The sequence below is a fragment of the Leguminivora glycinivorella genome, chromosome 22, assembly GCF_023078275.1.
Source record: "Leguminivora glycinivorella isolate SPB_JAAS2020 chromosome 22, LegGlyc_1.1, whole genome shotgun sequence".
In the NCBI taxonomy this organism is placed as follows: Eukaryota; Metazoa; Arthropoda; class Insecta; order Lepidoptera; family Tortricidae; genus Leguminivora; species Leguminivora glycinivorella.
In genome coordinates this window covers 11,491,259-11,635,437 of record NC_062992.1, presented here as the reverse complement: position 1 = coordinate 11,635,437, position 144,179 = coordinate 11,491,259, and the positions used below count along the sequence as shown (strand labels likewise).

General features: G+C 39.6%; 4 protein-coding genes across 7 annotated transcripts in view; 2 read left to right on the top strand and 2 right to left on the bottom strand.

Moving 5' to 3' along the window:
• The window catches only part of LOC125238108 (protein CBFA2T1), a 57,151-nt gene extending 15,318 nt beyond the window's left edge, over nt 1-41,833 (top strand). Inside the window, exons 2-12 of the mRNA XM_048145395.1 lie at nt 17,474-17,569; nt 19,783-19,940; nt 20,904-21,050; nt 21,768-21,880; nt 28,260-29,357; nt 36,234-36,418; nt 38,040-38,210; nt 38,913-39,037; nt 40,583-40,714; nt 41,102-41,209; nt 41,460-41,833. Of these exons, the coding sequence (XP_048001352.1) occupies nt 17,474-17,569; nt 19,783-19,940; nt 20,904-21,050; nt 21,768-21,880; nt 28,260-29,357; nt 36,234-36,418; nt 38,040-38,210; nt 38,913-39,037; nt 40,583-40,714; nt 41,102-41,209; nt 41,460-41,750 (2,624 nt within the window). The 3' untranslated portion in view covers nt 41,751-41,833. The remainder of the gene's footprint in view (nt 1-17,473; nt 17,570-19,782; nt 19,941-20,903; nt 21,051-21,767; nt 21,881-28,259; nt 29,358-36,233; nt 36,419-38,039; nt 38,211-38,912; nt 39,038-40,582; nt 40,715-41,101; nt 41,210-41,459) is intronic.
• An 8,916-nt stretch (nt 41,834-50,749) lies between these two features.
• Nucleotides 50,750-56,665, bottom strand: LOC125238008. 3 transcript variants are annotated; one of them, XM_048145280.1, is made up of 3 exons: nt 55,339-56,665; nt 50,988-55,246; nt 50,750-50,903 (listed from the first exon to the last, which is right to left on the bottom strand). In XM_048145280.1, exons 1-2 carry the CDS (start codon nt 56,504-56,506, stop codon nt 55,203-55,205), a joined length of 1,212 nt encoding a protein of 403 aa, XP_048001237.1. In that variant the 5' UTR covers nt 56,507-56,665; the 3' UTR covers nt 50,750-50,903; nt 50,988-55,202. The 3 variants fall into 3 exon arrangements, with proteins under 3 accessions (XP_048001237.1, XP_048001236.1, XP_048001235.1); XM_048145279.1 differs by having other exon boundaries at nt 50,751-50,903; XM_048145278.1 differs by having other exon boundaries at nt 50,751-50,903; nt 50,988-56,665.
• Nucleotides 56,666-64,397: 7,732 nt separating this feature from the next.
• LOC125237784 (nucleolar protein 9) lies at nt 64,398-73,143 on the bottom strand. Its single transcript, XM_048144965.1, is given in 8 exon segments — nt 64,398-64,635; nt 66,664-66,819; nt 68,713-68,846; nt 68,849-68,876; nt 69,528-69,656; nt 70,896-71,049; nt 71,671-72,556; nt 72,818-73,143. Coding segments are annotated over 8 exon segments (1,920 nt in total). The 5' UTR covers nt 73,026-73,143; the 3' UTR covers nt 64,398-64,410.
• Nucleotides 73,144-74,614: 1,471 nt separating this feature from the next.
• Nucleotides 74,615-122,072, top strand: LOC125237748 (protein 4.1 homolog). Of its 2 annotated transcripts, none has more exons than XM_048144920.1 (8): nt 74,615-74,870; nt 111,181-111,302; nt 113,553-113,700; nt 114,238-114,354; nt 116,332-116,515; nt 118,873-119,025; nt 120,686-120,871; nt 121,420-122,072. In XM_048144920.1, exons 2-8 carry the CDS (start codon nt 111,189-111,191, stop codon nt 121,538-121,540), a joined length of 1,023 nt encoding a protein of 340 aa, XP_048000877.1. In that variant the 5' UTR covers nt 74,615-74,870; nt 111,181-111,188; the 3' UTR covers nt 121,541-122,072. The 2 variants fall into 2 exon arrangements, with proteins under 2 accessions (XP_048000877.1, XP_048000876.1); XM_048144919.1 differs by lacking the exon at nt 74,615-74,870 and adding an exon at nt 96,410-96,497.
• The last annotated feature ends 22,107 nt before the right edge of the window (nt 122,073-144,179 follow it).

Genomic DNA, 144,179 nt, shown 5'->3' with positions numbered 1-144,179 from the left:
AGTTCACAAGTCTTAGTGATGTGAGTAATTGTGCCATTCAATATAATATCAATCATATTGACAACCGACAATGTGACCTTTTGATTGAAAACGTCACATTATTTATACAATACAAACAAACAAAAGAAACAAAAGAAATACAAAAGAAAGACGTGTTCGCAGCAGGTCAGTGCCGCTGGCACAATATTTCACGTATGGGCCCCCCCACATCTAGCGTCTCGCGAGCGTAGCGTCGGGCAAACTCTATGGAAAAGAAGACTTTGCCATACAGTTGGCCCGACGCTACGCTCGCGAGACGCTAGATGTGGGGGGGCCATACGATAACAAGTTTGTTCGCGGACGCACGATAAGCGACACCATTCACAGCCGAGCCGCGTCGCTAAAATTTTGATAGTAATAATAATAAAGACGTTTAATCAAAAGTTTGAATACGAATACATTATAAAAGTACACAGGCATGCTTACAAACTAATTGAAAAGGAAAGTGGCTCAGCTAATGTCGTGGCTTGTTAGTAGCACCGAACGAATTTGCATGGTTCTTTAGTTTCATTTGAATTGTGTTAGTAAGGTATTTAATGTGTGTAAAATGGTTTTTAGGCATGTGTTTTAAGCACAGGCCAAATACGTACTTTTCTGACTATCCCAAAGAGAAAATATCCATAATAAGCTTCTTGAAAACTTTTTTACTTACACTCGTCGCAAAGTTGACAGCAGTGAATTCTGAATATATCTAAGTAAATACTTAAATAGTCGCTTTTTGTAAAATACTCCGCGTCGTTCGCACACTTCTCACTAGCTTTGGGAACGTTTATTTAATATGTCACATACAAAACGCTAAGCTTTAATTATTCTATCGAATTATTCAGTCACATATCACTATTTGGAAAGCGCGTGTCGCTCGCACACTTTAGGAACTTTTATATTTTCTGTCACTTACACCTCGAAGTTGAGTCAGCAAGATTTTATCGATAAGTTTAGTCACATCACTAGCTGGAAAGCGCGTGTCGCTCGCACACTTCTTATTTAGGAACTTTTATATTTTCTGTCACTTACTCGAAGTTGAGTAAGCAAGGTGTTATCGATAAGTTTGGTCGCATCACTAGTTAGAGGGCGCGTGTCGTTCGCACGCCTCTCACTAGCTTTGGGAACTTTTATTTATTCTGTCGCTCGCAGATTCACTTCTCTAGTTCAGCAAAAAATATACGTAGCTATGGGCTTTAATTCTATACAATACCAGCACGTTGTGTTTAGATTTTATATCCGGGTTATTTCGACGACCGGATTGGCCTTGCGCGTAGTGACCCTGCCTGCTACGCCGCGGTCCCGGGCTCGAATCCCGGTAAGGGCATTTATTTGTTCCTGAGTCCATTAGTTTGTAATAGGTAGATTAATACAAAGAGTGCAAAACGCCTGTGCGCGTTATTGTTTTGATATCCCTCCACGAGCGCATGTAACGCCATATTTAAATAAGAACTCCATTCTAAAAATGTCCACGCGGCAAAAGATCCATTTAGCGTCGCTTATGTTCGGCATTGTTCACCATCAGATACCTTCGTACCTTTACGATAAGCTGACATGGGCGCACAACTCCAGATCCTCAGAGGTTAGGACGTCTAGGTACCTGCAACTTGTCTGTCCTCGTCATCACTCAGCGGCCTTTCGTGGTTGTTTCCAGTACGCTGGTATGAAGATCTGGAATGACTTGCCTCCACCAATCCGTTCGCTGAAGTCGTTAACTGGTTTCAAGTCAAACTGTCGTGCGCACTTTTTACAAATTCAAACGGAAACTTTCACGTAGCATGTCTTTCACTTACACATTTATACATTCTCACTCACTTATACATTTTCACTATACGAGTACCTACCTACTTTGTTTTCTGTGGCAAAAATTTAAATTTTGAACTGCGGTTCACTAACACAGTTGGTATTGTTGTCCTACCGTCAAAATATTTTATAAATTCTTCTGTTTTTTTTTTTTTTTTGTAACGGCTGTTGTGTTTTTTATTTTTTATAATTTGATTTTGTATGTTTATTTTAATTATTTTTTTGTTCTTTTTTCTTAATTGTTTTTATGTGTCGTTGGCGTACGTGCCGCCACTAAACCTAGGTCCTCACAGAAAACCAGCGCTGCGGGTTGCCGTGGCACCATGCTGAGTGAGGGTCCTATTTAGCGTCCATTGTATGTTTTGTTTGCATGCCTTCTTCTTTTTGTGTGTACCATGTTGTGACGTTAAATAAATGAATTCTATTCTAAATTCTATTCTATTCTATTCTATTCTAGTGATTGTAGGACGATAAAGAACAAAAAATAATACTCACAAATAATGAAGTTTACTCGCAAATTAAAAATATTTAACGTAGTTTAGTTTGTCCCCTAGTTTTCAATAGGTGTTTCGTTAAAATCATTGGGGGACGTATCAAAGTATCAGAGCGCTGTCAGAACATACGGCGCGCCTGGCCGAGCTGATAGCGGCGGGCCATGGAAACAGCGTTTTGAACAAAGAAAATCATATTTGAGATGATATGGAATTCATTGATCAGTGATTATCAGGGCCCGTAACTTTCATGCCGATAACATCAATTTGACGTCACGCTGCTTATAGGATGATTCAAATAGTTTTATTGTAATAATTAATCATTATTCATTAATCAATTTTTATCATACTGTACAAATGACTTCAAAAGTAAGCTATTCATACGTGGAATAATTAACACCTACTTGATACGTGAAACGAAAAGGAAACAATTTGTTTTGTTTTAATAATTTATTGAAATATAGTAACAAACATAATTAATAAAATGAATGTAAAAAATTAACAAATAATTTAATTTACTTTTCACGTATCAAGTAAGTATTAATTATTTCACGTATGAATATATTAGTTTTGAAGTCATGATTAAAATGATTGATGAATAATGATTAATTATTAAATAAAACTCTTGAATCATACTATATGCAGCGTGACGTCAAATGTATGTCATCGGCATGAAAGTTACAGGCCCTGGTAATTTGTTTTCTTTCAAATATCGAACCTTTTAAAAGTGATAGCATTGAGGGAAGTGTCAAAGTATCACTGTCAGAATATACGGACGGGGCGATAGCGGCGGGCCACGGAAACAGCGTTTTAGTGATTTATAATGAGGACAGAAATACATATGTTTAAAAGATAGTTAAACAATGTTTTTGTTTCAGAAGAGCTGATACCTAAAAAACATTCCCTAAACGTTAACGGAAATTAATAAAAATAGCGCGCGTATTATGATTCAAATTTTATTACTTATCCACGTGCATAAGAAATAGACAAACTAATTCGCATGACTGAAAATAGAGAGACATATGGACATATGGTCACCGACCTCCTGGACGGAGATGGCACATGAAGAAGAAGATAAGACATCTGTCACTCTCACACTGACATACTTTCCAAAGCGTGACGGATGCTTTATCCACATCAAGAATCTTATGATCCACATAGATAAGTGATAAAATTGGAAGCATAATACGCTAGCAGGTTGTATTTTGGGCATCTGTTGTAATTGCAGAGACCATTGGTTTGTTTCTAGCTTTAGGCAGAAGAAGTCTCAGATACTTTTACTTTCCATACATGAAGTTTATTTTTTATTCTGGAGTGTCTTTGGTTTTGAAGGAAAAAGGTACTTTTCCCCTCACTAGCTAGGAAACACGTGTTTTATCATTTAATACCACCGGGTAAAAACGCATTTTATCCACTAGTGGGTAAAGTAATTTGACCTTGAATATAGTCAAATTAACTGCTTTAAAATTGATAAAAGTAGGTGAATCTAGTAATAAAGATGATTTATCACCTGTGGAACTACTGGAAGCAGTGATAAGCGCATTTTTTGCGTTGTAGTTTCCTCGCTATAGTGAGGAGAGAGTTTTGTGTTACACTCGGGTGCAAATGTATTTTACTTCTCGTGTGTTAAAAAACTCGCAAGCTCAAGATTCTATTCTCGAACCACTCGCTTCGCTCGTGGTTCAACTATAGAATCCTTTCACTTGCTCGTTTTTCAATTCCACACTCGGCGTTAAAATACAACTTTGCCCCCTTGTATAACAAATAACTATTGTTCAGTTATACTCTGGTTCGTTAAAACGATGGGGGGACGTATCAAAGTATCAGGGTGCTGTCAGGACACACGGCACGCCTGGCTGGCTATCGGCCCAGGGCCAGAGGCCGGAGGGCCACAAAAACAGAGTTTTAGCGGTTTATAATGAGGACAGAAATATATGACTAGGTACTAGCTTTTGCCCGCGGCTTCGCTCGCGCTCGCTTTAAATATGATAATTTGAGCATTTCTTTTCTTTTGCCACTTTTATGAAATGTGATATTTTTGAATAAAAATATGCTATTTCTACTCAGAGTCACTGGCTGTTTCAATCCTAGTACCTAGTTAAAAAATTGTCCCATACGATTTTTTCTTATTTTGTTACCATTTTCCGTACATGTTGTGTGGGGTAACAAAATAGGAAAGTAACAAAAATGTATGGAAATTCTGGGACGCTTTTGTCTCCCAATGAAATTGAAAGTACCTACTCGTGATCCTGAGTACAATTGACCTAAAATTCCCTAAAAAAATTAAAACAAAAAAAAAATGGCAAAAAAAAAGAAATGATCGTTTACGGAATGCTCTATACAAACTTACTACTTATCGTGTACAAGATTTTTTAATCGAAAAATAGATTTTTGTCTTTAGTTAAGTTAATATTTTTAGTTAGGTAGTTTTAAGGATTATGTTTACGTTGCTATACCCTCGCAGGGTTCATGTTGCTACAAGACTGTAGATAGCCTAAGATAAAGTATTGAACGAAATAAAGTATTCAATAAACTTCCACTCTCCATTTTAGGGAAGTGGGGGTTACAGAGAGACAAATAGTACATTGTGCAACAAGGGGAAGAAGTTGAATATTACTAACGAGAGTTAGTTAAATCGCGACGGCTTGCCGGAGCGATTTAAAGACTCGAGTTTATAATATTCATACTCCCCGAGTTACACACAATGTTTTTCATCACTCTCGCAATATAAAAAACATGTAAATAGATGTAAAAAAATTAATTACGGTACTAGAAATTTCATTATTCCCTTGGGAGAACGATTTTTCTATAACTCACGCTCCGCCTGCGTGCAATAGCGCATGTAGTTTGCGGGTGTGGTGACAAAGTAGCTTATGTCACTCTCCATGCCTTCAACTATCTCCACCTAAAAAAATCACGTCAATTCGTCGCTCCGTTTTGCCGTGAAATACGGACAAAGAAACAAACACACACACTTTTCCATTTATAATATTAAATATGAATTAAATTGCCCGTATGGTGACGGGTTAAGAATTCCACCACCCCCTTTCTTCCCGTGGGTGTCGTAAAAGTCGACTGTGGGATAGGGGTTAAATTGTGGCGTAGGCGAGAGGCTGGCAACCTGTCACTGCAATGTCACAATTTTCGTTTTCTTTCAACCCCTTTTTGCCAAGAGTGGCACTGAAACTTGAGTAGTTCATGTGTTCTGCCTACCCCTTTATGGGATACAGGCGTGATTGTATGTGTGTGTGTATGAATTAAATTCGTTATGACACATTAGTTTATTATTACTTATTAGATTAAGTACATTTTGTTTATAAGATAGTTCTACAACTATAACACAGCGATTATAAAGCTATATCTCCGCTCGCGTCAAGAGGATGAGAGCCCCTCGACTAGAGAAGCACCTATCAAGGACCGAACACACATATATCTTACTGCAGGACGACGTATATGGCAGTCCGTAGTTTCTCGTATGAAAACCCTTATTTTTGTAGCTACCATAACTTTTAAATAAATTACTTGAGAGTGTAAACGTACCGGAATAGTATACCTACGATACAAGTGCGGAAAGAGGACGTTCGAAACCAGTGGCGATAAATTAAAACGCGACCGAAGGGAAGTATTCTAAATCGACGAGAGTTACGAATTTTCTTTTCGCGCGTGTATCGTATGACCTTTTTCAGTAAGTACCTATAAGATGGTGGTATAAGGTAACCAGTAGGCCTAGCACATGATGGCCCCGAGAGTATGTCGCCGCGAGATAGATGACTCGTCTTCTTCTAACTGTATTAATGACATAAGGACGGGTAGTCTATCTCGCGGCGACATACTCTCGCGGCAATCATGTGCTAACCCTGCTGTTGCTAGACAAATAGTGTACCTACCTACATACCTTTACTTTTAGAAATAGATTGAGCGCAACGCCAACAAATTGCTCCGCAGTTTGGCGAAACATTAATGTAAGGTACCCACAGTAAATTGTAATTTTCAGTACAGATGGTGTTTTTTTTACGCACTAGTGCGAGAAGTGGTTCATTATATGCCAGGTCGAAACTTCGGAGGCTCATCTGTACTGAAAAACGTCGTACGATACACGTGCGAAAAGGAAATTCGTAACTCGTGTCGATTTAAAACACTCCCTTCGGTCGTGTTTTAATTTATCACCACTCGTTTCGAACTTCCTTTTTTACGCACTTGTATCGTAATATACTATTTCAGTACAGATGGTCGTTTTTTTACGCACTAGTTCGAGAAGTGGTTCATTATATGCCAGGTCGAAACTTCGGAGGCTCATCTGTACTGAAAAACGTCGTACGGTACGATACACGTGCGAAAAGGAAATTCGTAACTCGTGTCGATTTAAAACACTCCCTTCGGTCGTGTTTTAATTTATCGCCACTCGTTTCGAACTTCCTTTTTTACGCACTTGTATCGTAATGTACTATTTTGATAAAACAATAAAAAAAAAAATGGCCCTCCAAAGTTTCGAACTGAAAAGAAATTGACCACTTTGCACACTATCGCCACTCGTTTCGCGTCCTCTTTTCCGCATTTAGTATAGTATAGTAAAATATTCATCATTGGTATGGTATGGTATAGTGGCACAGTATAATAAAGAGCACTGTCGTACAGTATGGCCACTCCTGCTCCCCGTTGAAAGTGCCACCCACCCACTCTCGGTTACCTCACAGTAACCGCCTGTCAAGAACGCAACCAGCCGACCTGTCATATCTCACTCATACAAGCATGGTACGCGTTTGCCTACACGAGCTTAGACTGTGTGCTAGGAACGCGCCTCTTTCATATATTTGATCGCCAGTGTCCGAGGTGTGTTAGTGGTATAGGTGCAATGTTTATTATTCTCTTCAAATAATAAAATTGGCTATAAATTCAAATAAACTTAATATTTGACACACCAACGCAACTTAAGTACTTAGTAAACACGCTCAGTGTATGTTTCCGTAGTTATCCGTATTTTTCTCAAAAACTACTGAACCTATCAAGTTCAAAATAATTTTCCTAGAAAGTATTTATAAAGTTTTTTAAAAATATGGTTCAAAAGTTAGAGGGTAGGGGGGGACACACTTTTTTTTCCTTTAGGAGCGATTATTTCCGAAAATATTAATATTATGAAAAAACGATTTTAGTAAACCGTTATTCATTTTTAAATACCTATCCAACAATATATCACACATTGGGGTTGGAATGAAAAAAATTCAGTCCCTCATTTTACATGTAGGGGGGGTTTACCCTAACAAAACATTTTTTTTTTTCACTTTTTATTTTATCACTTTGTCGGCGTGATTTATGTACATATTGGTACCAAATTTCAGCTTTCTAGTGCTATCGGTCACTGAGATTATCCTCGGACGGACGGACGGACGGACGGACAGACCGACATGTCGAAACTATAAGGGTTCCTAGTTGACTACGGAATCCTAAAAAGATGTGTCACATTAATTAAGTTTAATTGATTTTCAACATACCCACGGTCCCTATTAACCCACTTTAACCCTCCACCTTTGTGGAGTTCCCCCGCCGGGGTATTATTTCCCTCACGCCGCTGATCGGTTCTTTTGAGGCGGACTGTACCGCGGGAATGAAACGTCACGGCCAGTCGCGGTAAGTGCTGTAGCGATGGGACATGTTTCGAGTTATCGATAAAAATAATACAATATATTCCTCCTGCACCAACATACCTATACACGGTGTTTCCGGTATCACTCAAAACCTCAGACACCCCAACTGATTTTTATTTTTTTAAACTCATCTAGAGTATTCATCTTTTAATCTGATCGTTACTTTTTTTTTATTGAATTTTTAATTTTCTGTACAGCTCTACTTGACTTTTAGCTCTACACTCAATAAAGTAATTGCTAACTACCATCATAAACCATAACACTATTTATTTGTGTACGTTACTGCAACGACATAAGGTTTACCAATAGACAGCTAAGATGTCACTGTAAAACACTTTAAAGCTTTGTCACAGTAAACTTCAAATTGGACAGGTAATCGCAGTAAGCAAATAAACTCAATATTCAAAATGACAAGGTTGTAATTAGGTACGAGTTCAATTTGTTATGACTTATGATAAACATTAAGATTAAACTGACAAACAACGTCAAACTAGTAGCGGAAAAAAACATCGTCCAAGTAACCAGCCAGTATTAATACCCCTAAATACTGAAAAAAGGTAAACAACCTCTTAGCAATGCGATATACACAATGTTGTATTACGAGTACAATAGAATGGGCACGTAAAAAATAATTAATAATACTAATTTAAATAAAAATATTACCCCCATCAAGATATAGCTCAATCGATTCTACTCTCGATTCTGAACAAACTGTTTTCAGGTTTTTAGTGTTAAGTGAAACACGGTGTATATCTCTGTTTAACCCAATGGTTGACTGGTAGTGAATGCCTTTTGGCATTAAGACCCCTTACTCCTTAGAGCGCTCATCAATTTCACGAAACGGCCATCGATAGATGGCGTTGGCGCTCGGTACGCGAGCACCGGCAACTCAACGCGCGTTTCAACGCAGACACGAATAATCTTGATAGTTTTGAATTAAATTGCTAATAACATAATTTTCAATTTTATATGGGGACTCTTTATTTAATTTCATATTCATGGTATGGTAGTAGTAAATAAGGTATATGAATGTAGTAAAAGTATAGTATTAGTCTACATGTACATATATAAATTCAGGTTTCCTAATTGATTGATTCAACAACCAACACCGCTGAGCCGAAACTACGAAAGCTAGAAAGACGAAATTTGTATAGATTGCATTAACAAAATTTCGAAGAGATAAGAATCGATTATGAAAATTTACACCCCTAGTAGAGGGAAAAAGGGGGTGAAAGTTTGTAGCGGGATCAATTTGTTCTTTTTTTTATTAGGAAAATTTTAGTTAGGAACTTGAAATTAGAGAATAGTTTAATAGTGATTTCTGTTTTTTAGGGTTCCGTAGTCAACTAGGAACTCTTATAGTTTCGCCATGTCTGTCTGTCCATCCGTCCGTCCGTCCGTCCGTCCGTCCGTCCGTCCGCGGATAATCTCAGTAACCGTAAGCACTAGAAAGCTGAAATTTAGTAACAATATGTATATCAATCACGTCAACAAAGTGCAAAAATGAAAAATGGAAAAAAATGTTTTATTAGTGTAAAGTGTAAAGTGGGGGCTGATTTTTTTTTCATTCCAACCCCAACGTGTGATATATTTTTGGATAGGTATTTAAAAATGAATATCGATCGTTTTTTGATAATATTAATATTTTCGGAAATTATCACAGTTATAGTGACTTTCATATTTTTATAAGAACAGCATGCACTTACGTCCAGAACAATAGGCTTGTGTCGTTCACGAACTATGAACTGTTAGGAATAAAATCCCATCAATGACCGAAATGAACTGAATCTTTCCGTGGTCTGTGAATCGGTCTTTGCTCATTTAGTTCAGTATAGGATCGGCGAGCGCGAGCGGTTTGGATCGAGAGAACGAATGTGACTGCGCCGACCGAGAGCGAGAGCTACTTAGCAGAGCAACAAAAAAAGTCAAGTTTTCATATTAAACTTCGGTTACTTACAACCTTTCGGCCCGGAAAGTTTCTATCTGTAGACTATTCGTATCATTTTGACACTATTCGGTCCCATTCGTTCTGATCTTTCTGACCGCAGTGGTCACTGGTCTGGCTGAACTAAATGAGCAAAAGACCTAAAAGAGCAAACTAGTTCGTGGGAGCGATTGAACGAGATCGGAGCGCTCCGATCAACGAACGAAACGGCACAAGCCTACAGAACAGTGACATTTGGTGCATTGGAACTGCTCATGATGTGTCACTTTTTAACCGTCGCCTCAAATCTCTCAGATTTGAGGCGAGGTTCTCAATTCGTCTGTATGTTTATTTATTTTTTTCATTTTTTTATGTTTGTTCCTCGATATCTCCGTTGTTACTGGACCGATTAAAAAAAAATATTGAATGTATATGAATACAGATTGGTCCCATTTTTCTCAGAACCCAGTTCTGATGATGGGATCCTGGAGTAATCGAGGGAACTCCTCGAATCTGAAAGGCATACGTATGGTGATTTTTGTGTTTTTAAAGGAACAGCATGCATTTAGGTACGGAACAGTGACATTTGGTGCAGTGGAACTGCTGATGATGGCCAGAACGGAACTTCTCAAATCTGAACGGCACGCTTATAGTGACTTTGGTATTTTTATAAGAACAGCATGCACTTTCGTCCAGAACAGTGACATTTGGTGCAGTGGAACTGCTGATGATGGTCAGATCAGAACCGATCTTCTCAAATCTGAACGGAACACTTATAGTGACTTTGGTATTCTTATAAGAACATCATGCACTTACGTCCAGTCCAGAACAGTGATATTTGGTGCAGTGGAACTGCTGATGATGGTCAGAACACTCAGAACCAAACTCTTCAAATCGGAACGGCACGCTTATAGTGACTTTGGTATTTTTATAAGAACAGCATGCACTTACGTCCGGAACAGTGACATTTGGTGCAGTGGAACTGCTGATGATGGTCAGAACCGAACTCCTCAAATCTGAACGGCACACTCATAGTGACTTTGGTATTTTTGTAAGAAAAGCATGCATTTAAGTTCAGAACAGTGACATTTATTTAGTTATGTTTGTTAAGCATAATTATTGAGTTTTCAAGTCAAAGTTTGTCAAGCTTCGATTTCTTATAATCGGATTCATGAGGAATTGAGAAACTCCTCAAACTTTAGCGTTATACGTATATTGATTTGTGTTGCCATCAAATAATTAAAGCATTAAAAGCAGTTTTAAAAAATACCTACACATTTCTACATAATCCAACATTCGCAAGTAGCTTTCACCACAACCCGAAAGGCGGCGGTTTTTTTTTTCTTAAAAAATATTAAACGTTTTTTTTATGGGATAGGAGGCAAACGAGCAGATAGGCTGCCTGATGGTAAGCGATCACTGCCGCCCATGGACACCAGAAGCACCAGAAGTGTTGGAGGTGCGTTGCCGGCCTTTAAGATGGATGTACGCTCTTTTCTTGAAGGTTTGATGGTCGCATTGGTCCGGAAATACCGCTGGCGATAATTTATTCCACAGTTTAACTGTGCATGACGTGACCAAATTTGCAAAACGTTGCGTCTTAGAAACATTTTAAAGGGTGAAAATCAAATATGTACACCGTGTCCAGTAAGTTTGAATACAGCACAAATAGCCAATAAAACAAAATGAACAAATAGTTACTACATTATTATTATATTTTATGAATGGCACTCTTATTTACTACATTCACAACAAATGTTTTGGAATAACTCCAGCATTAACTTGTTTACCAGCCTCAAACGCTTCTCAAACGGATCACACGCGGCACGCACCGTTTTCTTCACATTTCATCCCAAATACTCTCAATAATCTTTTTGAAATGATCTAGGTTTATGATTTTATAAAAATTTAGTCTTCAAAGCATGTATGACCATACAAAGTAGTCTAATACGCCTAAACCTGGAGGCCTGGGTGGCCACTCATGTTTCGGATAAAAAACTGCCAAATTAGTCTGAAACTACGCTAGAATACCATTTGCCGAATGTGCTGGAGGTGCGTCTTGTTGGGACACATGATACTCATTCCCAAGCATCCTTTTTAACTTTAAGGCATTTTTTTCTCCAAAACCTTGGTTTTAAAGAAAAAAACGTTGATTTTAACGCTTTTATCTGTAAGTACTGAAGGTAGTTTACCTCGCTTACATACTGCATCCCACACCTGGGCCGATGGTGAGCTCTGGAACCTAGGCACATTTTTCTAGTTGCCAGGAACGTTATCTATCCTCGGTACCCATAATAGTTTATTTTGGACACGTGGCGTCTGTTTTATCACATACAGATTCTGCTTATAAAAAATAGCTCGTCACCTGCGTGCCGAGCAAGTATTTTGTTGGCACTTTACCTCTTTGTTTTTCTTAGACACTTCGGAAATTTCATGAACTTTGTGCTTGTATTTTATTAAAAGGAATATACTCTTCAGTTTAAATAAGAATTTGATGGCCTGTGATCCCTATATCTTTAGAACTGAGGTAAAATGTGAGTATTCGGACTTATTGGACACGGTGTACTTACATGTTCGTTCTAAAAGTAGCTGATCAAGCATCGTCGGTTTGGAAAGCCTGCGGTAAAATTTTTGCTCATTACTATACATATTCGATTTAAAGGGTTTTGAGATTTAGGAAATAAAACAACGCTTCATTAGATTTAATTTAATAGCATTATGTAATTATAATCTCTATGTAAGTGCAAGCAGTCTTATTTACAATAAACTTAAAAGCGGAAACAAATATATGCAGAAAGAAAAAAAAGAAGCTGTCAATACTGAATCCCCTAGGGTGGCTATGTATGAATAGCACAGAAAAGTATTAAAATAAAATAAAAACCGGCCAAAAGCGTGTCGGGCCACGCTCAGTGTAGGGTTCCGTAGTTTTCCGTATTTTTCTCAAAAACTAACCTATAAAGTTCAAAACAAATTTTCAAAGAAAGTCTTTGTAAAGTTCTACTTTTGTGATTTTTTTCATATTTTTAAACATATGGTTCAAAAGTTATAGCGATTATTTCCGAAAATATGAAAATTATCAAAAATCGATCTTAGTAAAACCTAATTCATTTTTAAATACCTATCTAACAATATATCACACGTTGGGGTTGAAATGAAAAAAAATATCTGCCCCCTCTTTACATGTAGGGGTACCCTAATAAAACATTTATTATTATTAACGTCCTTCCACATATTTATAATGAGCCCAAACATGATGGAGTTATAATGAGGAGAATAGCAGTTCTGTTGACCACCTCCTGACTCCATCATGAGAACTTGGACCTCGTCTAGTTCGATGGTGCTCGTCAGCCCAAATCTAATGAGCCCAAACATGATGGGGTTATGATGAGGAGAATAGCAGTTCTGTTGACCACCTCCTGACTCCATCATGAGACCCTGGACCTCATCTAGTTCGATGGTGCTCGTCAGCCCAAATCTAATGAGCCCAAACATGATGGGGTTATGATGAGGAGAATAGCAGTTCTGTTGAACACCTCCTGACTCCATCATGAGACCTTGGACCTCATCTAGTTCGATGGTGCTCGTCAGCCCAAATCTAATGAGCCCGAACATGATGGGGTTATGATGAGGAGAATAGCAGTTCTGTTGGCCACCTCCTGACCCCGTCATGAGACCTTGGACCTCATCTAGTTCGATGGTGCTCGTCAGCCCAAATCTAATGAGCCCAAACATGATGGGGTTATGATGAGGAGAATAGCAGTTCTGTTGACCACCTCCTGACTCCATCATGAGACCTTGGACCTCATCTAGATCGATGGTGCTCATCAGCCCAAATCTAATGAGCCCAAACATGGTGGAGTTATGATAAGTAGAATAGCAGTTCTGTTGAACATCTCCTGCCTGACTCCATCATCATGAGAACCAGAACCTCATCCTGGTCCCAAAATATAATAATAATTCAAACTCTCAACAAACTTCACGTATAACTTAAAATCCAAAATCATATGAAAAGCATGTCGAATGCTAAAATTGCATAAGGTGTAAAAAGGATCAAGATTTGTTTAGTCGCAGTTTACGGCACTTCTCGGAACTATCGAGCTGCTTACGAAAGCTAGGTGCGCCGGACGATCAAACGCAGGTCCGTTGTCTTCGAGCGCTCGGCGCAGACTGAGCGGGCTCGCGTTAGCACAGTGTCTTTTATTCGAATTTTAGGTGTTTTAAAAACATATCTATCGACAGAAAGGTATGTCTTATATGTATGATTTTTTTCTTATAGGTCAATAAGAAGTTCTAGTTTAGGATAATATTATTTAAGAGTTACAAAAAATGCAGGAATCGCAGGAAAAATACATAATGTAAACCTCTTTTTATCGAAAAAATGGGGAGGATACGGAAGGTTATTTATCCATCATTTCAAGTAAATCTTAAAATGTCAAAGTATTAGCTAACTCGTACAGGATATAACAAATAGGATTGTGATCATTTATTACCCCAAATAACATTTTTAACAGCACAATCACGATTCTAAACGAGCTATCCCACTATGAAAATTGAAAACGTCTTCCGAAAAAACTGATTTTTCGGAAGTATAAAAAGACATATTTTAAAGTAGTACCAATTGACTTTCTAGCTTAAGATATGTACTTTTAGGAACATTATCATTTTTTTAATAATCATTTATAGTTTCTTTATAATTTTGAATGAAAAAGGTTCTATTTTGCAAAAAACGCTCGTCTTTAGGAATAAGGCCTCTTAAGTCCGCCATTTGTACATGTTTCCTTGGTTGTGCAACAAAGTTTAAATAAATAAATAAATAAATATTTTGAAATTTATGAAGTTATAGAATAGATAAAACATATTATGTTCTTTTTAGGCGGACTGTACCGTGGGAATGCAATGGCACGGCCAGTACCTGTAGGCCGGTAACTGCTGTAGATATGAGAGAGACACGATTGAAGTTATCGATAAAATAATAAAAATTTTGAAATTTATTAAGTTCACATAATCACGGCTGTATCCCATAAAGGGGTAGGCAGAGCACATAAACAACTAAGCTTCAGTGTCACTCTTGGCAAAAAGGGGTTAAAACAAATCCAAATTGTGACATTGCAGTGACAGGTTGCCAGCCTCTCGCCTACGCTACAATTAAACCCATTACGAAATGTTTAAGATATAAATATTGAAGTCACAGTCATCCTTCTTATAAATTTATTTAAGAGAGATTTAAGCAAATCGCAAATTCTTCATAATAGAGGATAGATTGGATATCCTAGAAGGAATTGCATGTTTCTACATAATTTAATACAAAACTTACATATTTTTAGGACTCCGTTTTATTTTACTATCTTTTATTTTACCACGATAACTCTTTGCTCTCCATGATATCACAGTATTAAGAAAGTAGTCTATATATTCGTCGATATCGATGATTTGTCGATAAATCTCAGCCACCTCTAGCGAGCTTGTCGCAGGCAGTCGCCGACAAAAACACGAGCAGTCAGACGCAGTCTAATAGCGGAGGTGTTACACACAAACTGCTTGTATATCGCTAGGAAATGAAATGAAATGAAATTATTTTATTGCCTTCTATACATATATACCACATCTGTGTGTAGTTATACTGACGTGGAGTTCCTTGAAAAAATGCATGTTTCTACATAATTTTATAGAAACCTTACCTATTTTTAGGGCACCGTTTTATTCTACTATCGATATTGATGATCAAATGCTTTTAATTGAAAAAAAAATGGCGACTGACTCATGTTTTACTGCGACGAGTTCGCGATCTGCATATAAGATACGACAGCATATATACATAGTCTGTATAATATTCATCGATATCGATAAATTGTCGACAAATCTCACCCATCTCTAGCGAGCGTGTCGCGGGCAGTCGCCGACAAAAACAGGAGCAGTCAGACGCAGTCTAATGGCGGAGGTGTCACACACAAACCGCTTGTATATCGATATACTACATACAATACCACAGTACAGTGTTAAGGCGGTCGACATATTGGTTATAGAATAAAAGGAACACAGCCTACGAAGATCGAGCGCAGAAAAATAGGAATTCAAAATAGAAATGTCATACATTCTTCAAAATTTCATTTTCGTCGGTGATACAATGAAGTATTAGGATCCTTATCTGATAAAAAGCCACAAATGTTATACCTTTGAACGAGCAATTCTTGTATATTTATATGTCGGAGAATGACCAAAATGTGATTTAAGATACGTTTTATGACGCTATATTTGACAAAAAGAGCAAACAAGGGTTTTACAACATTGTACAACCTGGCTGGTATTCGACTGAGTTCTGCCAAAACGTCAGAGAGGACGCTACTGTCTAAAAGAACAGAATCGAAAAACAGATGATGAACAGATGATTGGAGGCTGTCAATCGATCTGCAGTGAAAATGGTTGAGGAGTGCTGGCGTTGTTGGAGATTCGTCGGTCTAATCCGGCAGTTTGCTCGAAATAATAGGCGGGATGTAATCTATAACGTAATTTAATTTGTAATCGATTTTGTGAAGTAAATTCTGTGAAAAGGACATGGTATTTCATTGAAAAGCTCTCATAAACAACTACAACGGGTCCTGACAACGATTCTGGTATGATACGCCCACGATCCGACATATATATATACCGACGATCTCGGAAACCGCTCTAACGATTTCGCTGAAATTTGTTATGTAGGAGATTTTCGGGGCTGAAAAATTGATCTACCTATTCTAGCTTATCCTTAGGTCCTGGAAAACACGAATTTTTGAGTTTTCATGCGTTTTTCTTTCGCGTTACTAAACGCAAAATATGGTTGCTAATTTCGTCGTCCGCGCATCGACGGCACGTAGCTCAGTGGTAAGAGGGTCGGTCTAAGAATATTCGCAGGCACACCGCAGGTGTCAGGGTCTCGAATCCCGGCGAGAAATATTTTGTTATATGTTTTTTTTATCTAAAGACATGATATAATAATAAAATAGAACCGAGAGCAGCTCGGTCGCCCAGGTACTAATCAGTCTTATGTACAATATGATTATAAAACATAATGTGTTATTTTTTTAACACAATTAAATATTGTATATGGCGCAGTCGGTAGGATCTCATAGAAGTAAAATAAGGAAAATTAACGAACTGTTGTGGCTCAGTTGTGGTAAAAAGATAAAAAATAAATAAATAATATGTTGATATGTTGTACTAGAACTGTGCCTATACCCAGGGGGGCACTATAATAATGAGCACAACATTAACTAAATAGAAAAAGGACAGAATACTTTCTAATTTTACTTTTAATCACAAGAGTACTTATGTATATGCAAGATATATTTTTCTAAATTTTATTAAAGTTACAAAATACCTAGTAACTTACATATAATGTATCGATGCAGTATTTTAAATATCAACATATTTTCATTGAAATAAATTTTGCCTCGGTCTAAAGGAATGTAAGTAGAGGCTTAATAAATACAGCTTAATCCTCCTACCTAAAAAAAACTATGACAAATTCTTGTATATGCATTTTTTCTATTTTTTCAATAAAGACGTATCTATCATAAAACTAAGACTAAACTTAAGTTTAAATTTATTTGTTGCAGCACCAGCAGCTAAAGAGCATCGTTCCCCAGAACAAGATGAAAGTCGGTCTTCCCCCACCCCAGGCCCCACTAGTCCACAAAATAATGGCACGGCAGGTAAATATGTTAAACTTGCAAAGTAAGAATATTTCATACGCACGTATAGGTACTCCCGACATCTTCGTATCTAGATGTAGGGCATAATAATTTTCCGGGATATAATATATAAGTAATAAATAATAATAATCTTATTTTCTCGGAAACGTTCCTATTTGTTGACCGAACAACTTTACTACGAGTACGTACTTTTTGTACTGGAACTGACTGCAATGACACTTTAGTTTCCGTGAAAATGCGAAGGGAAAATATTTCGCAGTAAGACTTTTGCTTACACTCCTTAAATGGCAAAATACTAAAGTTCTTACTTCGAGTCCTATTAAAATTTACTAGTATTGATGTGATAAATGAATAATAATAAATTTTTGACCATTTCGTTTTTTCATTGGTAGGGGCTATAGATTTTACATTGATAACTAAGATGGAGCCGCAATAGGTTAGCGATCCAGCAGGGTTAGCACATGATTGCCGCGGGAGTATGTCGCCGTGAGATCAGTAGACTACCCGTCCCTATGTCATTTATACAGTTAGAAGAAGACGTGTGATCTATCTTGGGGCGACATACTCTCGCGGCCAGCACATGCTAGACCTACAGTAGTTGTGAGTCAACTTTGACCCAAGACAGTGTTCTACTTTTGATTTACTTCTAAACTCAACATAGTTATACTAATATAGGCTTACTTACGGTTGTCTATTGTTTGCCCGACAGTCATTTAACATAATATTCATTTGCCCGAATCTAACTTGCCTGAATTTCATTTGCCCGAATGATTTGTTTACCATAAAATTCATATGACATACTCTTTGTTTATCCGAATATTACCTTCCATAATCATACAATGCCATACTATTTGTTAGCCATATTATTAAGTGCAATAATATGGTTTCATAGAATATTCAAACGCCATAAGCAATTATTGCCATATTAATTGTTGCCCATATTATTACCTAACCTAACCTACTTTCTGATAGCAGTTTCATTTTCCAGGGGTCACAGTTATAACCTAACCTAACCTACTTTTCCAGCAGTTTCATTCTCCAGGGGGTCACAGTTCTAACCTAACCTAACCTACTTTCTGATAGCAGTTTCATTTTCCAGGGGGTCGCAGTTCTAACCTAACCTACTGTCTGATAGTATTTTCATTTTCCGGGGGGTCACAGTTCTAACCTAACCTAACCTACTTTTCAAGCAGTTTCCTTTTCCAGAGGTTCACAGTTCTAACCTAACCTAACCTACTTTCTGATAGCAGTTTCATTTTCCAGAAGGTCACAGTTCTAACCTAACCTAACCTACTTTCTGATAGCAGTTTCATTCTCTAGTCCTTCTAGTACCTATTATAGTAGTTTTCGATTCTGCCAAAGCACATTATGGAAATTGACTTTTCTGGACGCTAATTTGTATGACAAATGATGGTATGGAATGTGGTAATTACGGATTTCGATGATTCTGACAAATGACATTATGGAAACTGACTTTATGGGAAACAAAGTTTCTGGCACTAGATTAATATAGTAAACAATGATTATGGCATAAGATGTTATGAGAAACAATATTATGATTGTTGAATAGGATGGCAAATAAAATTATGGCAAATGAAATTCTGGCAAATGGGGGTATCCCCTTACTTACTTACTTATTGCGTTGGCTCAGCGACCCGAAGTCGATCTTGGCCTCCGCCATTCGCTCCTATCCTGTGTGATTTGATGCCATTCGGTCACTTGAGGGTCACGCAGGTTTTTCTGCGGGCGTAGTACACTAGTTGGATAGACTTTGTCGCATCGGTGTGTCCCTATGCACTTACAAATATTACGAAAAGGACAGCCTGACGTTATATCGTTTATATCGATTTAAACTAACACGATCTTCACTCATATTATTAAATTAAAACGGGACTTAATCGCGTAAAACTTTACGTTTTATATTTAACCCGACGTTTCGGACATGACATTACGTCCGTGGTCACGGGTAGACTGGCTGGGAGTTGTATCAACACCTTCTAGCTGTACGAGTTCTTCGAACTACCGGCACTTGATTGTCATCAGTCACGGAGGTAATGTCATGTCCGAAACGTCGGGTTAAATATAAAACGTAAGTTTTTACGCGATTAAGTCCCGTTTTAATTTAATAATATGTTATATCGTTTATCTTGCGACTTGCGACCGTGCTTGCCTGCCTGGACTTAGTTATATTAACCAACATAATTTATCTACAGCCCTGTCCTCGACGGAATCCCTCTCTCCGCCTCTGGGTGAAGCGCGTGCGCCGGCGTTAATTCGCCTGCGCCGTTTTTTGTCGGCGTTGCTTCAGTTTGCCAGCGATGTTGGCGCCGACACTGCAGAGAGGGTCAAACACCTAATTTACAACCTCGCGGTATGTATAGCTAATTAATACATACATACAACATAAATTTACCGTGCTCTCTAAAATGCTAATAAAGAAGACAGATCCATTCACTATGCAGCACTCCACCCAGTACAGTACATCGTCCTCAGTCTAACAATCTTCTTCTTATAAATTTAAATACGAGTATAGATATCATACACGAAAGAAAAACGACAAGGCCCACTGGTGGCCGAGCCGGGAATCGAACCCGGGTCTTCAGCTTACGCGGCTAACGTCTTCACCACTAGACCACCCACCCGCCGTGGTACCCGACGAAATTTCTCTAGTGTATGTTATCTCTGATAAGGCTAGGCACCTCCTAATCTTCTTCTTCCTCAGTTCCTCGTGGCTAAGGGTCGCGACCACATGAGATCGTTATTTTGTGCTCCAATGCTCTCCATTCATCACGGTCTTCTGCAGTCCTAATAATAGGCGCTTGTGTTCATCCTTGACAGGACTTCTTATTCTTAACACTGCCCATTGTCCACTCAGCGGGTTAGTGGGTGGTCCTCCATCCAATATATCAACCATAATACGTTTTTCAAGGTTATCTGGCTCCCGTCTGGCCACGTGTCCAAAGAAGTTAGACTCATATTATCAATACAACCTCGGAGCTGGTCATCCTTGCGGTTGTGTCAAAAAGAGACTACAATTTCTGTGTTTTCCTTATTAATCTCCACCTCATTATCCATACTAATATTATAAATGGGAAAATGTGTGTGTCTGTTTGTCCGTCTGTCACGGCAAAACGGAGCGACAAATTGATGTGATTTTTTAAGTGGAGATAGTTGAAGAGATGGAGAGTAACAAGGCTACTTTTTGTCTCTTTCTAACGCGAGCGGTACCGCGGGCAGAAGCTAGTAATCTTATGAAGATAACTATTATAAAACTAAAAGTAACTATTATAATTTTCCAAAATTCATCAATATTAAACTTATCATCATTTTGCAGTCCGGCACGATCACGATCGAGGAGTTCCAAACTGGAGTCCAGGAATGCACCAACTACCCACTACGGGCTTCCGTGCCAGGGTTCCTTCGGGCCCTACTACCAGCAGCACAGAGGGATCTACATGCCAGGGCTAGAAGAGCTAAACAGGTATTTAGATACAGTTCGTAAAATTTCATAACGCACAATATTTATCACATAAGCGTAAGAGCCCCAATTTTAGGAGGAAGTAACTCATGTGTGGGTTTCAAAGTAGCTTAAAATGTGACTGGTGTCGAAGAGTTAAGTGCCAGGCTTCCTTCGGGCCCTACTACCAGCAGCTCAGAGGGATTTACATGCTAGGGCGAGAAGGACAAAACAGGTAGGTACATAATATTCCGATACAGTCTATTTTGCAATCGATCAGAGTTTGCTTTTCCGCCTAATGGAAAGCGGTCACCGTAACCTATGGACGCCTGCAACTAGAGGGGTGTCACATGCGCGTTGCCGACCCATTAGAAACTTGTACACTCCTTGCTCCGTAGTAAAAGTACTTATACCTATTCATCCCTTGATGAATTACGGTCTATTATAATTTTATAATATCATTGTGTGCCTAAAATCTGGTACCAATACCAGCAGATTCAAGTAGTTCCAAATTTATATTCAGATTAACGTCGGTTATGACGAAAACAAGACCAAGTATTTTGAGGGTTTTACTTTTAGCAACCTCCATATTCGGACTGAAGGGAATGTGCAAGCGACAGAATGGAATGCTAAAAGAGGGAAAGGCCTTTTTCTAGCAGCTGGATTACAGGATTACAAAAAAAAACCTTTACCTAATTTTAATGCGTTTACTAAGTAATAATACCGTTTATTCTCTCCCAGACTCCCTTGCAATACGTGCGCGCCCATGAGCACCTGATCCTGGAGTCTGGCGGCGACGGTGGCGACATCTTCGCGCAGCCCGGCGACTCACTGAAAAGACGCGCCAGCGATCCGTGAGTAGACCTTTAATATAACACGTACAAGTCACTTTACACAGAAATAAAATAAACTTATTAAATTTCGAGAATAATATCATTTTTAGGGTTCCGTAGTCAACTAGGAACCCTTATAGTTTCGCCATGTCTGTCTGTCCGTCCGTCCGTCCGTCTGTCCGTCCGTCCGCGGATAATCTCAGTAACCGTTAGCACTAGAAAGCTGAAATTTGGTACCAATATGTATATCAATCACGCCAACAAAGTGCAAAAATAAAAAATGGAAAAAAATGTTTTATTAGGGTACCCCCCTACATGTAAAGTGGGGGCTGATATTTTTTTTCATTCCGACCCCAACATGTGATATATTTTTGGATAGGTATTTAAAAATAAATAAGGGTTTAATAAGATCGTTTTTTGATAACATTAATATTTTCGGAAACAATCGCTCCTAAAGGAAAAAAAACTGCGTCCCCCCCCCTCTAACTTTTGAACCATATGTTTAAAAAATATGAAAAAAATTACAAAAGTAGAACTTTATAAAGACTTTCTAGGAAAATTGTTTTGAACTTGATAGGTTCAGTAGTTTTTGAGAAAAATACGAAAAACTACGGAACCCTACACTGAGCGTGGCCCGACACGCTCTTGGACGGTTTTTGGAAACTTATTAAAAGTTTCCAAAAAGATTCCAATACTTCCAATTGAAAAATTTTCCTTAATAATCACGAAACAAAATTTCTGCTCTTTCAATCCTAATAGAAGAAAAAAAGTGTCCCAAGGTTTATTTCCCATTCCGTTGCCATTTTTTCATACATTTTGTATGGCGATAACGGAATGGAAGGTTTGAAAAATGTATGGAAACCTTGGGATACTTTTTTCTCCTATCAGGATCGAAAGACCTCACGATCCTAAGTATTAAGTATAGTATAGGACATTCTTACACAGATTGACTGAGCCCCACGGTAAGCTCAAGAAGGTTTGTGTTGTGGGTACTCAGACAACGATATATATAATATACAAATACTTATATACATAGAAAACGTCCATGACTCAGGAACAAATATCTGTGCTCATCACACAAATAAATGCCTTTACGGGATTCGAACCCAGGACCGCGGCTCAGCAGGCAAGTATGAATTGCATAAAAAAAATACCCATGTCACAAAAAAGTGGGGTGGACAACTTTGAAAAAAAAATGACCCATGTACACTCGGTGCGGTTTCTAGAAAGAATAGGCTTAACATCGTATATCCGTATTTGTGTAGTGGTCAGCGACTCGCCATTAATATCCCGTGCAGGTGACTGTCGGTGGCAGGCAATCTGTCGCGCCGTCACCCTCAGCTGACCAAACTCGTAAGCAGATTTCGGCATTCAAGGAATCATAAAAGAATTTTAGACGAATAGTCTGTTGAATCGCGTCAAGTGGAACGTTTTACTAAACTTTAACATATTTTTAATCGACTTCAAAAAAAGGAGAAGACTCTCAATTCGTCGGGATATTTTTTTTCATAACCATAGTAGGATTGCCTACAATAATAACTGGATGATATGGCTGTAATGAGAATTATTGTTAAGAACAAGACATTTACCCCACTTGACTGAAATTATTTATTCTCTTCACATACCTACTCACCAGCTGCAAATATTAAATTATTAATAATTTCACTTTATATTAATTGAACTTAGCCGTATTTACAAATGATTCACATCAAAAATAGTTCCAACTTAACCGATCGGCGCCATCTGTCAGAGCTATAAACCGAGCGCCTGCTGCGAACATCATAGCAAAGTTCCGATCTCGCTAATTGCTTACACTAAACTAGCAGGCGCTTCGAATCGTTACGCTAAACGCCTTTAAAATCGTTGTAATGGCCGGAATTTGAGTCGTTTAAATAATGTTTTAAAGGGAAAACCTGTATTCATAAATTAAAAGGCTTAAAGTGAAATAAGAGAGTAAAACAAGGTATTAAAATAAAATATTAATATCTGGCACTCCTTAAAGTCGTTTAACCGTAGAATATAGCGCCTATCTGCTTTTGACTGCAGTGCTGAAAGTAAACTAAAAAAAGAAATAGTGTCAATAAAGTTAAAAGTCAAAACTAGTGTAATTTTATTTAAATAAAGTTTTTTTTATGGTAGTTATGTCATATTCAAATCATTGTGTTTACCTATTCAAGCTTAAACCGCTGAAACATGTGTGCCCAAATTATTAATCCCATGAAGTCGCAGACAAAACCACGTACTATATTGAAAAATAAATTAAGTAGTAAGTATATTTAAAACGGGCTAAGAATTTCACCGCCCCTTTTCTTCCCGTGGGTGTCGTAGAAGTCGACTATGGGATATGGGTTAAATTGTGGCGTAGGCGAGAGGCTGGCAACCTGTCACTGCAATGTCACAGTCTCGTTTTCTTTCAACCCCTTATTCACCAACAGTGGTACAGAAACTTGAGTAGCTTCATGTGCTCTGCCTACCCTATATGGGATACAGGCGTGATTGTATGTATGTATGTATATTTAAAAAAAACCCTGTCCTGGCTCGATTCGTGTTCTCAAGCCATGAAAGGTTAGATTTGTCAAATTCGCGCGTTATCGCGAACCATCTGTACAGTCTGTAGTCGGTTCTACAGTGCGTCAATAAAGAACTATTGACCACAGCTTGGCAAGCGGGCGGTGATGTTTTCCGCGATTTACCCCCTCGTTATACGCGCACATGTTTGTGCGATGGAGGAAAGCATAAAAGCATGTGCCAAGCGGCTGTGCTCGTATTTCAAAACGTTAATCGGTAAGGATAGGGTGGACGGACAATGGGATTATAATCCCAAATAAAATACAACGAAAGCTATAATACAAAATATTTCATCATTAAAAAAACTAAGGCCCTCTTGCACCAACCACTTACCTCAGGTGGGATGTCATCTGTCTAATTCCATATAAAATGGTGGGTTAACCCTCTATTTTTGTTGGTGCAAATGGCCCTAAGCATAACAAGTAGAAATGTACGCTAACGATATTAAAAAAAAAATATCAAAGAATTTCCTTGGATATGAAATAAAATCAAGACACATCTGTTATGTAACAAATAAACGTCAATACATACGTACTGCATAAGGTTTTTTTTATGTAGTTAGTTAACATTAATAAAAGCTTAACAACGGTTGTTTAATTTGGATATTTGTTTTCACAAACTTCCTAGACTTTGTGTGAGTATGTAATTGTTTTTCTCTAGGTGCAGTAGGTATAAATAACAAAACATTTAATTTCGCAATACCCTTCTGATAACTCTTTAAGTTCTCGCGTTTAAAAAAATACCAAATCATATTCTGCCACTAATACATTAAAATGTGATCAAGAAATGTAACGCTCCAACTAGCGCCTGCCGCAAATTTGGTAGCAATTATGAAACAATCACAAGTTTGCTCGGACTGACCGGGCAGGCGCTCGCCGCGGACCCATGTGCCGGCGATTTGTAAAACCAGTGATTTATTAGGCACAGATCGCTCGCCGACTAGAATGAGCGTATCCGGGGACCAGCTAAAATTTGTATGAATTATGTAATATATATAATGCAAGATTTATTACGCACGAAAAATATTATCACTCGAAATAATGTGGAGACTTGTTTGTCATCAAATAAATCATCATCATTTCGGCCTGTCACATCTTGTCAGATGATTTAATCAGCGTCTGTAGTACGCCAGGGAAAACGTATTACATTTCATGACGGTACAACCCTATTTGGGACCGGTATTTACGGCTGCATTTGTGATAAAAAAAAAGCTGGAAGCCTTGTCAGTAAGCGTTCCTTTTGTGCCTTTGTCGAATTTACGGGCTAGATCTTAGAATCAGGCGTTATCATGAGTTCCAACCTCAACCCTGTGGCAGCTTTCGCTATGGTATATTCCTTCAGCCTCCCTCCATGGCGATCAGACGCGAGATCCTCTCAAATAAACTAAATAAAACATAGATATTCGTGTGGAAAATACTTTTCACTGTAGTTTCCTTATTTTACAGCTTAACTACACATGTGTGTTTCGAAGTTAACATTATTACGCCGTGTCTTGCGTGGGCGACGGTCGCGCGACCGTCGCCGTCGCGTCTCATACTTCCATATCGATAAGGTTTGTTTTCGTATGCGTCGCGTCGCCGTCGCGCGACCATCGCGCGACCGTCGCCCACGCAAGCCACGGCGTTATAAGTATTCTATTTTTGTACCATCTACTGGTGGTAGTCTTCAGATAAAGGATACTGGATGTACATTTATATATATATATATATATATATATTATTATGTATGTTTAAGCTTCTAGTACAGCTGTGTCTGTTGTATTTATTTAGGTTAGTACATATGTCGTGTTAGCGCGACGGGTATAAATTATATCGTGATTTTGTTATGCATATTCAACAATGTTCATTGTTACAGTTTTGGTACACGTTGTTGTTTTAATAGTTTTTCTTTAATTAAAGGAAAAATAAAAAAAAAGGAAATTGTATTTTGTTCATTGTGTTCACGAAAATTACGAGATGTTATGCGTATCTATTACACGCTTTGATCCACCATCAAACCAGAGAAAATAGAATAAATAAATAATACAAAATAAATACAAAAATAATACAAAATATTTGTACGCCTGCTTGAATATTGAATGCACGTGCTAAACTTACCTCTATTTTAGGAAAATTTTACTTATTGAATCCGAAAAAAAGGCGTACAAATATTTTTGTATTTAACGTACAATTTATTTACCACCTACTGAATGGGGATGAACTAGAAGAGGCGATGGCATATTAAAGCCAGTGACAACCAACGACCCAGTGGCACCTGACTCCATTCTCAAAACTATATTTTGCCGATGCAAGACTGGGTGTGGGGTACGATGCGGCTGCCGAAAAGCAGGAATTGCCTGCTCCAGTGTCTGTGGTGTATGTTCGGGAGCATGCACTAACGGAGCTCCCATCGAAGTAGAGACGGAAGATAGTTAGGATTTTTTCTTATGAATTTATCCCATCAAAGCAATACTGGGCGGTCGTGATGCTTTGCTCGTCAAGTCAGCTACAATGTGATCGGATGGCTGCGCAAGAAAAACTGAGCGAGCGCTACTGTAATGTCGTTCAATACCCCTGCTGGGGTGTGAGTAGCCCCTTCCGCGCTGGGCGCTGTGAGGGCTGTATCTGGTCGCGCCCCGTCCTTGTGGGGCGGTCTTACGTCGACGTTTTGAGGACGACTGGGATGAGCGAGCGGCTTATAAAGGGCTGCGCGCGCGCGCGGGGTAAGTGCGTTTTCACATTATCCGATCCGATATCGGGAGTAGGACCGATATCCCGTACATTTAAGGCGCCGTCTTGGATTTTTGCCTTTGAAATCCTTCCGACATCCGATATCGGATCGGATAATGTGAAAACGCACTAAGGCGGGCTGCTAGTACCGGGCTTATTAAGGAGCGCTTATAGCTCATACTTTTACTACGCGCGTTGGTTTCTTTTTACGTTGCATTATAACACGTTTATGTGAAATAGTTTTTGAGTTAGAAGGGGGTCAAATGTGGCTCCAAACGGTTCGTGTAATATTACACACGGTGCTGCTTGTGTAACGGACCACACAGTCCTCGGTTCAAATCATAGGAGATATTTATTAAAACACCCTTACTTAGGTATAATTATAGTAAACAATTTTAATAACTTATATTAGAAGTAAACGTCTAATAGTATGAAAAAATAATAATTATTCCCGGAATTCAAACGTACATAATTTACAAAGATCAACATTCCTAAAACTGTTGCCAAAAGCGTTATTATCGAGGAAAGCAGTAAATCGTGATAAAAATATTAAAGTTAGCGTAATTTACAAAATCAAACATTCTTTAAACTATTGCCGTAAGCGTTGTTATCGAGGAAAGCGGTCAGCCTTGACGAAAATATTAAAGATGGCGTCCCTAACTATTGATATATTGAGAGGAATAGGAGAAAGCGGAACTTTGGACGAAAGATACGAAACGCATGCGCGAATAGGATATAAAAGGCAGAGAAAAATGGGAGGAGGGATCAGTATTAGTTGTACGACGTTGGTAAGAGGAAGTCTGTTAGTGTGATCCTGATTGAAGCATTTAAATAGAAATAATTAGAGTGAGAAGGAGTTTGAGTTTATATTGGTAAAGTATAGTGAAGGAGTGCAAATAAGTGATAAAATTTATTTTTTTAATTGTGTGTTAAATTGATTATGGTACTTTATTAATAACTCTTATTTAAATATTTGTGATTGATTATAAATATTTAGCGTAAAATTTATGTTGTGTTAAATAGGAAAGTTAGTAGATAGAATTACTATCTATAAGATAACAATTTTTATTATATATTGAATACATATTTATACTTACTGACCTTTTTAACCGCATCCTCACCAGCCGCAAAATGCCCAACTCATGGAGATTGAGCATTATAACACCAATTCATAAAGGCAAAGGTAGTGTACAGGACTGTGGAAGCTACCGAGGTATTAAGGTCATGAGTCACACCATGAAACTCTTCGAACGCGTCATCGATTCTAGGCTCCGGCAAGAGTGCACAGTCTCGGAGTGTCAGTATGGGTTTCGTCCTGGCTGTGGTACTATAGATCCCATCTTTGCCCTAAGAATGCTAGTCGAGGCCTACAGGGAAAAGAAAACGCCGTTGCATATGGCTTTTCTGGACCTACAGAAGGCTTTTGACTGCGTACCTCGACAGGTAATCTGGTGGGCTTTGAAGGAGAAGAATGTGCCACAAAACTATATTGACATTATCCGAGACATGTACCACAACTCGGAATCCATAGTGAGGACCGCCGTTGGCGACACTCACCCATTCCCGATCACAGTTGGTGTTCACCAAGGCTCAGCCCTGAGTCCTTTTCTGTTCAGTGTAGTGCTAGACGTAGTTTCAGCAAAAGTCCATGAACCGTCTCCATGGCTTATGATGTACGCTGACGACATTGCACTGACAGATGAGGACAAACAGAAACTGGAGCACAAAGTGAACCAATGGAAGGGTGCGCTAGAGGACGGCGGTCTGAAACTAAATGTTGCGAAGACCGAGTACATGGCATGTGGCGGCACAGACCCCGACCCCATAACGGTAGGAGGCGAATCTGTTCTGAAAACAGATAAATTCAAATACCTTGGGTCTGTGCTGCACGAATCAGGCGAGATCGATCACGACGTCCAGGCCCGAATTAGCGCTGCTTGGGCAAAATGGCGAGAAGTAACCGGTGTCCTCTGCGACCCCAGGATACCGGTGAAGCTTAAGGGTCTTGTGTACAAGAGCATCATCCGACCAGACTTACTATATGGTAGCGAGACCTGGCCTGCTCTCGGAAGGCATGTCCAGCAGCTTCACGTCACAGAGATGAAGATGTTGCGGTGGATGTGTGGCGTTACGCGACTAGATCGCATACGTAACGAACACATCCGTGGCAGCCTCGGAATCCGTGACGTGGCGGATAAGCTGCAGGAAAGTCGCCTCCGATGGTATGGCCACATACGCCGCAGACCGGTAGACTACGTCGGAAACAGATGCCTCAACCTCACCGTCCAAGGCCCTAGGTCACGCGGCCGCGGTAGGCCTAAGAAGCGCTGACAGCGGACATGGAAGAGAACAATCTCTCACCTCAGGATGCCGAAGACCGGGCAAAGTGGAGAAGGCTGAGTAGGAAAGCGGACCCTGGCGCTAGGCCGGGAAAACGCTAGGTTGAAGAAGAAGAAGAATTGAATACATATTTAATTTTATATACAAATATTTAGCCAGAATCGTATGGGTAATATGAGAGGATCCCTTCGTTTAAAACTTATCAATCAAAAGAAGAATATTGTTTATTAAGGGTAAGCAAAGATAACATCCTGTTTTAATGTTTATGGAAACTTAATCTTCACTGAAACTAAAAGGAAATTAGGGGGTATTAAAAGGAATGTTAATTAACTGTGAGCATAGGGCATGCATGAATGATAGGATCTTGTCTCTATCTAGGAAAATTTTAGTAATAAAATAAGATTCGTTAGCCAAAGTGGAATTAGAGTTAATACTAACTTCGAGATTGGCAGACTTTGGAATTATCATTCCATTTTCATAATATGTTTAACGATAACATTGTCTGGGAAATCAAACAATTCTAGCACTGACTAGTGTAACACGATGTCAGGCAATAGACCACCATACTTGGAACGTGGGATATTGCACGCATATAGAATTTATACTTTGGGATCTTGGACAACTTTCGATGGCTAAGGCCGAACCAAACTATATATATGGAATGGCGTGTGAATCTAAGGATTTGTCATTCAAAAGGCTAGTTCAATGAAGTATTTGTCTTAGTATCAAAAGAAGGTCAATGAATAGGCCCAATAAAGGATATCAAAATAGATATTCTGTTTCCTAGATATACCAGGAATAGGTTTAGAGCAGCTCTCAACCTGACGGTAGAGAATTTGGTTGCAGAAACATCCCAAAATATATAAAATTATACCGGGATTAAAGGGTCCTTGTCTAATTATTTGATATACTACTATGGTAGTACATTTTTGAGTAGTGCAAAGACACTCTTCATCAGTTTACTTTTGTTCTAAGGAACCCATTTGTTCAATGTTTGATAAAACATAAATTGAACCGGCAACCTGATTTGTCCATATGCTCGAGCGAGGTCTTTATAATAGGCTACTCGTATATTATATCATACACCTATTATTCCTACGTATAAGGAACTCGTGGGTCGGGAGCAATTAACCCCATTTTAAATAATGTCTTGTATATATTTTTAATATATTTCCTGTATTTATATACCTTACACAATTTTACCTATCTCACACACTCTTATCTCAACTCACTAAATTCTTTCACAAATGTCGTTCACTCTGCTTATTATACCTCTAGTGAATATATTACTGCCTTAGTTTTTATCAACTTAAATTTAACCCTAATAGCAAGTTCCTAAAGGTAAAAAGAATCTGGATTACTACGCACAACTACGGGGTCCTACCACTTACTAGACGATCACAGTATTTGTTTTATTGGCCAATATTTAATAGTGTATTGTTTTAATTAGGGCTAACAATTTGGACTTAAGTTAGGTAGTGTTAGGTTAATAAAGGGTGTAATTAATTAAGGGGTAGCGGGGTGTTACACTTGCTACTTTTGTTACTTGAACCTGGCTTGACACGCTACCGGGTCTCTATAAGAATAAACGTATTGTTCATAAACAAATGAGTTTATTCCTTTATTGTCCATCTTTTCCCTTCCATATCTCATGAACGATTGGTCCCAGATAAAATGTGTATAAGACTTTTTTGTAGAGAATTTTATGAAGATTACTTGTGTTTCAGAACATTTTTTGCTATGTGCCACAGTTTAAGAGTTATTCGCGAAAAACTAAAAAAAGGGACCTTTACACCCCCCTCCACCCGTTAGCTCCTCCCCTACCCATCAGTACTTTGAGTATGTGGATTAGAACACCATTCCCTACAACTATGCCAAAATTCGCCTATACACGAATTATTTCCGCCGACGGACAGTTAAATGTCTTCGTTAGGCGTGCTACATAGCTCATGAGAGCTTAAATTCAGAATATCTTTTTTTTTTTTATTATTATAAATGGGCTTACTCTTGACCACAGACTAGCCAAAGGCATCAAAGACGTGGCCTACGATGGAGTGAGCTCGCCCAGAAGGTGCCTGTTCACTCTTGATTTGAAGCTAATAAACATAATTAGCTAAAAACTATAAGCCTATTGATCGTTATGTTACTGAAAAAATGTTTCCTATATTTTGGAGTATCTTCTGTTACATTTTCAATAAATACAGCCTACTATAATAAAAAAATACCATGTAATATGTTTCTACTACATATCTTTTATACAAAATTATGCTTGGCGTAAAGTTAAACAAAACATTATTAAGAAAAAAGTTGCGACCCATAAAGCACCGATTTTTTTAAGTCGGTTAAATATAGTGAGCAAAAAAGGAAATCGCCTGTGAATTAAACGCTGTTTTGCGCTGACCACACAATCGCTGGAGGTGTGTCCGATCATGATTTATCGCTTGCCGATCGCGCTTCAAACTCTGAACGCTGAGGTCCGAGTCATGAGCGACAGCGGAAGCGATAATGATAGATTGAAGTCGTAATAAAATGCCAAGCAAACTATTCTGATAAACGAAGGATTCTGTGGTTATATTTTAGACTTTTATTATTATATTAAATCTTATGGTGTCAAATTAGTTCTAGCGTTGTCGTTGTGTGCGTGCGTGATGTGATGACGATGGCATGATTCACTGCGTGCGTAGCCGAATGGAACAAACGCTCACGAAACGAAACGCTCGTAGATATCTATCTCTATCGCTCTTGCGTATTGGCGCGACAGAGCCAGACTGCCTTTCGCGGCGTTTCGTTTTCGTTTCTCGTCGTAGAAATACCATCCGGCTACGGGGCCTGCTCGTTTGTATGTACATAGACATGGAAATGATGCACTTGTATTGCGCAATAGCCCAATAGAAGCGTCCGTCTACAAGTGTATGTGTGGGTTCAAGAACTTGCGACAGACGTAGTTATTCAATACAAATCGCTCGGCATGTCCAATTTCTTTTCCTATATCTGTGAGTTCAGGCAGGCAATTATGGTCGCGCGATAAATGATAAAACATCTGGCCGTCCCTATCGCACTTACTAATAGTGCGATAGGGACGGCCTGATATTTTATCGTCTATCGCGCGACCATGCTACCCGTGCAGAAAATTAATAAGCTGCTATTATGTACAATCTGAATATTTGCTATTAGACTTTTTCCAGGCGCTATACTTCTGCGATTACTACTATAATACCAGCACAGACTATTAATAAGTTACTAACGTAACAGATCCTTAACTTGCCCGCAAAATGATAAATGCCTAAGCCTTATTTCACTAATACTAAATAACTGTGGGTCTAGTGAAAAAGGGTATAACTCAAATTGACTCGGTGAAAAAAGGCACAAGTCCCACCTCGGACTTGTGGCCTTTTTCACCGAGTCAATTTGAGTTATACCCTTTTTCACTAGAGTCACGGTAATATGTTACTATCTTACTATGTAAAACTCAGAAGAATAGTAGGTACGTGCCACGCGACTACACAGGCGGGCGCGTGGCGCCCCTCGGCAACTTGTTACCTCGAGGCAACTGCTAGCGGGTAGGTAATCAAGCGGGTAGCGAGTGACGTAGGCCTGATACCAGTCTCAATTATTTATCATTTGGCATTATCAAAATCAAAATCAAAATAATTTATACAGCAAATAAATTAATAGGCCACAGGGGCACTTTTACACGTCAACATGTAGGTACATATTTAGAAAATATTTAAAATTGAATTGAAATTACAATTGATACTATTATATACTAATTCTAAGTTCTAACTAAAGTTAACTCTATACAATTAATTAGAGATGTAGAAGGTCTTTAAATGTCGAATTACAACCAGGAACTACACTTAATATAAAAAGTACAAATACAAAAAAGTCTAAAATTAGTTTAGAGGTGCAAATGACTCTAAATGTCACAACTAAAGATAAAATGTATACTTAATCTAATTACAATGTATACTTAATCTAATTACAATTAATTACATTATATGACATACTTCTGCATTTTAGTATTGATGAGCTCTGTCGTTTTAGGCTTTGCTGTTTGACCACGCATTCGGCATTGCAGCTGACCCAGGCATCCTATGACGTGTTCCGATGATTTATTATTTGCCATTACATTCGCAGGATGAGTGCAAGGAATAAGCGATAAGCGTTATCTTATCAGTAATATTTGTATGTCTTTCCCATCACGGAACAATGGTGTTCCGGATCTTTGGGAGGCGTGCGCGGAGCCGAAGCCAACACGTGGAGGCCCTTTTTACACTTTAATGATATTTAAGGGGTATACCGAGCGGATGCTGCCCTTGCCAATGTCATGGGACACAGAGACACAGCCCGCCAGGGTGTATGGGCTATTTGAGAGTTGATGAAATCTAAAATGAACTAGGCTATTAGATGAAAGTGATTTACTAAATATAAATACTGGGCTATTCAGACGCCTGCCTAATAAAACGGTATCCAATTTTATTTATTAACATTTATTATAATATGAATTTTCAGAGATGAACTTTTCGCTTTTGCCGTAATCTGTTAAACAAAGGCCTTTATTTCTATTATTCACGGCGGCTAGCTCCCGTTTCCACAGCACGTGCTAAAGCCTCGAGTGTAGTTAAAAAGCAACTATCATGATAGCAATAAGGTTCAAATTTATTAAACAGTTTGCAGTATGCAGGTAACTTTTTTTGAAGATGACAAAACGTGTTATCTCCGAAAGGGCTTTTTATGGATTTGAACCTTATTACTATTATGATAGTTGCTTTTTAACTACACTGAGGCTTTTGCCGTTTAAACGGGAGCTAGCCGCCGTGAATAATAGAAACAAAGGCCTTTGTTTAACAGATTACTGCAAAAGCGAAACGTTCATCTCAGAAAATTCATACTATATCACCTATGGATAATGTTATTCGTAGACACCGTAGCCGATCGCCCCTTGTCGGCCATGTCTCATAAATCCGCTGTCTCTCATACCTTACACCGCCTCCATAAATCTTTGTTTGCGCGTAATTCGCTCCTAGTCCGGCATTGTCTTCGGTTCGATTTATTCCGCTCATTCGAACCCGGCCACAGAACCATTCGCGAACTTTAAGTAGTGGTGTGCCGATGAGAATGTTCCCGTTTCTGAGAATTCCTAAGCTCTAAGAAATTTTACTCTTACTTAATTTAAGTTTTTGTCAGAATCCACATTTTTCCAACAGCTACAAATTTCCAACTTTCTCGAGAACGCCTGACATAGGGCACTATCTAATTTTGTTGATGGAAATTTTCAAAGTTTAGTTTACATCCTTTGCTTTACATGACGTGTTTAGAATTGTTTTGTGTGGTTTTGGTTTTACCGGTCGGTTAAAGCGGTCTTCAAGTTTCTATGGTATTTTTCTTATTTCTTTTACTAAGCGATTAAACATAAGTATTTGTCAAGTTCGCGACGAAAACGTTTTTTCAGCTCCCAGAGAACGACTCCGGAAATTTCCGAGAACGTTTCCGATAGATATCTCTTTTTAAGGAAATTTTGGAAACGGCACATCTCTTACGTTGAGTCAATGGATTTAAGAATTTACCTATTGTTTGAAGTTTTTGGAAGTTTTAATAGGCGTTTGGCAGTTGTTTTGGAAAAAGCATAACAAATGCACTTAAACAAACGATTGTGGGAAAGTTTGAGGGTCTTTGTGAGATGCTTTTGTTGAGAAGAAAGGGTAGTGTTTTGTGAAGTATATAAATTATTTATTTAAGTACGGCAGGAGAACCTGCGAAATAACGAAGGATTAAAAATAATTTATATTTACTAACATCATCTATCATGAATATTTGCAGCATTAAACCTATAACGTAACGTAAACGTTGAATAACTTACTAATTCAGTTGACACCGGAGACGAGGAAGATTTTTTTTAAATTGTAATTCGACGTCGGATTATTTATATTTAAATGCCTATATTGATCAATGTGTTGATTGAAAGATAATGCCGAGCCAATATCGTTCTATTTCAACAATGTGGTATTCCATACTAAGTGTAGCCGAATGGCATTTCTGCGACGTGAAACGAAAACGAAACGCCGCGAAAGGTAGTCTGGCTCTGTCACGCCAATACGTAAGAGCGATAGAGATAGATGAGCATTTCTTTTTTTTTGCCAATAAAAAAATTTTGATTGTTTTAGGGAATTTTAGGTCAATTGTACTCAGAATCACGAGTACTTTCAATCTCACTGGGAGACAAAAAGTGTCCCATAATTTCCATACATTTTTGTTGCTTTCCTCTTTTGTTACCCCATACAACATGTACGGAAAATGGTAACAAAATAAGAAAAAATCGTATGGGACAATTTTTTTAACTACTAGGATTGAAAAAGCTAGTAATTCTGAGTAGAAATAGCGTATTTTTTTCCAAACATATCACACTTCATAAAAGTGGCAAAAAAAAAAAGAAATGCTCAGATAGCTACGAGCGTTTCGTTTCGTGAGCGTTTGTGTCATTAGGCTACGTACCCTGAGTTTACGATCGGAGCGGAGCGTTCGGCGTAGCGTGACACGGGGCGGGTGAGCGTGCGATAACTCGATAAGTCTATACAGCGTCGACTCAGGACACTTGTATGAGCTTCAACTGTTTGATATGCACGCCGCACGCTCCGCCCCGCTGCACGCCCAATATGAGCGTACACTCAAGCCTTACACTAAAATCTCCTAATTCAATGAGCATAAAAACCCTTTTGCTACGGAAAATCAAATATATCGACTGATAATTTTTGTTTCAGGTTTTACGAACAAACCAACGGCTCCGAAGACTTCCCCCCGCACGCGAAGCGCCCTCCCCCCTCCAGCCTGTTCCTGAACCCCTCCCCCTTCCTTTACCCCCTCCCGAGCAACGCGAGCCTCTTCGACTACGGACATTATCATGGCTACCAGGGGGCGCAGGAGGGGGGGTTTGAGAGAAGAGATGGTAAGTAGAACCCCCTTTTCTATCAAAATTTGGCTTTCGGAACATGCTTTGGAAGGTTACTTTAGATCTTAATCGTATTTCTTTATTGATTGTTAACTAGCTTTTGACCGCGGCTTCGCTCGCCTTAAATTCGAAAATTGTGGAATGCTCCATACATATTTCCACCAGTAATTTTAGGGAAGTGGGGGTTAGAAAAAGACAAAAAGTAGCCTATGTCACTCTCCGTCTCTTCAACTATCCTCACTTAAAAAAATCACGTCAATTCGTCGCTCCGTGTTGCCGTGAAAGACGGACAAACAAACAGACACACACACTTTTCCATTTACAATATTAAACTAGTATGGACTATGGATTACTACAAATAATGAACCGAGAACAGAGCTCGCGTGGCGCGTTGCAGCAGAAAAGTTTTTCGACTTTATTCCAGACTAGCTTTTTCCCGCGGCTTCGCTCGCGTTAGAAAGAGACAAAAAGTAGCCTATGTCACTCTCCAATCTCTCCAACTATCTCCACTTAAAAAATCACGTCAATTGGTCGCTCCCTTTTGCCGTGAAAGACGGACAAACAAACAGACACACACACTTTCCCATTTATAATATTAGTATGATAATTCCTATGTCATAACATAACCCTAACATGGCGCGTAGTTATTTACCAATTACTGATCAGGCTTTACATATTTATGATAGGTATGTGACATAGTTCTTTAGTAGTACTTTATCGGCCACCTTTTTGTACTGAGTAAGCATATTTACTTGCTAAGCATAGCTGGGCACCGTTAATCAAATAGTTAACTTCGATAATAGCTAATCCGTTACTATAAAAGTTAACTTCGTTAATCGTTAAAGCGATACATTTAGACAAATTTAACGGAAGTTAAAGTTAATCGATAATCCGTTAATCGTGATGATAATTTTAGTGTATCTAGTTGCATCAGTTATCAACTATTTAGTATTTGCGTAAGTTTATATGTTACTGTAAAAGCCCGAAATTCGCCAAAATCTCTTAAAAAATCCCAGATCCCGATTGGTAAAAGCGAAATGTTAATAAATGTTGTTCTCTTCGGACTTATGCCGACGTTGGTTCGGTAAATCCTAGGTCATCCTCGGGTTGAGACACCCCGAATCGATGTTGTGATCCACGGTAACTTGGTAGATAGCGCGGCCCGACGAACTCTGGCTTGATGGTTGCGCGATTTGTGTGTCATGCCATGCCTGATGATTTGCATTCTATTTCCCGGTTAGTGATGGGTGCAGTGGGACTAATAAACTTTAGCAGGTGTCCCGTCAAGTGACCCGAAGGCACTAATTGGTCTGTAGACTGTGAATTTACGGGCAAATTCTAGGTTTCGCCGTACTCCGGGCTTTTACAGTAGCAGTCAGAGCAAGTTTTGCTTGACGCTTGCGGAAATGGATTAATGATTAACGGACTCGAAGAAATTTAACGGAAGTTAAAGAATCCGTTAACATTTTTGAATTTAACTTATAAGTTAATCCGTTAACCAAAACGTTAACTTCGTTAATTAACGATTAACGGATTAACTAGTTAATGCCCAGCTATGCTTGCTAGAGTATAACTTGCATTACCTACCACAAATTTATATCCCTTTAATTGTCCATAGGTGGTATCTCCGTGCGCGACGTGTCCTCAATGAACGCGTCTTTCCCCGAGCGACTTAACCCTTCCCTGCTCAAGTCGGATGACGAGTGGAAGAACATCAACACGATGCTCAACTGCATACTTAGCATGGTCGAGAAGACGAAGAGGGCGTTGGCTATACTGCAGCAAAGAGGTTTGTAAAATTATTCATACTGCACCCCTAGAACACAGTATAATATAATATAATATAGAGTACTATCGTACAGTATGGCCACTCCCGCTCCCCGCTGAAAGCGCCGCCCACCCTCTCTCGGTTACCTCACAGTTACCGCCTGTCAAAAACGCGAACAGCTGACCTGTCATATCTCACTCATACAAGCATGGTACGCGTTCACCTACACGAGCTTAGAATGTGTACTACTAGGAACGCGCCTCTTTTATATATTGATCGCCAGTGTCCGAGATGTGCCTAGAAGCTGGTGAACAACCCCTAATTTAGAAATCCTCCCCTAAGTGGTGCGATCTAATCCCCATTGATCATTCAACATCATAAGGGGCTGACAACACCCAACTGCGCAAAATTGATGTTACTTAACGCAGTTTTTTAAGACAAACTATTAGTTTTAGTAAGGCATGTAAATTATATTGTATGAATAATAATTCATTATATTTCAACGAACATAGCCGTACTTGAGACACGATTTGACGAAATCGGCTCGATAGAAAAAAATTGCAAAGATTGGTCTCGAGTTCGTCATTAAACGGTTCTATGTCGTTCAATTATTAGACAGACTACCTTTCGCGGCGTTTCGTTCTCGTTTCGCGTCGCGGAAATGCCATTCGGCTACGGCACCTGTACTTTAGATTGACATTTACAGTTCATTTCCTCTTGCAGGAGTAGAACCTACAGAAAGCAATGATATCAAACGAGCAGCGAGCGAGATAATGGCTCAAGCCGTCAGACAGACTGAAGAAAGAGTGGCAGAAGTACGGCGGCGAGCAGAGGACGCTGTCAACCAGGTAAGAATAAACTTTGGCAACAATCACGGCCTGTTTCATAATCTCCTGGCAGAAAAAAATAAGACTTTCTCTTTCTTTCACTTGCAAGAAGAAAGAGAGTGTGTTTTTTTATCTGACATAAATAGTAACTGGAGATTCTGAAACAGGCCATTAGTGTAGTATTTTGTGATGCGGATTGTAAAGGAATGGAATGTGCTCCCATCATCACTGTTCCCTGAAAAATACGACCTCGGCCTCTTTAAAGCTATAGTGAGTAGGCTGCAGCAGCGGCTGGTCCATACAAGCCGATTTCCATCGGCTTGCCTAAAATTTATTACTAGTAAAGTACCTACTTTTATGATAGGTTTCTTTTTGCTCAGTCTTGCCTAGCAGAAATTTTCACCAACCGCCACTGGTAGGCTGTTACTGAGCTTCCCTACATTTACTAACACATTCATTGCCAGTACATATAATTTTTCACCACACCAACTGTTAAAGGCTTACTTTGCTATTTGAAAACAGATAGCAAAATTGCATTTTATCCACAAGAGTGCAAAGTAATTTCATACAAATTTTAACTTGATGTCTTAAGCTGGCTGGTAGAATTTACCTATACATGATGATTTTGAATCATAAATATTGAATAAATTGTAGTATTTTGTTCGTGTTGGTGTGGTGAAAAATTTTGTGTTTCACTCGGTGGCAAAGTTTGTTTAACCTTCGTGCCTTGAAACCCTCGCAACGCTCAAGATTCCACTTTTTGAACCACTCGCTACGCTCGCGGTTCAATATTAGAATCTTTCGCTTGCTCGGGTATCAATATTGGCACGTGCGGTTAAACAACTACTTTGCCCCCTTGTAAAACAATAGTTATTTTTTATACAAGGGGGCAAAGTTGTATTTTAACGCCGAGTGTGGAATTGAAAAACGAGCAAGTGAAAGGATTCTATAGTTGAACCACGAGCGAAGCGAGTGGTTCGAGAATAGAATCCTGAACTTGCGAGTTTTTTAACACACGAGAAGTAAAATACATTTGCACCCGAGTGTAACACAAAACTTTTCCACTCACTATAGCGAGGAAACTACAACGCAAAAAATGCGTTTATCACTGCTTCCAGTAGTTCCACAGGTGGTAAATCATCTTTATTACTAGATTCACCTACTTTAATCAATTTTAAAGCAGTTAATTTGACTTTATTCAAGGTCAAATTTCTTTACCCACTAGTGGATAAAATGCGTTTTTACCCGCTGGTATTAAAGGACAAAACACGTGTTTCTGAGCTAGTGAGGGGAAAATAACTATTGTAGAACGAAGGGGATGGACACAAGATTTGTGTTGCTGGGTGTTATATTTAATAGGTAGGTATCTTGAGTATCGTCTGTGGCGAGGCCCGGATTGGGCGTCTGTTATTTAGCAATCATTAGGTAACTTAGTTTTTTTTAACTTCTTCACTATTTAATTATACACATTTTTGATCTTGAAGCCTCTGATAAAACGATATGTGAACTTATTGATGAATTCTTGGTGTTGTTTGCAATGATGGTAAAATCTTCGTATGTTGTCAGGTGAAACGTCAAGCGCTGGTGGAGCTACAGAGAGCGGTGGGGGCGGCCGAGGCTCGAGCTCTGGAGTTGGTGGCAAACGAGCGCAAGGACCGTCGCAGCCCCGCGCCGGCACCCAGCCCTCCGCAGCAAAACGTGAGTTTCCGTAATATTTGTTTTTTATTTATTTTTAATGATAGGTATAGTATAGGAGAAAACGAACGTCTGTTGGAAAACGATCGCGTAATGGTAAACGATTCCCGTCGCATATACCTCTAGACACTGACGACACCAGGCCCCGTAGCCGAATGGCATTTCTCCGACGCCAAACGAAAGCGATACGCCGCTGGCTCTGTCGCGCCAATACGCAAGCGCGATAGAGATAGATATCTACTAGCGCTTCGTTTCGTGAGCGTTTCGTGAGCGATTGTGCCATTCGGCTAGCCACCCTGAGGATTTTACATGTTAATCTCATTACAATTCTACTGATTACTTACAGAATGGTTTTACAAATATTTACCTAATCGCACCTATCTGTTCTAGTGTTGCTGGAACTGCGGACGCAAAGCCCAGGAGACCTGCTCAGGCTGCAACTCAGCGCGGTACTGCGGAGCCTTCTGCCAACATAAGGATTGGGAGAGCCATCATCAGGTACTAGCTCATACCTTACCCTGATGACTTCCTTTCCCTAATAACCTGTTGACTTCTTCGATGTCAGTACAAAGCCTAAGAGATCTGCTCAGGATACAGCTCAGCCTCGATATCATGCAATTTACACCAATATGTCTCTATCCTGATATCTCTTTCTTTCTCCCTCTAGCTTTCTTATAGTTAAGTTACCTGCATCGTTTATTCGTCATCAATCATCAGACAGTGTAATCATATGTTTGCTTCTTTCCAGGTCTGCGCTGGCCGCGACCAGAAACCCACCGCTCTCCGCACATCCCCGCCAGCCACGCAGCCCTCGCTGCCCAACATACCCACTCTCCCCACGCTGCCCACTCTGCCCAGCCTGCCCAAGCCCACGCGAGCCCCAACCCCGGACAACAGGCTATCGTTAACCAGTTTAAACTCAGCGGAACGACTTCATACGAATCAGGATAGGAACCTAACTTCAACCAGTAATGATAGAATTGCGCTTGCGACTTTGTCTACTGCTCAGGGGATTATTTCTACAATTGGGAAGAAATGACGGCTTAATAAGGAGGTAAAAATGCCGAGGAAGGTTAGGAGGTAAATTGGTGTATACGGTTCCTTATTCTTTTTATAATTTGTAATGTTAAGGTAATTCTCCGGACAAGGTTCACCGGTCCTAAAAGAAGACCGCATAAATATCTGACACTATTTTACCTCTCTCTTGCCGGAAGGCTCAGGTACCGATGGGTCGATGAGGTCCATGAAGGGCTGTTGTGACCTTCAAGTGGTTGAGTGGCATCTGATTTATTTTATTTATTATTAAAATACGTTCCACAGCATAACAATAAAAACCAAAGCACTGTGAAAGTAAGTAGAAATAATGAATTAAATACAGTGTGAATACAGTATAAAAATACAAAAAAAAAGAAACAAATATGAGCCAATGGCGGAGTTTAGTATCGGAGCTTGACCTTCGGGTCGCTGAGCCAGTGCACTAAGTAGGTATTTTATCTCTAGAGCCATAAGAGTGTCAGATATTTATGCAGGCATCTTTTTGTACAATGTTATTGCCGGTGACTACTCAAGATCTGTCGGACCATTATGCTCTAGTAACCAACTGAGCTGCATGATAGTGAATTGGACAAACCAGAAATTCACTGTTATTGTTTTATTTTTACTGAATAAAGGGGAAAACTAAAGAAGAGGTTTTATTTATATTTATATGTAGGTAAATACACTCTCTGTATCATTCAGAAAGTTGTTTGGTTTACATTTTTTAAAGAAACACACGGGTCGAACGCGATAAGATAACCTTTTAACTTTTACTTTTTTTGTTTGGTTTAGTTAGGGTAGTGTTTTTCATAACAAAAGTAAATGGAGCGCGAAAAATCAGTTTTTTTTTAATCAGAATTTTCAGGATTTCTTTGTCGTCTAATTTAATTGTACATAAGAATGTTGTAACTTCAATGATCTTGGCTGTTTATACACATATCTATTTCTAATTTCTAATTATATGGGTTAGGATATTATTTTTACCGATTTCCAAATCTATTTATTGTATTTTTTTTTACTTTAAGCTTTAAACACTAAAAGAATGTTTTATTCTAATTGTATTAAGATTTTGCCTATATTAAGTTGTTTTTTGTTGATTTAATTTGTACAAATATGATTAAAATATTTTTTTAATACTTTAACCAAAGAATGTTAATTGTGATTAAATGTAATTATTTTTAAATCGTTTGAGTGCCATAATGTATGTTTTTGTTACCTAATGTACATATCACTACATAATGTCATAGTTTAAGTCGATATTCCTGCACTAAATTTCACTATAATGTCATATTACACACACACACACTTTAAAATAGTGTAAAATAATATAGTTATGTAATTATACTTACCACGATTGTTTGTACAAAACTTAAATTTCTTGATAAGCATAAAAACTTTACTCTAGTCTGTCAAGCTGTTTCCGTCACTAGAAATAAGCAGTAAAATAAAAAAAATCGGGTCTTAGATTAAATTAAATTTCGCGCCTTTTTCTAGTGACTTGACTGACTCCACTTACCTACTTAAAATTACGTCATAAGTTTCATCCGTTTCCATACCTTGTTGACTGGACTATTTTATAAGTAAAGAATTCCTTGAAATATGTGCAATATTAATATTAATGTATCGTTAAGGTTGGATGTAAAAATTCGAATTTAATAAATGTAATGAATTTAAGGCATTTCTTAATAAATTGGGCTTGCCGCTGTCTCTTAACGTTCCTTATTTTGTACAAAAAAATCGTTTATTATAAAAAATATATCCATTTTGGTTTTCTTTCATACGAATATTTAACCCCTGGAACGCCGATATAAAAAATGCTACTGAATTATTAATTAATACCTTTGATTAATTACCTTTGATTAATAATTATTACCTTTGATTTATTAATTAAAGTCAAAATTGTCTGTGACGGATACGGGACACGGCATTCGAGCGGTTAAAAGATGGATTCTTGGCTAGGCCCCCCAGTAGGCCTAGCACATGATGGCCGCGGGAGTATGTCGCCGCGAGATAGATGACACGTCTTTGTCTAATTGTATTAATGACATAAGGACAGGTAGTCTATCTCGCGGCGACATACTCCCGCGGCCATCATGTGCTAGGCCTGCAGATGGGTTTATTTTAATTTTTGCATTTACTTAAAGATGGTAGGCCCATTTGAAATTGCCTTATGAGATTGGTTCTTTTTATTTGTGATGTGGAACAGTGGAACACAATATTAGTTTGTTCCTGACGTAGCACAAATGGAAATAACAGGGGCCCGTTTCTCGAAAGGTACAAGCCTTGTATTACAAGTGCGCGAACTGTCAAATCGTATGGGTTGTCATGAAAACACACTTGTAATACAAGGCTTGTACCTTTCGAGAAACGGGCCACTGGTCTAATAGAATAAAGATCTATTGTTAGGCTCACACTCATTTGTTTCTTACCTAAATCAAAGACATATATCTCAAACGTTCTCCCAATCCACACAATTTACGTTTACTTGTCGTCACAAAACTGACATAGAGTTAATTTTTGTTAACGACTTACGCTAATTGGGGGGACCCAAAATCTGAAAATGCCCAAACGAGCGATCTTTGGTTGAAAGACGATTTGTTTGGGATCGCATGTCGATAAGCTTGGGAAGACACTTACGGTAAAATATGTATCTAGCAAAGTTTTTATAACGCAATGAAGGCATTTTTTTTGTCGTTATTTCATTTGATCTTAAAAACAGAACTTTTAATTTTGCCAGCGCTTGACATAATGTAGTGTGAGTCTAAAATCTCATGAATCTAAAGTGTACATTGTACCTATTTCTGATCTGTTCACCTAACATGTGAAATAAACAAATGTTTCAAAATCTTCATTCGTCTTTCCTTGCATTTGATTCCTATCCAAGCTAAAATTATAAATTGGAAAGTGTATGTGTCCGTTTGTTTGTCCCCCTTTCACGGCAAAACGAAGCGACGAATTGAAGTGATTTTTTAAGTGGAGATAGTTGAAGGGATGCAAAGTAACATAGGCTACTTTTTGTCTCTTTCTAACGCGAGCAAAGCCGCGGGCAAAAGCTAGTATTAATATAATATTAACGCGGGCGATTAACGGCTGATGATGATGATGATGACCACGACAATCCAAATTTCGTTATCTGGGCAGATTTCTTGTCTGTTTTACTTTTTTTCAAATGTGCGAATTTTTTGTACTTTTACTATTCAGAACCATGAGCTCTGTCGATTCCGCACGAAAAAAAAATGTCCTACATTTTTTTTATTTCCACTGACACAATTTCCCATAGAATTTGTTTGATCGTAACTCAGAGGAAAACAAAAAAAAATGTATGGAAATTTCGGGACATTTTTTGTCTCCTATTAGAATCGAAAGAGCTCATGATTCCGAGTAGAAAGTGTAAAAATTTTCAAAAACAAAAAAAAGTGAAATCGACAAGAAAATAAAAATATGTCCAAATGTGGGAATTCTTTTACTTTTACTACGACTCAGATTCATGAGCTCTGTCCGATTACGCACAAGAAAAAAAAATGTCCTAAGTACTTACATTTTTTTTATTTCCGCTGAGTTACAATTTCAAGAGATTTAATCTTTGCAGGTAACACCCTTTTTTATTGTAAATCCGACTTACTGGCTTGACTGTAAATTTATCGTATATTTTTTTGGCAATTTTACTCTTAGTAGTTTCGGAGATAAGGAGGGGGGGGGGGGTAATTTTTTGCCTATTTTTTTAAATTTCTTGAAAATTATTTAAAAACATATTTTTGAAATGATTACTTTTAAATTTAAAAAGCTCTTTCATTTGATATGCAACACAGAAGAGCTGGTGGCCTAGCGGTAAGAGCGTGCGACTTTCGATCCGGAGGTCGCGGGTTCGAACCCCGGCTCGTACCAATGAGTTTTTCGGAACTTATGTGCGAAATGTCATTTGATATTTGCCAGTCGCTTTTCGGTGAAAGAAAATATCGTGAGGAAACCGGACTAATCCCAATAAGGCCTAGTTACCCTCCGGGTTGGAAGGTCAGATGGCAGTCGCTTTCGTAAAACTATTGCCTACGCCAAATCTTGGGATTAGTTGTCAAAGCGGACCCCAGGCTCCTATGAGCCGTGGCAAATGCCGGGATAACGCAAGAAGGATTTGATATGCAATGCAACACAATGTAGTTCAAAAAAAGATTTTTTTAATGTTCACTTTTAAATTACATGTCCGTTTTTGTGTCACGGTTTACATAATTATGTGTGCCAAATTTCAAGTTAATCGGTTCAGTAGTTTCGGAGAAAATTGACTGTGACAGACGGACAAACAGATGCACGAGTGATCCTATAAGGGTTCCGTTTTTCCTTTTTGAGGTGCGGAACCCTAAAAATGAACGTAGCTGACCAACCCCGAAATCATGAATAGGCTGTTACTTATTTTTAAATTAAAGGAAAAATGGAAAAAATTCACACCTCCGGCAGGACTCGAACCACAGAACTTAATTTAGATAGAAGAAACAAATTCATATATTTGTATAGGGGCCGAGCGTGTCAAATTTTGTACTGAAGTTGATTCTTGCCTGTAATTTTAAATATGTCTCAGGCTCTTGATTGTTCATAATTTTTGTGTTGTTGCAATTGAATATCACGTAACGAGGCATTTTTATGTTTTGGTTGAGTTCAACTTACAAAAATTGACGCCCGAAAGCTGCAAGCTGCGAGTAAAGACGGACAACTCAGTGGATTTCACTGAGTTCATTTGACACGCTAAGTAGATACGTTTGCTTGATCTATGGTATATATGACATCTGTGACTCGAACGCAGTTGGTAAGCGTGATGGCCCCGGCAAGGCCAAAGGTCGCAGGTTCGAGTCCTGCCGGAGGTGTGAATTTTTTCCATTTTTCCTTTAATTTAAAAATATGTAATATCGCTCGCAGACGTTTCTGCATGATAAAAAACAAATTTAGGCTGTTACTTTTTTTTCCCGCGATTTCAGTGTTGGGCCCATAGTAAAAGTTTCTAAGTGTGACTTAAACATTAACTCCCTTATTCATAAACGTACACTTAAGTTATCAAGCTGATAATAGTTATTTGTTATACAAGGAGGCAAAGTTGTATTTTAACGCCGAGTGTGGGAATTGAAAAACGAGCAAGTGAAAGGATTCTATCGTTGAACCACGAGCGAAGCGAACTTGCGAGTTTTTTAACACACGAGAAGTAAAATACATTTGCACCCGAGTGTAACACAAAACTTTTCCCCTTACTACAGCGAGGAAACTACAACGCAAAAATGCGTTTATCACTCACTGCTTCCAGCAGTTTCACAGGTGGTAAATCATCTTTATTACTAGATTCACCTACTTTTATCAATTTTAAAGCAGTTATTTTGACTTTATTCAAGGTCAAATTACTTTACCCACTAGTGGATAAAATGCGTTTTACCCGCTGGTATTAAAGGACAAAACACGTGTTTCCGAGCTAGTGAGGGGAAAAATACATTTGCACCCGTGTGTAACACAAAACTTTTCCCCTCACTAATATAGCGAGGAAACTACAACGCAAAAAATGCGTTTATCGCTGCTTCCAGTAGTTCCACATGTGGTAAATCATCTTCATTACTAGATTCACCTACTTTTATCAATTTTAAAGCAGTTCATTTGACAATATTCAAGGTCAAATTACTTTACTCACTAGTGGATAAAATGCGTTTTTACCCGCTGGTATTAAAGGACAAAACACGTGTTTCCGAGCTAGTGAGGCGAAAACGTCGTTTGTCCCTTTCCGACGTATTGTGATAGAAAGGTACGAACGACTTCATCGGCTTAATAACTTATGTACGTTTGTTAACTAGTGTACGTTTATTATGAATAAGGGGGTAAGTAAGTATTTAAGGGGTTTGAGATTTTGCTTTCCGTTCAGTTACATATTTTACAATAAATAGCAAAAGAAATGACGTAGTCATGTTTTCTAAGTGTGACCTAATTAATTTTATACAGGATGGGTCCTGTCACATAAGCAAAACATTTAACTGTAGTTAGGCTATACTCCTTAATTTGGCAAACATTTGTTCGGCGACTTTTAAAAATTATGAAATCACAATTTTTTTTTATTTTCATACAAAATAAATGTTAGCTTCAATGTACGCTATTATTTTTGTCATTGACGTTGTCTGTCAAGCAATACACCTCTCAGTAAAAACTTTTAAGGGTGATAAAAATCAAAATACAAGTTATTTTTAAAAGTTTCTGAATAAATTTTGGTCAGTTTAACGAGTATCTAGGCATAGTATAATAAAGAGTACTATCGTACAGTATGGCCACTCCCGCTCCCCGATAAAGTGACCGCATGTCAAAAACGCGAACAGTCGACCTGTCATATCTCACTCATACAAGCATAGTACGCGTTCACCTACACGAGCTTAGAATGTGTGATAGGAACGCGCCTCTTTCATATATTTGATCGCCAGTGTCCGAGATGTGATCTAGGCAAGAATCTTATCTTGGATCTAGGCTACAGTTTTTTGCTTTTGTGACAGATTCCACCCGGCGTAGTAAATGTCATTGAGTAATTAATTACTCAAAGGTAAATGTAGACAAAAGTAAGTAGTCTATTCTAAATTTGAAAGGTATATATTGAATATCTGATTAAGATTCCACGTCATATGAACCAATATTTATTATCTTTAAGTTATATTATTGATAAATACTAATAAAAAATTGATACAATAAAAAACTAGGCAATTAAAAATTAAAAATTGAATCTAAAGAGGCCCGTGAGACAAAGTGCCTAAGATGCTGGCAGCATTTCCTCTTTAAGTTTAGAATATTTAATATTATAACGGATTCAGCCGCTTTTTTGTGGGTTTAATTGAAATACTGACAAAGTATAAAGGCAGAATATATTTCCGAATTTGGATCATTACAATCGGGAAGATTAAATAATAAAGACAATATTACTATAGAAAACGAACAGCGCCCAAGACTGGTACTTGATAGAACTCATAGCAGAAATTGACCAGACAATTTGAAACCCCTCAACTGCCAAGCATGACATCCGTTTATCCGAAAATCGGTTGACGGAGCTGTCGAACGGGCAATTAAAACTGAAGTCCGACACGTCGTGTGGACACTCGCCGCGTGATGGGTTAATATAAAATCGTGGGGACCACGATGGGGGCAGGACGCAGGACAGATTCTAATTTTGTCATTATTTAACACATTGCGTTCATTGTCCGAAAAGTAAATAGTAATTGATTCAATTAATATAGTGTAATCCATACTAATATTATAAATGGGAAAGTGTGTGTGTATGTTTGTTTGTCCGACTGTCCGTCTTTTACGGCAAAACGGAGCGACGAATTAACGTGATTTTTTAAGTGGAGATAGTTGAAGGGATAGAGTGGCATAGGCTATTTCTTGTCTCTTTCTAACTCGAGCGAAGCCGTGGGCAAAGTTAGTATGTTATAAAATAAATAAAATAATCCTATTTTGTTTTTAACTAACAATGTTTGAGTAAAATACCTAAAAGATCAACAAGCTCGAACTAGTACTAGTACCAATCATCACCATCATTAGGCCATGTACATCGTTACAGTGATTTGAGCAGCACCAGTAGGTAGTCACTCGGTACTACATATTAAATTACAACAGGTATATTTTTACTAGTTTACACTCTGTCTTGACAATAAAAATAATCTGTATCGCAACCAAAACCCGAAAATATCTAGTTATAAACTTAGGTCACCTAAATGTCCTAGGAACCCCGCAGCCTGGCCACCGACACGTCGGCTCCACACTCGCGAAAGAGCCCTCCGCTTTAATCATCGACTTGTCATCCGATTTGTCATGCGACTCATCATTCATAGTCACACTTCAAGTTTAAGAGGTAATAGGAGTGGTAATTTCTTCGTACAAATGTATAATATTCTTCCGGTCTGGCCTCACTTTATCCTTCTGAAACTATAGCACTTTATCCACAAGAATACAAAGTAAATTCTTCAAATTTTAACTTGATCTCGGATCTGTCAGAATCTTGATGACCACTCTGAAAACGCTACAAACTCCCAAACTATATAATTCCACTTGATCACACAAATGTAGCCTTCATTCCCAAACAATATCAAAGGCGACATCTGACGTTAGACCGAGACAACACAAAGAGCCGCTGCAGGCTAGTCTTGGCCTGACGCTCGCCTGCGGCCAAGACGGGCAAAGCTTTGTTATTTTTGATGCCGACATTGATATGGTAAAAGGTTGATGTAACTTGTTTTTGGAGTATTTTAGTTATAGGTTACATTTCACCGCGATATTTGTATTAAAATTAGTGAGGCTTAGCCAAGAAACAACAATCAGTTATAGAAAAAAAAACGCTGCGATCATTCCGATACATTTTCATTTTTCGTTTGATAGGTATTTTAATCACTCGTGTAACTTAATTTAATGTATGCTAGAGTCGTGATTAATTTAATCAGATATAATAGAATATTCCTCTTCTTACCAAAAACAAATAGAAACGGATAAAAACTCTTTTTTTACTCATGAACTATGGTGTCCATTACTGAGTTTGTTGTCCAACAAGATATATGTACGATTAAATTAGATTTATTAATCGTATCATGCTAACATGATAAATAGCGATATTATATCAAATAATTAGACATAAAAATAGATAGCCACCCAACTTTATCTACTTAAATGTCTTTGACCTCAGTTTACAATATTCGTTTTTCTAGTTTTCGGTTCAATTCTAAATTTTCATAAACATTCTTCCTAGTTGACGATCAGAGCAATACTCTTTATTACTCTCTGATTGCCTGAGTTTAACAAGACATAACGAGATATTCTGAACATTACAATAAAGTAGTAAAGACTGAGAGATGAAGTGATTTCCATAAGTATATTCTTCTCTAGATTCTAAATCATAAACATTCTTCCTAGTTTATGAGCCCGATTCTTTCCCTGTCCTCCCCTTATACCGACCCACAACCATTTGGCATATTCTTGGCTGTTTCTATCCTAATCCGTCATTCTTACGTTATCCCTTCATCTCTCTGATCCAATTATGATTCTATATTTCTAACACTCACCGATTTAACGTCGAGTCTTCTCTCCTTCCTTCAACTTACTTCTTTTCTATTTTCCCGCCACACGAACCTTGTCCGTCCGGTCGCAACGTGTCTCTTTCCCCTTACTGTCAAAGTCATTCGTTCTTTTATAAAACCAGTTAATCGGTGTTACCAGTATAAATAATAATCTGTCAAAATCATACAGTTACCTGCTAATTTGTTGAGGATCGCGTTCGTCGCGACACTCCCAAACGGCCAGGAGTTCCTATAGCAGTGCTATCAGCTGGCTCGTCCATTGGGCAATCTTTTCTCTTGCCCGGACGGCAGCTGCTCGTCTGCTTCTTTCTTCATTGCCATATGACACAGTTTCCACTGTCTCTGTAGTCTCATTACCTTCAGTCACTGTTTTGTCACTCTCGCCAGTACCATTTTCTTGCCCTCTCTCTACCGGAGTGAGTATGTCCTCTAAACCCACAGTCTCTTGTGTGCTATCATTATCTTCTGCAATGTCAGGTCGCATTGGTCCTGTAGCTTCCTTTTCAAGATGTGTGCTTTCTATTTCCTGTACCCCTGTAGTTCTATCCTCCGAAGATTCTTCTACATTCTGTACATCTGGATTTTCTTGATTTCTCACTCCTGTTTCAGAATAATCTAGCCTAGCCTCTTCGACCTCTAGCGGATACAAATGACCTATTGATCTTATAAATTCCTTTCCTTCCACATCAACCTTTGCAACCCTACACTCTCCATCGGCTCCTCGTTCTAAACTGATGATTTTGCCCACTTTCCAGTTCTCTCTATTTTTTGATTCTCCTTTAATCTGGACTATATCACCAATCTGAGGGTTTTGATTAGATCTAACCCGAGGTTCCTTGTGTGAATGTTGATATCTTTCACGAAGACTGCAAAGGTATTGTCCTAGGAACATTCTCTTAAATTCTTCTAAGATCATTTTGCCCTTTTTCCATCCTTCTATTAGATTTTCTTTCGTGACTGACCCCCCTGGATACGGATTTTGCATGGAAGGTTCGATCGCTATACATTTCCCGTAGGTTAAGAAATCAGCCGGTCTTAATACATATTCTATGTCAGAACCAACGCATGTAAGTGGACGTGAGTTCGCCACAGCTTCGATTTCCTTGACTACTGTACTCAACTGTGTGTCGTTTAGAACTCCTTTTCCTAGGGTTTTCTTCATGCAATTCTTTACAACGCCGATCAGTCGTTCATAAAAACCTCCATGCCATGGACTGAGCTGAGGGATAAATTTCCACCTTATTTTATTGTCCATGAAGTATACATTTGATAATAGTTGTGCAGTTAATTTAAACTGTAACGCATTGTCTGAGACTATGAGTTCTGGTCTTCCCCGTGTAGATATGAATCTTCTCATTGCAAGTAAACATTCCTCTGCAGTCAAATCCTTAACTACTTCCATGTGAATTGCTCGTACTGCTAGGCAAGTATACAGGCAGATCCATCTTTTATTCATCTGTCCATTTTCCTTTACAAAGATTGGCCCGAAATAGTCAATTCCTGTGTATGTGAAAGGAGCACTGTAGTTAGCTCGTTCTGCTGGCAGAGCTGGTGTGGGAGGGAGTTTGTAGGGACCACCGCCATGTTTAATACATTGCTGACATTTCCTTATTATTCTTTGAACCTTTGCCTTTCCCTGAGGAATCCAATACTTCTGTCGGATAATGCTCAGTGTATGTGGGGCTCCCACATGGTAGTAGTTTTGATGAGTCTCCAGAATCAGGTTGTCAGTAAATTCAGAGTTCTTAGGTATTAGTATCGGATATTTGGTGTCATATGAACACATTGTGTTCATCATTCGACCTTTACATCTTAATAATCCGTCCATGTCCACAAATAGTCCTAAATTTCTAGACAGACTTGTTTTCTTACCCGCTACCTCTTGAGGGAAGTGTAATTTCTGTAAACTCTTTATGTCTTTGCAGTTTCCATCAACTCCGGTGGCAGAAACCGGCATATGGTCCTTGTCTTCCATATTCTCTATATCTATGATCATTCTTTCTATATTTTCCTGTTCTATGGTTCCTCCGATGGATTCTCCTTCATGAGTTGACATATCTACCTCCATGGTATCTCTTGTCGAGTCGGTTCCTGCTAAAAGAACTGACTGGCCATGTTCTTGCAATTTTGGCCAGGCCTCCTCACTCAGCAAAAGAAATTGAGGTCCATTGAACCATAATTCCTTCTTCACATGCCAAAGTTCCGGTCGTGTTGCTAGATCTGCAGGGTTCAAATCTGTACTGACATATCTAGGTTCAATATCTTTTTCCTGTTTGATTTCGTTTATTCTTCTACTAACGAATGGAGGCAATAACTTTTCTGATTTCATCCAGTATAAAATTATTTCACTGTCTGACCAAAGACATAGACGTGTCAGTTCTGTTTTAAGTGTTGTCTTGACATAAGTCAAGAGTCGCTTCCCAATGACGAATCCGAGTAATTCTAGTTTCGGTATTTTTAGGTCTTCTGTGTGGTTTATCGGGGTGATCCGGGATTTAGCCATTATGAGCATTACTTTAGTGCTCTTTTCTTTTTTATTCACAATCCTGAGGTATACTACGGCTGAGTAGGCTCTTTTAGATGCGTCAGTGAAGCAATGAAGTTCACATTCTGTGTCTCTATTTGGTGACAGCCCAACATGTCTAGGAATTTCTATTTCAGCAGCAGTCTTCAGAGCATTCACTGCCTTCTGCCATTCTTCTTCCAAGTCCTCTGGTAATTGAGTGTCCCATTTCTCTTTCCTTTTCCATAGTTCCTGAAGAAGGAGTTTGGCAGGTAAAACTAAAGGTGCTGCAAATCCACACGGATCATATAATGAGGCTAGAGTTCTCAATATTCCTCTTTTTGTCATGGCTATCTTGTCTTGATTTCTTTCCACTAGAGTTTCACCCAGCCTCAGTTTTAGTATATCCTTGTTCATGTGCCAGGTAAGACCTAATACCTTTGTTGATTCGGTATCCTTGGACCGAAACTGTTTTGGGATACTCTTCAGTAATACATTATTGTTAGATGTCCATTCTCTTATATTCATTGATAGCTCGGTGAATGTAGTCCTCGTTTGGTTCACCAGATGACGAGCTTCCTCTATCGTGTCTGTGCCCGTGACTAGGTTGTCGACATAGGTTCTATCTGCTATCTCTGACATAAGATTTTGGTCACCCTTTGACATATGATGTCGAATTGTAGCAGTTAACAAAAACGGACTGGATATGATCCCAAACGGGACACGACAAAAGCGCATGTGGAGAAGGTTATTCTCATTTACTCCTGCTTTGGGGTTCTTCAACCATAAGAACCTGGTTACATCCCTGTCCTCCTGTTGCAGTCCAACCTGAAGGAAAGCCTTTTCCACATCCGCTGTGATTCCAATCTTATTGACTCTGAATCTCAAAAGGAGAGCCGTCAGGTCCTCAAGCATCGAAGGTCCTCTGTACATACACTCATTGAGGCTTTTACTATTCTTAAGTTTAGCAGAACCATCATATACCACCCGTCCCTTCTTTCCTTTCTGAAGAATAATATGATGAGCGAGATAGTGAACAGGGTGTGTCCTGGAGTCGACTTCCGAAGGATCTATAACTTCTATAACTCCTGAAGCTAGTTGTTCTCTCAGAATGCTATCATACTCTTCCATTGCATGTAGTTCTAATCTTTGTATTAAACTCGATAGTCTCCCATAAGCAAGACCATAATTGGTAGGTAAATCCGGTGGGTATGTTATCCAGGGCCATTTCACCTGATATCTCTTGTCCTCATATTTAACTGTATTGTTAAAGTGTTTGATGGCCTCTTCTTCTCTAGTTATCTTGGGAGAGTCAACAATCCCAATACTTTCTAAAGCCCATAGAAACTTGATGTCTGGTTCCCGGAAGGGTAAGTCTGGTGTTACGAGATAGGGTGTTACTGATTCTTGACATTGGCAGTACATGATGACAGATAGTGTATTCGTTTTCTCTTCTTGCCGGACCTTGCCAGCAATCATCCAGCCGAAATCTGAGTTAATTAAATATAGGTGATCCTTCAGCAAGAACATTTCCTTCCTGAGAAATGAGTAACAATAGTCGCCACCTATCAGTATTTGTGGTTCTTCACTAGCAGACCCATCATCAGCTATAACATCAACAGCATCAATCCCATCCATACTCATAGGGGGACCAAGATAATTGGTTATATGACGTACAATATTAACTCGAATATCTCTTGTGATTCCTCTCCTAGTTCTGATTCGGATGTCTGCTGATGGGCTGGAAATGTTGACTGGATCCTCAGCCCCAAAAACAAATACTACTAGTTGATCTTCTTGATCTGTCACTAAGTCTAGTTCCTTTGCAAGCTTCCTGGTAATATAACTGCGACCACTGCCATTGTCAAGCATCAATCTTCGTGTTTTAATTCTGTTTGAGTTCTTCTGCCCCACCTCCACTATGGCCGTCTGTAGGTAAGAACAATAATTAAGTTCAATATTTTTGTCTTTAAAATCTGGTAAAGATATAGATTCCATACACATGGTATTATTACTATTACCTGTTTTCTTCGGACATAGTGCTTGATTGTGTGTTCCTTGGCAGAAATAACAGGGCTTCTTTTTGGTACACGTTGTTGTCCTGTGCCCTTCCTTAAAACAAATGTAGCACCTTTTCCCTAATTTCTTTTTTCTCTCATTAATGTCCTTAACCACCATGCAGGATGCATTGTAATGGGGCCCTTCGCAGAAAATACAGGCCATCTTTGGTTTCTTATTTTTGGGCTCCCTATTCTCTGGTAGTTTTCTTTTAAACCCTTTCTTATGCGAAATCAGATGTGGTTTTCCTTTTTTCTGAGAACTCTGTGTGTTCACGTGTAACGCTCCTGTAGAAATTTTACTGACACTACCGGGGACAGGGTTCTCTTTGGCACTTTCCATAGCAGTAATAATTTTCTGTAAGCCACTACGAATATTTCCCGTGCTGTCTGCCAGAGCTAGCAAATGTAACTCATATATTACCTTCTCTGGAAATTTGGATAATATCGTAGAACGAAGATGATTGCCATCTATCGATTCTCCCAGGCTTTGCAGGGTCCTCAAATGCCTTTCGATTATGTTATAATTTGCTCTACATTCAGTGGCATTGTCACCTGCCCTTTCTAGGTTGTTGATGGCATCATAATGAGCATCAACAACCTTCTGTTGGTTCCCAAATCTCTCCTTTAGTATCTGTAGCGCAACCTTATAATTTAGCTCTGTAATACCAAGGCCTTCTACTGCTTGGAGAGCCTCTCCTTCCAGGCATCCTACTAAATAAGCCATTTTCTCTGAGTCTGGCAAGAGCTTGTCGTGTACATTGCTCTTAAACCTATCCCAAAACTCTGCCCACCGCAGCGTTTGTCCTTTGAACGTTGGTAGAGAGAGCTTCGGTAGCTTAGCTGTACTGGGCGCGACTGAAGGACCTTTTATTAAGGCTTTCATTTCCGTTTTCCAATCTTCTGCTAGAAACTGTGTTTTGGTATATATCTTTAAAGTCTCTAATGAGACTTGACTACCCTTTTCCATGTAAAAATGTATCTCCTTCGTCAATTTCGCGTTACATTCTTCCACAAGTTGGATTTGCTTGGTTAGCTCGTCTTCGGTCACTGTTGCTCCCGTATTCTGTTCCATGAGACTGACTAGACGATCATGGATGAGCTCCAATCTTAGCCGTATGGCGTCGTCCATTTTGAAATACTGAAAGTAAATAATTTCTTTCAATCCTACACCTATTTTTTCCCAAATTAGTTTAGTTTTCGTTAGACTATTGTCTCATTGAACTAATAAACATCGCGTAAACATGTTGCAAGTGTTTCCTTTGCATACAGGTTAAGATACTTAAGATGCCAGCCATGTGCTCATGTGGCTTGTAAGTACCTGGATTCTAATAAGAAACTTATCATTTAAAAACTTACGTTTATATTCTTGCTCCCTTGGGATCAACCCGGCGTTTCACACTGGTTTATTTACTATGATAAGTTGATAACTTAACAACACTGCCTACAGTGACCACTTTCGTTAACACAACCACGATGCTTTCTTACAAGAACTGCAATTCGCCATCTTAGTGAAATAAGTTTTTTCTTCCTATGCACTTTTCGCAAGATTGCATTTATTTACATCCTAACTTCAGACTCAATATTTACATACAAACAAATAGGTCCGAACTTATTCACAGATTAAAGGGCGCCAAAGCCGGCACGTACGTTTCCGTTTATAATTCTATATTTGGTTGCATTATTGACCTTAATAACCAATAAGAAACGTCTTAACTTCTACGTTGGCCAATAGCATCCACTTTTCCGTAACTAAAATTAATTTAGCGTAACGAGAACAAACTTGCGCAGTGTTGCCAGCCTGACTGTCAGAGGCGTTTTTCCGTCTATAACTCATATCGATTTCTTAAACCTATTTCACACTCTCCAACACCTGTGACGTAAATACATTCTTGCTCATACATTTTATATTTGTAAAATTTAAATATACAAGTTTATCTAGTTAATACGTGAAATAAATGCACAATCGTAATAAAATACATTTCTGTCTTACACTTTATTCGTGAGCCCGAGCTAGGATTCCTAGCATAGGTTTCCTTTGAACAAAGAGATAGAGAAAGGAAAAAAAATTGATCCTGCGAGACCAGACTAGGGTTCCCAGTCTATGTACTCATTTATTCTAATATTTCTAATAATATTCGACTTACATTAACATCCTACTTCCTGAGTTTCTAGCTCTCCAGCGTATTATGATTTTATGAGTTTCTAGGTCTCCACCGTTCTATGAGTTTCTGGGTCTCCACCGTCCTATGAGTTTCTTGGTCTCCACCGTCCTGTGAGTTTCTTGGTCTCCACCGTCCTGTGAGTTTCTTGGTCTCCACCGTCCTGTGAGTTTCTTGGTCTCCACCGTCCTGTGAGTTTCTTGGTCTCCACCGTCCTATTCCGTTGTACCTCGGAGCCTCCCGAGCCAAACGAAAAGGACATAAGTACGTTTCTTCTGTACATGCTTCGCTTACTAATGATATTCTCGCACAGCATCTTCACCATTTTGTCGTGACGTCCGTTCATCCTATGCAAGGCTGACGATCAGAGCAATACTCTTTATTACTCTAACCTCAACTATGCCTGAGTTCTAACAAGACATAACGACAAGATATTTCTGAACATATACAATAAAGTAGTAAAGACTGAGAGATGAAGTGATTTCCATAAGTATATTCTTTTCTAGATTCTAAATCATAAACATTCTTCCTAGTTTCTATTCTGATTGTTTGGCGGAGATTCTTTCTCCGCCGCGGGCCTCCACAACTCCCCTTATAGCCCGACCCTGTCCACTCACAACCATTTGGCATATTCTTGGCTGTTTCTATCCTAATCCGTCATTCTTACGTTATCCCTTCATCTCTCTGATCCAATTATGATTCTATATTTCTAACACTCACCGATTTAACGTCGAGTCTTCTCTCCTTCCTTCAACTTACTTCTTTTCTATTTTCCCGCCACACGAACCTTGTCCGTCCGGTCGCAACGTGTCTCTTTCCCCTTACTGTCAAAGTCATTCGTTCTTTTATAAAACCAGTTAATCGGTGTTACCAGTATAAATAATAATCTGTCAAAATCATACAGTTACCTGCTAATTTGTTGAGGATCGCGTTCGTCGCGACAGACGTGGTGTGAACAATAAATAATTCCTCGTGCAATTTTTTTTTAACAAATACATTACGTCTGATTCATAAATCGTGAGATCATGCAGATTGGTTCGATTCCGTCAATTAAAACAGACCGGTCATAATACTAGTGGGAAACAGGGTTTGTTAGCCTGTTATTAGACCTAATATACCTACAACTTATAATGGTAATATTGAGTGTTGTTACGTCATTTAACTCTGCTTGACTTAGCTACTGTTCCACAAACGTAGAATGATTTAAAGTAGTTGAACTTTATTTCCTAGCAAAAGGTCATTTTAAGACTACCCAATACGGTACCAATATCGGTGGCAGCAGTGGTAAGATCGGTACCACTACCAATTATGGAATATACCTACATATATGATATATATATATATATTATAACTGTTCTTTTCTTATCTAAATCAATATGCGAATTATTCTGCTTTATAGGTTAGTAACAAAGGCGACAGATGGTGAACCCTTAAAGACGATACACGAGGGGTCAATTCTCCATACAAACGTTCTCGACTATAAATTCCTCCCTAATTTTTGAAGATAGAGCAATGATTTTTTCAACACAGATTATAATTATTTTTATCTGTGTGGGACCGTTTTGATTTTTTTATTTTTAAAAACGCTAGAGCCAATAAAAATTTTCCAAAAATAGTCTTATTCATTATGGCGCAAAAAAGGTGTGATACCTACTCAAGATTGGTAACTGCAGGGAATAAAACATAGGTTTTATTGACCTAATTTAAATTCATTCATTATTGGTTTTGCGACATTTGCGTGTGTGAATAAAATAAACATTAACCTATAAAAACAACGGGTCCATCAATTAACTTTTAGCAACCTCTTAAATATCAATTAAAATCAGTTTAAAATTCGTTCAAAAAATGCACGTGGTTTTAATTCACGCGAGGAAATTCTAACAACAGAAAAATAAAAATATGTTTAAAAATCAATGTCGGAACATGAAACTCGATGAATACTTATAAAGAAAATTGTTTTGAAGATTGTGGGTTTGTCTCATAAAAAAGAATGCAATAAATAAATGATCAAACCTTTATAGTGCAATGCAAGTCCGACGCGCACTCAAAACAAGTTAATTTATGTAAAAACATTGTAAAAAGTAAATACTCTATATTATGTTACCTATATATTACCTATATGATGGTATCCAAGGTGAGATCATTTCAACCGGACTTTTTTTGCTTCACCGTTACTTTTTGTTAAGTGACACACATACAAGCTTACTAATAGTTTACTGTCATTCTATTTATTTTCCTTATGAATTTCTTACTAAATTTAATTTGAATTCATAGAAAGTTGTTTTGTTTATTCATGCAACTGTCCTTCCTGTAAACCAAAGTGTCATTCATTTTCCTTCTTTATATTAGGTAACCTCAATAAAAACTAATGTCCGTCGTCAACTGCATTTAGAAAAAAATACCGTAATGTAATTTGCCAAATTAATTTTCATTTTCCGGATGAAAGATGTTCAACCCGCACAATTGTTTTGATGATTAGGCACACGAGCAGACAGATTGTAAGCGATTAGTAGCCCATGGAACTGCAACACCAACGGAGATGCATTAGAAGCCTTTAAGATGGGTTGTAAATTTATTTTTATTAAAGAGTATCTTTACCCGCATGACATCACACTTGAATACATTTATGACCTAAAGCCCTGCATATATTATTAACAAAAGATAGGAGAAACGAGTCTGCGGGATAACGGAATCGGAATTGTGAATGAAGAGTAGAGCTGGACCGGCAATCCAGAAGGTTGTCGGTTTGAGTCCTGCTGGTGTGGATTTCTAATTTTTTTCTTTAATTTAATAATAGGTATGTAGTATAGCTCGCAGACGTTTCTGTGTGATAAAAAATAAGGGTATCCACCACTGGTGCCTGCCAAACGTGTCCAACACTGGTGCCATTATCTTAGTGATACATTATAGTAAATGACAATTTTTATTTAAACGGAACACATTTCTTTGTAAGTAAAAGTAAACAATGTACCGTACTATCAATACAGAAACATATACCCCAGCATAATTAGACCTTAAAATACTTAGGAATAATACTTAACTAAAGTTCTTAATAAATTGGATAATTTCTACCAAGAAGTTATAACAGAACAGCATGGACAGGTTTCGTATGACTCAGTGTGTGACACGCCGGTCAACTTATTTCTTTTTAATCAAGTTTAAACCTTAAGACTTCAAGTATAAAGATTGTAAATAACTTAGAGAGTTGATAATGAACTGGCATTTAATAAAAACAATGCCCAGTGTTGTGATAGCCAGTGAGAAGTGAGCGCGCAAAGCGACATCATGAGATTCGTTGTAAGTTTTTTTTTTATTTCGCGTTTTTAAAAGACTTACGAATTTGTAAACTGCCAGTGTGTTTTTAACCCCCGACGCAAAAACGACGGGGTGTGTATATTATAAGTTTGACGTTTCTGTCTGTCTGTCTGTGGCATCGTAGCTCCCGAACGGATGAACCGATTTAGATTTAGTTTTTTTTTGTTTGAAAGCATAGTTAGTCGGGAATGTTCTTAGCTATGTTTCATGAAAATCGGTCCACTATATTGCTGCCGGGGGTTTTCTGCAAAATTTTAATTTTGTGGTGAGGTTAGTTAAAATGCGTTTTATTTTGTAGTAGGTTGTGTATGAATATTAATTAAATACCATTGTTTTAATATTGAAACAAACTATTTAAAAGTTATCATTTAAATATACAAGGTGCTTGCGAGGAACCCATATAACTTTAACGGCATATTCTTGGTCACATTTTAAGACTAAAATGTCATATAAACTTTTCTAGGTTTCGTCTAGTTTCAGAGTTATTGCCAATTAAAAAAAAAACATTTCCGTATTGTTACTCAGAAAAGGTCTTCTTAACGGCGCTGATGCGCAGTTGTGGAGCATAGTCTCACAGTAGTCATTGATAGATGTCAAAATGTGACAAGAAAAACTTCCAAAAAATTTGGTTTTTAGAAAAATAAATTAAGTAACTCATTTTAATTGCCAACTTCATGGATAAAAATTACTATATATGTGAAAATACGTCCAAAAAAGTAAAAAAAAAAAAAATTTTTTTGCGAAAAATTTTAATTTTTTTTTCTTTCTTTTGGCCTCAGAAACGCGTGGTTCAAGTTATGCGGGTTCCTCGCGAGCACCTTGTATACGTTGGTGCGGTTGGTGCCTAAACTTTTTATGTATTGAACCCGGTTATCAGAATGATAACGACTTAATAGAGCAAAATTATATACCTAATAGTAGAGAATGTAGAGACAGAGACGATATCTTTATCTTAAAAAAACTGAGAACGCGGAACACAAAACTTGGTTATCACAAAAGGGGATGGCCGGGCACTGGGTACTTAAATTGATACACAAAAGACGACACGTTATAACATTTTGTTTGTGTGATTCGAGTTTGTTTGTGTGATTGCGATAAACTCAGTAGAAAGAATAGAAGAGAAAAGTGCCACTTTGATCCCTCGATATCTACGTGTTAAGTTAATAAGATTTTATTATTATTTTATGCGAATAAGTACTTATATCAAACCTCTAGCTTATTAAGCAAAGTCCTACACTAAAATGCCCGGGTGCCGTCAAGTGCAGATCCAGCTTCGTGCCCAGAGGGGGCGGGGGGTTGTCACGTGGTCTATTTCTATGGCCAACCTATGCGCCGGGGAGGGGGGGGGTCATGACCCCTGGATCCGCGCATGGGTGCCGTTATGTGGTTTACTTTGCAAAACTGGTCGACCTACCGCACAAGCAATCTAAATACCTGTGGTCAAAAGTATCTCTTATTTGGTTTCAGTTATTAGTGTTCTTAGTGCTGACTGCCCTAGCAGCGTGTGGGCTAGCTTCGCCCCTGCCCGGCAGATTTGAGATGGACACAGACATCAAACGGCCGCCCCGCACGCCACAGTTCGTCAAGGGACAGAAAGGAACCAGAGGTAAAAAATAAGGTAAATACGGGTGAGTGTGTCATAAAGGGAAGTGTGATTGCATGGCCTTTACATTTTATCTTTTACTCATTGTCACAGCACACCTCGGACACTGGCGATCAAATATTGAAAGAGGCGCATTCCCAGCACACAGTGTTAGCTCGTGTAGGTAAACGCGTACTATGCTTGTATAAGTGAAATATGACAGGTCGACTGTTCGTGTTTTTGACAGGCGGTAACTGTGAGGTAACCGAGAGGGGGTGGGCGGCACTTTCAGCGGGGAGCGGGAGTGGCCATACTGTACGATAGTACTCTTTATTATACTGTGGTCACCGTGACAAGTGTTTTTTCGAGTTCATACTTTTGCTAGGAGCGCTGGTAGCCTAGCGGTAAGTACGTGCGGCTCTCGTTCCGGAGGTCGCGGGTTCGAACCCCGGCTCGCACCAATGAGTTTTTCGGAATTTATGTGCGAAATGTCATTTGATATTTGCATGTCGCTTTTCGGTGAATGAAAACATTGTGAGGAAACCGGACTAATTCCAATAACGTCTAGTTACCCTTCGGGTTGGAAGGTCAGACGGCAGTCGCTTTCGTAAAAACTATTGCCTACGCCAAATCTTGTGATTAGTAGTCAAAGCGGACTCCAGGCTCCCATGAGCCGTGGCAAATGCCGGGATAAAGCAAGGAGGATGATGATTTTTGCTACTTGCTAATTAGTTACGATTAGTGGTAAACGTATGAACTCTGATCATAGGCCACTTCCCTTTATGACACACTTACCCGTATTGACCTATAGTACTATATTTAGTCACAAAAGAAGAAAATAAAGAAGGCGTTTAAGAATCCTGAATGGAGCAAAGGATTCTATAATATAATTGAATGATGCATGAGCGTAGCAAAAAGGAAATTCGTAACTCGTGTCGATTTAAAACACTCCCTTCGGTCGTGTTTTAATTTATAGCCTCTCGTATGGAACTTCCCCTTTTCCGCACTTGTACCTATCATGATGTAAATACCTACTACTACTATTTGTTATCAACACTTATCTCAATCACTCAATAATCATTTATTTACGACACCTTAGGACAAAAATCCATATTTTGTTAGTAATCATTAACATTATTTTCCCCTCACTAGATCGGAAACACGTGTTTTGTCCTTTAATACCAGCGGGTAAAAACACATTTTATCCACTAGTGGGTAAAGTAATTTGACCTTGAATAAAGTCAAATTAACTGCTTTAAAATTGATAAAAGTAGGTGATCCAGATCAGCAGGATCCAGCAATAAAGATGATTTACCACCTGTGAAACTACTGGAAGCAGTGATAAACACATTTTTTGCGTTGTAGTTTCCTCGCTTTAGTGAGGGGAAAAGTTTTGTGTTACACTCGGGTGCAAATGTATTTTCCTTCTCATGTGTTAAAAAACTCGCAAGTTCAGGATTCTATTCTCGAACCACTCACTTGGCTCGTGGTTCAACTATAGAATCCTTTCACTTGCTCGTTTTTCAATTCCACGCTCAGCCTTAAAATACAACTTTGCCTATTTAACTATTATATTTGAATGTTTTTTTTTTTCAGTGCCCGACCCCCACAATCTCCGTAAAGGCGAGTACATCTGTGGGAACAAGATCTGCAGCCTGAAGCCAGGAGAGATCCCGCCCCACTGTGCAGGGGGGTTATGCCAGTATAAGATATTTAAATAAACCTAGCTAGTATAAGTATTTACCTAAGTTTCATTTTTAAGGGGTAACATTAAATATGATCCATATAGTGAAGCCCTACGGACGGCTTTCTAACTTAATCCACAAGGAAAACCCTTCAATCTTGCCCCACCTTACTTTACTCCCACCTCAAACGTCGACAATGCCCTTACAACCCCACATTTATATCATTGGTTTCTTATATAATTAAAGAAAACAAATAGGTGGAAATAAAAAGCTCAAATACTTATCTAATATTTTATTTCGCTTTAAACTTATTTTCCCACTGTTTTTGCGCTTTCTTGAACCCTTCTACATCTAACTTCACAGCGACCACTCGTCCGAACTTCGTGCTATTCAGTAAGTTGCTCTTGTCAGAGAGTTCCGTCATTATTTTAACCTTTTGCTCGAGAGATGCCGCTTCGAAGATGCGTTCGAGAGCTCGTGAGCCGTGCTGGGCGAGTGCTAAGGTTTGGTAGTAGCCCTGTGGAAAAAGAGTAGTAAAATATTTTTAAATGAAAAATGGAAAAATTCTCCCCTCCGGCAGGACACGAACCTGCGACCACTAGCTTTTGTCTTAGTTATCGCTCTCACCAATTGAGCCACGGAGGCCTGCTGGATGTGTGCGAATTTATCCATGCCTATCAATTCTTAAACGCCTTAGTCCGTTTTCACGTCAGATATCGGATGTCGGAGGGTTTCAATGGAAAAAATCCAAGATGGCGCCTGTAATGTGTGGGATATATATCCGTCCTACATCCGATATCGGATCGGATAATGTGAAAACGCACTTAGGGTGGTAGCGACATAGAAGACTAGAAGTCTCTTTAACGTTTACTATGGAAAGGTTGACTGTACAGAACGTTTTACAGTACATGTTTTCGCGGATTAGGACGCAGTGTGTAACCGCTTTTAGGTATAGACGGATTTAGCTGCCCCTGGAGTTACTAAGCAACGACAATGGATCTGTAAACGCAAACGTAACGTGTTCCTGCCCGTGAGTAAGGTTGCCAGAGCTCAACGAGGGTGCGGTGTGCTGATGACGGGAGGACTGACTTACGGAACTGACTTATTCCGTCTATTGTCCTTTGAGTCGTCGGCAACCCGAACCCTGCTTGGAACTTGTGCACTCCTTTTTACTGTGTATTTAACACAGCAAAAGGGAATGTACAAGTTTCTAATGGGGTGACAACGCGCATGTGACACTCTTTGAGTTGCACGCGTCCATAGGTTACGGTTACCGCTTTCCATCAGGCGGCCATACGCTTGTTTGCCACCGACGTAGTATATAAAAAAAAACTAGTATTCTGTTGCGTTCGGGCGCCAATTGTAACGCGATAAAATAAATCAAACTCGCTCAGCTCAGCTTGTAATAAATTTCAGTGGAAAAAAACGTTTTACGTATACGTCAATAAACTTAATTCTGTACTATACCACACCTCGGACCCTGGTGATCAAATATATGAACGAGGCGCGTTCCTAGCACACAGTCTAAGCTCGTGTAGGTGAACGCGTACCATGCTTGTATGAGTGAGATATGACAGGTCGACCGGTCGCGTTTTTAACAGGCGGTAACTGTAAGGCAGCCGAGAGGGGGTGGGTGGCACTTTCAGCGGGGAGCGGGAGTGGCCATACTGTACAATAGTACTCTTTATTGTACTGTGCTTTAACTAACGGCCTTTGGATCGACACTCCAGCGCTCTACCATCTGAGCCACCAAGGCCTCGCATCCCAAGTAGTAGTGTTTTGAATCTATCTCACTCTAACCTTCAGTTTCCATATCATCTTGTCTCTCGCTTTCGCGCCCACGAACTGTCCCTTGCAGAAGGCGTCAGCTATGTGGCTGCCTGTCTCTATAGCTACACAACTATACATCTATCCCTCTCTAACCTTCAGTTTCCATATCATCTTGTCTCTCGCCTTCACGCCCACGAACTGTCCCTTGCAGAAGGCGTCAGCTATGTGGCTGCCTGTCTCTATAGCTACGCAACTATACATCTATCTCTCTCTAACCTTCAGTTTCCATATCATCTTGTCTCTCGCCTTCACGCCCTCGAACTGTCCCTTGCAGAAGGCGTCAGCTATGTGGCTGCCTGTCTCTATAGCTACACAACTATACATCTATCTCTCTCTAACCTTCAGCTTCCATATCATCTTGTCTCTCGCCTTCACGCCCTCGAACTGTCCCTTGCAGAAGGCGTCAGCTATGTGGCTGCCTGTCTCTATAGCTACACAACTATACATCTATCTCTCTCTAACCTTCAGCTTCCATATCATCTTGTCTCTCGCCTTCACGCCCTCGAACTGTCCCTTGCAGAAGGCGTCAGCTATGTGGCTGCCTGTCTCTATAGCTAGTAGCTACACAACTATACATCTATCTCTCTCTAACCTTCAGTTTCCATATCATCTTGTTTCTCGCCTTCACGCCCTCGAACTGTCCCTTGCAGAAGGCGTCAGCTATGTGGCTGCCTGTCTCTATAGCTACACAACTATACATCTATCCCTCTCTAACCTTCAGTTTCCATATCATCTTGTCTCTCGCCTTCACGCCCACGAACTGTCCCTTGCAGAAGGCGTCAGCTATGTGGCTGCCCTTAGCGTCGCTGAATATAACGAGGAGTTGTTCTGGAGTCAGTTCTAGCAGACCGTTGACGGCTTTGGCTGGGCGCTGGAAAAATATAACAAATATGTGACATTTTTATGGCAAGATATAAGAAATATGTGGCATTTTCATGGAAACATTAGGAACATGTTATAATTTCAAGTAAAATTCACCAAATTGTCAATTAGGGCGAAATTGGCTCGTATCCATACTAATATTATAAATGGGAAAGTGTGTGAGTCTGTTTGTTTGTCCGTATTTCACGGCAAAACGGAGCGATAAATTGACGTGATTTTTTAAGTGGAGATAGTTGAAGGGATGGAGAGTGACATAGGCTACCTTTTGTCTCTTTCTAACGCGAGCGAAGCCGCGGGAAAAAGCTAGTGTTTATATGAAATGTTTGCTTGAAAACGCCACATATAGTTAGGTGATTGGCATAAACAATACATTTTAAGAGGCATTTGTAGTCCCGAGCGAAAGCGAGGACCGATATAAGTCGAGGACGAAATACCTACCTGTGAGGTACTTTTGATTGCGAAGAAAGATAAGTAAATATTACGTAGTTTTAAAGCACAGACCAACCCCTATAGACATCCATTACAAGACGACTCGCGGTCGCCAGCCTTCCTAGTATTTGCACTGATATAAGCGCGGGCGCTCGCCGTGCCCGATCAGTATCGACCAAGTAACAGACCCGAAAGCAGCGCGTGTTTTTCGCACAAAAAAATTGGAAAAGGGTATTTTGATGCCTTAAAGATGTCCACCTGTAGTGTGAAATGGTGTGGAAAGGTAACAAGAAGCTCAAATTTAAAAACAGACGGTATTACATTCCACAAATAAGTCATATTTATAATTTATTCAGAGCCGGCATAGGTCAACTTACATTGGCCACTTACGCGTCAGTAAGAGGGACAGTCATACTTCTGTCCCTTTTCATCTGGCGCGACTGCCCGCCGTCCTTGAAACGGCCAATCACAGCGCGCTTAACACATTCCCCGCCCGCTCCTCGCACCCCAAACACTGGTGACTCGTATCGCGAACAAAATATACAAGATTGCTACTCTATAGGAGGTTCTCTGTGTTTTAAAGTCACAAAGAAATTGTTATTAGATCATCATCATCCTCTTTGCGTTATCCCGGCATTTGCCACGGCTCATGGGAGCCTGGGGTCCGCTTTGACAACTAATCCCAAGATTTGGCGTAGGCGGTAGGTGGTAGGTGGTAGGTGGATTTTGGCGTAGGGTTTGGTTTGGTTTGGGTTTGGGTTTTACGAAAGCGACTGCCATCTGACCTTCCAACCCGAAGGGTAACTAGACCTTATTGGAATTAGTCCGGTTTCCTCACGATGTTTTCCTTCACCGAAAAGCGACTGGCAAATATCAAATGGCATTTCGCACATAAGTGAAAAACTCATTGGTGCGAGCCGGGGTTCGAACCCGCGACCTCCAGAACGAAAGTCGCACGCACTTACCGCTAGGCTACCAGCGCTGCGAAAATTGAAAGAAATTGTTATTAGATATTAGTACTATTTCTAGCAAAAAGTTTTTGTTAATAACGGTAGATTGTTCAATAGGCTAGTTTCCTATAGTTAAAATAAAATATTTTATGCAGTGCACGAAATAAAGCACCACATAATTAGAAGAAAAATATGGACAGTAGTTATGTTTCAAGATAATTTCTATTTAATAAGTCAAAGAGAAAGATATAAAGTAAATGAATTGACTGTGACGTCACTCCTCAGTATTTCATAGTAATTCCATATTAGCAAAGCGTTTTGACAGTTCTTAAAAAGAAGCTGATTTGACTAGTAGGAAACTAGCCTATCTATCGGTATTTTGAGCGTTTCATCTCAGCCGTCCTAAAAACCAAACGAAATTCTACTTTATTTGGTTCATAAAAGATTGCAAGAACTATGTACATTGTAATGTACATTGGGCCTTACTAGGTTATGGCACTAACCTGATAATCCAGTATGCTCTGCAGTATAACGGATCCATGCACGTTGATGAAGTATTCCTTGTCCAAAGTCTTGACATCCACTCGGTCCGAGGGCAGTAACCTTAAGACGAACACGGGGAAGTACTTCTGATTCTCGGGGTCACTTTAAGGGCTGATTCTAGACTCTGAAATAGAATTTGTAAGAGAAATATAATTTTGGATATATATTTTATCTTATATAGGAATATCCTAAGCCGGTGACTGTTATGAAAGAGGCGCGTTCTTAGCGCACACCAGTCTGGCTCAGTCGGTAGTGACCCTGCCTGCTGCGCCACGGTCCCGGGTTCGAATCCCGGTAAGGGCATTTATTTGTGTGATGAGCACAGATATTTGTTCCTGAGTCATGGATGTTTTCTATGTATATAAGCATGTATTTATCTATTTAAGTATGTATGTCGTCGCTTAGCACCCATAGTACAATCTTTGCTTAGTTTGGGGCTAAGTTGATCTGTGTAAAGTGTCCCCAATATTTATATTTATTCTAAGCTCATGTAGGTGAACGCGTACCATGCTTGTATGAGTGAGATATGACAGGTCGACTGTTCGCGTTTTTGACAGGCGGTAACTATGAGGTGACCGAGAGGGGATGGGAGGCACTTTCAGTGGGGAGCGGGAGTGGCCATACTGTACGATAGTACTCTTTGTGATACGTCAGTCGACGTGATGTAGCGGTTTAGTACGTCAGCCGAGATAGCTGGAGACCCCGACTTTTCGGGTTCGATTCCCGGCTTAGCCCAGTGGGCTTGATCGCTTTTTCTTTCGTGTATAGTACTTACATTAACAAGCTGCGCCTGCCGCGCCTTAACCCTGAGGCACGCTTTAGCGACGGACACCAGAACACCAGTGTTCCCGCAGGCCAACAGATCGCCAAACTTGTTGGACAACTCGTCGAACATTGGTTCCAACTAGAAAATAAATGTGAATGATCATTTTTGGCAACATTTCACACTTTCATTATCATTTCATAGTCACCAGAATTTCCATTTTTCTTTTGTTTCCTATTTTTTTTCTTTTTTTTTCCATTCGTACTTTTTGTCCTTTTATCCCGTTCTTCCTATTTCAGTAGGCCTAGCACATGATGGCCGCGGGAGTATGTCGCCGCGAGATAGATGACACGTCTTTGTCTAATTGTATTAATGACATAAGGACAGGTAGTCTATCTCGCGGCGACATACTCCCGCGGCCATCATGTGCTAGGCCTGCTGACACACTTCCTAGTTAAAGTCAATTAAAGACAGACTGAAACCATTTTTGGTATTATATGCATACTAGCTTTCGCCCGCGACTTCGCTCGCGTTAAATTAGAACATTGCGGAAAGCTCCATACAAACTTCCACCCCCCATTTTAGGGAAGTGGGAGGTTAGAAAGAGACAAAAAGTAGCCTATGTCACTCTCCATCCCTTCAACTATCTCCACTTAAAAAATCACGTCAATTCGGCGCTCCGTTTTACCGTGAAAGACAGACAAACAAACAGACACACACACTTTCCCATTTATAATATTAAGTACATACATACAACATACAATCACGCCTGTATCCCATGAAGGGGTAGGCAGAGCACATGAAACTACTCAAGTTCCAGTGCCACTCTTGGCAAATAAGGGGTCGATAGAAAACGAAAGTGTGACATTGCAGTGACAGGTTGCCAGCCTCTCGCCTACGCCACACTTTAACCCATATCCCATAATCGCCTTCTACGACACCCACGGGAAGAAAGGGGGTGGTGAAATTCTTAACCCGTCACCACACGGGCAATATTAAGTATGGATTATCACCATCCATAAAACATTATTGTTAATTTTTAACCGACTTCAAAAAAGGAGGAGGTTCTCAATTCGACTGAATGTTTTTTTTTTTACAAAGTATTAAGCAAGTATTAAGTAGGAAGAAGACATCTTTCTATGAGAATCTGAGGTCAGCGGGGGTGAGCTGTTTTCTTACTAATATGATGTCAGACGTACGTCAAATCAGCTCACAACCTTCAAATCAAGAGTGAACAGGCATCTTCTGAGCGAGCTCACTCCATCGTAGGCCACGTCTTTGCCTTTGGCTAGTCTGTGATCAAGAGTAAGCCCATGTATAATTAAAAAAAAAAAAAAAAAAAAACTGCCAACCTCTGATGAGAATATAATAATCACTGACCTCCTCTTTAATCTGGCAGTTGTCGAACAGCCTCTGCACAGTGTAATTCAGCGTCGGCATACAAGCTAACTGTTCAAGCCTGTTGATGAAGCACTTGGCATATATCTGTGTGTACATCTTCTTCTTCGCCACTAGTAGCGCTGCTTCCAGTAATCTGAAAATTTAAAATAAAATATAGTTATACATTGTAAATGTTTTAAAAAAAACTTGGCCAGTTATCTCTTTAGAAGATGTAAGGGAGTCAGAACATAAAATAAATAACATTGACATCTTTATACTTAACACAAAACATTTATTTTTACAGATGTAGTGTAAAAGGTTTTTCCTTTGTATTTTTACGAAAGCTACAATATGTGTCATTTTATTTCAGTCAATGTCAATATTGTCATTATAGTCCGAGTACAAGAAGTAATCACACTATCTGAAACACACTACATCTATAAATACATATATCACAGAAAAGAAAACGCTTTGCAGTACAAAAAGCTGAGTTAATGCCATAAGGAATTCTCTGCCAGTCACACTTTGTTCGGTTCTCATTTGTTTCTTTTCTTTTAGTTAATATTTTGATTACCTATACGAGTTTGACTCTTGGAGACCCTATACATCTCTAAGGATAAATAGATTAAGTATACATGTTATCTTTAGTTGTGACATTTAGAGTCATTTGCATATCTAAAGTAATTTTAGACTTTTTTTTTATTTGTACTTTTCTATATTATGTGCAGTTTTTATTTGAAATTCAACACAAGTATGTAAAAATAACTTCTCTTACCTGACAGCAGGTTCCGACTCAAACACCGGTGGCAGCGAACAACTCTTCACAGCACTCTCCTGATTTTCATTATCTAAATCAATCTTCACATCCTTCTTATCATCCGCATCATCACCGTTTGCCACCCAATTGTCCGGAGCAAAACTCTCGTTTAGTAACTGCTTCAGCAAATCCCTCGTCAAGTTCTTATCAACATTCTTAATAGCGTATAACAACACTTGCAACAAACCAGACGTTAAGTTCTGGTACGGTAGGTCTTTAAACTGTGGCCAAACTGACAACCTTCTCGCAAATTCTGTAACTAACTCTTTATAATCATCTGGCACATTTTTGTATACCATTTTCTTTATAAACGGTGACGGTGGTGTTTGCTTATCACTTTTGTCTATAACAAACATATTTACTTTAGGCTTTTCGTTTGGTAACAATGTGATGCCGCTTAGACATTTTAAAGCGCTTCTCAAAATGTGATTAGCATAGTTGTCCCACACAAAATCTTCTAAATTGTTTAGGGCATATTTACAAATCTTTAAAGCGAATTCGTAGCAGTTTTTAACATGGGCATCACTGTATTTAGATGGTTTCGGTTCTAGTTTTATCTTTTTTTTCGGTGCTTCATCATCACTGTCTTCATTTGTTTCGCCTGTTTGTAAATGATCTGTCGCTCTTTCACTGGCTACCCTTAGTAAAGTCTCAACAACATGACTAGTGAAGTTGTCGGAGCAAAGTCTTCGTAGCTCAGGGTAAATCACTTCGAAGTACCGTTCCAAGTCTTCGGGTGACGAGAAAGGTAGTAGCAGCTCTATGACTCGGCAGCCAAGTTGATTGCCGATTATGTTTAGTTCTTCACCTTTAGTTCGGTCCAGTACATTGTTTACTAAACTCTCTGAAATAATACAATTTTATAAATTATCGACAGTTTTCAAGAATGTTTTAGGAAACTATACATATAGCTGTCAATGCGAGAAAAAGAATATTATTTTAATGTAACAACAGAAAGATATTGATAGCGGCTTCACGCAAAAAGTATTAATCCAATTTCGACATAAAATTTTCTCATGGAGAAAAAAGGCTGTGAAAAATCAAATAAACTGCTTACTTAATAAGGGTTTTTTACTAAATACAACAAACAAAATACTCCACTTACGTCTCTGATCGTCATCCTCTACACCTGCTTTCATAGCATCCAAAATCCCCAAGAAATATTGGTACAATTCTTCACTCATTTTAGTGCCTCTACCCCACTGACCTTTCTTGGCGTACTTTTTAGCATTTTTAAGGAAATTCTTGGGCTTTTTCTTATTTTTACGTTTGTTAGGATCACTGTGTCCTTCATTTTGGACTTCTTCACTCATTATCGAGCTAAACTAATATTTTAATTTGGAATAAATACAAGAAATACGCACAATGTTTATACGATTTTGTAGGTTATACGTCAGGTTTCAAGCATGGAGGTTGGATGAAGGGTTGCCATGTGAAGAATGAAATAATCCAACAAAATCCGAACATAACCCCGAACGTTTCCCGTGCGTCCATTTCTCCAGAAATTGACTAGTTAAGTTACCATGATTGAAAAAAAAAAGCTCGTTTAAGCTAGGAACATACTACGCGGACGTCCGTCGTAAATCGACCGCGACCGCGACCGAACAGTGTGCACGGAACAAAACATCCAGCGAGCCAGATTTCGATCGGACGTCCATGCGCTCAAGGTCACGACCACGTCCGTCGACCGATAGTTTGCACGGTTATGTTTATTTCCATTGTCCAGATTCCCGTCCGCGGTCGATTCACGACGGACGTCCGCGTAGTATGTTCCTAGCTTTAATCAAAGACCTAATGCGAATCACTAGCCTATTAATATTAACATTATTAACTCACTACCAAATGATGTAGCAACAGTGATAACTGTCCCTTTTGCTATCCAACTCCAAATTTTTTGCTAAATTCTAAGAGTAAGGTAAGGTTTGTAAGCCAACACTGATAATAAAAGCAATTCCACCGCAATCTGACTAAGGAATTACATTATGTTAGGCAAAATTCTGACGTATGGCAATCTTATTTGGAACTGTCATTTGTCAATTTTTTTTTTTTTTTTTTTTTTCTTCGTCCTTCTGGACAGGCTAGGACCATAGGCCATACCGCCTCTGTCATTTGTCAATTTGACAATCGCTAGATAGCTACGTTTAGGTAAATCCAATATCGTTAAAACTTAAAATATTCGTAAAAGTTATTTCGAAAAAGAAGGTTTTTATTGTCACAAGAAATACCAGTTAAAAGTTTTACTAATCTTATGTTTTTGGTGTATACGAGATTTAAGTATTGTAATAAAATAGAGCGATTTATGCTTCACATGACATGACACAAAATAAGGAGGTTAGCACCTGTCGGATAATATTCATTGGTCCTAGGAACCGGATTTTTGTAAAGCAAAGTTGTAAATTATGTACCTAATGAAATACAAGGGTTACTTTATAATACTGTAGCCTTAGCCATCTTCTTCATGCACAACCTAAATTAGCAACATGATAGATAAAAACTTACATAATATTGTAGGTCTTTAATTTATCAATACCAGATATACCTACTCGTAGGAGTCGTAGGTATCCTAATGAATAATGATTACCAAAATCACTCATAACTTAGGGGTACTTAACTAGTTGAAACATGTATTATATAAAATAGTCAAATGTTCCAAGCACCATTCCATTGAAAGAAATGATAACACGATAACAACAGCATTCACCATTCATAATTCATTGTTTACCAGAATACTAAACGCGAGTTGCATTGTAGTGCTTCAATGAATCATTAACATAACAATCATGCATTCCACATTTGGACATCTATCTCTCTCTCTCACGCCGGGAACGTGACGTCATGGATGCATCGCGCGAGCCTCGAACCGTACCAAAACTAGTTTAACCGGGAAACCGCTCGTGGTAACAACGCGAGAGACTTTTTAAGACACGTTTATCGTACATTTATACGATTTCATGAATGAAAAATACTGTTTTATAAATTAAAAAAGTTCTATTATCACAACCTTTAGTCTGTTACATTAAGAAAAAAAAAGAAAATAAGGCGGGAGTCATTTGCCAAAAAAGTTCCAAATACAAATTAAAAAATAAAAAGTTTAATTTTCGCATCCAGCCAGTGACCAAAGGTGTCTTATAGTGCAAGCGTCTAGAGCTGTAATTAAGGTGGGTTCAAAAGGACAATGTTTTTTATTAATTAGTCGCGTTGAGAGGAGGCGTTGACCGGAGATCCCGTTCTGGGAACACTTTCCACGTTGTTTACTCGCTTAACAAGCTTTCTGGTATCGTGTGACTCGTGCTAGATTGATAAGAAAGTGATATCGCAACGATAAAGTACCTTTTTTGGTACAAGGTAAGAGTATTTTCTTAGTAATTATGAATTCATTTACAATTCCTTGATTAATTAACGTAAATGCTAGGAGTCAATTAAAATTTAGTTTATGCCTAAATATATATTATGTAGATTATTGTAGATTCCTGTTATCGTTTTAATAATTGAAATAATTGTACAATTAAAATTTTGAAAAAACCCCCGACCGCGACATAGTGGACCGATTTTCATGAAACATGGCTAAGAATACTCCCGACTAACTCAGCTTTCAGACAAAAAAACTAAATCAAAATCGGTTCATCCGTTCGGGAGCTACGATGCCACAGACAGACACACACACAGACAGACAAACAGACAGACAGACGGACAGACAGACAGACACGTCAAACTTATAACACCCCTTCGTTTTTGCGTCGGGGATTAAAAATAGCAGCACCACGCGCGTGACACCACCTTTGAGACGTAATTCTTTACTGTACAGGGGAGACCGTACTATTAATATGTGATCAATAATTAATGGAGTTCTAAGGAATAAGACAAATATATTTTTCTGATTTTTTTGCCGGCAAACATATTTTTATTTATTGTTCAGAACATATAGTTTTATGTTCATCAAATACATACCTAGGTAGCAAACACGTATAAGCGATAAAAGACCTGGAGGTTCATAAATATAACATGAGTAATATAAAGAGAAAGGAAGACATAGGTATTCGGTTTAAATGACTCCGTAATGAAATCTTAGCATTAATTAGGACAAGCGTATACTTGACACCTTTGTGACGTTTGACGGAAAATGATGCCTTGTGATCGTGGGTAACGCGAACGTCTCGTAATGTTAAGTTCGCCTTATGTACATTCTTTAGTAAAATAACGATTAAATTATTAAAAAAATGATGGCCAGTAGGTACACACCAAATCACGTAAGTACTTACATTATTAAGTATAAACGGTCAAGCAAATCTTGATACTAAATTACTGCTTTGAAAAATGTAGTGATCACCGACTTAGTGCGTTTTCACATTATCCGATCCGATATCGGATGTCGGACCGATATCCCATACATTACAGGCGCCATCTTGGATTTTTTCCATTGAAATCCTTCCGACATCCGATATCGGATCGGATAATGTGAAAACGACCTAACACAGACCACCCACCCTGGGGGCGTAGCCGAATGGCCGAATGGAATGCAACGAAAACGAAACGCCGCGAAAGGTAGCCTGGCTCTGTCGCGCCTATACGCAAGAGCGATAGAGATAGATATCTACGAGCGTTTCGTTTCGTGAGAGTTTTCATCATCATCAGTGATCGGAACTGTGGGAGTAAGTAATTATAACCTAACCACAAAATTAAAATTTTGAAAAAACCCCTGACCGCGACATAGTGGACCGATTTTCATGAAACATGGCTAAGAACACTCCCGACTAACACAGCTTCCAAATGAAAAAAACTAAATCGAAATCGGTACATCCGTTCGGGAGCTACAGTGCCACAGACAGACACACACACAGACAGACAGACAGACAGACAGACAGACAGACAGACACGTCAAACTTATAACACCCCGTCGTTATTGCGTCGGGGGTTAAAAACTTTAAACAAAACTTGCTAAGCGGACGTTATGTGTAGAGTGCTTACAGCCATGATAATATTAATTTCCTCGTAGTAATATATTGGAAATCTGGGATTCAGGTATAGAATCAAATTCAACACTGATCTGAAAATACGAGTAGGTATCTAAATAGGAATAATAGGAATCTAAGGTTTTGTTAAAGCTTATAGTCATCCTCCTCATCACTAATCATCATCCTCCTTGAAGCTAGGAACATACTACGCGGACGTCCGTCGTAAATCGACCGCGACCGCGACCGATCAGTGTGCACGGAACAAAACATCCAGCGAGCCAGATTTCGATCGGACGTCCATGCGCTCAAGGCCACGTCCACGTCCGTCGATCGATAGTTTGCACGGTTATAATATGTAATTTCATTGTCCAGATTCCCGTCCGCGGTCGATTTACGACGGACGTCCGCGTAGTATGTTCCTAGCTTTACTTGCGTTATCCCGGCATTTGCCGCAGCTCATATGAGCCTGGGGTCCGCTGTGACAATATAATTACGGTTGTAATGTTTGTTATTGTATAATATCAGCTGTGATATCAACATCATGCGCCTACTCATCAAATTATAAAAACATTGGACACCTGAGTATTCCTATAGTCCATATAAATGAGTAAATATTACCGTCATCTACAGGCTACATGTATTTATCACCAGTAACAGCATTACCCAAACCATGGGTTTTAGCCAAAGACATATGTAACTCCATATAGACGGATAAAGTCTAAATAAAAAAGGCCGTACCTCAAAGCCCTAGAGAAAAAGATACGGTGGGCTAGATGGCGTTACACTTTTGTGGAACGCTCGGCTATATGGCGCTAATATTAATATTTGACATTTTAACACTGGAAGGTATATGCAGTAGGTACATATACCTCAATGGGTCAAGAAGTCTGTTGCCACAAAACAATCCTAGCAACCACATAACGTGCACCGCCATCTACTTTAAGCAGCATAATTATTTTATAGTACCTACATTGTGCAACAAGGGAGGTAAGGGGGACATTAAAGACGAGTCAGGCAGTCGTGCAGTCGTGAATAATAACACTCGTCTTTAATGTCCTTACCTCCTGAGTTACACACAATGTTTTTCATCACATTTGAGAGAAAAATACAGAGGAAACAGTCATAAGGCAAAACCTTCAATACAATTGAACTAAAATTTTAACTCAGCCTCCTTCGAGTATCATTCATCCATGGTACACGAAGGAGTCGGTCACAAGCCCGACTATAATGAGGAGTGCAATGGTCGTTTTGTCGTCTCGGGGTAACCCGTCATGGCAACTCGCCCCAAAACCCCCAGGGTCAAGGTGGGAGGACGTGCCGAGGACCCTCACAGCCGGCTGTGGGCAGCGGGGGGTGGTGCTGATTGGGCTCGCAAGCGGGAGAGGGGAGGGGGATAGGACCTGTGTTGTGTCTGGTTTGGTGGGGAGGGGTGGTTGTCGCGGAACCCCGGGGTGTCGGGGAGAGATACCCTAGGGGTGAAACACTTCTACTCTGACCTGTCGACTGGAGGTGGGGTATATATGTGTGCAAGTGCTAGCCCCGGGAGCCCATGAGCGGGTTCCTAGGGGTGAGCCTACGCGCACATTCCCGCCACAACAGGCAACACAGGAGCTATCTTACCATGCTTGCGAGCCTACTCAGCACAATCGCTGTCGTTAACGACTATGCGCAGGGGGGTGGCGCCACTGTCGTAGGAGTAAATTTAGCTGGGGTCTGTATGGGAGCTCTGCAGCTACCCCTAGTTTTAGTCTCACCACGCTGAAATAGCACCTTTTATAGATACAAATATGGAGAATTCTTTTAAACTAACAAATCAATATAAAACCAACACCGCGTCAGCGGCGAAGAGACCCGAAAGGGTAGAAGAGCGTGAGGGCGGGAAGTCTGCTGACGGACCCCCGATCGCTGTAGAGAGTGGGCTACCGAGTTCCGGTGAGGAGCAGAGCAGTCTACAGAGAAGAACTGGGCAGGGTACTCCGGATGTCCTACAACTGGAAGGCCTGTCGCTAAGTGAAGAAGCGGAGCTGCTGCGTTCACCGAAGAGGGGGGTAACCGAAAGGGAGGCCACACCTGCGGAGAACGGGCCGTTCTATAAGTATCAGTCTAAGGCCCAGAAAAAGAAGGCTAAGGTTCTGAGGAGAAAAGCTGCGATTGATGGGGAAAGGGGTGGCGTTCCGGTGGTGGAATTTAAGGGGGACGCCAAACCTGGCCCGAGCAAACGCGGCCTCAAGATGAAGAGGCAGAGTACTGATGAGGGTCGTTCGGAGCGTCCTCCGGCGAAGCGCCAGAATCAGGGCAGGGCGGCTGCAGATGGACCACGGAACGTCGCTAGGGCGAACCGAGGTCTGGCTGTGGCTGTCGGTCGTGAGGATGGGGCTCCGGTGGATGAGGCTCTGGCGAAGCTCATCAGGAAGAAGCTTACGCAGTTGATAGAGGTGGTCGTCCTGCAGGTAGTACGGGGGGAGCCAGGCGTAGTAGCACCAAGGTTCGCTGCGTCGGGTTTGGTGTCGGAAGGATTTTTCCTTGTGACACCAAAGTCGACGGAGTCTAGGGACTGGCTGCTAGGTCAGGACTTCGGGGTGTTGGACGGACACCGAATCATCGTGCGTAAGCTGGAGCAGACTAGGGTGCAAGTTTGGGTTCCGGGTGATGCGGATACGGAGTATGTAAAGGAATTCCTTTACGCTCAGAATCCGGATCGCCGGGATCTCAAATTCCTGGAGTGGAAGGCTGCGGGCAGGGATGCTCTAGAGTTAGGTACCCGGTTGACCTTTTTGGTCCCGGATGGAGTAGAGGAGATCTGGGGCGAAGAGAAGACGAAGGTCATGGACTTCTCCGCCACCAGTGTGAGAGTTAGGATTTTGAGGGCCAACATAACTCAACAACCCTCAGAACCTAACAATGAAGAACCCGAACTGAGAAAGGAGGGCACGGCACCGAGCGGCGTCAATACGGAGGAGAAGGAGGGTATGGACGTCGTCGACGGGGGCGAGCTCTCCGAGTAACAGTCGGGGGGACAACAACACTACACACAACTATCACTATGAACACACAAAGAACACTACACAAGCACCTACACACAAACACACACACAAACATATGCCAAGTAAACCTCCAACACTGCAAGGACGCAATGTCTGAGCTAGGACAATATGTTAGGAGGGCCAAAGTTGAAATAGCACTGCTGCAAGAACCTTATGCATGGAGGAACCAGGTGGCAGGCCTGGGACATCTGGGGGGAGCTCTGTACTATGAGGGAAATGGTGAGCTACCTCCTAGAGCATGCATATATGTGAGTAATAATGTGAGAAATATGGGATGTTTCATGACCATGTGTTGCAGAGACCTTGTCGTGGTGGAGACCTACTTCATCAATGACGAAGGGAAGAGATGCAAGGTGGCGCTGGCGTCCTGCTATCAGCCGGGCGACGTAGAGACACCTACAAAGGAATTGGAAGAGACGGTTCTGAGGTATAGAGGTAGGAATATACCCCTGATAGTTGGTTGCGATGCTAACTCACATCATGAGGTGTGGGGTAGCACCGACACCAACGAAAGGGGAGAATCTCTATTAGAATTCATAATAAGCAATGACCTGGAAATTATAAACACAGGTGATACACCGACGTTTATAACAAGGGCGAGGAGAGAAGTGCTGGACATCACTGTAGCATCGAGAGAGATATCAGGCAAGGTAAAATGTTGGAGGGTGGACGAGGAGGACAGCATGTCTGACCACCGAAGGATACTCTACAGCATTGATTGTCGGGTAGAAAAGATGAAGGTAAGAAATCCACGCAAAACAGACTGGACGAAGTTCGGAGAGGAGCTAAAGAGGACTTCCGTCTCGGGTGGTAGGTACGAAAGTATAGACGACCTGGACAAAGGAGCACTCAGGCTGAAGGAGTTAGTAACAGCAGCATACCACAAGGCATGTCCAGAGAAACTCGTACAGGCAGGTAAAGGACAGCCATGGTGGAGCAGAGAATTACAGAAGGTAAGGAAGAAGGTTCGCAAGGCTATGAGGGTGGCGGTAAAGAAAGGCGACACTCATAGTTGGGACGAGTATAGAGAGGTCAGAAATAAGTATACCAGACTAAGAGAGAGAGCTAGACAGGAGGGCTGGAGAAGATTTACAGAAGACATTGACAGTTACTCAGAAGGTGCGAGGGTGGTAAAGCTATTAGCTGGTGACCGGGCGTGCCAACTGGGGAGCCTAAGAGTAGACGGTGACCTAATCACAGAGCCGGAGAGGGTACTGAGTACAATGCTGAGCACACATTTTCCGGGCTGTGAGGAGGTGACAGAGATAGATGAGCAGGTAAGCCGGGGGAGGCCGACTGGGGAGGAGCGGCGGAAGTGGTGGAGGAGAGCAGGATGGAGTGGGCGCTCTTCTCCTTTGCACCCTTCAAGTCTGCGGGCCCGGACGGGGTCCTACCGGTACTACTGCAGAAAGGGTATGAGCATATAAAAGATGACCTACTGGAACTGTACAGGGCAAGTATCGCTCTCAGACACATACCAAAGGTGTGGAGAGAGGTAAGGGCGGTTTTCCTACCTAAACCAGGCAAGAAATCATACCAAGAGGTAAAATCATTTAGAAGCATAAGTCTATCGTCTTTTGTCCTAAAAACCCTAGAGAAGGTGATAGACAAGCATATAAGAGAGAAGGTCAACGGCAGTGGAGACCCGCTTCACGGGAATCAGCATGCATATATGGCTGGGAAGTCAACGGAGACGGCTCTTCACAACCTAGCTGTGAGGGTGGAAAGGGCCTTAGAATCAAAACAGTACGCTCTAGGCTGCTTCTTCGACGTGGAGGGGGCCTTTGACAGGGCTACCTTCCAAGCCGTGGAGGAGAGTCTGGTGAGAGAAGGCATCCGACCGACATTAGCGCAGTGGATAGGCAGTATGCTAAGGTGCAGGTCTATAACGGCGGAGTTGGGAGGTATAACAAAGACGATTAGTCCCAGGAGGGGTTCCCGCAGGGAGGCTGCTTGTCACCCTTGATGTGGTGCCTACTTCTGGACTCTATGGTAAGAGAACTCAACAGGGGAGGCCTGTACATGCAGGCCTACTCTGATGACGGAGTACTACTGGTGAGAGGCATGGTCCTCAGTGTCATGAGGAACATAATGGTAAGAGGTCTCAGACAGGTACTGGGATGGTGCAGAGGGAGAGGACTGGATCTCAATCCGTCAAAAACTAAGCTGGTGTTATTCACTAACAAGAGGAAAAAAGAGCTGGAACCCATAAAAATAGAGGGTGTAGAACTAGAAATGGTAGACGAGTTCAAATATCTGGGCATTACTCTTGACAGTTCGCTTAGATACAGGACTCATATCAGAGAGCAGACGGCTAAGGCCATAAGAACGCTGTACCAATGTAAAAGGGCAGTAGGGAAGAACTGGGGACTGAAGCCGAGTATGATCCACTGGATTTATAAAGCCATTATCCTACCCAGGGTGCTATATGGGGCGGTGATCTGGTGGCACAGGACCCATATTGGAGAATATCGGAAGAATCTGACAAAAGTACAAAGATTAGCTTGCCTCATGATGACGGGGGCAATGAGAACCACCCCGACACATGCTATGGAGGTGCTGATAGGCTTAAAGCCCCTCTGGATTGAGGCAGAGAAGAGAGCCATGGAACAGTGGTACAGAATGAAAGCATGCAAGGAATGGAGAGGAAGTTGTGTGGACAAGAGACACGCACTGATACAAAGAGAGGCACTATCAAAACTAGAAATGCTGATGGTCAATAATGACCTCATAAAGAGGGAGGAGATTTTCGATAAGAAGTATAGGGTACATATAGGAGAAAGAGACAACTGGAAGGTAGAGGTCGTGCACCCAACGACTATATGCTTCACAGATGGCTCTAGGAGAAGCTCTACAAAGCTAGCAGGGGCGGGAATAGTAATCCCGAAACTAGGAGAAAAGGTGTCGATACCACTAGGGAGATACACTAGCGTGTTCCAAGCAGAGGTATGTGCCATAGCGCGCTGTGCACGTATATTAAAAGAAAGCGACAAACAAGATGGAGCCGTGGTAATATACACCGACAGTCAAGCGGCGCTAAAGGCTCTGAAGAGAATATCGGTGACCTCGTCCCTGGTGAGAGAATGCAGGGAAGAGCTAAACTCGATAGGCAAGCATAGAAGTGTAACGGTTGCGTGGGTACCGGGACACCAGGGAGTCACAGGTAATGAGAAAGCGGACGAGTTGGCAAGGGCGGGGGCGGAGACGGAATTCTTGGGTCCGGAACCGGCTCTGCCTATGTCAGCTGACGTCACGAAAGGAGTCATTGAGAGGATAAAAGAGATGGAAGCACAAAGAGCCTGGGAAAGAGAGACCAGTTGTAGACAAACGAAGATGATGATAGAAGGTAGAGACCAAAGGAGAACTAAGTATCTTCTGAAACTAGGTAAGAACAGTCTAAGAATGTTGACCGGTATCATAACGGGACACAACACCCTTAACAGACATATGAAGATAATAGGTATCAGTAGTGACGAATCCTGTCCACACTGTGGTAAGGAGGAGACTAGCTTGCACCTACTAGCAGAATGTGTCATGTATGCGGCACCGCGACATGACACATTCGGTAGAGACAATCTGGGAGAAGATGAACTCAAGGATGTCAAACTTAAAGATGTCCTTCTGTTCTGCAGGAAAACAAGAAGATTTGAGGAGAGAAGTGTGGGAGGGCAGCCGGGACAGTAACCTGCAGCTCCAACTCCAGGGAATTGGGCTGAATGAACGCACCAGCGATCGACAGCCCGCCTGTATCCGGCCAGGCGTCCCTACACTACATCTACATCTACATCTACGCACTTTAAATGTGCTATTGCGCGCAGGCGGAGCGTGAGTTATAGAAAAATCGTTCTCCCAAGGGAATAATGAAATTTCTTGTACCGTACTTAACTTTTTTACATCTATTTACATATTTTTTACATTGCGAGTGTGATGAAAAACATTGTGTGTAACTCGGGGAGTATGAATATTACAAACTCGAGTCTTTAAATCGCTCCGGCAAGCCGTCGCGATTTAACTTACTCTCGTTAGTAATATTCAACTTCCTCCCCTTGTTGCACAATGTACTATAACCTCTCTTCTATACTCGCGCAGTATAATAAAAAATCTTGAAATTTTACATAGGCATGCAAAAAAGACACTGTTTTTTTTTTACCGGCCGGCGCATCCGTTCAGCCTCGGACTCTCGGTCCGATTGGCATACCGGGCCTATGACGTTATCGACCACTGACCTCGATGTTAACTGTCTTTCGCGCCCTTTATAAACCCTGTATCAGGGTCAAAATGTTTAAAGTACCTAAAGGGGGAGTTTTTTGATTAGAAGCGATTGAGTCACATGGAAGTAAGTTCAATGAGGTTTGTGATGTGGGTGGGTAGACAAAGATAGGAAACCGGGCAAGAGCGTGTCGGGCCACGCTCAGTGTGGGGTTCCGTAATTTTCTGTAGTTTTCTCAAAAACTACTGAACCTATCAAGTTCAAAACAATTTTCGTACAAAGTCTTTATAAAGCTCTACTTTTGTTATTATTTTCCTATTCTTTAAACATATGGTTCAAAAGTTAGAGGGTGGGGGAGGGGCAAACTATTTTTTCCTAGAGCGATTATTTCCGAAAATATTAATATTATCAAAAAACGATTTTAGTAAACCCTTTTTCATTTTACCTATCCAACAATATATCACACGTTGGGGTTGGAATGAAAAAAAAATCAGTCCTCACTTTACATGTAGGGGGGAGGGGGGGAACCCTAACAAAACATTTTTTCCACTTTTTTTAGGGTTCCGTACCAAAAAGGTACAACAGGAACCCTTATGGTGCGACTCTGTCCGTCTGTCTGTCCATCTGTCACATTCCTAAATATTTAACACTTTGTCGGCGTGATTGATACATATTGGTACCAAATTTCAGCTTTCTAGTGCTACCTGAGATTATCCGCGGACGGACGAACGGACAGACAGACATGGCGAAACTACTTGTTGACTACGGAACCCTAAAAGCTAGCTAAACACAGAAAACTCCCCTTACTCAGCCTCCGGGCTCCGCCACATATGAAGAGTTTTGATAGCGTACCGCTACGCCGTGTCTTGCGTGGGCGACGGTCGCGCGACCGTCGCCGTCGCGTCTCATACTTCCATATCGATAAGGTTTGCTTTCGTATGCGTCGCATCGCCGTCGCGCGACCATCGCGCGACCGTCGCCCGCGCAAGCCACGGCGGCGTTAGCGGAGCGGAATGCGCGCTGAATGCCTATGTATAGGCACAAAATATATAACAGTACAAGTACAGAAGGCCCACTGCTTTGATGTTCACGAAATGCCGTCTTTTTAAATGCCTAAAAAATTATTGCAATGAAACGAGCCGCACGTGCGCGGCGTCCGGCGATAGGGTTGCCTATGGATGAAAACGAATTAATACTCTGATAAAATGTTATACTGTTATATTCAAATCTTGGGTACTTTCTAAGTATATACATATACAGTATTTATATCTTTTTATTTAAATACCAACATCGTAAGCCTTATTGAACTTTTCCTTGGGACTTAATCAATAGTAGATCTGTCTAAGAATGTCCTATGGTATTTATTTTATTCATGAAGTCTATTTAACTAAGCATTATTAGCCACTTCACTCGCGGATATCGCATATGAACCGTAACAGTAAAAAACTCGCGACGTAAAGTAACAATAGAAATTGGTAAGTATGTGCTTTCCGTGAGAATGCGCGCCACCCCTGCGTAGGCCGCGAACTCGCGGCTGCCAGTACGTACTTGTAGCGCGGCGATAGAATCGCGGAGTGAGCCGCCCCTGATATAGGGCAAACTTTGCTCCTGTCCATTTTGCTATAGCTCTAGCTCTAGAGCTATATAAAATACCAACTTTTGTTAATTATTATTTGTTGAATAGGCTAGTTTCCTATACTAAAAATAATAGTACATTACGATACAAGTGCGTAAAAAAGGAAGTTCGAAACGAGTGGCGATAAATTAAAACACGACCGAAGGGAGTGTTTTAAATCGACACGAGTTACGAATTTCCTTTTCGCACGTGTATCGTACGACGTTTTTCAGTACAGATGAGCCTCCGAAGTTTCGACCTGGCATATAATAAACCACTTCTCGCACTAGTGCGTAAAAAAACGACCATCTGTACTGAAAAATATGTTATGCAGTGCACGAAATAAAGCACCACATAATTAGAAAAAAAAAACATGGATAGTAGTTATGTTTAAAACATAATTTCTATTTAATAAGTCAAAGAGAATGATATAAAGTAAATTAATTGACCGTGACGTCACTCCTCAGTATTTCATAGTAATTCCATATTAACAAATCGTTTTGACAGTTCTTAAAAAGAAGCTGATTTGACTAGTAGGAAACTAGTCTATTCGTTCCAAGTCAAGTGTGCACACATTAGAATACGAGTATTATTGTGTGGTAATGTGGTTACAGTGACCAATATGGGTTGAATAAGGTGGATCAACTTTCCCTTCTGTGGTTTCGATGAAAACGAATATTTTTGATTTAATTGACGGCCCTTTATTTTTGTACCCCCGGCCCCGGCCCGGAATTTAATTGACGTACATTGGGCTGCAAGAGGTTGTTACGAGACATTCGCTACCAGGTCAACTTTAGAGCGTTTACACATTGTCCGATGTCCGATCCGATATCGGATGTAGGAAGGATAATTTCAAAGGCAGATGTCAAAGGCTAGGCTAGGAAAGGAAGGATAGAGGATATCGGTCCTACATCCCATATTGAATTGTCTTGTATTGTCTCTGTCTTACTAAAAAATGTTGGTTGTCATCATGGGTAGGCACTTGTTTGTTTCTTAACACTAGGAGAAGAACGCCAACTCCATACAAAACAAAATTAAAATTTTGAAAAAAAAACCCCGACCTCGACATAGTGGACATAATCATAAAACATGGCTAAGAACACTCCCGATTAACTCAGCTTTCAGACAAAAAAAAACTAAATCTAAATCGGTTCATCCATTCGGGAGCTACGATGCCACAGACAGACACACACACAGACAGACAGACAAACAGACAGACAGACAGATAGACAGACAGACACGTTAAACTTATAACACCCTGTCGTTTTTGCTTCGGGGGTTAAAAAGGATGTTTAATGGGGTTCATTAACTCGCCAAGAACGGAAATAGACTCCCCTTCTTGGCTCATATTTATATCTCAGCCCAATAGGAATTGGATATATTGTATAGGGATCATCCACATATTACGTCACACCAAATTTCAGGTTATTGGACCCCCCCCCCCCTTATGTCACGCTTTTTTGTATCCCTTTAACAGGGATTGTCACATTTAGTATGACCCCTCCCCCCCCTTACACTGTGACGTAATATATGGATGACGCCTAAACAAGTGAATTTAGTTTTACCGTTAACAGATACATTGTAAATTTTGTAATTATTAAACTAAGTATTACTTTTGAACGACAATCATGATTTTTGGCGCTAGTCGTGAAGAAGTTTATGCTTCCAATTTAGCCCACCAGATGGCAGAACCTCGAAGGTACGAAAACGGTAGATGGTACAGTCATCGGCAATAACATCGTTCTAAAAAAATACTGCAAATATCTGACACTACTTCTAAGCCATAAGTTATCGCGTATACGCGCGGTTCAGTCAGCGGCTCGCCGGCCAGCGATAAACAAGGAAAACGAATCTAGTGGTGTACGTGAACAACAACTGCATATTCTTCTGCAAAATGTACGATGCCTCCGAAATAAGACTGTGGAAATGGAATGTTTACTCCAAGGTGGTATTAATTATGACCTACTGCTGCTAACTGAACATTGGTTGCAACTAAATGAATTAAAAGTGACTAGTATTAATAATTACATTTTAACTTCGATGTTTTGCCGTCCTTCGAGGCAACACGGTGGCGTATGCATGTATACCCACCATAAATTGACAGTTATAGATAGACCCGACCTGTGTAGTTACTCGAAAGAAATGCATGTCGAAGTAGCTGCCATTCAAGTTGTTGACTTAAATTTAATTGTAATTTGTGTGTACCGCTCGAATACAGAGGGTGATTTGGATATTTTTATTCACCAAATGGACTCATTACTTTGTCACATAGTCAATGAGAATGTTAATGTGTTAATAAATTAATAGTTTAAAAAACACTATAAAACACGCTTTTATAAATGCACGTAAAAGCCAAAAATAAATTATGGATCGTTCAAGTTGTCTCTATTTGTGAGCTGAAGTTTAAAAACTATGTGCTTTTAATTATAATATTTGATTGTAAAAGCGTGGGGCGCTGGAACAGGAAAGACTTTTTGTATAACTTGCTGATAAATCAAATTATGCTATGTTACGGGAAGGAGGTTACACAGATTGACGCGCTAACTGGAGTTGCAGCATCACTAGTAGGTTCTACATTAAACAGTCAAATCAATTAAAAGTCAGTGTTCAAAGTAGGTACCAGTTTGTCGAACTCAGACAAAATATGCGCTAGTAGCGAGGAGAGTCGACAGTCACCGACACTTAGAACGCCGCTTTTTTCCGGTAATCAAAGTACAAATGGGGAAAGTGTCTACAGTGACAGGATGCAGAGTTCTTGTTCGTGGACGAGATATCTTTGGTTCTCTTTGGTAACCCTTAGGCGGCATATGTAAACGTTATGTTCTTATGCAACTTCATTCGCCAGGAAGTTCGGATTAGTATTTGTTTACAAGAAAGTCTTTCCTGTTCCAGCGCCCCACGCTTTTACAATCAAATATTATAATTAAAAGCACATAGTTTTTAAACTTCAGCTCACAAATAGAGACAACTTGAACGATCCATAATTTATTTTTGGCTTTTACGTGCATTTATAAAAGCGTGTTTTATAGTGTTTTTTAAACTATTAATTTATTTTATACTTTTTAGTCATTAATAATGAAATACTTTTAACATTTATACATAAATTTATTTCAAGTAGGCGGATTTTACATGCCATTTGTGGCTTAACGTGTAGGTACTTATTGCTAATTGCTACTTAATAATAACTAGCGGCTACCTTCTTATTACGGTATTACCATAAAAATGTTTATACCTAGTAAGTTATCCGTAAAAGATAGACAATATAGACATGTGCCATCGCGGACTTTTTGAAGACATTAGAGAGACATACTTTCGCCATACATTGTTTTGAAGCTCTCAGCTAGTGGGATTTTGTTTGACTCGATTAGAAAATATTGTCACATTTCAACTAATTCAAACAAAATTTAAGTATTTCTTTTTTGCCGAGCCCCCTTTATTTGCTCTTAAGGGTCACAGGAAAACCATCACCCAACTTATTTTAAATACAACGTTGATCTTTCTTTTATGCGGAGGCTTCGCCCCCCGAGCCCCCTTTGTTTGCTCTTAAAGGTCACAAGAAAACGCTAACCCAACTTATCTTAAATACTACGTTGATCTTTCTTTCATGCTGGGGGCTTGGCCCCCTGAGCCCCCCTCTGTTTGCTCTGAAAGGTCACAAGAAAACCCTAAACCAACTTATTTTAAATACAACGTTGATCTTTCTTTCATGCGGGGGGCTTCGCCCCCCGAGCGCCCCTTTGTTTGCTCTTAAAGGTCACAAGAAAACGCTAAACCAACTTATTCTAAATACTTCCTTGTTCTTTCTTTCATGCGGGGGCTTCGCCCCCCGAGCCCCCCTTTGTTTGCTCTTAAAGGTCACAAGAAAACGCTAACCCAACTTATTCTAAATACTACGTTGATCTTTCTTTCATGCAGGGGGCTTGACCCCCCGAGCCCCCCTTTGTTTGCTCTGAAAGGTCACAAGAAAACCCTAAACCAACTTATTTTAAATACAACGTTGATCTTTCTTTCATGCGGGGGGCTTCGCCCCCGAGCCCCCTTTGTTTGCTCTTAAAGGTCACAAGAAAACGCTAACCCAACTTATTTTAAATACAACGTTGACCTTTCTTTCATGCGGGGGGCTTCGCCCGCGAGCCCCCCTTTGTTTGCTCTTAAAGGTCACAAGAAAACGCTAACCCAACTTATTTTAAATACAACGTTGATCTTTCTTTTATGCGGGGGCTTCGCCCCCCGAGCCCCCCTTTTCTTTACCCTTAAGGATCACAAGAAAACCTTAACCCAACTTATTCTAAATGCTACGTTGTTATTTCTTTCATGCGGGGGGCTTCGCCCCCCCGAGCCCCCCTTTTCGTTACTCTTAAGGGTAACAAGAAAACCCTAACCCAACTTATTTTAAATACAACGTTTATCTTTCTTTTATGCGGGGGGCTTCGCCCCCCGAGCCCCCCTTTTCTTTACCCTTAAGGATCACAAGAAAACCTTAACCCAACTTATTCTAAATACTACGTTGTTCTTTCTTTCATGCGGGGGCTTCGCCCCCCGAGCCCCCCTTTGTTTGCTCTTAAAGGTCACAAGAAAACGCTAACCCAACTTATCTTAAATACTACGTTGATCTTTCTTTCATGCGGGGGACTTCGCCCCCCGAGCCCCCCTTTGTTTGCTCTTAAAGGTCACAAGAAAACGCTAACCCAACTTATTCTAAATACTACGTTGATCATTCTTTCATGCGGGGGCTTCGCCCCCGAGCCCCCCTTTTCTTTACTCTTAAGGATCACAAGAAAACCTTAACCCAACCTATTCTAAATACTACGTTGTTCTTTCTTTCATGCGGGGGGCTTCGCCCCCCGAGCCCCCCTTTGTTTGCTCTGAAAGGTCACAAGAAAACGCTAACCCAACTTATTTTAAATACTACGTTAATCTTTCTTTTATGCGGGGGGCTTCGCCCCCCGAGCCCACCTTTTCGTTACTCTTAAGGGTAACAAGAAAACCCTAACCCAACTTATTTTAAATACAACGTTTATCTTTCTTTTATGCGGGGGGCTTCGCCCCCCGAGCCCCCTTTTCTTTACCCTTAAGGATCACAAGAAAACCTTAACCCAACTTATTCTAAATACTACGTTGTTCTTTCTTTCATGCGGGGGCTTCGCCCCCGAGCCCCCCTTTGTTTGCTCTGAAAGGTCACAAGAAAACGCTAACCCAACTTATTTTAAATGCTACGTTAATCTTTCTTTTATGCGGGGGGCTTCGCCCCCCGAGCCCCTCTTTTCGTTACTCTTAAGGGTATCAGGAAAACCCCAACCCAACTTATTTTAAATACAACGTTTATCTTTCTTTTATGCGGGGGGCTTCGCCCCCCGAGCCCCCCTTTGTTTGCTCTTAGGTCACAAGAAAACGCTAACCCAACTTATCTTAAATACTACGTTGATCTTTCTTTCATGCGGGGGACTTCGCCCCCCGAGCCCCCCTTTGTTTGCTCTTAAAGGTCACAAGAAAACGCTAACCCAACTTATTCTAAATACTACGTTGATCTTTCTTTCATGCGGGGGGCTTGACCCCCCGAGCCCCCCTTTGTTTGCTCTTAAAGGTCACAAGAAAACGCTAACCCAAATTATTTTAAAAACTACGTTAATCTTTCTTTTATGCGGGGGCTTCGCCCCCGAGCCCCCTTTTCGTTACTCTTAAGGGTAACAAGAAAACCCTAACCCAACTTATTTTAAATACAACGTTTATCTTTCTTTTATGCGGGGGGCTTCGCCCCCGAGCCCCCTTTTCTTTACCCTTAAGGATCACAAGAAAACCTTAACCCAACTTATTCTAAATACTACGTTGTTCTTTCTTTCATGCGGGGGGCTTCGCCCCCCGAGCCCCCCTTTGTTTGCTCTTAAAGGTCACAAGAAAACGCTAACCCAACTTATCTTAAATACTACGTTGATCTTTCTTTCATGCGGGGGACTTCGCCCCCCGAGCCCCCCTTTCTTTGCTCTTAAAGGTCACAAGAAAACGCTAACCCAACTTATTCTAAATACTACGTTGATCATTCTTTCATGCGGGGGCTTCGCCCCCCGAGCCCCCCTTTTCTTTACTCTTAACGATCACAAGAAAACCTTAACCCAACCTATTCTAAATACTACGTTGATCTTTCTTTCATGCGGGGGACTTCGCCCCCCGAGCCCCCCTTTGTTTGCTCTTAAAGGTCACAAGAAAACGCTAACCCAACTTATTCTAAATACTACGTTGATCTTTCTTTCATGCGGGGGCTTCGCCCCCGAGCCCCCTTTTCTTTACTCTTAAGGATCACAAGAAAACCTTAACCCAACTTATTTTAAATACAACGTTGATCTTTCTTTTATGCGGGGGCTTCGCCCCCGAGCCCCCCTTTGTTTGCTCTGAAAGGTCACAAGAAAACGCTAACCCAACTTATTTTAAATACTATGTTGATGTTTCTTTCATGCTTCCCCCCTCGAGCCCCCCCCCCCCTTTTTCTGTTCATATCTTCCGGCACCATCATCAGGCCTTGAAACCTAATCGTAGTCATAGTTCATTACAAGGCTTTTCTAAGAAGCCCAAAAACAGCTATGATACGATGTTCCATCATGTAGTTCCAGTTCATATCTTCCGGCTCCATCATCAGACCTTGAAACCTAATCGTAGTCAAAGTTCATTACAAGACTTTTCTAAGAAGCCCAAAAACAGCTATGATACTATGTTCCATCATGTAGTTCCAGTTCATATCTTCCGGCTCCATCATCAGACCTTGAAACCTAATCGTAGTCAAAGTTCATTACAAGACTTTTCTAAGAAGCCCAAAAACAGCTATGATACAATGTTCCATCATGTAGTTCCAGTTCATATCTTCCGGCTCCATCATCAGATCCTGAAACCTAATTGTAGTCAAAGTTCATTACAAGACTTTCCTAAGAAGCCCAAAAACAGCTATGATACGATGTTCCATCATGTAGTTCCAGTTCATATCTTCCGGCTCCATCATCAGACCTTGAAACCTAATCGTAGTCAAAGTTCATTACAAGACTTTTCTAAGAAACCCAAAAACAGCTATGATACGATGTTCCATCATGTAGTTCCAGTTCATATCTTTCGGCTTCATCATCATACCTTGAAACCTAATTGTAGTCAAAGTTCATTACAAGACTTTTCTAAGAAACCCAAAAACGGCTATGATACGATGTTCCATCATGTAGTTCCAGTTCATATCTTCCGACTCCATCATCAGATCAGCTCAACAGTACCATATTATTGTATTGTCATCGGAACTACATATAGCTGCCAATTTTCATTACGCTACGACTCCTGGAAGATGGTTAAATTAGCCTCCGCAGATTCCATTACATAGTTAGTTACATACACGACGACCTAATAAAAGCGTGTTAATAATGGGTGATATAAACATAGATTTTATGAAACGGTCGAAACAAAAGCGGGATATTTTAGGATTATTAACTAGGTATAATTTGACGTCCATTGTCAATTTTGCTACAAGAATACAGGGTGACTCAAGTACATGCCTTGACCATGCATATACCGATTTACCTCGGGATTCCATCTCAGTTCGGCCACTTGATACATGTATTAGTGACCACTGTGCTATCTATTTTAACCTGTCGGTTAAAAAGGTAAATGATCAGACACGGTACGTAACAAAAAGACTAACGGGTAAGGTACAACAGTTTATTGATAACGTAGCAAATGCTGACTGGTCTATTTATTCGCAGCCGAGTGATAATAATAATAGTTTTGAAATGCTGTTCGATCAGATGCGTAGGACATTTGAGATTTTTTGCCCAATTAAAAAAGTACATACCAAACCGACGGAAAAGATGTGGTTTAATGAGGAAATTGCAAAGAGCAAAGAATTTATTTTATATTTAGGGATGCTAGCGAGATTTTATCCGCACAATGATAGCCTATTACAGTTTATAAATAACTACAAATGTAAGCATAACAGTCTACTAAATAAAACCCGGAAGGCTTTTATGAACAAAGCAATTGAGTCCAGTTCAAATAGAAACCGTGCCTTATGGGATATAATTAAAATGGAGACAAACAAGGGCCGCGTAGGCGGTGGGGCCGAGCTGAGCGTACTGCGTCGGGCGCTGTGCGGTGCGCATGGCTCCAGCCGGGAGCTGGCGGGCGTGCTCAACCAGCACTACCTGAGCGTCGTGCGCGACACGCCTGTGCGCCCTAGCCTGCCGGACGCAGTGCGCCTGCTGCGTGCTACATGCCCCTTGCAGGCGTCTACCATGTTTGTGGCACCATTCACAGCTCAGGAGGTATGTAAAATAATAAAGAGAATAAAAGCTAAGAGCACCAAAGACACATACGGTTTCCCGACATCAATTCTGCACCAACTCCCCTTAAACTTCATTAATAGATTGTGTGAGCACTTTAACAATTCTATTCTAAATGGCTACTACCCAGACTCGCTCAAGAATATAAAAGTGACTCCGGTTTACAAAGGCAAAGGTGCTAAAGACGTAATCAAGAGCTATCGTCCCATATCCCTTGTACCCGCTATCTCCAAGGTCTTTGAAGCGGGTCTCTGTGACAGAATAGTTAGATTCTTTAACATGAATGGGGCACTCAGCAACGAGCAGTACGCCTACCGAGAGGGCCGATCTACAGTAGGTGCGGCGCGCGAATTGCTTGCGACTGTCCTGGATTATTTGGAGTCAAGAAAGTACGTCGCCGCCATTTTCTTTGACCTCTCCCGTGCCTTCGATCTGGTCGACCACAGACTTGTAGCCGCAAAATTGGAACACTACGGTATACGTGGGACGGCCCTAGATATTGTGCAGTCCTTTTTAGCAAACCGGTACCAAATAACGGAAGTGGATGGCGTCAGGTCTGATCCAGGATCTATCGGTGACAGGTCGGTTCCCCAGGGCTCCAATGTAGGGAACACTATATTTGCGTTACTTATGAACGATCTCCCATTTAGAAACGCAACCGTTAAGTTTGTCATGTACGCAGACGACATATGTGCAATTGTGAACGGATGCGACCACGAGGAACTTCAGAGTAACATAAGGCACGTAACACTTAAACTCCAATATTGGTTCGACGTCAATGGCATGCAATTGAACATAGGTAAAACGAGCCTAATACACTTCTCACTCAGCTGTGTAGCGCAGTCGACACTCGATATCAATGTCGATGGTGATCGAATCGAACCTGTGCACCACGCTCGCTATGTAGGTTTCACGTTTGACAAAAGTTTGCAATGGGGAGAGCACATTGACGCCATATGTCAGAAACTAAACTCTGCCTATTACGCTATATCTCGCCTGAAGCGGACGCTAACTCGGCAAAATTTAATGACAGCGTACTTTGCCTACTTCCACACCCATCTCACCAGTGGAATTGATTTATGGGGATTAGCCGCCGACAGAGACAGGCCGTTCTTAATCCAGAAAAAGTTATTCGCTTAATATGCGGAGTTCCTCCGGATGAGGCAGCCAGACCACTCTTCATCCACCTCAGAGTGTTGACAGTGCCTTCACTCTATATCCTCGAGGTGAGTAAGTACGTGAGAAGGAATCCAAATGAGTTCCCCTTAGCACGGAGTAACTTCGCAAGGAGGAAACTTGGGCTGGCAATCCCTGCGCATAGACTACAGAAAACGGGTAAGTCTCTCAAGATAATGGGCGCTCAAGTATATAATAAGATTCCTGAGGCAATTAAGAATGTTGACAGTGAACGTCAATTTATACAAAAGTTAAAAATGTTTTGCCTGACGAAGGCCTATTACTCAGTAAAGGAGTTCCTTGATGAATAAGAGTAGAACATCCCCCAAAACGACATAATTGTATTTATTAATTCTAATTTATTATTTTAATTTTTATTACCTATTATTTTTAATTGTGATTTTTTAAATATTATATAAATTGTCCTATTGATCTTTTTTGTATGGTTTTGTTTTAATGTACAAATAATATTAAGACATCTTTTGTGTAATATTTTAACATTATTGTAACATTTGTAACAATGTTTGACAGTGTATGATCAGTACCAATAAACGTCTATCTATCTATCTATGGCTATGGCTTAGAAGTAAGGTTGTATCAGATCAAAGAGGATCGAGTATTATAGAGAATTACTGTCAAAGTAAAATGTGTAATCACAGTGCATAGACTGCCATCTCTCGACAGAGGCTTAAAACTTTTGAACCTCAGTTTTGACAATTTGGCCCATATTGTTAGCTTGATATGTGTTAAAATGTCAAATGTTAATATTACTGCCATCTAGCCGAGCGTTCCCCAAAGGTGTAACGCCATCTTGGCTACCGTACCTTTTTCTCTAGGGCTACGTTTTTTTCTTAGACTTTATCCGTCTATACGGAGTTACATATCGCCACTACTTTTAAAAAAACTTGTATCTTCGTCTGTCAATGAAAAGAAAATTGTAGTAAGTATGTATGGAATGCATATAGACTTACTGCGTTTTAACTTTGAGAAGCAGCGTGCATGAGATACGAGATTTTTTTAAAGTAGTGACGATATGTCTTTGATCAGATATTTATTCGGCCCTTTCTTTTATGCGAATTTATTGCCGGTGACCGTAGATTAGGTAATTACTTGCTTTTGACGTGAAGTGTCAATGCGTAAGTTTATGTTTCCAATTTAGACCATGAGACTGCAGACCTTCCTACGCCCCTAATGCCAGTGTCAAAGTCGTGGTAATGCCACAGTTTCAACGTACGTAAACAGATCAATTCTCACCACCATTTAGCCGTATTAAACCGGCGTTTAACGTAATTATCTCAATTACTGCCAATGAACACCATTCTCCTAAAATCTGCTCTTTTGTCTTCCAACCTTGAATGTCGGTCGTATTTGACTAGCGCTGAAAATGGACAGTGTTTGTTTTACATTTCTTTGCTTTGGTGGTGTCCATTTTGAAATTGGTCTTTTCATTAATTAGTTGCAACTTGCAAGAAATGTGCACCTGTAAGTATTCATCTTGAGTGCTTTAAATTGAAGTAAATATCATATTATATAGGTAGGTACCGGGTGTATAACATAACATACACGTGTGTAAAGCTAATGCTGGCGAATTTCTTACGGTGGTGAGTAAAGGACATAAGAAATAGATAGTATGTCGATATCGCCGCGATATAGATCAAAGGACGGATAGTTATCTCGCGACGACATAATCTCGCGCTAATCATGTGCTCAGTGCTAGCCCTGCTGACGTGATTCGCATTGCTTATTCCGAGAAGTACGGTCAACCAATCTTAATCCCAGGCCACTGTAGAACCTTTTCACAGTACACGTCGAAGTGACTCTTTGACAAATACAGCACGGTGTCAATGAGACAGGGTTCTAGAGTGGCCTAGGATTCGAATTGGTTGACTGTACATAGCTATTGAAACTAAAAGCAAATTTAAAGTCACATACAGGTCGAACGCGATTAATTAACATTATTTTACCTTTTTTCTGGGACGTCAGTCTTCCACGACCATGGCCAGTGCAACCTGGCCGAAACGTTGGGCAAAAAGGTAAAATAATGTTAATTAATCGCGTTCGACCTGTCTTCTTCTTCCTCAGTTCCTCATGGCTGAGGGTCGCGACCACATGAGGTCGTTATTTTTCGCACCAAAGCTCTCCACTCCGCACGGTCTTCTGCAGTCCTCATAATAGTTCGACCTGTATGTGACTTTAAATATGTGTACAAAGCGCGAGAACTTAAAGTGTTATAAAAGCAAATTCTTGCATACCAACTCAGTATTTCCTTCGTCTGGCCTGAATATCGCTAGAAATCGCCTACATCCGACGATGGACGATTTTACGTAAAAGATGAAACAAATGAATGCTGTATGCTCCAGTGGGCAGTTATAGGCTATTAGACTCTTATCGAATTTGGCACAAGAAATGATTGTTTCCTGTAGTATTTGACATAAGAAACCAATTTTTATACAGGGTGTAACAAAAATGGTGGTGATCCGTTTAAGGGCGTATTCAGTATCGTATTCTCATCAGGAAAAAGTAGGATAAAATTTTTTTTCGCAAAAAATTTTTTTATCTTTGTATAGAGATTCGACCGATTCGCGCGGCCCGGCTCATACAAAAGTGAAAATTTTTTTAGCGAAAAAAAATTTTCTACTTTTTCCTGATAAACGGATCACCACCATTTTTATTACACTCTGTAGATTTTGGGTATTAAAAGTGTATGGTGGCTAACTGGATACGTATTTTCGATTAAAAATGTGTGTAATATTTTTTTAACTTTGGCCACCGAAAACGCTGTCCACAGAGAACCTCCTATAGAGTGGCAATCTTGTATATTTTGTTCGCGATACGAGTCACCAGTGTTTGGGGTGCGAGGAGCGGGCGAGGAATGTGTTAAGCGCGCTGTGATTAGCCGTTTCAAGGACGGCGGGCAGTCGCGCCAGATGAAAAGGGACAGAAGTATGACTGTCCCTCTACTGACGCGTAAGTGGCCAATGTAAGTTGACCTATGCCGGCTCTGAATAAATTATAAATATGACTTATTTGTGGAATGTAATGCCGTCTGTTTTTAAATTTGAGCTTCTTGTTACCTTTCCACACCATTTCACACTACAGGTGGACATCTTTAAGGCATCAAAATACCCTTTTCCAATTTTTTAGTGCGAAAAACACGCTCTGCTTTCGGGTCTGTTACTTGGTCGATACTGATCGGGCACGGCGAGCGCCCGCGCTTATATGAGTGCAAATACTAGGAAGGCTGGCGACCGCGAGTCGTCTTGTAATGGATGTCTATAGGGGTTGGTCTGTGACGCTGTCAGACGTGTAGTGACGTCACAGAACCTAACTTAACTTCATGTCGAGTCAATCACTGACATGATGAATTTTATGCCTCATCATAACTTAAATGTCAGAATTAGAAGCCAAAATTTGAGTTCAATTCGATTTACGTCATGCGCAGACAATCTATAGATTAACATGGCTAATGATGTTTTTGCCTAATTAAGTAATTAATTAAGTAAACTTTATAAATGTTTTTTGTGGTTTTCAAGTCGTAATAAATATGGTAGTATTTTTTTCGGTTAATTGGACAGTAATAAATAATATAAAATAGACTTTAAAAACCGGCCAAGAGCGTGTCGGGCCACGCTCAGTGTAGGGTTCCGTAGTTTTCCGTATTTTTCTCAAAAACTACTGAACCTATCAAGTTCAAAGCAATTTTCCTAGAAAGACTTTAGAAACATATGGTTCAAAAGTTAGAGGGGGGGGGACGCACTTTGTTTTCCTTTAGGAGCGATTATTTCCGAAAATATTAATATTATCAAAAAACGATCCGAGTAAACCCTTATTCATTTTTAAATACCTATCCAACAATATATCACATGTTGGGGTTGGAATAAAAAAAAAATCAGCCCCCACTTTACATGTAGGGGGGGGGTACCCTAATAAAACATTTTTTCCCATTTTTAATTTTTGCAATTTTCTGGCGTGATTGATATACATATTGGCACCAAATTTCAGCTTTCTAGTGCCACAGTGCTAACGGTTACTGAGATTATCCGCGGACGGACGGGGGCATTTCTCAGAGCGTTTCAACTTTTTTGATTTCGGTGGCAGCATTATTACCCGAACCCCGTATGCGTAGCATGAGTTTTCTTTGTTTCTGGTAGAAATCCGCGACTTCTATTTAAATTGACAAAATTTCATGTGACTTTCACTGGAATCACGTAAAAATGCTGCCACCGAAATCAAAAAAAATTTAACGCTCTGAGAAATGCCCACGGACGGACAGACAGACATGGCGAAACTATAAGGGTTCCTAGTTGACTACGGAACCCTAAAAAGAATCAAGTAGCCTATTATTATACGCGTTAAATCGGTTCGTTGCGTAACCTGGATGTCGACTATAATATTAATTGTCTACAAGTATACGCCATACGCTTAAATAAATAAATACGCGTTAAAAACCTCTATCGTAGCCAAACAGGGAGTGAACATTTTTATAAAAGAATTGGCATTTAAAAACGTGTTGTCCTTGTACACTGCACTTACACTGCACTTATACTTGTGCAACATGCATATGGGTACAACCTTGAAACGTTTTTGTTGCACCTCGAGACCGAATCCAATTTACTTTATGATATATGTAGGTATCTTCAGTATTAGCAAGGACGATATAATACTGGGACAGACAAAACAAAGCCCATACAAAAAAGCGTACCGCTCAAATGTATGATGTAGATGGCGCTGTTTTGCAGCCTGGAAGTGGCAAAAATCATATTTTCCCCAGATATTTTTGCGTGTTTTTATTTTCTATAAGAACAAATAGCATATTTCTTTACATATCATATCATGATTATCACGATGAGCCATGTTGCTTGAATTAAATAAATAAATGAAAATGAAATGAATGAAATTAATGTTTGTACAAAAAATCGTCTCTTTCATAGTTTAGAAAAGAAGAAATAAAATAGTTTTGGGGTAAATCGGGTGTTTTTCACCCCCAGGGGGTAACAGAGGGATGAAACTTTGCGCAGGGTATTCAAAAGCCATCATTTGATTATAGTTTCGGTCCAAAAACGCTGGAGGCAATTTTTCTAAGCCTATATATACCCTCTGGGTTCAGATATTTTGGTAGGTACGTAAGAGTGGAGATGTAACACAACTGTAAACAGGATCATAAAATCATAACAGCGTTCAGGAATATACTTAAATCCAATTATGGAACAGTTTGTATGTAATCTGGGCCTTTTGCCAGAAACTATGAATGCAGACATACTGTAAATTGTTTGCTAGAAGTTGTTTAGGCAAACATTGAAATACTAGTACATACAGTTAGCATATAATAAGCAGGCATACAGCACATAGGCACTTAGGCACAGACAAACTGTATACAACTATAAATGTGTAAATTCGGTGCCAAATTCAATAATGTCAAATAGCACTGCACATATAAGTATCGTTCTTAACTGTAGGGCTTATAATAAAAGTAGAAAATGTCTGCCTTGGGTGAGATTTGAACTCACGGCCTCTGGATCGATACTTCAGCGCTTCACTGGCTTGGTTAAAGTCTTTGTGGCTCTGTTGGCAGAGCCCTGAGTTCAAGTTACACCCAAGGCAGACATTGTCCATAATAACACATTTTTTTTTTCACTTTTTATTTTACCATGCACTTTGTCGGCGTGATTGATATGCATATTGGTACCAAATTTCAGCTTTCTAGTGCTAACAGTCACTGAGATTATCTGCGGACGGACGGACGGACGAACAGACATGGCGAAACTATAAGGGTTGACTACGGAACCCTAATAAAAACAATGTTGCTTTTTACTTAAGTGCACTCCTTAATTGAGTAAGGCCGTGTCATATTCTGACAGTGGCGACACTGATGGCGTCCTATATGTAGAAGCTAAATATGCGTTATGTTAATTATGTATTTAAATTAGGTTCCAATAGCAGCACGTTTCATTAGAATATATTTTTGCCCACCTAGATAGATTGACAATAGACGGTAAGGTGAATTTTTTTTTGCAAGAGCCTTGCCTTCGTTCCTTTATTCGTGCCTGTGCCTGTTTTTTTAATTTTATAAATTACTAGCTTTTGCCCGCAGCTTCGCTCGCATTAAAAAGAGACAAAAAGTAGCCTATATCACTCTCCATCCCTTCAACTATATACACTTAAAAAATCACGTCAATCCGTCGCTCCGTTTTGCCGTGAAAGACGGACAAACAAACAGACACACACACTTTCCCGTTTATAATATTAGTATGGATAACTGACTTTGCAAACAGCCAAACTGACTTTGTCAAATAAATTCTAATAGGTTATATCTAGAAATACATACTAAGATACCGATACACCTAGATAATGATACATAGGCCAAGGCGCATGTAACCTGGAATTGCGTCCACAGGCTATGGTGACTGTTTACCATCAGGCGGACTGTATGCTTATTTGTCACCATGTGATACAAAAAAAATGGACTACTTCTATGTATTTTTAAATATTAAAAAAAAATTAAAATTACCTATTCATACCAAGGAAGAAAATCAAATCAAAGTAATTACAATAATAATCAAGATGTTCGGACACGATCCAATAACCAGAGAAAGCATCATCACTGCTCAAGCATGTCTTCTCTGCCTAGCCAAGGTGACAATCGCTAGCGCTACGGCAAAGAAACATCCTGTAATTTTCCGACAGCGACAGTGCGACAGTAATCATATCAGCCGAATGGCACAAACGCTCACGAAACGCTCACGAAACGAAACGCTAGTAGATATCTATCTCTATCGCTCGTGCGTATTGGCGCGACAGAGCCAGACTAACTGGCGCGGCGTTTCGTTTTCGTTTGGCGTCGGAGAAATGCCATTCGGCTACGCACGCTGAATTCACAAACGCTCACGATAATATATATCTTTCGTAGCTATCCAACTCTATCGCTCTTGCGTATTGGCGCGACAGAGTCATGCATTAGAAGGAGCCTATACGATTCGAGCCTTAACCGCTGTTAAACTTCGGTTCTGTAGGCGTTATCTTTGATACGTTGAGTTTCGTAGACGATTGGCACTTTGGCTACGCAGCCGGCTGCCGCGCTCGATCGACCGAAACTTGCTAGTTATAACATAATTTAAATAAGTCTTTGACCTCACATTATAGATTCAACGCACACGGTAACAACATTTTTAAGAATGCGAGACTGGTCAGCTAGCGACACTATTTTTTATGGCATATTTACCGATTTAGGACTTCACAAAAGTACGAGTAGTTTAGAAAAAAAAAAATTAAAATATTTTATTTTATAGGTGATACCTAAATGTTGCAGTAAAATCAAGTATAAGTCAAATATAAGTATGTTGCAGTAAATAAAGCTATACCGATTAGGGCCTGCTCCCGGTTCTCTCAGTACCGGGAATTTCCCGGTACTCCCGGTACCGGGAATTTCCCGGTAATCCCGGTACCGGGAGAACCGGTACTGAAATAATTTCCCGGTTCTTTCCCGGTTCTATGTTAAATAATCAAGATGCGTGTTTTTTCAGAGCTGTGTTGTGTAGGTATTAACAAATATAGCAGGAGATTATGTTTTCACCACAGCAACTGGTAAAGACTTACTTTGCTATTCGAAAACAGATAGCAAAATTGCATTTTATCCACAGAAATAGGTAAAAGTATTTACCGATAGAAAAAGGTAAATTAAAAAAAAAATGTAAAGGGATAAAACTAGATGGCGCTGTTTCGCGGCCTGGAAGTGGTAAAAATGTTTTATATTAACAAATAACGAAATTAAATGTTTCTTTATTTTAATATCATGATATCACGTCAATGCACATTTTGAATAAAAAAATGTAGGCATCATCAGTGTAGTTATGATAGTATTTAATAGGTGGCGCTAAAAAATTGAGGTACGATTCTTAGTAGGTATGAAGATCCTCTATACAGAGTGGGGCCTGTAACAAAGGCGAAGAATTGAACTGTAGTTCTCCTTATACTGATCAACATTTGTTCAGTGACTTTTAAAAATTATGAAGTCTTTAAATTTTTAATTTTTCATACAAAATAAATATTAGCTTCAATGTACGCCATTATTGTTGTCATTGACGTTGTCTGTCACCACAGAGAACCTCCTATAGAGTGGCAGTCTTGTATATTTGGTTCGCGATACGAGTCACCAGTGTTTGGGGTGCGAGGAGCGGGCGGGGAATGTGTTAAGCGCGCTGTGATTGGCCGTTTCAAGGACGGCGGGCAGTCGCGCCAGATGAAAAGGGACAGAAGTATGACTGTCCCTCTACTGACGCGTAAGTGGCCAATGTAAGTTGACCTATGCCGGCTCTGAATAAATTATAAATATGACTTATTTGTGGAATGTAATGCCGTCTGTTTTTAAATTTGAGCTTCTTGTTACCTTTCCACACCATTTCACACTACAGGTGGACATCTTTAAGGCATCAAAATACCCTTTTCCAATTTTTTTGTGCGAAAAACACGCGCTGCTTTCGGGTCTGTTACTTGGTCGATACTGATCGGGCACGGCGAGCGCCCGCGCTTATATCAGTGCAAATACTAGGAAGGCTGGCCACCGCGAGTCGTCTTGTAATAGATGTCTATAGGGGTTGGTCTGTGTCTGTCACACTTTAAACTTAACAGAATTCGCAATACATTACCTCTTAGAAAAAACTTTCAAGGGTGATAAAAATCAAAATACAAGTTATTTTTAAAAGTCGCCGAACAAATGTTGATCAGTATAAGGAGAATAGCCTAGAGTTCAATTCTTCGCCTTTGTTACAGGCCCCACTCTGTATAGATATAACTCAACCTTGTTTTTACCAAAGTTTTTTTCAAATTTCTCTAACGTTACTACCAAAGGTTTAATTTTAAGCCTCACTTTACAACTTAGGTACTACTTTCCTACCGACCGGGAAGACGCTGAGTTTTCTGAGAAAATGACTCATTGTCAACACTTTCACGATATCCATCAGATCGCACGACTTCTGAGACCCCCTGTTGGTTTCTGTAGCATTCTTACAGCTTTCAAGCGCAAACGTCCATTTGTACAAACGTGCAAACCAATCTTATATGACCTAGTAGGTTATATAGACAAGACGATGGGGAGGATTGGATTCGATGGTGAAGAATACCTATAAGGACAGATTTAACCCGTCGTCTGTGTCTGTCAAAAAATTGTCATAAAATAATTAACTTTGATATACATTTTTAAAGTCCAGCGCCTTATGTTAGGATACAGGAGGGGCCAATTCTCCGTACAAACGATCTCGACTATTTCCTGTGCCTGCCAGCGTATCATGCTTCCAATTTTATCACTTATCCACGTGGATAAGACAACTGTCACTCTCACATTGACATACTTGCCAAAGCGTGACGGATGCTTTATCCACGTGGATAAGTGATAAAATTGGAATCATAATACGCCGGCTGGTTTTTGAAGATAGAACACTGATTTTTCCAACACAGATTATTATTATTGTCGCTCCGTTTTCCGTGAAAGACGGACGAACTAATAGACACACACACTTTCCCATTTATAATATTATACTAGCTTTTGCCCGCGACTTCGCTCGCGTTACAAAGAGACAAAAGTAGCCTATGTCACTCTCCATCCCTTCAACAAACTCCATTTAAAAAATCACGCCAATTCGTAGCTCCGTTTTGCCGTGAAAGGCGGACAAACAAACAGACACACACACTTTCCCATTTATAATATTAGTATGGATTAGTATGGATGATTGCAAATATAACTATTTAGAAGTCATTGAAATATTTTTTTTTTTTTTTTATACAACGTCGGTGGCAAACAAGTATACGGTCCGCCTGATGTAAAGCGGTCACCTATGGACGCCTACAACTCAAACAGTGTCACATGCGCGTTGCCACCCCATTAGAAACTTGTACACTCCCTTTTGCTGTGTTAAGTACAATGTGTGTTGTGTTAAGTAAATCTTGACTTGGTAAAGCGATAGGAATTATGCCAAAGATTTCTTTCACACACAATCGACCGTTAACTTGGCGGGTTTGCGAATTTTACTTTCTTAACTGTACTTCGTTCGTTTTTACCAAGTTTTTAGGGTTCCGTAAAATGGAACAAAAGGAACCCATGGTGCCACTCTGGCCGTCTGTCTCTCTGTCTGTCTGTCACATTACTAAATACCGCGAGAACTACTTATGCAATCGCTTTGAAATTGGGAATATTTTATGAACCTCGTGGACCTCTACAAATTGAAAGTATTAATTAATTTATTTATTAATATGAATTAGAGAAAATGGCCAAAATGAAAGGGGGCCAAACTGTAAAATGTCAAGTTACTAGGTCAAGTTATACTAAAGAGATCCGACTGTACATATCAAAACCATTTTTTATAATTTTTTTGTTGCGGAAAAAATCGATTTTTGAAGGAAAATGTAAAAAAATAACGCCCCCCCTCCCCCAATTTTCGAAGTTTACCAACTAAAATTCATGAAATTTTTACCAAATATGGCTATTATAATAAATATTACAGGAAAAATAACCTCGTACACGTACCTTGAAAACTTTTTTTTATTTATAAAAAACCTTTCAGATTTACGTTTTCAATTTCACCACCCTTGCGGGTGTTTATTATATATGGTCATGGTGGAATATTGGTCACTAAAAAGGTGGCAAATTTGATAAATACATATAGTGGCGAAGGTATCTCGTCCTATAATTCGCGCGTCCCATAACTGGGTAATTCTCAAAATAGTGGCATCGTACCCTGCCATCACGTTTTTGAATAGAAAGTATGCGAAATATATAATTTTCACATATAATTAAAATTTTCATAAGTAGGCATTAACGTGACACATCGAGGCCAACACATATTTTTTCTATAAATATAATACTTTTGTAAAAAAAAATTAAAGAAGACCGTTTTCTACTGTACCCTGCCTTGTCACAACGCGACACTGCTCAAGTTTTCGCTCTATAGATTATTAAATTGCAGTTTTATGATAATAAAATATCGTTTTTTGTAGAGAATAGACTACTATATTCTTAAATATACGTTGCACGGGATGTTTCGATTACTTTTGAACATTAATGTTGTAACGCGAACATTTACCAAAAACGTATAAACTCAGTGCAAACAAGTTTAGTTTAACCGGCCGCTACTAGATGGCGCCACCGGTACTGGTTTTCCGAGTGAACTTAGCAAATATTTAAGTGTTCCCGTAGACTTAAAATTCTAAAACCTAGTGCAACATGTGTTAACGGGTGCCTAGAATTTTATAGTAACCATGTCAATATGTAACTCTTAGATAAAATTCGTCAAATTGTTAGTTTGGCCGTACGTCAACAGATGGCGCCACGGGTATCAATATTGTGATATTGAACTTCGGTGTTTAAATATTTAAATCATGGGACAGGTTCCCGTAACTTGTATATTTTACTGAAGTAACTAGTAAATGTAAAGATTGTAAATAAGTAGACAAACATGTAAAAAACAAACAACAATGTTAGTACTAAGATCAACTTGTCTGTTACACACAAAGCTCAATAGATGTCGCTGTGCTGTGGCGCATTTCAAAGTTAGTTGTCGCTATTAAGATTTTTCCTGGGATAACGACCTCATGTACTGAACAATGTTTTATTTGAGAAATAGTTAGGAGTCAATTCGTGCACACCTTATGTACCGTATCGGGACTTTGGTGGACCATTTGACTAAATCTATCGTATCGCTCCCTTAGCGCTCGACTGCTGTCCTCAAGGACGCTGTACGGCCTTTGATACCTAGTTTATTGTACTTAGCATAGTGCCGACTGGAAATAAACGCCTAAGTCTGCTACACGCCGCCTTTCACTACGCTCTCGCGCACGCCCCACCCCTCTACGGATTTTCATCCCTTACATCTGGCGCCCAACTCGAGGCCGTGTCGTGACGTAGCGAGTCGTATGTCTGTGGTTACTCGTCGAAAAGCTAAACTTTTGGAGGAAGCCATGGCTGTGAGCATGACAGAAAGCCAATTCCAGCAGCTACTAGGAGCCATAGCGTCTGCTGCCAGACCTGCCCCAACTCCACCTAAGTTTGGTTCGTTTGCGAAAACTACGTTTTCCTGCAACGGCGAGCGAGATCCAGCCTGCGTGCAAACGTTCCTGACAGCAGCTACGTGTTTCAAACGTCTCAATGACGCAATACGTAGTTTGCCTCTACAAGCGACCGCTCGAGAAGCGGTGAAAGTTGAAGTGCTGCCACCAGCCACAACCACTACCTGTACTGCGACAACTGCGACAGCAGCACCAGCGCCGTCTCCGCCACCGCCCGTCAACACGTGTTATGGGTGCGGTACGCCAGGCGTTGTTAGGAGCAGTTGCCCGAAGTGTGCAGTAGCTAAACACTACGGAACGCACCTACAGTCTTATGGAAGAGGGGGAGACCCAGAGACTACCCCTGTACCAGCAACCGGAAATGAACGCGGACGTGCTCCCACGCCGATCACAACTCAACGTCGACTTTCCTGTCACTGCGCCGGGTCGACTGCAGTTCCAGAGGGGGAGACTGTAACGCGAACATTTACCAAAAACGTATAAACTCAGTGCAAACAAGCTTAGTTTAACCGGCCGCTACTAGATGGCGCCACCGGTACTGGTTTTCCGAGTGAACTTAGCAAATATTTAAGTGTTCCCGTAGACTTAAAATTCTAAAACCTAGTGCAACATATGTTAACGGGTGCCTAGAATTTTATAGTAACTATGTCAATATGTAACTCTAAGATAAAATTCGTCAAATTGTTAGTTTGGCCGACCGTCAACAGATGGCGCCACGGGTATCAATATTGTGATATTGAACTTCGGTGTTTAAATATTTAAATCATGGGACACGGTTCCCGTAACTTGTATATTTTACTGAAGTAACTAGTAAATGTAAAGATTGTAAATAAGTAGACAAACATATAAAAAAACAAACAACAATGTTAGTACTAAGATCAACTTGTCTGTTACACAGAAAGCTCAATAGATGTCGCTGTGCTGTGGCGCATTTCAAAGTTAGTTGTCGCTATTAAGATTTTTCCTGGGATAACGACCTCATGTACTGAACAATGTTTTATTTGAGAAATAGTTAGGAGTCAATTCGTGCACACCTTATGTACCGTATCGGGACTTTGGTGGACCATTTGACTAAATCTATCGTACGCTCCCTTAGCGCTCGACTGCTGTCCTCAAGGACGCTGTACGGCCTTTGATACCTAGTTTATTATACTTAGCATAGTGCCGACTGGAAATAAACGCCTAAGTCTGCTACACGCCGCCTTTCACTACGCTCTCGCGCACGCCCCACCCCTCTACGGATTTTCATCCCTTACAAAATTTTGGTTTGAATTTAAGCCCAAGTACTTAATTTGGGGCGTAAGAGGGACCGCCTCACCGCCAACAGGCAAGGCAACATCCCTATCGCTCTTGCATATAGGCATTACAGAACCAGATTGCATTTCGATCGGCGTATAGCGTCAACGATTATCATTTTGGCTAGGTCGGCAGCAATCACTTTCTTCGGGCAGAAGCCAACCTTTCCTTCGAAAACCACGTCATCGGTCGTGGCAAGTAACACCGCAAGCCCAAACAAATTAATGCGCCTAACTGTGAGCTCAGTTGCCACTGTGGCTCTCCTTATTATCCTGGTACTTTCTTCCCCTCACGGCTACTATTGTGTCATCGGCATAACAAATGGTGATCATGCGGAGAAGTTGGACTACTCTGATAGCCAAGTCAAAGCCAATGCTCCAGAGCAGGCGCCCAGTACCGACCCCTGTGGAAAACTGTGGGTAGGTTATGATTATTATGAATATGCATGTGGGTAAGAAGAAGAATAAAGAATTGAGCACGTAGTCTCATTGACCTGTCCCTATACGTTTATATGGCGCAGCCGGTAGGAACACCACACTCCATTCGTCTTTCTAGGCATCTTTCTCCTGATTCATTGAGCAGTACTCTATCTGCAAGGTAATGCCCTATGGTGAATGATGATCTTCAAATAGAAAGGCGCATCGTGGAAGCAATGCGCCTATTTTATTACCACATAAGGAAGAAAGCCGAAGTAATTGGCAATGTCAAGAGATACTGCGATAGCTCCCTGCCTTTTCTCTGTTACCAGACCACTGTATTTATGCGGCGCATCAATTGCGTCTATCGCTCCTCCCGGAACCCGATCTCTGATGTTTGGGCACGTGTCTTTCAAAATGCGTGCACAGCAGTAGATGAGACTTACGATGATGCGCTCAACATCGTGCCAGTTTCATCTAGGAGGGCAATGGGACGGTATCCTAAGGGACAGTCAGCTGGACTACCCTTTTTTCGAAAGGCACAGTCTGCCCACCTTCCAACGAGAATTTATACCCTCTCGGAGGCAGTCGTCAATGTGGCCACGTAATCTACTTCCAAGATGTTTAAAGAGCCAAGGCACACCGTCCGGCCCTAGAGTGGCCCTCATTTTATTTAAATACTGACCTCATTATCTCGACATCTGTTACCAAGGAGACATCAAGGAGACGAACCAACTCTTCCACTGGGGCAGCCATTGCAGGCATTACATCCACAAGTACAACTCACATTGTGAATCATGATATGTGCTTTGTTGTTTTACAAGACTGTGATTGTAGGTACTTATTTATTTATTCTTTATTGCACATAAAAAAGTACAAAATGGTGTACATAATGCCTTAAGGCATTCTCTACCAGTCAAACACTGCAGGCATCGTGACTGAAAATAATAATCAGATATCACTTACTGTACTTCAACTGTTTTGAATAAAAAATAATGAATATTGTTTAAAAAAATACTTTTTTTTCCTTTTGTTTTGTTTGTTTTAAGAAAAAAAATTGAATCCTAACGAAATCATAATAGTCGATATACGTTGAATTATTAGTGGTAAACTTGTTTTTTTATTCAAACTCTCTTTATCCTGCCACGTTTTCCCTGCTACCCTGTCTATTCACTTTCTCCTGTATGTCTAAAATTTCAACTCGCTATAAGTTTTACGTTTTTACGACTATTTCGTTCCCTCCTGCAAATTCCGTATCATTGATGCACTCAAAAACATATTTAAATCCAAAAAGGTACAAAAAACCATTTTCATTTTTTTTTCATTCACTTTACCCTGACGGTGCCACTTTTTTGAGAACGAACCAACTACTTAAATGTGCATTCCGCGCCTATTTTTGGGCCAAGATTTGCTTGACCGTCTCTATTATGCATTCGTCAACGCAATAACGGAATTTACTGGAGCGATTATTCAACCTGCCCCTTTACCACAACTTGCCTTGTCACGCGCGAGTAGCAATGCACGGTCGAGAAGTTTCCAAAGTTGCAGAACATTCCTAATGAGAATTTTCGGTAACTTCTGAGAATGTTCTCGAGAACGAGAATTTATCAGAATACTTAGTAACTTCGTAGGTTATACCATAATTTCGTCGAATTCAGCAAGTCAAGACGTAGTCCCGTGGTAGTGCGCTGGCTTCGTATGCCGATGTTCTCAGGTTCGATCCTGACAGCGATCTTTTTGTTTTTATTTTGTTTGTTTTTTTTTTTATATAGACATATATTGGCATGACCAAACACAGGCATCAAGAAATAATAGTTCGGTACCTAATTTAAAAAAGTCAGGACTAAAACTGTGAAGTCTGAAAGTCGAAATGTTCCCTGAAGTATAGTGAGAATTTAAGCAACTTATAGTGAGAATTTAGGTAACTTATCAGTATCACTTATCAACAAAATAGCTAACTGTAATAGACAATATTATACCTATAATAACATATAGTTTTATATTATGCCCATTTAAATATTATTTCAAGTATATTCTCTTGTTTAAATAATAAATTGCATGTTGCGGAAATGTTCTGCGAACATTCTCAAGAATGTTTCCGCTTTTTGGGAATGTTCTGCAATTTCTACATTACTACGCGCGAGTCCATACATCAAGCGCGACTTCAAGTATGGACTCGCGCGCGACATGGCAAGCTAGAGGGGCTGTTTCTGAAATTTGCAAAAATCGGCTGCGCATACTCCCTCAAACTTATCTGAAAGCTCATATCCTTATTTATTTATTTTCTTTTATTATTATAAATGGTCTTGCCCTGAGGCAAAGACGTGGCCTACGATGGAGTGAGCTCGCCCAAAAGACAGAGACACCTGTTCACCCTAGATTTGATTTCTTTCTTTCAGGTGGCATAATGCGTGAGAGCCTTCGCCGTCTGGCCTCAGAGGACGGCGATCGACCAATGGGGAACGAGCGGCGCGCGCGCATTGAACTACTGAATGGAGAATATATTAATGTTGATGTTGACGTGAGTACCTATAACTGAATGATATAATAATCTTGTAATCTATCATTTGAATCATTTCGCCGGACCTTGATGGCCTGTTTGTTATTCAGTGCAGTCACTTTCTTCACCGAATAAAAAAAAATATTTAGGGACACCTTACACATATCAACTTAGCCCCAAACTAAGCAAAGCTTGTACTATGGGTGCCAGGCGACGATATACATACTTAAATAGATAAATACATACTTGTATACATAGAAAACATCCATGACTCAGGAACAAATATCTGTGCTCATCACACAAATAAATGCCCTTACCGGGATTCGAACCCAGGACCGCGGCTTAGCAAGCAGGGTCACTTCCGACTGAGCTAGACCGGTCGTCAAATTGATATTCAATGAGCAATGGACCTCTATACCGGGATTGACCCATGGAGATCTACTTAAACGACAAATTTAATCAATTTTACACTCGATAAACCAATATCTAACCTATAAGAATAAGCTTATATCGCAAAACTTAGGTAAGTATGTGCAAAAAAAGTGTTTTTTTTTTTACCAATCCGATTCGATCAATTCTCAAAACATCTCAATCCCAATCTGCTGAAAATAGGCCGGCGTCCATAAATCAATCTCGCTGTACGTTTGTTGCAGCTTGTTTTATTACTAGCACTCACATGAAACATATTTACGAGTTTTGGAGAACTGGATGTAAGCCATGCATACTGTGTAAGCCAAACATTGTGCATGCGTAAAATATAGACCATCATCGTCATAGGCCTTCTTTCGTGTACGCCACTTATCCCGGTCCTGGGCTAATCTCATCCAGAAGTGCCCCGCAGTTTTTTGAATGTCGTCCACCCAACGAGCCAACGGATGCCACGCGCTTCTTACATCCGATAGCGGCCACCATTCGGTCAACATTTTGGTCCACCTTCCACCTGATATCACTCTGCCTGGCAACATGCCCCGCCCAGTATATTACATGTGTATACTATATAATCTTATATTGGATTGTATAATCTTCTTATATTTTTAATCTATGCTGTAGATCAGAGCATATGACAAGCCGTTCGGACGTATTGCAGTTGTTGAGCATACAGTTGTCATTGTGTGCGCGCGTCATGACACTACTCGCTAGTTGTTTGCATGGAAATGATGCTTGTGTATTGGGCAATAAGTGCAATAACCTAATCGGATCATCTTTTCCCTTAGTCGCCTTATACGACACCCACGAGACGAGATGGGATGGTGCTATTTTTTTTTTATTCCGGCGCTACAGGGAACTTTGCCATAGGTTACGTAATATCCATCTTATCTTATCTTAAATCTGCGGGGCCCTTACGGATACCAGGGGCAGCTCACTCCGCGATTCTATCGCCGCGCTACAAGTACATGCCGGCGGCCGCGAGTTCGCGGCCTGATCAGGGGTGGCACGCGTTCTCACGGAACGCACGTTCGCACTTTCTATTGTTACATTACGTAGCGAGTTTTTTTCAAGGTTCATATGCGATGTCCACGTGTGGAATAGCTAATAATGCTTAGTTAAATAGACATCATGAATAAAATAGGACAATCTTACACTGATTTTATTGATTAAGTCCCACGGAAAAGTTCAATATGGCTGTGATGCTGAAGGCTGTAACAAAAAAATATATATACCTAGAAGGTACCCAAGACTTGAATATATAGGATAACTATTTATCTGAGAATTAATGCGTTTTAAACCATAGGCAACCCTATCCTCCGACGCTGCGCACGTGCGGCTCGTTTTTTTGTTAGAATTTTGTAGGCATTTAAAAAGGCGGCATTTCGTGAACATCAAAGGAGTGGGTCTTCTGTACTTGTACTATTATATATTCTGTGCGGATACACCTCGACCCATCGGGATCTTTTGAGCAATTTCCCCCCACGGCCCTAAGATGCTTCAGCTATTCTGGAGCTTCTCGACCATCTCCACATATCGGATGATGATGCTCATGGGTAGCTCTCTGAAGTCCTTTGGCACCAGGTAACCTGCTCCAAAGTTCTTCATTCTTTGTCTGGCGAGGGCGTGACATTCACACATGAGATGTCTGACGGTCTCTTCCGCTTCACCACACATGCGACAATCGGTGTTGTCAGCGTGTCCCATCTTGGCCAAAATTCCTTTGACCCCGTAATGGCCATGTGAACACCCCCTTTATAATTTGGAGTTATTCACACTATATCCTCACCACTAAAAATACCATACCAAAGCCTTCGTTCTCAATCTTATCTTCTTTATTTCCAGCGCAAGGCGAAAGGAGGCGATCTTCTAGATCGAATATGCGACGAGCTCCAGCTAACAGAGAGGGACTACTTCGGTCTCCTTCACGCACAACGGGGAGACCCCCGGACGTGGGTGGATCTAGGGAAACGATTGTCTAAGACTTTCAAAAGTAAGTCCTCTTTGATCGAGACTTTGCTTCTGGAAAGCATTAAGCAGGACCATGGACCCTGAAGTAGGTGAACATTTTCATGAACAGAATAAAAATACATTTTATGGAGAATTTCATTAAATAAAACTTAATGTCTATAGTATATTAAGAATATTTTATAGGTATGATATCAATTTGCGACATTTTGCCGCCTAAAATAACCTAGTTCTCCGAAGCTCAGAGACGGGAAGGTACTAGTTGGTACTAGGTATACTTAATGTTTCAGCGTGTCCCAGTCCCAAGAAATCGCAAGGTTTTATATATAAGTGTGAGGTCTGCACACGCTCATATTGGGCATGCAGAGGGGGTTTCGTGTAGTTCAAACAATTGAAGCTCATACAAATGTCGCAAGTCCACGCCGCATAGCGTGACGCGCGCTATGCGGCGACAAATGCCGAGCGTCTACTCCAGGCAGCATCTCATAATTTGTTGTTTGTATAGCATAAATCTAATCTTAAAATTCCTGATAAGTAATAAAACATTGACATAATTTTTCAGATGAGCCCTGGGACATGCGGTTCGCCGTGAAGTTCTACCCTCCAGAGCCTTCTGAACTGAACGACGATGAAACGCGGAACCAACTCGCCTTGGCTGTCAGGAGAGATCTTATGGAAGGTGAGTCTTGCACTTACATTTTGTGGTCATCGCCTCAAGTTTTGAAATGTATTTGAAAATTTTGACTTTATAGTTCACACTGCACAATTTAAATATTTTATAATTATAATTATTTAATTTACAAAATAACATACACAGTCACACACTTTTTGTACCATAGTACATTTTATAAGAGATCTACTTAAAGAAATGGATGGCGATTTCTTGATATACTTAGAAAGTGTTTATTAAAACCGAAATAAATTACACATATGAAAGAAAAAGTGACCAAGGCCTCCAGTGCCTGAGGCTGGAATCGAACCAGCGTACCCTGCCATCGCGGCAGATGCCTTCCGCTCGGCCACCCAGGTCACAGCTGCTGAGGTCGAAATTATCTCTCATATGAGTAATCTATACAAGGACTCGTAGCGCCCTCTGACCATCCCTAGGGTAGAACGGTATGGTCTTGCTCCCCATGTAAACCAAACTCAGGTTGGTTTCAACACAGCTCGAGAGATGGCAATCAATAAATAAATAAATATTATAGGACATTCTTACACAGTTTGACTGAGGCCCACGGTAAGCTCAAGAAGGCTTGTGTTGTGGGTACTCAGACAACGATATATATAATACATAAATACTTATATACATAGAAAACATCCATTACTCAGGAATTATCTGTGCTCAACACACAAATAAATGCCCTTACCGGGATTCGAACCCGGAACCGCTGCGTAGCAGGCAGGGTCACTACCGACTGCGCCAAACCGCAATCAATAGAATATAATTTGACTTGTGTTCATTAGAAAAGTGTTTATTGTTACAGAATTTACAGAATAATATTTTTTTAAACTGAATAATACACACAACCTACCTATTCTATTCAGGCACCAGGTGCCATAGCCGAATGGCATTTCTGCGACGCGAAACGAAAACGAGACGCCGCGAAATGTAGTCTGGCTCTGTCGCGCCAATATGCAAGAGCGATAGAGATAGATATCTACTAGCGTTTCGTTTCGTGAGCGTTTCGTGAGCGTTTGTGCCATTCGGCTACGTACCCAGGGATCATAATATGCCTTGTGATAGTCCCTCGTTCTAGTTACCTGAAGAACATATGGTGCTCCACTGAACATCTCCACAGTTTCTTCCCAGCGCGTGTAGACGCCAGCTTAAAGCCGAGATGTGTCTCAAACTGGTCAAACTCGCTAGCGCGTAGACGGAGTGTGTATACGCGCTTATTGTAGCTAATCTAGCGTTTCGTTTCGTGAGCGTTTGTGCCATTCGGTTACGTACCCTGGCACGCCTGCCTAACAAAAACTATAGCTTTGGTAGTTGTATGATGTTACATACAGCAGAATTTTCGGTGTAGATTTTGGCAAATTTCAGCAAATTAGGCACTCATATTGCAGTCCATGATCCATTTTCGATAGAATTTTAACGAACCTTTAATTTCTAATGCGGTTTCAGACGAGTTTTAAATTACACTTTTAACCACTTTTGTAGGAGGTAGGGCATAGCGAATGATATTCCGATTTGTGTGGTAGGGCACAGCATAGCAGATATCATCTCGCTCGAATCTAGAGCAGAGCCCAACTGGGGTAGTACCTCCGCCTTACAGAAGACCGCAGCCAAATAGCACTAGACCCTACTCATAGTGTTGTGTTCCTGCCGGTGAGTAAGGCTGCCAGAGCTCAACGAGGGTGTGGTGTGCTGATGACGGGAGGACTTACGGAACTAACTTGTTCCGTCTATTGTCCTTTGCGTCGTTGGCAACCCGAACCCTCCTTAGAACTTGTACACTCCTTTTTGCTGTGTACTTAACACAGCAAAAGGGAGTGTACAAGTTTCTAATGGGGTGGCAACGCGCATGTGACACTGTTTGAGTTGCAGGCATCCATAGGTTACGGTGACCGCTTTACATCAGGCGGGCCGTATGCCTGTTTGCCACCAACGTAGTATAAAAAAAAAACTTACCCTCAATTTTTCCAATACTTCCAGGTCGTCTCTCCTGCTCAATGATAACCCACGCTCTCTTGGCGTCCTACGTGCTGCAAGCTGAACTCGGAGACTATGAGCCGGGACATGTAGCCCCTCCAGTTATCGCGGCTCACAGCGCGGCGCCACCTAGCGTCAGGACTGAGGAGTTAGATGACCATATCAAGGAGCTTTATATGAAACACAAGTAAGATATATACATGATAACATTGATAAGCCACTCCTGGAGTCCTACGTACAAGTAGAACTCGGAGACTATGAGCCGGGACATGTAGCACCTCCAGTTATCGCGGCTCACAGCGCGGCGCCACCTAGCGTCAGGACTGAGGAGTTAGATGACCATATCAAGGAGCTTTACATGAAACACAAGTAAGATATATACATGATAACATTGATAAGCCACTCCTGGAGTCTTACGTACTAGTAGAACTCGGAGACTACGAGCCGGGACATGTAGCCCCTCCAGTTATCGCGGCTCACAGCGCGGCGCCACCTAGCGTCAGGACTGAGGAGTTAGATGACCATATCAAGGAGCTTTACATGAAACACAAGAAAGATATATACATGATAACATTAATAACTCACTCCTGGAGTCCAAGTAAAACTCGGAGACTACGAACCAGGACATGTAGCCTCTAGTTATTGCTAGCGTCAGGACTGAGGAGTTAAGTAGATGACCATATCAAGGAGCTTCAATGAAACATAAGTAAGATGTAGGCTGGTATTTGATAAATATGAAGGACCTCTCCTACCGATTGGAAAAATAATTCTTTCATTCTATGCTTCATAGGAGAAATCGGCTGCTGAAAAATTCTATGGTGTATTGAAAATACGTCCTATTTACTAGAAACACCGAAAAGAACCCAAACTAGGAGGTACTATAGCCAAAGTAGGAGGTGAATATATTGTTGAGCAGTCGTTCTATAGCCTCGATGAAGTCCTGACTAGGAAATATTAATTATACCTCTATATAAGCCAATTGTAATAATTATTATTTGCATAGTAGATACATAAGATAGCTTGTAATTATATATTATCAATAAATTATGTGTATGAGTATGAGTATGAGTATACCTACATATAAGGTATTCGACGACCGGTCTGGCCTAGCGCGTAGTGACCCTGCCTGCTAAGCCGCGGTCCCGGGTTCGAATCCCGGTAAGGGCATTTATTTGTGTGATGAGCACAGATATTTGTTCCTGAGTCATGGATGTTTTCTATGTATATTAGTACCTATCTATTTATCTATACATATAAGTAAGTATATTGTCGCCTAGCACCCATAGTACAAGCTTTGCTTAGTTTGGGGCTAGGTTGATCTGTGTAAGGTGTCCCCCAATATTTATTTATGAAAAAAGGTACGAGTATACCTACATAAAACATACATAGGTGCCTACTCGTATTATAGGCCACAATGGAGAAAAGTGGTTCCTTTACTATCTTCATTGCTTTCAACCCCATACGTATACACCGTGTTTTTATTGAATTAACTTCGGCATATAGTTAGGTCCATTATAGGAAACAGAATGAAATGGTTAGTTTTCTTAAATTCGTATTTTTTCTAAAAAAAACCATACACCTGCGATAGATGTTACTTCAGTTGATGATTGAGGAACGGGCTTTACAATTAACTCACTAGAAGCACAGTATAATAAAGAGTACTATCGTACAGTATGGCCACTCCCGCTCCCCGCTGAAAGTGCCGCCCACCCCCTCTCGGTTACCTCACAGTTACCGCCTGTCAAAAACGCGAACAGTCGACCTGTCATATTGCACTCATACAAACATAGTACGCGTTCACCTACACGAGCTTAGACTGTTTGTTAGGAACGCGCCTCTTTCATATATTTGATCGCCAGTGTCCGAGGTGTGCTAGAAGTAAGTGTCAAAACTATGATATGTCAATCGCATATCGAACACACAAAGCCCGTTTGTTAACAGCATTTGATGTAACATCTATCGCAGGTGTATGGTGATATCAGAAAAAGTTACGAAAGAAAAAACTAACTATGCAATTCTGTTTCCTATAATGGACCTAACTATATGCCGAAGTTAACGGAATTCAATAAAAACACGGTGTATTTTTTTTACATCAACGTTATTCGTTTTCCCCTCACTAGCTCGGAAACACGTGTTTTGTCCTTTAATACCAGCGGGTAAAAACGCATTTTATCCACTAGTGGGTATAATTTGACCTTCAATAAAGTCAAATTAACTGCTTTAAATTTGATAAAAGTAGGTGAATCTAGTAATACAGATGATTTACCACATGTGGAACTACTAGAAGCAGTATATAAACGCATTTTTTGCGTTGTAGTTTCCTCGCTATAGTGAGGGGAAAAGATTTGTGTTACACTCGGCTGCAAATGTATTTTACTTGTCGTGTGTAATTTCACACTGGGCGTTAAAATACAATTTTGCACCCTTGTATAACAAATAACTATTATTATTCCTTATTTTTTAGTTTTCATCCTCAATTTCGTCTACTTTCCATATGATGGGACCAGTATTAGGTAGACTTTAATTGGCCATCATCTATTTCAGAGGACAGACTCCAGCAGAAGCGGAACTTTGCTACCTAGAGAACGCCAAGAAGCTGCCCCTGTACGGCGCAGAACTGCACTGCGTCAGGGATTCTGAAGATGTGGACCTGGTATTAGCAGTGTCAGCTGGAGGCATCGCAGTGTACAGAGAAGGGTAAGTTACTTAAACATAACCTAACCACAAAATTAAAATTTTGAAGAAACCCCCGACCGCGACATAGTAGACCGATTTTCATGTAACATGGCTAAGAACACTCCGGACTAACTCAGCTTTCAGTCAAAAAAACTAAATTGAAATCGGTTCATCCGTGCGGGAGCTACGATGCCACAGACAGACACACACACAGACAGACAGACAAACACAGACAGACAAACAGACAGACAGACAAACAGACAGACAGACAAACAGACAGACAGACGGACAGACAGACAGACACACACGTCAAACTTATAACACCCCTTCGTTTATGCGTCGGGGGTTAAAAAATACCATTTGGAGAAGTCGTAGCTAGTAAAGAAGGGATAAGAAGTATAAGAACAACATGGAATGAGACAAAGTTCGATGGTGATGACAAAATTGCCAAGAAACTGCCCCTGTAAGATGTGGACCTGGTATTAGCAGTTTCGCTTGAGGCATCGCAGTATATAGAGAAGGGTAAGCTACTTCGCTTCTTACATCCGATAGCGGCCACCATTCGGTATCAGCATCCGTTGGCTCGTTGGGTGGACGACATTCAAAAAACTGCTGGGCACTGTTTCTGGATAAGATTAGCCCAGGACCGGGTGGCGTACACGAAGGGAGGCCTATGCTCAGCAGTGGGCGATTAATGGCTGAAATGATGATGATGATGAAGTTACTTCAACAAAAATACTCTTTGGAGAAGTCGTAGCTAGTAAAGAAGGGATAAGAAGTATAAAAACAACATGGAATGAGACAAAGATCGATGGTGATATCAAAATTGCCAAGAAACTGCCCCTGTTAAGAGCAAAACTCCACTGCGTCAGGGATTCTGAAGATGTGGAGCTGGTACTAGCAGTGTCAGCTGGAGGCATCAGTGTACAGAGAAGGGTAAGTTACTTCAGGCGCTTCATACATCCGATAGCGGCCACCATTCGGTATCGGCATCCGTTGGCACGTTAGGTGGATGACATTTGAAAAACTGCGGGGCACTTCTGGATAAGATTAGCCCAGGAGCCCAGGACCGGGATAAGTGGCGTACACGAAGGGACGCCTATGTTCAGCAGTGGGCGATTAAGTGGGCTGAAATGATGATAATGATGATGATGAAGTTACTTCAACGAAAATACTCTTTGGAGATGTCGGAGCAAATAAACAAGATAAGAAGCATAAAAACAACAGGGAATGAGACAAAGATCGATGGTGATGTGAAAATTGCCAAGAAACTGCCCCTGTAAGCAGCCGGCGTATTATGCAGTGGAGTTCACTACGTCAGGGATTCTGAAGATGTGGACCTGGTACTAGTAGTGTCGGCTGGTGGCATCGAAGTATATAGAGAAGGGTATGTCCTATCACCCCTTTTCATTTTGGCGTTGATTTTAGGGATACCCGTTATTTCCTTAACCATGTTTGTTACTATCATAGCATTCATAGCTTACAATTGTCGCCTGACAAAACTTTATAGCAATATGAACTTTAGGCAGTCTGTCGATTATCGATAGTGTCGATTTATCGCCAAATATATTATAGCCGAATATAATTGCGCGACTATTCCATGTCATTAAATATGCCAGCTAGCTACCGATATTTTCTCTTGGTTCCAGACCATTTAATAATATTTTCCCCTTGTTCTCAGGGTCCTGATGAACCGCTTCCCCTGGGCCAAGATCAGCAAGATCAGCTACAATAAGCGCGTATACACACTCCGTCTACGCGCTAGCGAGTTTGACCAGTTTGAGACACATCTCGGCTTTAAGCTGGTGTCTACACGCGCTGGGAAGAAACTGTGGAGGTGTTCAGTGGAGCACCATATGTTCTTCAGGTAACTGTAACGAAAGTACAACAAGGCATATGATCCCACTGCAGAGATCGAGGAGTTTGAGACACATCTCGGTTTCTAGCCTAGCTAGCTTCTACACGCGCTGGCGGTGTTCCGTCGAACTTCATATGTTCTTCACGTAATACGCGCGTATACCCGACTTTGAGCTGGCGAGTTTAACTATTTTGAAACACATACTGGCTTCTATAGGCACTGGGAAGAAATTATGGCGAATTGGCGCTGCTCTGTAGAACTATATATTCTTCAGGTAAAATAATAAGCGCGTATACAACACAACTGTGTTCAAGTTTCAACCAGTTTGAGGTGTATCTAGGCTTTTATAAAACTTCAATTAATTTACCGGTTAGATATGTCGTAAGTATTTCTTATAAATCTTCTAAGCATCAGTTTGCAATGCCAGTAAACAGATAGCTTCATTTGGCTATAGAGATGTCTTGGAAAATATTATTTTAATTGAGACGCAAGATCATGCAAGAAGAATTTAATTTTTATTAATAATGTTACTTAATTTCCACAATCTTGTGTTACAGGAGAGCGACACCAGTTCCCGTGGACCGCATCGCCGGGTTCCCGCGCTTCGGCTCCCGGCGCCTGTCGTGCCGCCGCACGCTGCGCCAGATCCGGGATCTACCGAGAGAGATCACTGCCTGATGAACTGCCGAGAATAACCCCTGAGATTATTGCGTGACCTTACTGTCAGTTACCGCCTTATCTGCCACAGTTGTTTGAAATGAAATGAAATGAAATATGCGTATGACGTTCATATGCGCATATCACAATGCGCATATGAACGTCAAATAAAGCTACGCCGGCTCTAACCCTACGCCTCAGCCTCGAGAAGATTGCAGTCCCCCCTCAGTTGGAGGGGGGTATCCACTATGGGACCGACAAGAAACTCGGCGGGCCTCTTCTTTTCGTCGTATAATTAACGTCATGCATTTAGAAAAACAAGATACAATTTAAAAAGCAAAATACTCATCAAAAAAAAATATTAACAGATTACCTACTTAAACTACCTATATGAAAAACGCGCGATCAAAAACATCCAAGAATGCAAAATATGCATTACTAGCTTTTGCCCGCGGCATCGCTCGCGTTAGTAAGAGACAAAATGTAGCTACATAGGCTCTGGCCATCCCTTCAACTATCTCCACCAAAAAATCACGTCAATCCGTCACTCCGTACTCCGTTTTGCCGTGAAAGACGGACAGACAAACAGACATACACACTTTCCCATTTATAATATTAGTATGGATTATTGTTCTTTATTTTGGTCTAATTTTCGTTTCCTTTCATTTCAACCCTTTAATTGCCAAGAGTGGCACTGAGACTTTTTGTAGTTTCATGTGCTCTGCCTATCCCTTTATGGGATACAGGCGTGAATTTATGTTATGTTTATGTTGTTTGGTCTACTCGTATTGTGAACTGTCGGTTTTATGATGAATTAAGTCGGAAAGGGAATAGAATGGTAATTTTTATGAAACAGACTAAGGTTACTCGTAGGTACTGTATAAAACATTTTTTTTTATTATAAATGGGCTTAGGTACTCTTGGCCACAGACTAGCCAAAGGCAAAGACGTGGCCTAACGATGGAGTGAGCTCGCCCAGAAGAATATGGGTCGGCAAACGCTGTGGCGCATCACTATTGTATCTGCACATCCCTGCAGACTGAATCTGCGCTCGCATTAACTAATCTCCAATTTTATAGATAGGAACCCCACACCCCTATGCCTAGATTCCCTGCGCCATATGCGGGATCTAACAAGAGAGAACACTGCCTGATGACCAGAAAGAACTGCCATTACTGCCAGACCTAGATACATTTTTACAGTGGACTATGAGACTGTCAAAACCTTTAATCAAAATGTGTTATATGTAATTAAAACATCGAATAAGGTTAAGAATCTTAATATGAATATTAAAATCTGCTGAAGTCTGAATTGTAGACAAACCACATTATCTGATCCGATATAGCATAGGTAAATTAAATATAACAAGATCATACCATCCCATACATTAAAATGCGACCGCCTAAGACCGCGCTTACACTCCACCACACTTAGATGGCCGTTAATTTATGGACTATAGGATGTCATGTCGGAAGGATTTCAATAGAAAAAATCCAAGAGCCTGTAATGTATAGGATATCGGTGCGACATCCGATATCGGATCGGATAATGTGAAAACGCACTAAGGTTCGAATCACAGAAATGCTCGGGTAATTTCGAAAGGGGAATCTAGATACGATGGAAATAATGGTTTTATGTGACTTTCAAAATTAGACGACTTTCGAAATTACCACACTGCACCTTAGTTAGATATAAATTGTAATAAGTATTATGATAGTTTGACAATATACACCGTGTTTTTTTGTTTTCTGTTAAATTCGACACGTCGTTAGGTTCCTTTCAGGAGAGATATCACTTTTAGTTACAGTTAGTTTTATACACAATAAATGAATTTGTTAGTGTGAGAGACCCTAAAGAATAACATTCAAGTTAGTGTCAAGTGATTGACTGCACATGTCAAAACAAATAGGTAACATTAGTAATTTTTAAAGGCTGTCACACACGTGTTCAGTAATTATCTTTATTTTTTTTTTAATAACTCGATAACCGTAAGTGTTAAAATGCTAGTTTCTTAGAGAAATTAATTGTATTTGATCTTAAGAATCTTCCCTTAAAATTAACGGAATTCCATAAAAACACGGTGTACATTATTTATAGTTTCACAATAATACATGTGTTCCATTAATATCCATAAATTTATTAGCAGGGCCTTATGAGACAATACATAATTGTTAATAATTTTAATAATGTAATGCCCAAATATAAGGCAAGAAATCATTAGATATACATAATTACGCACGCGTGCAGCGGGCGGGGCGGCGGAGTACGCGGCAAGGCAAAAGCATACCAAGTACTCGAACTTGAAGCCGGTGTACGATTTTGTCCCTGTTGCGGTTGAGTCGGTTGGTCCCTGGTGCGCCGAAGCCAAGGATTTTGTGAAGGCCCTGGGTAGACGCTTGCGGGATAGGGGTTGCGATCCTAGATCGGGTTCGTACCTGGTACAACGTATATCGTTGGCTATACAGCGCGGCAACGCGGCTGGTATTTTGGGGACGTCTGTTCCGGGTACTGACCGGGTTGGGATATAAGGTTTTTATTAAGGGTATTGTGTTTGCCTTTTTTTTTTTGTGTGCTTGAGTTTTGACGATGCGTGTTGCGGATAATGTATGTTATGGTAATGTTTTATTTTGACGAAACCTTAGGTGGATGGACACTCTGTTATATGACGAAGCCTGCGCTGTGGATCTAAACGTATGTATTTTTTAATGATTTCTTTTGTTGATTTAACATTTCTAATGTTTAATTTTAAGCTTTTATTTAATTACATATTGTAAAATAATTATAATAAAATTATAAAGAACTGCGTTAGTGCCATGTACATACAGATCTTCGGTGGCCTATTCCACCGCAGTGACATTGACAATGTGCCTATTTCTGGGTTGATAAATATTATAAATAACTATTATTACTCAGCGTCAATATTTCCTTGCTGAGCAGGCAATGAGCGGCAAAGTGCCATTGTCGTGTGACAGTAGGGATGACGACTACATAAATAAATGGCATTCTGTTTAGTCCTTCAGTTAGATCGTCCAAAAATACTGAACACATCTTTTTCGCTTTTTCTAATTAATGAAAAAATACAAAGATATAGAGCATCAAAGTTCCGGAGTGGGGGCTTATGACGTCACTTCCAAGTAAAAATTGTACCTAGGCGTGACGTCACGCGAAACTTCAACGCACTGTACCGTCGTCATTTTTCGTTTACGAGAAAAAATAAAAAATACGTGTCTAAAATTCTTTGATAATCTAACTGACGGACTAATTAGTTTTTTTAGTCGTCTCGCCTATTGTCATTGTGGTGAAATAGGTCACACAAGTCTGTAATTAGTGATTTCAGTGCCTTCAGGAATTATCACTGAAATAAATAATGTAATTTTAACGATGCTAAGAGTCAATAAATAAATACATACCTATATGTAATAAATGCTCTAAAAATAAGGCATTTTTATTAATTTTAAATCCTTCCTATCTTTTCGTTCAGCTACGAATTGATTCTGACCTCTAATATTTACGAAACATGCATTTTTAGCATCCTCAGTCATTTTTTCTACAACATATTAATAACAAAATTTAAACACAAAACAAATGCTTCCAGAGAACTGAGGAGGTTCTTATTGATTTTTTCTGTTCCTTTCTCTTGCCGTCATTTACAGGGTGGTGCGTGATCTATAAAAATCCTATATAAAAGTCTATTCCCCAAAGCCAGCCCCCATCGGCTTCCCGCGCATGCGCGCAGTAATAAAAAAAATAAAACGCATTGTTTGGCTCTGTAACCATGGCAACGCATTGTTATAACGTCGCGTGTGCGGGAAATTGTTACCCACGCCACTCGTCTTTTTAGGGTTCCGAAGTCAACTAGGAACCCTTATAGTTTCGCCATGTCTGTCTGTCCGTCCGTCCGTCCGTCCGTCCGTCCGTCCGTCCGTCCGTCCGCGGATAATCTCAGTAATCGTTAGCACTAGAAAGCTGAAATTTGGTACCAATATGTATATCAATCACGCCAATAAAGTGCAAAAATAAAAAATGGAAAAAAATGTTTTATTAGGGTACCCCCCCTACATGTAAAGTGGGGGCTGATATTTTTTTTCATTCTAACCCCCACGTGTGATATATTGTTGGATAGGTATTGAAATATGAATAAGGGTTTCCTAAGATTGTTATTTGATAATATTAATATTTTCGGAAATAATCGCTCCTAAAGGAAAAAAAGTGCCCCCCCCCCCCCCTCTAACTTTTGAACCATATGTTTAAAAAATATGAAAAAAATCACAAATGTAGAACTTTATAAAGACTTTCTAGGAAAATTGTTTTGAATTTGATAGGTTCAGTAGTTTTTGAGAAAAATACGGAAAACTACGGAACCCTACACTGAGCGTGGCCCGACACGCTCTTGGCTGGTTTTTTTTTGTCCTCCTTTAAACTAGTGCCTACGGCGTGGGCGGCGTGGCAAATGCCCGAATAACGCAAGGAGGAATGATGATGACATAGGCACATCTCGGACACTGGCGATGAAATATATGAAAGAGGCGCGTTCCTAGCACACAGTCTAAGCTCGTGTAGGTGAACGCGTACTATGCTTGTATGAGTGAGATATGACAGGTCGATTGTTCGCGTTTTTGACAGGCGGTAACTGTCAGGTAACCGAGAGGGGGTGGGCGGCACTTTCAGCGGGGAGCGGGAGTGGCCATACTGTACGATAGTACTCTTTATTATACTGTGACATAGGTATAGATATCTACCTGCTATTCTAGGAAGTACATGACTAAGTAAATGATCTAAACCAGATAATTTAAATGGTTCGCGTGCCAGAATAGCAAGTGGGATACTTAGCATTCTGCTGACGCAGATTGAAAATGGCTCACTCAGACAGTCGTGCATGAAAGTCTTTAAAGGCATTTTCACGAAAACTATTATTTTTATTTTCATAAAATTGGTATAGGCACAGAATAATATAAAAGTACAAGTACAGAAGGCTCACTCTCAACAACCTGTCAACGGACTGCATGCGACATTGAGTTCTATTGCGCAGCGTGAAGGTTGTCAAACTTTATGGGCCGCGAACTCGCGGCCGTCGAAATGTACAAAAGAAACGCGGAGTGAGCCGCCCCTGGTATAGGTAAATAGCTAATTTGGGGTGAGTTGGGCGCCAAAACTGACTTTTAAAACTCGAGATTTTTTTTTACATAGGTATGCAAAACTAAGGGACGGTTGCATCAAGCCGTATATCACCATTAAAGCGTTTGTTAGATTTTGTTGTATAGGAAGTTCCACAGACATCTGCTGCGTGACGATGTGTCAGTCAAATATATTAGTTGATGCAATTGGCCCTAAATGGTGCTGGCGCTAAATGGTGTAATATGTGTTCTGGTGCAATATCCAGGTGCCAGCTATAAATGAGTTCCATTTTTTGTATGCCACTTCGGTGGCAAACAAGCATACGGCCCGTTTGATGGTAAGCAGTCTCTGTAGCTTATGGATGCCTGCAACACCAGAGCCTAAGAGTCCTAAGACCCTCCTAGGGCTCTCGACTTTACACACCGGCAGGAACTCAACACTAATACGAGTATGGTCTAGTGGTGGTATTTACTTTTAAAAAAACCGGCCAAGAGCGTGTCGGGCCACGCTCAGTGTAGGGTTCCGTAGTTTTCCGTATTTTTCTCAAAAACTACTGAACCTATCAAGTTCAAAACAATTTTCCTAGAAAGTATTTATAAAGTTCTACATTTGTGATTTTTTTCATATTTTTTAAACTTATGGTTCAAAAGTTAGAGGGGGGGGGACGCACTTTTTTTTCCTTTAGGAGTGATTATTTCCGAAAATATTAATATTATCAAAAAACGATCTTAGTAAACCCTCATTCATTTTTTAATACCTATCCAACAATATATCACACGTTGGGGTTGAAATAAAAAAAAATATCAGCCCCCACTTTACATGTAGGGGGGGTACCCTAATAAAACATTTTTTTTCCATTTTTTATTTTTGCACTTTGTTGGCGTGATTGATATACATATTGGTACCAAATTTCAGCTTTCTAGTGCTAACGGTTACTGAGATTATCCGCGGACGGACGGACGGACGGACGGACGGACAGACAGACATGGCGAAACTATAAGGGTTCCTAGTTGACTACGGAACCCTAAAAAAGGTACAAAAGCAACCCTTTTTTTTATATTACGTCGGTGTCAAACATGCATACGGTCCGCCTGATGGAAAGCGATCACCGTAAGCTATGGACGCCTGCAACTCAAGGTATCACATGCGCGTTGCCAACCCATTAGAAACTTCTACACTCCCTGTGTTAAGTACACAGCAAAAAGGGAGTGTACAAGTTCCAAGGAGGGTTCGGGTTGCCGACGACTCAAAGGACAATAGACGGAACAAATTTAGTTCCGTAGGTCCTTCCGTCACCAGCACACCGCACCCTCGTTGAGCTCTGGCAACCTTACTTACCGGCAGGAACACAACACTATGAGTAGGGTCTAGTGCTATTTGGCTGCGGTCTTCTCTAACGCCGTGGCTTGCGTGGGCGACGGTCGGGCGACGGCGATGCGACGCATACGAAATCAAACTTTATTGATATGGAAGTATGAGACGCGACGGCGACGGTCGCGCGACGGTCGAGCGACCGTCGCCCACGCAAGACACGGCGTAAGGCGGAGGTACTTCCCCAGTTGGACTCTGCTCTAGATTCGAGCGAGATGACCTAAATAGTCTTAGAACTAAAACTTTAACTACGTAGCTTAATAGATATAAGATTTATCTTCATAATTGATTATTAAATCGACTGCTTTTAATGTCAAGATTTTCTTTTGTTCTTATAACATTAAATTAGGGTTCAAAAGGTTCATTGTAATTCGATAGTATTACTTAAGGTGGCTCGCCTAGGTTACCCGAAGCTCAGGCTGCGTTAGATGGCGTTAATCTGCAAATTACCAGTCTTATTTATATACTTTCAATTATGCTTCGCGAACATTTAATATTAAAATTGACGTATTACAACAAACATTCAACTTCTCATTGTAACGTTAATCCCCTTAATGTAAATAAATTTACTGTTTTACACTATTTTTAAGTACCACTCACACATACAAACAGTGTTTTTGTATTCCTTCTAGTCGATAATTTCACGCGGCGACAGCTTGTTTAAATAGCCTTGCGGTAAATACGTGCCATCGCATGATTTGCATGGAAGTACTGGGTTCGAATCCAGGACTTTTCTCTTTTTTTTTTTTTTTAATACTACGTCGGTGGCAAACAAGCATACGGTCCGCCTGATGGAAAGCGGTCACCGTAACCTATGGACGCTTGCAACTCGAAGAGTGTCGCTTGCGCGTTGCCGCCCCATTAGAAACTTGTACACTCCCCTTTGCTGCGTATGCACAGCAAAAAGGAGTGTACAAGTTCAAAGGAGGGTTTGGGTTGCCGACGACTCAAAGGACAATAGACGGAACAAATTAGTTCCGTAAGTCCTCCCGTCGTCAGCACCCCGCACCCTCGTTGAGCTCTGGCAGCCTTACTCACCGGCAGGAACACAACACTATGTGACACTATTTTTTGTTCGTCGAACTCAGAATTTCTAACATAATTATCCTAATCTGATATTTTAAAAAAAATCCAAAAAGTATAGATAATTTTTAGTTTCTAAACTACGATACGAATGATTTTTTTTTCTAATTGTTTATTTTTGATGGAGCAAGGGTATTCAAATCGCTTTTGAAATCTTAAATTAGTAAATGAAAATGCAATAGTTAACTGAGTAACGTAATGCTTTAAAAACTCAAGTCGACTTTTTTTATCTAAGGAGTGATTTCGATAAAATATTATATTTAGCGAGGGTATTAAAAGTTGTGTTTTATATCTCAACTTAATAAATAGAAAATCAAAATGACAATAAAAAAATCAATATGTTCTCTAAGACAAAATTGATACCTTCGGCTCTCCATTCTTGCTCAGTCAATAAAAAAAACGAAATTTATATCCAAAAAAATACAAAAAGTTTATATAATCCTGGGAATCGAACGCACCTTCACGGCGTGACAGACGATTGTTCCCCAACGACGCCATTACATAACACGCTGTTACCGACGAAATTGGGCTATACATATATAATTATTTAAATATAAATAATAATGTCAAATCCATACTAATATTACAAATGGGAAAGGGTGTGTGTCTGTTTGTTTGTCCGTCTTTCACGGCAAAACCGGAGCGACGAATTGACGTGATTATTTAAGGGGATTTAGTTGAAGGGATGGAGAGTGACATAGGCTACTTTTGTCTCTTTCTTACGCGCGCGAAGCCGCGGTCAAAAGCTAGTTTATTATAAATGGGAAAAGCTGGTTACTCTATAATCTGAAGTGGAAGAATTCGTTGTTTCACCAAAGATAATTTGTGTTTGTTTGTTTGTCCGTCTTTCACGGCCAAACGGAGCGACGGATTGACATGTTTTTTAAGTGGAGATAGTTGAAGGGATGGAGAGTGACATATGCTACTTTTGTCTCTTTCTAACGCAAGCGAAGCCGCGGGCTAAAGCTAGTACAGCACGGGAAGCATGGTCGCGCGATAGACGATAAAATATCAGGCCGTCCCTGTCGCACTATTAGTAAGTGCGATTATAGGGACGGCCAGATGTTTTATCATTTATCGCGCGACCATAATTGCCTGCCTGGACCAGATTATATTGATGATAATTATTATTTGTAACCATTTAGTTAATATTGTCTTCAGTTACCGCGATAGTTACTCATGAAATAAAAACTATGAAAACGGATTAAATCGTGTATAATGAATTTACAATTTATCCCGACGTTTCGAACACTACAGCTTTCGTGGTCTCTAAGCTCAGCGGGTGACTGAGGAAAAATTACAATGTGCAAAAGCTACCCACATACCTACATACATATTCATATATATAACTATTTAGTTGTTGAAGAAAAACATTCACACAACAATAACATTGGTCAACTAGCTCAGTAAATGTAAGGAAGTCAGCACATTACTAATACTAATACTATGCCACACTATGACCTATGTACCTGACCTGACGTGTAATATTTTATTTTATCAACAAAGGCATAATAAAGATTGTAATGTATTTTTGTATGAAAATAAAAAATAGGAAAGAAATATAGTAAGAGTCTTTTTTAATAGAATATTTATTCTATCAAAAAATAAAAATAAAACTTAATAAATCCAAAAAAAGTTCAAATTATTAAAAAAGAGCCCGGAATCGAACTCGAGATCTCCTGTTTCATAGTCAATGCATTTGACCGAGACGCCATTTCGATTTACACTAGCAGTGTCGAAATACACGATATGTATCTTTATTGACAAAATGCGTCATTATTTCTGAGTCTGCTTGAATTAAGTAAACCAATATCTTTAAATAATTACTTGTCAAGAGCCAAGTGTCACTGATGACAATGTCAACTAAAAATGCGCGAAATATGACGGCTCTGTGTCTGTACACAAAATTTGGCACACACATTTTCGTAAAATTCATAAAAAAATCACATGGATTTGTCCATGATTTCTGTATGAAACAATGTATTTCGTTCAATACTGCGACGATGGATAATGTATAGTAGATGTATGCGCATATTTTTATTTAGTTGTAGCGTGCGGTGACTAAATAAATGGTAGATGTTTTTTGTATGGAAAGCGAGCCACCTTGTAGCAATTTGAATGCAAATAGTTACCGTAATATCTTACAAAATCAAATAGAACAAAAGTTTACAGAAGTTCAAACTGTCAATAAAAGATAAGATAAAAGTTAATATTTAACTAATAATTAACTAACGATTATAATAAGTAAACTATTACGACTTAGACTTTGACCGGGATTACCTTTTTGATTTTTGTCGAGCTCCCAATATTTCGTCGAAGTTGCGTGCATCACATGATCACGGAAAACTGAAGAAGGCGGGTGGGGGCCCGGTCAATATAAATCAGCTTCTTTTTAAGAATTGTCAATACGAATTTGAATGACTTGCTAATATGGAATTTATATGAAATCGAATTGAGTGACGTCACGGTCAACTCAGTTACTTTATATATTTCTACCTGACTTATTAAATAGAAATTGGATTTAAAAATAATTTCTGTCCATGTTTTTCTAATAATTGTCTGATGCTTTATTTCGTGCATGGTATAAAATATTTTATTTTAACTACAGTCAAGTTCCCTATTTGTATGAAGTTGATGTAGTCGTCCGCGCCACTCCAAAACGCTCTCTAAACTTCATACATATTAGTCCGGTGCGGATCGCTCCGCGTGACCACAGTATAATAAAGAGTACTATCGTACAGTATGGCCACTCCCGCTCCCCGCTGAAAGTGCCACCCACCCCCTCTCGGTTACCTCCCAGTTACCTCCTGTCAAAAACGCGAACAGTCGACCTGTCATATGTCACCTATACAAGCATGGTATGCGTTCACCTACACGAGCTTAGACTGTGTGCTAGGAACGCGCCTCTTTCATATATTTGATCGCCAGTGTCCGAGGTGTGGCGTGACACTAAAGCCAGCCTAGTTGATAATGATAATAGTTATTTGTTTTACAAGGGACAAAGTTGTTGTTTAACCGCTCGTACTAATTTGATACCCGAGTAGAACTAGTGAGTGGTTCGAAAACTGGAGTTTGAGCGTTGCGAGGGTTTCCAAGGTTAAACTAAATTTGCCACTGAGTGAAACACAAAAAAAATTAAATACTGTGTTTATCAGATATATCGAAGCTCTCGAGGTGCTCAAAAGCCCGTACTCTAAAGCCTTGACAATAAAGATGTGTTCAGATATTTAAAAAAAATGTGAGAGCCTTATCCACTCCGATATATCTGATGACGACACTAAATATGTCTCGACCAAGGACCTTAAAATACGGGACAGACAAAGCCGGTACAAGGAAGCGTATCTACCCCTGAAATGTACAAGCCTTTTAGGCTTAAAACTAGATGGCGCTGTTTCGCAGCCTGGAATGGCCAAAATCATACTTTCCAGAAATATTTGTGCGTTTTTTTTTTTTAATTTTATAAAAACAAATGACATGCTTCTTTATTTTAATATCATGATAGCACGTCAATACACATTTAAAAAAAAAAATTGTAGGCATCATCAGTGTAGTTCATGATAGTATTTAGGTGGCGCTACAAAAATGAGCTAAGATTCTTAGTATAGAGACTGTAAATCCTATACAAATGATCCTTGGTCTCGACCAACATCTTTAAGAGACTCTCGCTAGGTGGCTGGATCAAAAGTCAGATGCAGAAGGCGGTGATCTTGAACACAGCGCTGATGTCCAACGGTTCCTCTCTCTGCAGCCCTAAGTAAAAACCCTAGCCTAAGAAAAAAGATAAATAAACGAAATAATATATCTTAATACAACATTTCAAGATAACACTTGCGTATGTGACTGTACGAGTTGAAGATGGCGTCTGTTCCAATCACGTCATTGGTAACGAGACAAATTGCTTGTAAATTACATAAAATAATTTTGCTACAAACTAATATGCTAAAGTATATCTAATAAAATAAGGAAGGGGAGTAAGTTAGTGAAGGAGTGACGCTGATTGTCACAAGTATACGTAAACCTATGAATATATTTACGTATACTTGTGTTTATACACATATATGCTTGTGTATTTTATGTTTTAGACATTTTATCATGGGGGTTTCACAAATAGTGTACCTTTCTAATAGTAGTAAAACTTCATATAAATTTTACCAATAATGATAATTATATTTATATATTAAATAAGATTTAGCCTATTTAACTTCTAACACAGATTTAGTATTGAAATCGATGTTTTTTTTTTCTAGAGTCAGAAAGCCATTGTGAAAATGAAAAATGAAAAAAAATGAAAAATATCTTTATAAATTTAAATAATAACATATGCTTATACAATTTGCTGGGACTTCTCTTTAGGCTTACAGCGCCTGTGTTGAGACGACCCGCTCATCCAACGCCTGATTACGAATTGTTTATCACATAATATATTTATTTCTCGTTAAAAGAAAAAATCAAAGATTATAGCGTAGTAAATTGACACGCGTGATCGGATAATGTGAAAACGGCCTTACTGTGAAAGTGTTCTACAGTGGCCTAGGATTCAGATTGGTTGACTGTACATCCATATCATACTTAAGTTCTAATATAATTATGCTTAGGTTAGGAGCGACAAGCAAATCGTCACTACTTTGAAAAAATCTCGTATCTCACGCTGCTCCTCAAAGTTAAAACGCAGTAAGTCTATATGTATTCCATACATACTTAGGACTACAATTTATTTTCTTTTCATTGACAGACGATGATACAAGTTTTTTTTTAAATAGTGACGAAATGATCTATTATTAACAGAGATCGTAAAAAAATTGCGTCATTGCTCGCAATAATGTGGACATGTCTCCAAAATTAATCAAATAATTAATCATTTAATTAATTTCTTACTTGACATATAATTTGATTCCTATTCAATAAATACAAAAGTTTGTTAAAGTATAGATTTATTAAAGAAAATAATCAGTATTTTTTAAAAAATTTCAGCAGTCAGTTTATTTATTTTTTTACATCAAAAACATACTATAGTGCTGAAAAACTCCGCTCGCAATCCACTGATGTTAATGGGGCAAACTTAAGTAGTTTTATAGGAATACATATTATTATTCCAGTATAATTCAGAGTTATTTTCTGTTCTACGTATAAGTTGTGGGCGATAACCTCAAAATCGGGATTTAGTATCTGCATAGTTGTTTGAATTTACATCAATATAAATAGTAAAGGTAAATTCGCATAAGTACCATTTCACGTCGTATTATATTAAATTCAATTTTCGCCATTAATTCGTTTTTAAACTGGCGATATTGGGTAGGTACTCATCAGTAAAGAAAATGCCATTATTTAATTTTGCTGCCGTTTAAGTAAGGTAAGTACGTACGTAATGTAGGTACGGCAAATACGACTGTATTAGATTTTTATTTAAAAGCATAAATACCAATTAGTTAAAGAATGGGAAAACGACAAGGTTAAAAGCATAAAAAAAAAAGTAATTATGATTTAAGATTTATTTATTGAATAAGGGACCAAGGTGATTTGCTAACAAAACAATGTATAAAGTATTCTCACTGAATATTTAATAAAAGTAGTAATATGTTATTGCTAAAAGTTGAAATATACGTTACAAAATATTATGTACTTGGTAACAATAGAAGAAGAGATATCAATACGTCATTAAAGGTTTGCATTTAAATTGTGATTGTAACGTACATACCAACAAACTAAAAATAATTTGATAAAAATCACACATGGAGATTTATGACAGGCAACAAAATCATAAAAATAAAATCATAAAAATAAAAATATAGATAGAAAAGTAACACTTAACTTGGTTCGTTGTCGTTTGCAATCCAACTCAAAAGTAACCCGTAACTGGTAAACACCTGCTTTTATAACATTACCCCTTCTACCCCTTCTTAGCGGTCGATCCCACCAATAATCCACCGATAAACAAGAACATCATTTTATTCACATCCGGTTCTCCAATTGATTAAATGTAGTAGGCACTTATAAATAAAATTTAAAATGTCAATATCACTGGTATTTTGGGAAGGCTAATAATAAATAGGCCCACTTATTATCAGACAGAATTAAATAATTATCAAATACTAATTTAATTCTATCTGATATCCGGTTTGCATGGTACATCCGGTAAGCGTAATAATTATTAGCTGAAATTATTTAATGTAAGTACCTAGTACATTCAATCAATTTAGTCCCAAAATAATATAAAATTAATCATAGCATATTATTGTATAAGTTATCTATGTATAGTAGTATCTGCGAATGATACGTTTTAGCAGTTAAGGTGACAAATTGAAATTAAGGGTAGTTGTGTTATTTGTTATTCTAACATCGAAGTTTCACAGTACGTATTTTTCTCAACAAAGTGCACTTTTTGGCAACTGGATATGAAAATGTAAGTTTGAGTCATTGTTTATAATACATATCTGACACGGCCATACTGACAGGTACTTCGTTCTCGAAGTACCTTATTTATCTAAAACAGATTGCATAGACTCACTTTTTCAGCTACTCTTCCACTTATAACATCAAGTGAGGCTCGCAGGCTCTATAGCAGGTCCCTATATTGCTACTGTTTCACTTATTACATCAAGTGAGATCGCGCAGGATCGGCAGCAATCATCCTATTTACAATCAATGCTACTGTTTCACTTATCACATCAAGTGAGCCTCGGTAGCAATGTAACCTGAATTCGCTACTTTCCACTTATAACATCAAGTGAGGCTCGCAAGCTCTATAGCATGTCCCTATATTGCTACGGTTTCACTTATAACATCAAGTGAGAGCACGCAGGCTCGGTAACAATTTTCCTACAGTTGCATTGCTACTGTTTCACTTATCACATCAAGTGAGCCTCGGTAGCAAGCATGAATCGGTTAACATATTTATACGAGTCAAACATATTTTTAGAATAAAGGATCTGTGAATCTAGAAGATAAAAAAAGCGATTACTAATGGACTTCTGATCATTTACATTTGATGTATCCATCAAGAAGTGTTTAACCAATTTTAGAAAAAAAAAAATATGTATGACCCCTACGCAAAATAACATTTTCATGGTTTTTTTTTTCATATTTACAAAATACCTTTAATTTCACTTATTTTTATTTCATTATAATCAGAGATAACAAAGCATAATCATTTGTATCTTTGTAGATTATATTACTTACACGTATTTAATGTTTACATGGATAACCATCTCATACTAATCTCATCTATTTAATTTGATATTAGTACCTAAGTTTTCATTGTAATTTTCTTTTCTTTCTTTCTTTTCTTTTGTGAATATGTGTATCTATGGACTAAAGTTGCCTGAAATAAATGATTTAATAATAATAATCAAATATCAATTTGACAGGTTATATAATAATACTAATCAATATTAATTTTGTTATATATCACTATTAGTGTTCTCATCTAACCACTCCCCTGGCCACAGTCTTATTTTATCTTTAGCAACAATCAAATTGCGTAAGTTATGTATCCCTCTCAAAGAATATCTATCATGCGGCATTAATTCAATTATTTCGTACGGACCTTTAAACCTGGGACTTAATTTATCGAGACGTCTATGGTCTTGGTTAACGTAAACTATATCACCAACCTGAAATACTTTATTATCCCGCCTAGTGGAATCAAAACGATTTTTAAATTTTTCGGATTCCAGCAATAAACGTTGGTGAGCTAACTCGCGATCGGCCCTGACATCCGTGTTTGATTCTCGAACGTTTATTTCATCTAACCGTGCCTGAATACTAGGTATATTTGCATCGCAACCCATTAGTAGACGAATAGGAGTAAAACCGGTAGACCTTTGTATAGTGGTGTTGACGGATTGCTGTACTTTCCATAATCCGTTCGGCCAATCTGACGACCCATTGCAAGTGGTATTTAACATATTTATAACAGTCGCTACATATCGTTCTATCTGACCATTTCCTCTTGGTGTACCAGTTGCCACCATGTGATGCTCAATATGTAAATCTCGGAACAGTGATCTAATTTGATGTGAGCTAAAATTTGTACCTTGATCAGTGATTATGATCACACGATTGATTAGTGATGACACGAAGATTTTATATCTAGAGAACTGGACGAACTAGTTTAATAAATCTACACTTTAACAAACTTTTGTATTTATTGACTAGGAATCAAATGATATGTCAAGTAAGAAATTAATTAAATGATTAATTATTTGATTAATTTTGGAGACTTGTCCACATTATTGCGAGCAATGACGCAATTTTTTCCGATCTCTGATTATTAAGAAATCCGTAAGTTGATAATGCATCGTAATTTTTATGTATTTTTTTTATATAGGTATGAGAAAGTGAGGAAACCCCTGGTAGTTCTTAATGTCTTGACAACGAAAAGTCGTGTTTAACCAGTTGTTCGTTGTTACCTTATTAAATATTTGCCGAAATGACTATCACAAATGTTTGTCATTTAGAGACTCGAATTTTTAATGTAAAAATGACGGTCATTGTCACAATATAAAACATTTCTTTTAAATATTCGTCAAATAAATGTGTGCAAATGAAAAATGTAATGCAGCAGAAGTTTTCCGTTATTTACAGTGGAAATAAAGCCAGGAGTGCCGAGGGTTTTTAGGGTTCCTTAGTCAACTATTAGGAACCCTTATAGTTTCGCCATGTCTGTCCGTCCGTAAGTCTCAGTGACCGTTAGCCCTAGAAAGCTGAAATTTGGTTCCAATATGTACATACCGGCAGCGGCTGGTACATACAAGCCGATTCCCATCGGCTTGCCTAAAATTGATTACTAGTAAAGTACCTAATGTTAAGGTAGGTCTTTTGTTGCTAAGTGTTGCCTAGCAGAAATGTTCACCAGCCGCCACTGTACATACTTATATCAATCACGCTGACAAAGTGGTAAAATAAAAAGTGGACACCACACACCACAACCTCGTTGAGTCTCCCCATTCTACTGTAGATTGATTTTCCGATAATTTTAATGCATACCTAAGGCCAAGATTCTCTTTGGGTCACTAAGCGATTACACTGAATAAGGCAAGGGCATATTATAGTGGGTTCTTCATGGTAAACTACAATGCTGTGTCTTTCCGCTACAGAAATGACCTTAATACTTAGATCTTTTATCTGGACTTGTTATTATTTCCTCTTTGACTTTTTTAAAATATAAAATTATTCTAAAATTAAATTTAAAATAAAATTAAAATGAAACTATATTTGACTTATTTGAACTCGAACCTTATTTGACGACCGGCGTTGTGGGTAGTGATCTGCTAATCCGATGACGCTGGGTTCGAATCCCGGTAGATAGGGGCATTTATTTATGTTTACGTATTTGTATGTATGTACACATTATTTGACGACCGCGGTCTGGCGTAGTTGGTAGTGACCCTGCCTGCTAAGCCGCGGTCCCGGGTTCTAATCCCGGTAAGGGCATTTATTTGTGTGAAGAACACACATATTTGTTCCTGAGCCATGGATGTTTTCTATGTATATAAGTATGTATTTATCTATATAAGTATGTATATTGTCGCCTAGCACCCATAGTACAAGCTTTGCTTAGTTTGGGGCTAGGTTTATTTGTGTAAGGTGTCGTTCAATATTTATTTATTTATATGTATACGTACACCTTCTTCAGCTTAGTGTGGGATTTAGTAAATATCTGTAAGAATATCCTATAATAATATTTATTTATTTATCACACTTGAACATTAACTCCTTATTCATAAACGTTAACTAAAGTTATCAAGCCGATAAAGTTCGTTTGTCCCTTTCTATCACACCAATACGTCGGAAAGTGACAAACGAACTTTATAAACTCGATAATTAACTTAAGTGAATGTCTTTAGTCAACATTATGAATAAGGGGGTAAAGCTTCTGTAAGGGAGAGCCTCTAAATCAGTCTGTCTAAACGAAATCACATATAAATAATAACGTTACAGTTTCGTTTCAGTTTCGTTTTCTTTCAACCCCTTATTTGCCAAGAGTGGCACTGAAGCTTTAGTAGTTTCATGTGTTCTGCCTACCCCTTTATGGGATACAGGCGTGATTGTATGTATGTATGTATGTAAATAATAAAGAGTACTATCGTACAGTACGGCCACTCCCGCTCCCCGCTGAAAGTGCCGCCCACCCCCTCTCTCGGTTACCTTCACAGTTACCGCCTGTCAAAAACGCGAACAGTCGACCTGTCATATCTCATTCATGCAAGCATGGTAGGCGTTCACCTACTCAAGCTTAGAATGTGTGTTATGTGTGCTAGGAACGCGCCTCTTTCATACATTTGGTCGCCAGTGTCCGAGATGTGACTACTTAAATCATATTCTCCCGTCCCGATCTGTTTTAGCGTAGAATGATACAATAAACGATATTATGATTATGATCATTTGCAATACTTAGTGAGTATATTTCTGAATGATAATTTTATTTTTGCCATGCATTTAACATCGTCTAGACATGGTATATTATGCATCTGCATAATTTAAAATTTATAAATAAAAAATATGGAGATTTTAAACAAAATTAGTACCCTTGGGTGTATCTAATAAATTAGGTACATAATTCTTTCATTGTCAATTTCTCGAAAAAAACAACCGTAATTTAGGGTGAGTAGGGTTTGAGGGGGGGAGTTGGTTACAAATGAGGATAGAAGGAACGCATGGAGAGGTGAGATGGGATTTTAAGGCTACTGCTACAGAAATAATATATTCCAATTTTAATTGGAAGCTACAGAAATATTCATGATAAAAACATCGATCGACCTTCCAAAATCACCTCTGAATGAAATCCTACCTCACCCCAATTACGAGGGAACAGTATTTCCTGTACCTAAATCCTAAATAAAAATAATACTAAGATGCAAACATCCAGATGATCCAGAACACATAATTATGTAAATAGGAACACAACTTTGCAACTACATAAAATTAAAATTTTGAAAAAACCCCCTACATAGTGATTATCATAAAACATGGCTAAGAACATTCCCGACTTACTCAGCTTTAAAACAAAAAAAGCTAAATCTAAATCGGTTCATCCGTTCGGGAGCTACGATGCCACAGACGGACACACACACAGATAGACAGACACGTCAAACTTACAACACCTCGTCGTTTTTGCGTCGGGGGTTAAAAAAGAAACTATCGAGGTTTGAAAGTTTTGGCCCAACTCACCCCAAATTACGGTAACTTCTTCCGGCATCGCGTAATTTAAATAACTATAATTTGCTGATATACGCAAACGATTGCTAATTGATTTGATCATGTTATTATCGCTCTAAGACCAAATTAAATTATTTCATAGGAAATATTTTAATTTGTGTTTTTTCAGTAGACACACTACTATTATTTAACTATAAACTGAAATAAATGTCATATACAAAGAAAAAAAAATGACCAAGGCCTCCAAGGGCTCCAAGTGCATCCAGCATCGGACACTTGGAGGCCTTGGTAATTTTTTCTTTGTATATGACATTTATTTCAGTTTATGTTATTATTGGTTTTATAAATGCCCCCGTGGTGGCAACACACTGTAAAACTTTGCATCAAAATGTACCCAATGGGGAAACACACCGTAATTTCCGAAATATGCACATTTATATGTTTAAATAAACATATATGTGCATAAAGACCAACAGAAGTCATACCTGCACAGAATTTAAACTATAAATGATTCATTTTCTTTTCTTATGCATATTGCATGCTCACGTAATATAGCTTCGAGGTACTTAATACTTATCCAACATCAGAATCGCTTAAGACGATACAGGAGGGGTCAATTCTCCATACAAACGCTCTCAACTAGTTCCTCCCTGGTTTTTGAAGATAGAGCAATGATTTTTCAATACATTATTATTATTTTTATGTGTCGGACCGTTTTGATTTTTTTTATATTCTTATTTTTAAAGACGCTAGAGCCCATCAAACTTTTCCAAAAACGGTCTTATTGATTATGGCGTAAAAAAGGTGTGGTATTCAAAATTGGTAGCAATCAGCCGAAAAAACTAAACGGTCCGACACAGATTATTTCATTGTTATTCAGAATCTCAAATTTCGTTACCATTGATTAAGTTTTGAAGGAGGAAACAGTCGAGATCGAGAGCGGAACCTCGATTTTAAAAATTTTTTCGCAATATCTTTTTCACCACACCAACTGGTAAAGGCTTTCTTTGCTATTCGAAAACAGATAGCAAAATTGTATTTTATCCACAAGGGGGTAAAGTAATTTCATATAAATTTTAACTCGATGTCTTAATCTGGCTGCTAGATTTTACCTATAAATGATGATTTTGAATCATAAATATTGAATAAATTGATGGATTTGATTTATTTTAATGTTTTATAGTCAGTATTTTGTTCGTGTTGGTGTGGTGAAAAATGTTGTGTTTCACTCGGTGGCAAAGTTTGTTTAACCTTCGTGCCTTGAAACCCTCGCAACGCTCAAGATTCCACTTTTTGAACCACTCGCTACGCTCGCGGTTCAATATTGGAATCTTTCGCTTGCTCGGGTATCAATATCGGCACGTGCGGTTAAACAACAACTTTGCCCCCTTGTAAAACAAATAACTATTAACTGAGTTATTCTGACTGCTCATTTTTTTTCGATAAATTTAATTTATAACACTAGTATACTTATATTTAACTAAAATTCCCAAATTGAAAGGATACCCCCTTTCCATTTAGCATTTTCACTCCTGTAGCGTCTTAAGATTCGTAAGCGTTTCGTAACTAAGTAGCGCTCCTTATCGCTCTGCTGTAGTGACGCGACAGAGTCAGACTGCGCTTCGGTCGCCATGTAGCGTCAACAGTTGTCACTTCGGCTAGTGACCAAAAAATTAAAATTTTGAAAAAACCCCGGCCGCGACATATTAGACCGATTTTCATGAAACATGGCTAAGAACACTCCCGACTAACTCAGCTTTCAGACAAAAAAACTAAATCCAAATCGGTTCATCCGTTCGGGAGCTACGATGCCACGGACAGACACACACAGAGACAGACAGACAGACAAACACACACAAACAGACACGTCAAACTTATAAAAGCCCGTCGTTTTTGCGTCGGGGGTTAAAAAGTACGCTAGCTACGCCACAAGCCACTTCGGCGGCAGATCAGAATAAACACGTGGCAGGTTTCAAATCAAGGGTGAATCTTCTGGGCGAGCTCCCTCCATCGTAGGCCACGTCTTTGCCTTTGGCTAGTCTGTGGTCAAGAGTCAGCCCATTCATAATAGAAAAGGAGGTTTGATTGAAACTCTGTGATATGAACACAAGCAACCTGGAGCTAGCATAGTCGCATTATATAGCCTAGTACTAGTTTACTAGGCCCGCAATATTTTAGTTTGTTAAAAATGCCTCTTGAAAAAAAAAAACGAAAATACATTGAAAGGTTAGGAGGAGGTAGGGCATAGCGAATGATATTCCGCTTTGTGTGGTAGGGCACAGCACAGCGGATATCGTCTCGCTCGAATCTAGAGCAGAGCCCAACTGGGGTAGTACCTCCGCCTTACAGAAGACCGCAGCCAAATAGCACTAGACCCTACTCATAGTGTTGTGTTCCTGCCGGTGAGTAAGGCTGCCAGAGCTCAACGAGGGTGCGGTGTGCTGATGACGGGAGGACTTACGGAACTAACTTGTTCCGTCTATTGTCCTTTGAGTCGTCGGCAACCCGAACCCTCCTTAGAACTTGTACATTCCTTTTTGCTGTGTACTTAACACAGCAAAAGGGAGTGTACAAGTTTCTAATAGGGTGGCAACGCGCTTGTGACACTGTTTGAGTTGCAGGCGTCCATAGGTTACGGTGACCGCTTTACATCAGGCGGGCCGTATGCTTGTTTGCCACCGACGTAGTATTAAAAAAAAAAAGGTATCGTTCGCGGAAGTTTATAGTTTCTGCTCAACCTTCACCGGACAAATACATTTTAAAAACATTTTCCTTAACAATTCCTTTAAACTGGAGTAAGCCGAATTAAAAAGATCGCTGGTTTTTCCGAATGTTATTTTTCAAGAATTAAGTAAACAATTAAAATTCTGCTAGCAATCTTGGCACTTTTGGATCAAGTGATAGCCCGAACGTAACTCAATTATTATTTAATTTTAGTTTAGCTTGTTAACGATTAGTTTACAATAGTTTTAATTTGATCAACTTTATTTGTTATTTGTATTACATTTACTTTATCCCTGTTTTATTAAACATAGAAACAGAGGTATATACCTCTAAAAAACAGTTAAACATGGTTTGCGTATGTTATTAACACGAATCAAATCAAATGCAAGCCGCCAAGGCCAAGTCAAACGCAAAAATGTAAATAACATCTTGATACTTACCTCTAAAGTATCACATGGGAACCTGGATATTACTGAATTTTGAAGTCGGTTTTTTATACCGGTACGGTATCAGAAGCATTTCGAATGACAGCCAATACCTATTAAATAAAAACCATAACTACGAACTTCATTTAGCCAATAAATCTACATTGTAGCACGCTTTACAAACTTACATTTGCAGTTCACACGACATAGTTAATAGTTACATCTTAATTATCAGCGCTTAACCTTCGACTGGGGTCATCCAAAATGACCACGGCACTGGCACACACATTGACTCCCCCCCTCCCTTCCCCCCACCCCTGGATCCACCCTCATTCCTTCCTTAATTAAGGTACCTACCTACTACCTAATAATTGTGATTTTATTTCTGAAGCCAAAAAAGAAGCGTTACCTATTTTTTTCACTTTATTCGAATGTATTTTTTACCTTAAAAATAAATGTAATCCGTAGAACTAGCACCTAAAATAAATTAAGACTTTTTTTCTTTATACACATATTTTGCAATGTGTAGCAGTAAAAGGAGTGAATGACAATCACTCTTCATACATAATAATACTAAGTTGCATCAATTGCATTGTTAGCCGACTTTCTGATAAGTTGGTATTTGATGAATTATTACTGTAGTTTGTTTCCGTGGGTATAAAAACTCGGAGGGCACAAATGTGCGGGTATATAGCATATATACTATATATGTATGGAATATCATCAGTTTTATATCAAGCATGTTTAGATTGTGTATACTAATATGGGCGAATCTCTTAACGGTG

Bases quoted from the DNA above. Each gene is read 5' to 3' on its own strand.
- LOC125238008 (XM_048145278.1), bottom strand. From the start codon at position 56,506: ATGGACGACGCCATACGGCTAAGATTGGAGCTCATCCATGATCGTCTA.
- LOC125237748 (XM_048144919.1), top strand. The intron at 111,303-113,552 runs GTGAGTACCTAT...CTTTATTTCCAG, and splicing joins ATATTAATGTTGATGTTGAC to CGCAAGGCGAAAGGAGGCGA. The intron at 113,701-114,237 runs GTAAGTCCTCTT...ATAATTTTTCAG, and splicing joins ATTGTCTAAGACTTTCAAAA to ATGAGCCCTGGGACATGCGG.